The 140,455-nt window shown below is 48.4% G+C and overlaps 6 protein-coding genes and 1 long non-coding RNA gene across 19 annotated transcripts in view; 4 read left to right on the forward strand and 3 right to left on the reverse strand.

The window, feature by feature from the left end:
* The window catches only part of EXOSC5 (exosome component 5), a 9,421-nt gene extending 5,409 nt beyond the window's left edge, over positions 1–4,012 (reverse strand). For both annotated transcript variants that reach the window (XM_047835390.1, XM_047835389.1), the window contains exon 1: positions 3,741–4,012. In XM_047835390.1, the coding sequence (XP_047691346.1) occupies positions 3,741–3,888 (148 nt within the window). In that variant the 5' untranslated portion in view covers positions 3,889–4,012. The remainder of the gene's footprint in view (positions 1–3,740) is intronic.
* A 126-nt stretch (positions 4,013–4,138) lies between these two features.
* BCKDHA (branched chain keto acid dehydrogenase E1 subunit alpha) lies at positions 4,139–22,605 on the forward strand. Of its 5 annotated transcripts, none has more exons than XM_047835382.1 (9): positions 4,139–4,273; positions 11,901–12,083; positions 12,190–12,276; positions 16,012–16,120; positions 18,680–19,477; positions 20,436–20,642; positions 20,838–20,979; positions 21,185–21,356; positions 22,066–22,605. In XM_047835382.1, exons 2-9 carry the CDS (start codon positions 12,039–12,041, stop codon positions 22,234–22,236), a joined length of 1,731 nt encoding a protein of 576 aa, XP_047691338.1. In that variant the 5' UTR covers positions 4,139–4,273; positions 11,901–12,038; the 3' UTR covers positions 22,237–22,605. The 5 variants fall into 5 exon arrangements, with proteins under 5 accessions (XP_047691338.1, XP_047691335.1, XP_047691336.1 ...); XM_047835379.1 differs by lacking the exon at positions 4,139–4,273 and adding an exon at positions 4,333–4,493; XM_047835380.1 differs by lacking the exon at positions 4,139–4,273 and adding an exon at positions 4,334–4,493 and having other exon boundaries at positions 18,680–19,456.
* A 366-nt stretch (positions 22,606–22,971) lies between these two features.
* Positions 22,972–25,659, reverse strand: B3GNT8 (UDP-GlcNAc:betaGal beta-1,3-N-acetylglucosaminyltransferase 8). Of its 2 annotated transcripts, none has more exons than XM_047835384.1 (2): positions 24,790–25,659; positions 22,972–24,423 (listed from the first exon to the last, which is right to left on the reverse strand). In XM_047835384.1, the coding sequence occupies exon 2, from the start codon at positions 24,389–24,391 to the stop codon at positions 23,198–23,200; it is 1,194 nt and encodes a 397-aa protein (XP_047691340.1). In that variant the 5' UTR covers positions 24,392–24,423; positions 24,790–25,659; the 3' UTR covers positions 22,972–23,197. The 2 variants fall into 2 exon arrangements, with proteins under 2 accessions (XP_047691340.1, XP_047691341.1); XM_047835385.1 differs by having other exon boundaries at positions 24,783–25,659.
* A 2,181-nt stretch (positions 25,660–27,840) lies between these two features.
* On the reverse strand, positions 27,841–33,473 carry DMAC2 (distal membrane arm assembly component 2). 2 transcript variants are annotated; one of them, XM_047835388.1, is made up of 6 exons: positions 33,438–33,473; positions 31,862–32,058; positions 30,136–30,216; positions 29,460–29,596; positions 29,203–29,365; positions 27,841–28,782 (listed from the first exon to the last, which is right to left on the reverse strand). In XM_047835388.1, exons 1-6 carry the CDS (start codon positions 33,453–33,455, stop codon positions 28,605–28,607), a joined length of 774 nt encoding a protein of 257 aa, XP_047691344.1. In that variant the 5' UTR covers positions 33,456–33,473; the 3' UTR covers positions 27,841–28,604. The 2 variants fall into 2 exon arrangements, with proteins under 2 accessions (XP_047691344.1, XP_047691342.1); XM_047835386.1 differs by lacking the exon at positions 33,438–33,473 and adding an exon at positions 33,265–33,428 and having other exon boundaries at positions 31,862–32,098.
* Positions 33,474–37,284: 3,811 nt separating this feature from the next.
* Positions 37,285–38,802, forward strand: ERICH4 (glutamate rich 4). The gene is made up of 2 exons (XM_047834682.1): positions 37,285–37,458; positions 38,569–38,802. Exons 1-2 carry the CDS (start codon positions 37,285–37,287, stop codon positions 38,800–38,802), a joined length of 408 nt encoding a protein of 135 aa, XP_047690638.1.
* Positions 38,803–52,084: 13,282 nt separating this feature from the next.
* LOC125152698 (uncharacterized) lies at positions 52,085–93,585 on the forward strand. 3 transcript variants are annotated; one of them, XR_007147273.1, is made up of 3 exons: positions 52,085–52,399; positions 92,394–92,568; positions 92,989–93,585. It is a non-coding gene; the product is annotated as an uncharacterized LOC125152698 (long non-coding RNA). The 3 variants fall into 3 exon arrangements; XR_007147275.1 differs by lacking the exon at positions 52,085–52,399 and adding an exon at positions 77,943–83,090; XR_007147274.1 differs by lacking the exon at positions 52,085–52,399 and adding an exon at positions 85,583–86,133.
* A 25,018-nt stretch (positions 93,586–118,603) lies between these two features.
* Positions 118,604–135,613, forward strand: LOC125152695 (carcinoembryonic antigen-related cell adhesion molecule 1-like). Of its 4 annotated transcripts, none has more exons than XR_007147271.1 (9): positions 118,604–118,786; positions 119,640–119,999; positions 123,824–124,102; positions 124,729–124,983; positions 126,197–126,475; positions 130,777–130,903; positions 131,567–131,673; positions 132,392–132,423; positions 133,725–133,788. XR_007147271.1 is itself a non-coding variant. In XM_047834879.1 (9 exons), the coding sequence occupies exons 1-9, from the start codon at positions 118,723–118,725 to the stop codon at positions 133,842–133,844; spliced, it is 1,569 nt and encodes a 522-aa protein (XP_047690835.1). In that variant the 5' UTR covers positions 118,604–118,722; the 3' UTR covers positions 133,845–135,613. The 4 variants fall into 4 exon arrangements, 2 of the variants coding, with proteins under 2 accessions (XP_047690835.1, XP_047690836.1); XM_047834879.1 differs by having other exon boundaries at positions 131,621–131,673; positions 133,725–135,613; XR_007147270.1 differs by having other exon boundaries at positions 131,567–132,423; positions 133,725–133,841.
* Positions 135,614–140,455: the final 4,842 nt, after the last annotated feature.

The raw sequence follows: 140,455 nt of genomic DNA on the forward strand, positions 1-140,455 counted from the left end.
TCCCCCACGCCACCCCCCAGTCCAGCCCACCAAGTGCTGGCACTGATTCTTCCAGCGTTTGCTTCACTCACTCCTCTGCCTGTGCTTCCTCACCTGTGAACCTACAGGTTAACGGCACCTCCCTCCCTGAGTTCTGAGGATTAAATGACATAATCCACGTAGAACACTCCCGACACTGCCTGGCGCACATGGAGTGCGCAGCGCAATGGACGTTCGCTGTTGTTAACTTTAATAGGAGGTTCCTCCCGAGAGCTGACCTTCCTCCTTCTTACTGCAGCTGGTCTTCTCAACTCCTTCCAGAGTTTCCCCCAACCTGGCTCTCTTCCCTCAGGCTCGCGTCCCAAACTCTGCAGAAGTCAAGACCCCTGAGAGAGGGACAGATATACCTGGGAGTGATCCCGAGGGGGTAAGAACAGGGGCCAGGGAGGTTAAGACCCAGGAAACAAAAGCCTGGCATCTAGTCCTGCAACCTTGGCTGACTCTGCTCACTTCTCTGGGTCTCAGTTTTACCATCTGCAAAATGAAGAGACTAGACTACACCAGTGGCTTCCAAACTCTTCTCATCGTAACTCCTGATAAAAAATATATTTTACAGTGTGACCCCAATCTCACGCAAAGATGTGTAACCGGAACAAAGGCCTCACAAAACAACTCTTACTGTCACTGCTTTGCTACACTCTGATGTCTTCCACTCTATTCCAGTTAATTTTATTTATACTTGTAAGATTTTATTTCTTAAAAATGTTTGTTTATTAATTTTGAGGGCAGACAGAGAGAGAGAGAGAGAGAATCCCAAGCAGGTTCTGTGCTGTGACTGCAGAGCCTGGAGACAGGGCTCCATCTCAGGAACCGTGAGATCATTACCTAGGCCAAAATCAACAGTCGGATGCTTAAACGACTGAGCCATCCAGGCGCCCCCGTAATATTTTGTTTTAAGGAATCTCCACACACCCCCTACCCCCCCACCGTAGGGCTCAAACTCAAGACCCTGAGAGCAAGGGTCACATGCTCCACTGACTGAGCCAGCCAGGTGCCCCTACTCTATCCCAGTTAAAAAGGACCACTAATGAACACAGCAGTGGTTCTCAAGCCTGGCTGCACACTGGAATCACCGGCGACCTAGAAAAGATACTGCCGCCCGGGGCCTCTCCCCCAGAGATCCTATTCAACAGCTGGGGTGGAGTGCAGGCACCAGGAGCCTCAGAGCCCTGCGGGTCATTCCAGGGTGCAGCTGGGCCCGCGGTCTGCAGGGGGAAGAAACAGCGCTGGAGCATAGCTTCAAACAGCCTGCAAACAAGCATCTCCGCAGCTGCTGCAAACGGACAGGGGCCAGCCTTAGCAGGTGCACGGTGGATTCTGGGCCTCAGGCTCCGGGAGAATCTGTCCTCAAAGGGAAACTTATCTACATAGAACGAGATCCACACTGTGGTCTTCATTCTTGCTGCCTGGGGCCTCCACGAACCTAGGAGTCCCTCCTTGTCACGGACATGGCTCCAGCAATTCTCTGGATCTACACCTGTTTTCAACTCCTCCAGCATTTATCTGATCCCCTTCCAAGCAAAGCTCCCAAAGACCTGTCTCTTCTTGTGCTCTCTTTTTCTTCTCCTCCTTGACCCCTCCACTCCATCCGAACAGCTCTTGACAGTGACAGAAGTCATGATTGTCCCCCCACAGGTCTGGGAGGACGGATGCAGCTGGTGGGCCCTTACATCTCAAACACTTCTCTGGGCCCCAGGTGAGTGCCCTCTCTTGGTTTTCCTCCTCCCTTCCTGGCTGCTCTTCTCAGTGTCTTTTTAAAAATTTTTAACGTTTATTCATTTTTGAGAGAGTGTGAGTGGAGGAGGGGCAGAGAGAGAGACACAGAATCCGACAGGCTCCAGGCTGTGAGCTGTCAGCACAGAGCCCAACACAGAGCCCGGCGTGGGGTTCGAACTCACAGACCATGAGATCATGACCTGAGCCGAAGCTGGATGCTTAACTGACTGAGCCACCCAGGTGCCCCTTTTCTCAGTGTCTTTTCCTGGCTCCCCACAAGTTAGAAGACACAGGTTTTAATCCTGTAACCTCTCTCTTCCACCTACATTTATTTTCTTGATTTCATCCCATCAGTAGCTTGAAATACCATCTATAGCCAGAGGGTTCCTAATTGTATGTCCAGATTGCATCTCTCTTCTGAATTCCAGACTTGTATGTCCTTCTGCCCAGTCCCTATTGTCCCTGTGATGTCTACCGGGCACTGCAAACTTAATGTCCCAAACTGAACTAGTCTTCTCCCAGCACAGCTGATTTTGGGAAAAAACCTTAGTGTTATCCCTCTCTCTCTCATATCCCAACACCGACCCATCTGCAAATTTTGTCAGCTTTACAGAATCTCATCACTTCCACTCCCACTCTGGTCTGAGCCACCACCATCGCCCCCACTCCCCTGTACCTCAAAAGTCAACACTGCAGCCAGAGAGATTCTGTTAAAATACATTCAGATCATGTCACTCCTCTGAGCAAAACTTGGGAGCAATGGCCCCCAGGTCATTCACTAAGCCTCAAATGACAGGCAGTCCCCCTTACCTCTCTCCAGCCTCCTCACTGCTCCAGCCACATTGTCTCCTAACTACTCTTCAAACACACCAGGCAAGTCCTTGCCTCAGGGTCTTTGCCCCTGCTGTTCCCCACACTTGGTATGCTTTTCCTCCTGATATCTTCAGGGTGTGCTCCCTTACCTTTAGGTCTTTATTCAGATGTTACCATCTCATCAAGGCCTTTCCTAACCATCCTATTTAAGATTGCACCCCTGGCTGGCACACCCTATTCCCCTTCTCTGTATTTTTCTCCGTAGTATTTTCCTTAGCTAACCTTGTGTCTGTCTCCCTGACTAGAAAGTAAACTGTTAGGTCAGGGATTTAAAATACTTTTTATCGACATATTCCCAGTGCCTAGAACAGTACTTAGCACAAATACATATGTGTCCAATGAAGGAATGAATTAAAACAGGTTTGTACCTGGGTAGAAAGTAATGCTTCTAGTGAGGAGACTGAAGCATTTACAGGGATGATCCTTAGGCCTATCTCCAGAGGAATATTTACCTGGGTAAGGGAGCGGAGTCCAGTTTGAGATGCATTTGGATAGGGGAAGGGGACATTTACCTAATAGGTAAGACCTGCCCCAAACTTAAGCGATATTTACTCCTGTAGAGAGATGCGTGTCCCAGTCAAAGAAATATTTATCCCAGTGGTGGGGAGGAAAGGGGACATCACTCTCAGTCTGAAAAGTACTCAGGTAAAAGACATGCCACGGTCCAGAGAGTAATTAAGCCGGTAGTGGTCATCTGCCAGTTTAGAGGTATTCACACATATGGGCAGGTTTGCCTCAGTCTAGGATGTAGGGACCCAGGATGTGTGGGGTGGAGGTGGGAGACGAATCTAGTCAAGGGAGATATTTACTTTGGTGAGGAGCTTTTCTCTATTCTGGGATATTTGGTCTTACGAGGAAGTCTGCTCCTCTCTCATCTGAGTATTTACCAGAGTGGCGATGTCATTTCCCTTCTAGTCGGGAAAGAGAGATTATTCTGGCATATCCAGTAGTATCCACCCGGCTAAGAAGAAATGCACCAGTCCAGGAGGGACATTCACCAGCTGGTGTCCAGGAGAAGTGGCACTCCTTTGCACGGTACCCTGTAACTTCCTAAAACAAATACAACGTAGCGAACGTGGCCGGGGCAGTATTTACCTAGGTTAAGTTCTTACCTTGCAGGAAAGAGGCAGAGCCGTCCGGCCGGGACAACAGGTTCTGCTCACAGGCAAAGTGCCGGAGACTGCAGCCTGGACCTCGAGGACTGGACTCTGCTCCAGACTCAGTACGCATCTTGGCGTCAGTCTGCATCACCCCCTCCATCACCCCAGATCCCACGTGCAACTGGGACGCTCACTTCCGCGCAAAAGCGCGCGCTTGCGTACAGGCTGCGTATCCAGTGCGCACGCGCCTATCCCGGGCGCCGGGAGTCGCACCCGCACGTGTCTCCGCGTTTACTAACAATCTGGCCCCTCCCACTCCCGCCTCGCAAATCCTGGAAATCCATTGGCGATTAGAGAAGAGCGGGCGGGCCTTGGCCTGGGCTCGTCCTACCCGAGGCCCCCGGGCCCTAAAGGCCTGAGGCTCTGGTCAGGTTGCCCTCTTCTTTGCCTGTTACAGAAAAAACTAAGATGAGGCTATAAGAGTACTTTTGGCAAGCTAGATTGTTTTGTCCACTCATACCCGTGTCCAGGAGGCCGAAGAACTAGTAGGTTGTGGCTTCTTGGGAGGATGGGGCTAACATTTGAATCAGGTTCATAAAGGGGCAGCCTCAGTCTAGGAGGGGAGAGGGGCGGATCGCTGAGGAGTTGTTAGCGAAGATGGCGGTGGCGGCTGCTGCGGCGAAGCTCCGGGGCTCAGGTCGAGGCTTGGGCCAGGCTGGCGTCCTGCTCCTGCGGCGGCTTGGTGCTCGGGGGCTGGCTAGATATGTGAGTTCCCGGGGCACTGGGAGCTTTCCCCAAGTGAGAGTAGGGATGTCAACGCCGATTTTAGGGTGTCAGTTCTGTGCAGGGAGCGAAGGAAGGGCTGTCACAGAATGGAAAAGGTCTGGAACTACTCGGAGAGGACACTCAGGAACAACTTCCTCAGGAGAGGAAAGGCGAGGCAGCTCCATTGTGGGCCCCGAGGAAGGGAGACAACTTGGAGAGAGGGAGTGGGTTCCTCATTAGTTGCCACCCATCCCCACCGGAGGCCGCTTGGAGGGGCACGGGAGGAAGGCGAGACGTTTCTTCGCAGGCATTAGAGAGTGAAACTGCCCGAGGAAGACACTTTCTTCTCGGTAAGGATCCCCCCTCCCCCTTCCAAAAGGAGGAAAGAGATCAGGTCCCCCAGCGCGGGCTTTTATAGTACTCTTCATTTCCCTGTTCCTTTACTACTGTTCTGATTTTAGAATGAATTGCGTAATTTTGATCCTGTGTCCTTGATCTAATGCCAGAACAGGAACCTTGTCCGTTTTTGTCACTCAACACAGGAGACCAGGCGATCAATAAAATTTTGCCGGATTAACTAAGGGAGAAGAGGAGGGAGAGAGGTCCAGACAGGACACCCCCTTGCCCAACTGAGTCGCAGTTAAGAAATGCCTCAATTCTTTTCAAAAGGGTTAGAATCCCTTTGGGTTGATGCTGCTGACAGTAAGTTCACACAGCAGAGATCTAGCTGGAAGCCCGTTTAGAGGGAGAGAGGCATTGGGCTGCGGAAGAGCCATGAACTAAAATTTCACAGATAGAGTAATGTTTCAGAAAGTGAGTTCATATTCCTAGTCACAGCTTTCCAGCTGTGTGGTCTTGGGCAAAGGACTGCTCCTCTGGATCTCTCCAAGGGGGTGCATTTCCCCCTTTCTAAAATGCGAACAGTGACCACCTCATAGGGTTGTAGTAAAAATCAAATGTGTCAAGTGCTAAGACCTGGACCTGGTATTTGATAAGGGCAATAGCAATGTTGGTCACTGTGGAAAGTGAGGGTGGAGGGAAGGGACAGAAACTGACCTTGGCGACCAGGAGAAGAAAGGTGACCTTGGCAGGACCTGGGTTGGTGAGGGCCCTTGGAGGGAAATCTATCAAGATCTTGTGGGGTTGGGTCTGACCCCCTGATCCCTAATCCTTTAGGAAAGGAAGATAAAATCTGTGGGAAGACCCTTAAGGTAGGAGGAGGGTGAAGAGGATGGGCCAGGGGTGAGGGGAGGGGACAGAGACTGGAAATGGAGTCCCTTGAAGCAGGTAATTCTGAAAGGGCTGCTGGAGCAGGCTGGGGGTGGGGCAGCCTCCTGCCTTTGGGCTATTCTTTGTGGCTTTTTTTTTTTTTTTCCTGAGCAATCAGATCTGCAGGGCTGATCTCAGTCCAAATAGTCCATTGGCTGGCAGTGGGGAGGACTGGGGCAGAAAGTAGGGAAAGGTCATTTATGGCTGATTAAATCTTCCTTCCAGGTTCAGTCTCCCTGCTACCTTTCTCTCTTGACTCCCCTTCTTTATTTTGTGGGAGTATAATAGGATGGGGGATTTTTTTGGAGCAGCTCTTTCAGAGTACCTACTTTTTTTTTTTTTAAGTTTATTTTCATTTTGAGAGAGAGAGTGGGAGCAGGGGAGGGGCAGAGAAGGAGAGAGAGAACCCCAGACAGGCTCCCATACCATCAGTGTGGAGCCTGATGCGGGGCTCGAACCCACAAACCGTGATATCGTGACCTGAGCGGAAACCAAGAGTCGGACGCTTTTAGAGTTCCTGTTTGTTCTCCCCCACTTTTATTTCTCCCACTTGCTTTTTTTTTTTTTCTTCCTAAGAATAAAAAGGAGCCTTTTTTGAGTGGAGGGAAGGAGTAGGAGCATTTAGTTAAGGAAAATTGTAGACCCGGAGCTGTCCGCTAGAACATTTTGCGATGATGACCGAGTTCTAGATCTGTGCTGTCCAGTACAGTAGCTGCTGACTACACATGGCTACTGAGCACTCAGAATGTGGTTAGTATGGCTCAGGAACTGAAGTTTTCATTTAATTTTCATCAGTCTAAATAGCCACACGTGGCTGGTGGCTGCCATCTTGGGTGGTGCCGTCTTTGCGGATCAAGGCAGATCCCAGGGATAGTGGTTTGGGGGAAGGTTGAAAGGCTGTGTTGTAGTGGATGGATGGGTCGTGGGGCAGGCTGGGTTGGGAGAAAGGCTGGGGCTGCCTGACTTCCATCTCTGCCTTCTTGCCTCTCCTTTCACCATGTTCTTGACTGAACACCCCGTTGCTCGGGAGGTGTCTGCCTGATTCTCCCTCCCTTCCCCCTGCAGTTGATAGCCGGTGTTTTCGTGCTCAGGGGAAAGAGGAGAGAGGCAACTTAATTGTCAGGGAGTCCTGAGTTGGTTTCTCAGCCACCACCCCAAGAAGCAAGTGGGACCCTGTCCAAGTCATTTCACTTCTCTGAGCGTAGCAAGTGGGGTGACTGGAGTCTCTACTCTTGGAAGTCAGGGGGCACCTCGAGCTCAGTCTGTGTAATTGTCAGGGATGTTGTTTCTCTGACCCCGCTGTCCGGGGGCAGCCTGTTGGGGACTCCAGTGCTCTAGTGCCCTGTGCAATATCTCCCAAGTGGCGGTGCCCAGTGTGTGTTGAGGCATGAATGGAGATGGTCATTACTGGTCTTCTAACCGTATGGGTCCATCTCCTTCTTGGCTGGTGTCTTGAGCTCCCCCCCCCCCCACCCCGGATTCTTTTTTCACATCAGGAAGCCCTTCCTGGTTTACACTACCAAACTCACACCGTTATTATACGTAATACAGTCACATGCCAAGGTATTAGTAGTTTTCTCCTGACTTGAGTGAGGAAACTGAGGCTCACGGGGTGAGGTCTGAACTTGGAGTTCAGGACTCTAAAGCCCCGTTTCTCCTCACAGTACCAGGCTGCCAGGAGAAGCGATTGGGCTTCGGTTTAAGTCTTGCAGTATCCTGCTCCATCTGGTCTTGGCACGTGTCCCCCTTGGGTCTGGTGAGATGCTGGTGTGGAGGCGCCAGCCTCAGCCCCCCGTGCCCTTCCCTCCCTGTGCCTCAGCCCCACTGGCCCTTTTTCCCTCCTGTGGATGAGCTCCTTCCACCTGAAGGCCTTTGTAGGACGATGGTCCTTCGATGTCAGCTGACAGGCCACTTCCTCGGAGAAGCTTTCCTGGCCCCAACACCAGTGTCCATCTGTAAAATGGGGCAGCGGCAGCACTTCCCTCAGAGAGATGGGAAGGTGAAAGGAAGTGGCTCCTAGGAAGCAGTGGCCACATTTCCCAAGCACTCAGTAAGGTCTCAGGAAATGGGGGCTGTAATTTTTCTCCAGGGACAGTAAATCTGGTATGGTCAGGAAAGGATGGCCTCCCTCAGGGCCTTCCACTTGCAGTGCCTCGGGGGGCACCGTGCTGCTAAAGCCCCTGGGTTTGGGGGGGCCCTGGCTACCCTCGATACAGAGGACTCGGTTAACCGGCACCATCCACAAAACCTTCCACGGCTGGACCCCACCTTTCTCTCCAGCCTCCTCAGGCAGCTGTAGTCAGGCTGGCTGGCTTCGCATGCTGACATCACCCCTCACGATCTCCCTGCCCTTAGACCAGTCACTGAACCCCCCTGAGCCTCAGGGCCACCCCTGTTGTACTGAGGTGAGACAATAGCGTCTGCCTCACCGGGTGGTGCGGAGAGCATATAGGCACCAGGAAGTGTTTTGCGTGGCCCCGACTTAGCTATTGTTACTAACGAGTTACTGTTATTAACGTGCTGCAGCCTTACTGGTCCCCAGGGTCCCACACTGCCAGGCTCTCCCCTCTTGCCTCAGCCTTGGTAGTTCCCGGGGACTGACGCCTTCCTCCCCCTAGCCTCTGCCTGGCTCACCCCTGCTGGTCCAGCAGGTTGGCGTGACTCCCCTTCTCCAGAAAGCTTTTCCTCATGTGCCCTCTGATGCTGGTAGCTAAAGTTCCCCCCTAGAGCCATAGCGGGTGCTCTGTACCCACGTCACCCCAGACCTGTGGTAGTAATTCTTGTCATTTCCACAAGGGGACGCAGGTTCAGGGAGCCAAGGTGACTCCGACGGAAAGGGAGAGAGGCCCTCATGCTACCCTGCCGTGTGGCTGACCACCAGTCTGTCCTGCCCCCAGTTGTCACCTGTGTGTTCAGTGTTGTCACCCATCTCACTCTCTCATCTCCAGCCTGTACAGGGCCCCGCGTGGACTATTTGGTAGCTACCTGCTGGACAATAGCGATCATCAGATATGCTTGTTAGCTGCTTGTAATTGCTGAGTGTTCGTTATGTGCCGGGCACTGGGCTGAACACTCCGCACACATTGACTCGTTTAATCCTCCTGGTGACCCTTGAGATAGTTACTCATCCCAAGGATGGAAGAGGAAACAGGCTCAGGGAGCTTTAGGTACACAGCCAGGAGGCAGCAGACTACTCCGCTGGGAGTCTTAACCTTAGCCTTGGTGCCAGAGGGAGTGGCTCCATGGGGGCACCCCAGTACCTGCAGGGCAGACCGGACCACCCAGAGCTGGCCTGTTTCCAGTGTGGTGGGAGGGGATGTGGCAGCAAGGTTTGGTAGCCTCTGCCATTGTCAGTTACTGGCCCCCGCCAAAATCTGAGGAAAAAGTAGGTGGAGTCACATCCTTCCTCTGGCGTTTTACCACCCCTCCCATGGATTGCATTTCCTTGTGGCTGGCCTCTCACCCAGTCAGCTCGGTAACCCTGGGGTAGGTACTCCAGCATCTTCTTGGGCCCAGGAAGGAAGGTCCCCCTCCCCCAAGCCCGCAAGGCCCCAGTCCGGAGCGGGGGTGCGCCAGGGTGCCCTGATGGCGGCTCTCCAGCCTCTGGAGGCAGGCAGAGTCCTGTCCTAACAGCCCAGTCTGTTCTCAGCCTGTAACCCTGTCCTCTGCCCCCTGTGGGCCCCTCACCGAAAGCCCTGCTCTTCCGTGGTCTGTCTGCTGCTATGGTCCTGTTCGCGGTGCTGCCCATCCTTCGCTCCAGCTCTTCCCAAAGTGCCGGCCACTTTGTGTTCCCCGTTTCCTACCTGTCAGATTTGGGTTTTTTCCCTTTCTACCAAGCTCATAATGTGTCCCAGGCCTGTGCTGAGCCCTTTGTGTGTCTCATCTCAGGAACTTTTCACAACAGCCCCATGCAGCCTTCTTACAGATGAGGAACCTCGCAGGGACAGTGTGTTTTGCGTAGAGCCACTGGGCAAGCTAAGATACCGGCACCCAGGTCGGTCAGCCTCCAAAGCCCGTGAACTTAACCGCTCATTCATCCGTCCCTTCAATAATGGCCTGTTGAGTGCCTGCTGTGTAAACCAACCCAGACACGCTCCCCGCCCTCCGGGAGTTTGTGATTTGTGTGGGAGGCAGACAGTTGATCCTCTGGGTGGATGGAGAGGTCCGGCCGTGGGTGCTCAGCCCGGGCTGCAAGCGCTCAGCTGCTTCCCCTGCGAGCAGAGGGGAAGTCTGCCATGCTGTTGGCAGGCCTGGACCTGCCCTGCCGTTGAGAGTGTAATTTCCTCTATTTCCTCACAACCATAAATGCAGATAAATGCAGATAAATGCACTGGTGCTCACGCTCCCCCGCTGGATCCTTGGATGCTTCTCCGCAATTAGAGGAGGAGGAGTGGGGGACACACTTGGGTGCACACGTGTGAGATCCAGCGCATGGCAAACTGGGTCATTCTTGTCTGGCTCCTCTTGGAGGTGAAGCCACAATCGCTAGCGGTCACGGGAAGTGAGCTGTAGATGGTGGAAACCGGGTCAGCTGTGGCTGTTGGGTTAGGAGCGTGGCTTGGGGGTCTGAATGCCTGCCCCGCCTGGGATGGAAGCCCGGTCTTGACTTACCCACTTTTAGCTCTGGTGCAGGTGATTTTACCTCCTTCAGTATCTCCGCTTCCTCAGTCCTCAAGGGCCACGGCAGAGGGTCTCTGCCTCAGACATGCGCTGAGGGCTCAGTGAGATTGTGGGCACAGAGCTCAGCTGGCAGCCCGCAGGTGCTTGATAAAGGGGAGCAGCACCAAGACGAGAGACCAGTTCACGGCTGCCCAGCTCCAGAGCTGAGAAGTGGGGTGGGCTCTCACCCTGCAGTGCCTGAGGCTTCTCATGGCCTTTTCCAGGGCTTTCCCAGCCCGCTGAGGAGGTGGTACACCCCCCACCAGCCACTCTGAACTCCTTCTAGGTTCCGCAAGCGACACGCAAGTGACAGGCCATCCCTCACGTCCTGCCTTTTGCGTGTTCTGTGCCCCCGGCCTCTGGTGCTCTTGCCCTGACTCCTAGCTGTCCTCCAGCTCTCCTGCTTTCATGCTGCTTCCTCAGAGAAGCCTGGCTCCTTTCCATTCTGCCACACTCAAGGCTTCTCCTGGGCAAATACGACTCAGCCTCAGCTGTACTTGTTCAGCAGCTGTCTTCCCTGCTGGGCAGCAGTGACAGATGTCTGACTTCTCTAAGGTCCCCCAAACCTAGCACAGGGCTTGGAACAAAGCAGGTGCTCAAATATTTGTTGAATGAGTCGGTCTGGGCCTGGAGGGTGGGGGTTAGGACTGGAATGGAGAGGCCACTGAAGCATGGAAGTTGGCGGGCGGCGGGGGTGGGGAGACATTCTAGTAAAGAGCCAAGTGTAGTCATGTGGTGGTCGAAGTGATAATCCGTACTTGTCTGAGTGTTTGCTGTACGACTTACAAGTATGCAAGTACTGTTTCATGTGCATGATCTCACCTGAGCCTCACGACACGTCTGTGAGGTCGCCTCCCTTTTACAGATGGGAAGGGAGAGAGGTGCAAAAGGGAAGTCGCTTTCCTGTGGTCACCCAGCAAAGGGTTTGAACCCAGGCAGGCTGACACTTCAGAGCTCACAGACTTACTCAATTCTGGGTGGCTGCCTGCTTGTACAGGGTCAGCGAAGAGCCTGTCTGGCTGATTCAAGGGTGCTGGGGGAGGGTGTGCCTGCGATGCCTGCGATGGCGGTGGGAGATTGAGAGAGGGTATATCTGGCCAGACTGGGGAGGCCTTGAATGCCAGGGTGAAGCGTCTGGGCCTCTGATGTAACAGCTGCTAGTTCTTGATCTGCCTGCTACTTTATTGGGGCATTTAGTGTTTACAACTACCCTGTGGGTTAGATGTTATTTTCGCCCCAGTTTTACAGATGAGGAACTGAGACATAAAGAAGTTCTAGTAACTTGCCCAAGGTCATACATCGAGAAAGTGGCAGAGCTGGGATCTGTACCCTGTGCATCAGGCCCCAGGGTCCTCTGGGGCCTGCCCATACTGCCTGCCTCTATGAGGTTGAGCCAGGGGAACTTCTGCTGCTCCTGACATGGGTCTCCCCACCCTCACCCTCACCCTCACCCTCACCCTCACCCTCCTCTCTCCCCAGCACCCCCAGAGGCAGGAGCAGCAGCACTTTCCATCCCTGGATGACAAGCCCCAGTTCCCCGGGGCCTCGGCGGAGTTTGTAGACAAGCTAGAATTCATCCAGCCCAATGTCATCTCTGGGATCCCCGTCTATCGCGTCATGGACCGGCAGGGCCAGATCATCAACCCCAGCGAGGATCCCCACGTGAGAGGCCCCCTCCTTCCCACCCTGTGCCTCCCACACCCAGGCCCCTTGTCCATCTCCTCTCTGGTCCCACCTGGCCTACATCTGTCTGTGCCTCCACCTGCAGCTGCCCCAGGAGACGGTGCTCAAGTTCTACAAGAGCATGACTCTGCTCAACACCATGGACCGCATCCTCTACGAGTCCCAGCGGCAGGTGCGTGGAGACAGGCTGGGGAGGGAGGCTTGGAATTACCTGAGGTCGCCTTGCCTGTGTTCGGGCCAGAAGATAACTCCCAAGGAGGAGAGGGTAGAATGGAGATCCTTTGTCTTGGAGTCCTTAAAGTTGTTGGAGTTCTCTCTTGGTGTTCTGGAGGGAGAGTGTGGGAAGGGTACTGCCCGCGGGCAGAAGGATGGACCAGATGACTAAAAATATCTCCTGTGCACCTGGCTGGTGGCCTGGCTGTGCCAAGAGAGTACAGGCAGAGAGTACCTGATGGGCCTTCCCCTTGGGAGCTCACAGCCCTGAAAAACAGGGTGACCCTCTGTGCTTCCTGGTTTGCCTGTGTCAGATATGCCGTGAGCCTCAGCAGTGTTTGTGTCAGTGGGCAGAGACCCAATCAAAGCAGTGTTAACAAAGAGGCAATTTATTGACTCAAATAATTTCCAAGTTCAGAAGGTCTGGTTTCAGGCACAGCTGGATCCAGGGGCCTCGATGTTCTCAGACCCATTTCTTTTCTCCCAGTGTCTTTTCTACTCTCTTTCACCCTGGCTTCCTTCATTATTAGGCAGCAGTCGTTTCTGAAGGTTTAGGCTTGAGGAGAAGTGGCAGAGAAGGGATCAGGGGGTGGGCTCTGGAGCAGGACTGTGCAACCAACGTCTTCATCTGTCACTCTGTGGCTCTGCGGCCCTGGGAAAGTTGCTTAATCTGTCAGGTCTTCAGTTTTCTCGTCTGTACTTACTTCATGCCATTGGCTTAAGGATTGACAGTGGCACATGTGATGGCCTTAAAAAGAGTGAAACTGACGTTCAGCCAGCACTCAGTAAATATTAGCTTTATCGTATATCATAACCCTGTCAGCCTCACAATGATTATCCTCTCTGCTGAGCAGTGGAAAGAGAGTGTCTGCTCCCTAATGTCCAGGGACCAATGCTCACAAAAGTCCAGGGCCAATGCTCACTGTCCGGGCTTTGGTCACAGACCCTGCCTTCAACCAGTCCCCAGCCAGGAGGACCATGCTCTCATCCCCAGGAACCAAGTGAAGAGAGCAGTGAAATCCGTCCTTCCCAGGGCTCTGGGGTTCCTGTTGGAAAGGGGGAGAAGAATGGTGGGTGGTGGGCCTTTGTGCTGGGTCAGGGGTAGGTGGGCTTGAGAGCCTGCATTTATGTTAAGCCCCCAGGCCATCCCCCTGTGGACTAAAGCATAAGGCCCACTGTTCTGTAGGACAGGACCGAGCAGACTCTCCCACTCTCCCACTCACAGGGCACTGGGTATGGGTTCTCCAAGGCAGAGTAGTAAGTACCTTTGCCCTGAAACCTGCCCAGAAACTTCCCTGGGCTCCCCCAGCCCACAGGGTCAGGTCTGGCCCTTCCTGTTCCACTGTGGCCTTGCTCCCTCTCTGCTCCCCTCTCCACAGCCTTACCGCCGGGCCAGGCCATCCCTCCCCTGCCTCAACGTGCCTGGGTCCCTTCATGCCTGTGTGGGCTACATAAACAGGGAACTTTGGAATCCAGTGGATGTGGGTCCAATCAGAGGTGTGACTTTGGGCAGGAGATTTTTCTTGTCTTTGCCTTAGTTTCTTCAGTATATTAAAAAGGGGGGATGGCGAGGTTGGGGCTATCAATCCTCACTTCTGTGAGGCCCAGCGCATAAAGCCCCTTGGCCATTGACTGCCACAGAGAAGGCCTCAGTAAGATCAACTCACCCGTCAAGGCTCAGCTTGTGCTAGCTAGGTTTCCCGTTGAGCTGTAAGTACCAGACCTCCCCAGGCCCCTCCTACCCCAGTCCCAACAAAAACAAATGCAGTAGTTTAAACAGATTGCTAGGTTTTCCATCTTGCATAAAAGAAGTCTGAAAACAGGTGGTCTGGGGCTGGTATGGTGGCACCATGATGTCACTGGATACCCAGCTTTGGCTTCTAGGGCCCTTCAGGATCCAAGTAGCCACTGGAGCTCCCTCCATCCCACCTCGTTCTAGGCAGGAAGTGGAAGGAAAGTGACAGGTCAGACGTGGCGTATCTCAGCTGTCTTCCCATACCCACCTTTCTAGAACTTTGCAGGCAGCCCCACCCAGTAGCATCTGACACTGCATAGGTTGCTCTCAGCTGCAAGGAGGCTGCACTGTGGTCTCTTCATCTGGGCGGTTGCTGCCTGTGGAATGAGATCTCTGTTAACAAACAGGAAGAGGGATAGGATACTGGGTAGGCAACCAGCAACCTCTGCCACTCGCCAGGCCCTGTTTTCCTGGATGGGAGGGTGCGCAGGCTCCTCCCCACACCACCCTTGACAGCCCTCCCAGGCCTTCAGCACCCAGCATCTGCCCACTTGGCTCTGGGAGGCCCATTAACTTTTAATTGGCTCCCCACTTAGAAGAAAGCACTAGCACTATTCATCTATTCTCCCGCCATGACAGGAAGCCAGGCCTGCAGAACGCATGAGGACTGGGCGGTGGCCGTCCCTCGCGTCCCGGCGTGAGCTCTTTCACTTTACACGTGGTCCTGGGGAGCTCAGTTCTGTCTGTGTGCCAGGGGTGCCCCAGATCGCCAGCCAGACTCTACCTCGTAGCCCCAGATCTACTTGGCTTCTTGCCTGGGATGTCCCACACCAAATTCAGCCTGTCCAGACATGACCTCGGCATCTTCCTCCCTCAGGCCATTTCTCAGTAGAGGTTGCCGCCACCCACCATTTGCCCAAACCAGAGACCTGCATCTCATCCCTGCTCCTTTCTCTCCACCCCGCCATCACTTTCTCCTGTCTCATTTACCCTAGAAATCCATTCTGCTGCTCAGCACCGTGTCAGGAAGCCAGACTTCCTACCTTTCTGCTCCCCCATCGTGGGCGAGTTGGCTTTCATTCCGCACTTATTGCCTCATTTTCGCAAGACGGCTGCCACAGGTCTGGCCTCATGGCCGTGTGCAGGGCGGGAAGAAGGCCTGGCTCTAGCTCCCGTGGGCCCTTTTGTCGAGAAAGCAAAAGCAGACTTCTCCTTAAGTCTCTGGCTAGATCTGTGTCCCGTGGTCACCTCTGTAGGGGAGATTGGGAACCTGGCTTTTCCAGGCTCTAGGGTTGGGGGGCCCAGGAGAAAGGAGCCGGCCAGGGCATCGGTGTGGCCAGCCTGTAGGGTCTGTCGCTCCCTGGCACTCTGACTCTGCCTCTTAAGGCTCGCCCAGCAGCTCCTCTGCCTGCCCCCTGCCCCTCCCGGGCCACCGCCCCCTCTGGCCTGGCTGGCTGCACTCCGTCCTGTCTCCACCATCCGTTTTCCACATGGCAGCCAGAGAGACCTTTCTAAAATGTTGCTCCCTTGAGAAGAACCGTGGGTACAGTTCTCAGGGTAAAGTCCAGGATGCGGATCATTCACTGTGGTCCTGGGCACTGCCTCTCCCTGTTGGTCTGTCCCCACCCCTCCCACTTTCTGCCCCAGCCATTCTGGCCTCGTGGCCTTTACTGTTCCCTCTGCCTGGAAACCTCACCTTTGCTCGGCTCAGGCATTTGACCCTGAGGCCCCTCTGTGGTGAGCCAGACAACCGGCTTGGCCTCCTATCGCATGGCCCTGTTGCTCTGGCTTCAAGCAGTCTGGCAGTCCCTCCAGGAAGACAGGAACTCCGACCTGTCCTGGCCCAGGAAGTGTGAGGTGATTAATGAAGTCTCCAGAAGTTGGTCAGTTATCTGGATGGTTCCCTGTCATTGCCCAGCGTAACTGAGCCCGGGCCTCCGGGCCCTCCTGCACCCCCAGGGCCGGATCTCTTTCTACATGACCAACTATGGCGAGGAGGGGACACATGTGGGGAGTGCGGCAGCGCTGGACAGCACGGACCTGGTGTTTGGCCAGTACCGGGAGGCAGGTATGTCTGCACTGCGGAGCAGATGCTGGGGCCCTGGGTCTGTGGTCCCCATGGAGGCGAGTCAGGCCCAGTCCCTCCCGGTGGGAAGGCGAGGCCCACGTTAGCTACCCTGTGTGCTCTTCCAGGAGCAGCGTGATGCCAGGGAGGTCTAAGGAGCTGGAGGAAGAACTTTCTGAGCAGGAATGAGCCAAGCCAGGGGCAGGAGTTTGTGGGGCTGTCTGGAGTCCAGGCAGTGTTGTAGTGAAGAGCCCGTGCTCCCGACCGCTCCGTGCTCTGCTGGTTACCAGCTAGCAGATTTGGGGCAAGTTGCTTCTCTTCTGGGAGCCTCCATTTTCTGGTCTCCAACGCGGAGTTAATGACGGTACTGCCACCCCTGCCCTGAGGGATACAAGCAGTGTGCAGTGAGGGCGGCCTGGCTACAGGTGGACACGCACAGGGACCCCTGTCCACAGCACGGGACTCTCTTGGCCTCTCCAGGCTCTGTGTCCTTCAGGGAGCAGAGCAGATGGGAGGGCCTGGAAGTGCCAGCCAGGAGCTTCTCACTCACTTCTTGCTCACTTCTGAGCGAGTGAGTGACAGGACGGAAGGAGCCGAGAGATGAGGTTGTGAAGCACCCTCACGGGGTGAGGCCCCTGAGGAAGGTCCCGCCTGGACAGCCTGGACAGCGGCAGGGGGTGCGTGCTCAGTGGGGAGGGAGCCACACAGACCTGCACCCGGTCCCACCTCTCTCAGTCCCCACCTGGAGGTGTGGAGAACGAGGATGCTCACAACAATAGCTGACACTCACTGGGGTCTTAAAGGCCAAGGTGCTGTTCCACGTGCGGGAAGCAGTGGAGGCTCGACCTCATTTCACCTGCCCCGACCCCACTGCAGGAAGGAGTCCCCCGGCAGCCGTGTTTCCTGTCTGTGCCAGGGCGTAGGAAGCCGAAGAGGCTGAGTCCCCATGCCCAGGCCACACGCCTCCTGAGGAGGGGAGCAGGGGTCTCCCGGAGTCAGCCCTCGCTCCTCCGCCCCGGCGCTGCCCCCCGTGGTGCTGCCCACGCAGGGCTGTCTGGTATAAACCAAGGGTGCGTGTGGTGTGCGGACCGTGGCACCGGGCTCATAAAAAGGATCTTAGAGGCGGCACGTGTCCGTCTAGCGCAGTAACTGCCACTGGACCTGGGGTTTCCTGGTGCAGAACCACCTGGGCCCAGGAATCTGGATTTGCACTTCCCGCCGGCTCCTGCCCCAGACCGTGGATGCTCCCGGGGTGGACTGTGGACCCTGGACCACGCTGTGGGGAAGCCCCCCGCCACACACAGCCCCCTTTTTCTGCTTCAGCGGAGCGCCTCCTCTTTGATCTGTTTTAGGTACAGCGTGGCCACACTGGGTGTGAATTTGTGTTGTATGACAGAATCCCACATCCAGTTACGTGAAAGGTGAAGGCTGAAGTCTTCCCAAATACCCTCACCCCAACTCTCATTTTGGGGGGCGTACTTGCAGAGCTGGTTGTCCGGGCCACAGTCACCGTGTCTCGACTGTGGCTCCCCGTTAGCAGATAAACAGACAAGCCCCCCGGCGCCCTTCCCCAGGCTCCGTGCTGAAGTGTGAGCCATGTGCCATACTAGCGCTCCAGCCCGCCGGTTATGGGAGCTCTGCCTACCTCAGTGTCCTCATCTGTAAATGGGGAGAATAATCCCACTTCCCTCGGAGGATTGTCGTGAGGATCGATCAAGTTAATGTCTGAAAAGTGCTCCGAATAAAGGCACTTGGCACCAAATATTATATTCACGTGGCGGTTATTTGGGGAAGGGGTGCTTAACGCTGCACAAAATGTGACTCCCGTGGTATGTGATCCCCAGTAAGTTGTCAGATGAAGAAAGGGTTCTGCAGTAAAGAAAAAGATTCGGAAATGCATGTGCCACCTCTACTCTGTAATGCTCAGGTTCTGGGTGCTTCCAGGGAGGTCCTTGATCCCCAGGGCTGCCCCTCAGGTGTGGGTGTGACAATCATTCCCCTTTTCAGGCGCCAGAGTGGGTCGTTGCTCATCCCAGGGCCATCTCCACCCGCTCCTGTCCTCTGAGTTAGCAGTCAAGGCCCCCCTCACCCAGAGCAGTTCCGTTTGGTGGTGAGGTTTTGTTGGAAGAAAGGATTTTACAGCCATAAACATGTTTGAGTATTGGCTCTTTAGTTCAGAAGTTGTGACCTAGTGTGACAAATAGTATTATTTGGTTCGTATGACAATTTATCAAGTAATTTTATTAGTTGAAACATAAAAATCAGGTAGTTTCTCCTTAAAAAAAAAAAATAAAAGTAAGCCAGATTTTGCCTTCTTTTGAAGAACTGGGCCATCTGGCTTCCCTGAGCAGTAGTCAGATGGTCAGAACAGTGGTCTCCCTTTTGGGACAGGCCTGTGCTTTTTTGTCCGCTCACCTGCCTGGTCCCCATGAGCATTCAACTCTGCCTCCCCTGCTTGAATCCATTTCCCTGACTGTCTTTTTAGGGAGCAGGAGCCCGGGCAGGAAGGGCCGGTCTGCCCCCCACCCCGCCTGCAGGCTCACACGGCCTCCTCCTCGCCAGGTGTGCTAATGTACCGGGACTACCCCCTGGAGCTGTTCATGGCCCAGTGCTATGGCAACGCGAGCGACCTGGGCAAGGGGCGCCAGATGCCCGTGCACTATGGCTGCAAGGAGCGCCACTTCGTCACCATCTCCTCTCCACTGGCCACGCAGATCCCGCAGGGTGAGGACTTGGCCCGGGCCTGGTACGCACAGACCAGCGTCGGACCCCTGTGCGAGCCCCAGCCCTTCTGCAGCCCTTGTGGGCGGCCTTCCGGTTGGTGCTGGGGTCGGAGCGCTGGTCCGGGCTGCAGACTTTCCAGATACCCTTCATCTGGTTGTCTTCAGAGGAGGGCTCCGGTTTGGCAGGTTCAAGCTGGCACGGCCACCACCCTCTTGATTCCCCAAACGTGTGCCTGTCCCGTTTGTCCGCTCAGCAACAAACAACACTGTGTGACTGAGTGGGCACCAGCTTCCTGCCAAAGCATCGTCTGGCAGGCAGCGAGAAGAGCAGGGACTCCGAGTGTGGATCTGTGGCGCCAGAGCTGGGTTCTTGACCCCAGCCCTGCTCTGCCTCAGTCCTCCGAGCCTGACTCTCCTGAAGCTTACTCTGGAAGCCCATGGTGCCTCGAGTGGTCCGAGTTGCTTTTGTCAAAGGTGACAGCTGAGAAGCAGACCCCTCAGGGGCCAGGCCTGCACCCACACAGCACAGAGACCATGGGACCCAGCCTCGCTCCCTGCCCTCTGGACCCTACAGTCTGGCCGAGGGCCAGGCTCGGCCGCGGCTCTCTGCTCCGAGGTGGCCAAGATACATGCGTTGGTGTGTCGGTGGGGCTTAGCAGTGGGCTGGTTGGCAGACCCGTCCAGATGTGTTGGCTCCTGGTGCTCCGTGTGAGGAGCGCGAGTGGGAAGTGGGCAGAGTGGCTCTGTGAGAGGAAGTGGCACGTTCCCTCCAGGTGGGCAGGGTTTCCGTAAGGCTGGGCCCTGGCCCTTACCTTCCATTCGAGTACTGTTAAGCCGCCCAGCGGCCACACGTAGGAAGTCTCTGCTACGTGGGCACCATTCTAGGCACAGTGAGCCAGAGACAGAAACCTCAGTCCCGCTGGGGCTGACACCAGGGTAGAGGAAAGGAGACAAGCAGTAAGCATGAAGGTGAGGAGTCCCGCAGGGACAACTAAAGCCAGAGGGAGTAGGTGTGAGGGAGGAAGGCCTGGGTTGCATCAGAGGTGACATTTCAGCACAGACTGCGGTGGGGGTAGGGGGAAGGGAGCCATGTGGGATCTTGAGGCAAGTGCCTGCCGGACGGCCTGCTTGCTTGCGGGGCAGGTGTAAGAGAGGTCTGGAGGGGCTGGGGAGCTGCAGGGAGGGTGCAGATCCAGGGGAATCTGGGCCTTTGACTTTTGCCTGGAGCGGAAGGGGAGCTGCAGGGGGCAGGGCGAGAGTCGCTGGGGTGGAATGTCAGCCTGGTTCACATTTTAACTGACCTCTGGCTGCCCCAGGGGAGCAGGTGGGAGCCAGCGGTGGGGTGGGAGCGCCAGTGAGGAGGCTGCTGGGAGGCTGCAGGAGGTGACTGGGTGGGCATTCTGCCCTGAACAGGTGGGAAGGGGTCAGATTCTAGCTGTGTTTTGAAGGTGGCAGTGGTGTGGGTAATGGCACATCTAGGAGTCAGAGAGGAGGCCGCCCAAATGGAAGGACAGGGCGGCCATCGGCTGAGAGGCCAGAGCCTGGTGGGGGGAGTTTGTGGCTCTGCCCCTGCTCAGCCCCCTCTCCCCCTGCAGCGGTGGGGGCGGCCTATGCGGCCAAGCGTGCCAACGCCAACAGAGTGGTCATCTGTTACTTCGGGGAGGGGGCGGCCAGCGAGGGGGATGCCCACGCCGGCTTCAACTTCGCCGCCACCCTCGAGTGCCCGGTCATCTTCTTCTGCCGGAACAACGGCTATGCCATCTCCACGCCCACCTCTGAGCAGTACCGCGGGGACGGCATCGGTATGGGCCTGTGAGCTGCGCCCCCACCTGCTCTCATGCTCCCCCCCCCACCCCGCCCCGCCCAGTCCTTTCCCTGTGGAGTCTGGCACAGGGGTGGTCGCAGGGACGCTGTTTTGCTTGCTCCCCTCTCCTTCCTCCCCCCTCCCCACTCTGTTCATCTGAGCCCTGGGGCCTGACCTGCCTCTGTCCCTACAGCTGCTCGAGGCCCGGGCTACGGCATCATGTCCATCCGCGTGGACGGCAACGATGTGTTTGCCGTGTACAACGCCACCAAGGAGGCCCGGCGGCGGGCCGTGGCTGAGAACCAGCCCTTCCTCATTGAGGCCATGACCTACAGGTGCCTGCCTCCTGTCCTCCTCGCTGCCTTGACAGCATCTGCCCTGCACTGGTCACTGTCCCCGGAGCATGACCCCATCACCCACACTGGCTCCCCGTCCTTGCCTCTGTTCCAGTGCCGGCCCTTCTCCCCTAGTCCGCCCCTCTCCCTCCTGAACCCACACCAGGGGGCTTCAACCTGACCCTGGGCTCCCTCCCGCTGGCAGGATCGGGCACCACAGCACCAGTGACGACAGCTCAGCCTACCGCTCGGTGGACGAGGTCAATTACTGGGACAAGCAGGACCACCCCATCTCCCGGCTGCGGCACTACCTGCAGGGCCGAGGCTGGTGGGACGACGAGCAGGAGAAGGCCTGGAGAAAGCAGTCCCGCAAGAAGGTGGGGACCCCCCTCTGTTGGAACCCAGGCCCCGGTGTGGGGGGCGGGGGGATGTTCTGGGGTGGTGCCTGGGTGAAGAACTCTGGAGGGATGGAGAGGCTGGGTTTGGGGGACATTGAACTGGGAGACTTGGGGACAGCTCCAGGGATGTCTCTAAGCATGGCCTGTGGCGTCAGGCTGCCTGGGCACATGCGTTTCTGCTGTGTCCTTGGTATGATGCCTGCCCTCCACGGCCTCCTATCTGAAGAGCGACACTGGGGTGTCGCTGTCAGAGGGTGATTAAGATTAGGTGACTTAATCCATGTGCACTGTGAGCGTCCCACTCGGGTCCAAGTGCCGCCCTCCTCGGCCTGGGTGTCTGGAGCCAGGGCTGTGTGCCCAGTGGTAAGGGCAGACCCTGGCCCGGGCCCTGAGGACATTGTCGTGGCGTACCCCCTCTTCTCCATGCCTCGGTTCCCTCCCCTCTGAGCTGCCTACTGCCTGGTTCTGCCTGTGCCAAGAGGCTGAACCGATTCCTGTACTTCGTGCCGCGCCTGGTCTTGCCGGGGAGGGGAGGCCGGGGTTGGGGGATGTTGATCTGGCTGCTGGTTCTTAGCACTATCGTCCAGATGGGAAGGCAGCAGCTCGGGGGGGTTGACCCCTCAATGGGGTCCCACAGGTCGGGGGTGGGGAGCCGGCTGCCTGTCTACTGTCCCACGTCCCTCCACAGGTGATGGAGGCCTTTGAGCAGGCGGAGCGGAAGCCGAAGCCCAACCCCAACCTGCTCTTCTCTGACGTGTACCAGGAGATGCCGGCCCAGCTTCGCAAGCAGCAGGAGTCCCTGGCCCGGCACCTCCAGGCCTACGGCGAGCACTACCCCCTGGACCACTTCGAGAAGTGAGGCCCTCTTGCCCCAGCCCACCCCCACCCACCTCAACTCCCCGGAGGGGCAGCCCCATTCTGGGGGGTGCCCAGGGAGCTGCAGGATGCCACCCTGCTTCCCCAGCCAGCCCCCTCTGAAATACTGGGGCCAGGACTCCAGCCAACCATCTCCACTCCTCCAGGCTGTTACCCTGGGTGGGGGTGGGGGGGGCTCCGTCAGCTCCCTCCTCGCCTGTTACAGTGCCTTCTCCCAGGGGCTGGGCCAGGACGCCTCCAGGACTAGAAGCCCCTCTGGGGTGGGCGTGACGGGTCAGCCTGTGGAAGTCACTCCCTCAAAGTGAGAGGTGGTCAGCAGGTGGCCAATAAACTCTCTGTGTTTGGCTCTGTGCCACTGCTGGTCTGTTTCCTGGAGTTTGGGAGGTGGGAGGAGAGCCCAGCATGACTAGTTTGGGACCTTGTTTCTCCACTCTAGATAAAGAAGGCTAGGCTGTTGAGATATCTACTTCCCCCGGAAACTTTAGCAAGCGGAGGGTCCGTATCCGCAGACAGGGTGGGGGTGGGGTCCTCCAGAGATGGTCTCTTGTTCTCCCCTAGATGGGACAAGACTGCTGTTCAGCAAAGTGACCATGAGGCTGGCAGAGCTGGCCCTGCCCGGTAAGGGTGGGGAGGGGTCCAGTGTGAATGCCGGGGTGCAGCTGGGCTCTGCTCTGTCAACTACTCTGGGGCCCCACAGGCGCAAAGACCACTCCAGGCCTCAGAGTGGGGAGTGCGTGTTTTTCAAACACAAAAAGTAGACACAAACAGTCTGTTCCCTCCGGCTGCCCCGTCCCCTGGCCCGGGAGGACCTAGGAGGGGCTCAGGCAGTCACGGTTCTAGAATTCCTCCTTCACGCTGAGGCCCAGAAGGAGAGGCTGAGTGAGAGACAGGCACCGAGGTGCAGCCAGGTCTGTGCTGCCCTCCTCTCCTCAGCTCCGCCAGGCTCAGCACTGGAGCTGAGGCTCCTGCAGCTGTTTCCAGAGCCGAATGCTACCCTGGGGGCTGAGGGGCCGCACCAGCAGCAGGTCCCGGAGAGCACAGGCTTCAGCAGTGCGGTCTGCTGGCCAGGCTGTGAGGAAGCCTTTGTGGTCCCTTGGTGCCAGGCCCAGGGCCCGGAAGCACAGGCCAGTGTAGACATCGTCGAAGGGGAAGGGGGCCACACGGGCCGCTGCCCGCAGCAGCCAGGGTGCCAGGCGCCCAGCAATGACATAGCCGCCGCCACTGGCATAGGCCGGGTATTCACCTTTAAAGAAGGATCTAGGCACGTAGAAGGGTCCTCTGGGCTTCCGCAGGGGTCTGGCCTGGGTAAAGACCTCACCCAGGTAGAGGCTTCGGGCCCATCTAGGGGGCAGGGCCCGCAGGTGGTCCAGAAGGGCCCGTGTGTGCACGAAGGCGTCATCCTGAGCCTGCAGGACGAAGCTCACGCCCGGGCAGTGTCGGTCCAGCCAGGCCAGCAGCAGCAAGTCTTTGAGCGTCCGATTGAAGGGGACGTCGAGGAAGTCCCAGAGTAGCAGGTCACTGTAGCGGCGACTCTCCCAGGCCACCAGGGAGCTTAGGTCAGGCCCCCTCTCACCCTCTGGTGACCCGAGCAGGAAGAGCAGCCGGACCCCAGGAACCGGACTGCCCCACGTCTCCCTCACGGCCTGTCGCTCTGCAAAGCGCCCTGGTTCCGACTTGATGGCCAACAGAAGGTAGGGGACGTCCGTACCTGAGCAGTCGGCCACTTGGCCGCCACCACTTCTAGGCAGCCACTGGGGGAAATTCCGGCAGGCCGCCGACAGCAAGAAGCGGCGGAGGTCCTTGGGGTAGGAGGCGAAGTCTGGGATCTCTGCAGCAGCGGCAGCCCCCCAAGCCCGGCAGCCCCCTGCCTCAGCGCTGTCCCCACTGGGCAGGGACCCCAGCCGCCACTGCTGCTGGTTCCAGTATGCAGAGAGCAGCGGGCTGGTCTGGCCCAGACGGGCAGAGAGGTTAGCCGGCAGGGTGGGCTCGGGGGTGGCTGGTGTGGGGCCCAGTGGGGTGCCCTGGGGTCCCCGGTAGGCCTTGCTTAGCCAAGACTCAGATGTCCACTCGATGTACACCTTGAGGCCCAGGAGCGTGAGCAGCGCTGACAGGCAGAGAAGGCACTTGGGGCAGCGCATGACCCAGCCCAGGGAAGGGGCGGCCGCGGGAGCTGCAGAGGAGCCACGGTTGCGTCGGGGGTCAGTCCCTGCCAGCCCCTGTGCCCACTCCCCTCAGCCCCAGACCCTGAACCCGCCCACCTCTTCCCTATTTCTGACCTTGGAATCCAGTTCCCATTCGTTCTGACACCCTGCTCTTTCCCCTGAGCCCAGCCCCTTCCACTGACCTGTTCTGCAGGCAGCACCGCCCCCCCCCCCCCCCACCGCACTGGGGGATTGGGGACTTGGCCTTTCCAGCCCCCCTTGGTCCACTCATCAGGCGCCAGAATCACGGGGTCAGCCCTTCCACCTCCTGGAAAGCCAGCCTCCCTCACCCTAACATTCCCCACCCCAGGGAAGGGGAGCCAGCGACCTTTTACCTCTGGGTCCAGCTCCCGCCTGCGCCGTCCGGGCCTCAGCTCAGGCCCTCCCTCGCTCCCTCCCTTCAGCTCTCGCCAACCTGCGGTGCAGCCGTCTGAGCCCAGCCCAGCCAGTCCGGAGAGGCGGGGAGGGAGGCCTCAGGGCCCCAGGGGCCGGGAGGGGCCGGGGCGGGGCCGAGGGAGGAGAGGAGGGGAGGGGAAGGAAGGGCAGGAGGCCGACCTGAGGGATGGGGCTCTGGCGTGTTGGGGCTGGTTTTCTGGTGAGACAGCGGAAAGGTTCAGGGTGGCCAAAGACACAGATGGGGGACCTGGCGAGGCCAGGCAGGGAGAGCCAGGGGCCTGGGAGAGTCTGGGGGTAGGGGGTGAGGCTGAGGGCCAGGCCTGAACTTGAGCTGGGTAGTGCCGAGATGGCCCAGGGACAGGCAAGAGTCCCAAAGTGGCAGAGCTGGGAGGGGAGGCGGGCGGCTGGCGCCCGGCCGCAGAGGCGGCGGGCCGTGCTGAGGGGATGGGCCGTCCGTGCCAGAGATGGGGTGTGTTGTGGCCACCGGAGGAGTTGGGGTGGGGATGGGGAATGGGCCGGGTTGGTGGAGGAGGAGGGATGGGGGAGACCTCAGGGGCAGGCGGGGGAAGAGAAAGGAGAGATGGAGGGGGAGGCAAAGAGCAGAGGACTGCAAGGGGAGAGGCAGAGGAGGGACGTGGAGACCGGGAGTGAGGTACAGGGTAGCCAGGTGCCCCTGGCGGGAAGGGAGAGAGCAGAGGCAGATGGAGGACCCTGGGGTGGGACCAAGAAGAGGGCGCCTGCGGACAGCCAGAGCCCGGGGAGAGGTGGAGAAGGGAGCTAGGGAGGAGCAGGAGGGGACCTGATGGAAAGGGAAGGGGTGGGTGAAGGGGGAGCCAAGCTAGAGGCCAGTGGAGGGTGGGGTGAGGGCACCCGGGGCCCTGGTGCTCAGCTGCCCTGGTACCTCCTCCACCCCTTTGGTGCCTCGGGTCTGCCTCACGGGGGCGGGATCCATCCCTCCCCCATTCCCCACTCCAGCCCCACCCACAGCTGCACCGTGACTCCAGGAACACTCACATCCGGCCCCCCGGGACAGGAGAGGGTGTCTGTGTTTACGTCCCTGCCCTCCAGGGGGCCTCTGCTGTTGGGGCTGCTGCAGCTGTCTGGGGAGGCGGGCAGACGAGGTCTCTTTAGCCCAGACCTCCTGGAACCTTGGGTGGCACCGAGGGCCCCTCTGAGCCCGGCCTGACCCCCTTCACTCCACCCTGGATTGGGAGGACCCTCTGATGTCTCCTCCTCGGCACCCTGTCAGCAGCAGCGGATCTGTCCGGAGCTGATTGCCTCCCCCTAAGTCTGAGTAATGGAGCCCGCGGGAGCCGCTGGAGGCCAAGCGCACAGAGGAAGTGCCGAGTGTTGATGCAATGAAAGCCAGAGTGGGAGAAGACAGCCAGGGGCAGGGCCCTGAGCGCCCTGGAAGGGTCTCCCCAGCAGGCCTCCCCCACCCCCACCCCCACGCGGGGCTGGGAGAAGAATCTAGCTTCTCCCAGGGGTGAGAGGTCCTGCCACCAGGGCTGACGCTGCTCCTCCTGGGGGGCGATTGGAAATCTCAGAGTACAGCGTTGGTTGTTATGGAACTGGAACAGGGAAAGTCCATCGAAAGTCCATCGTGGAGAGTGAAGAGCTGCCTTCCTGTGGAACACAGTGCTGGGGGGAGGTTGCAGGTCAACCATGAGCAGCCCGGTCCAACACTAACCTCCCTCAGCGCTAGGTACCCCCCTCCAGATTACGTCAGGGCCTCTCTGGCTTCTCTCCTAACTGCAGGCCACACTGGAGTCCAAGTTCCAGTCAGCCGACCGGAGAGAGCCCTTAGAACCACCCAGCTGTACTAGCTAACTCATCACTTCCAGTAAGTGCCCACGGACCCGTGAACTTGGCCCATCTGTGTGATATCCACCGTCACTGGTCTAACACCCTTAGACCCCGGTGTCCTGCGGTTTCTGACTATATGTTTGCAAATCTTGCAATTCTTCTAGTGTAGAAAGCTGCACGCCCTGGGTCCCGGCGGACGTCTGTACTCTGGAGGGCAGAGATTTGACCCTTGGTATTTGTGGGTCCGGTGATAGCAGGGGTGCTTGTGAGGAGTCTGCGGGGGCGTAGATGCCTGCTTTCAAGGCTTCTGCTTGGGTGAGGTGAGCATAGGGTTGTTAACCACGGGAAGGCTGCTGGGCTCCTCGGACATTGGGAAGGGAAGCTCTAGTGACTTGGGAGCGTGAGATCATCTGTCTCCTCTGATTCCAACCAGACGACCCCATTCCAGATTTTGGGTCCCTCGCGTACCAGTCAGCGCCCACACTTGCACATAAGAAACTTGTCAAGGCTGGGAATCCAACCGTCATAACTCGACAACCCACAGACTTCTAGATTGTGTTTTCAGTTCTGGCCACCTGCTGGTAGAACTTTGAGGGGGGGCAGTCACAGAAGCTCCGCAGTTCTCAGACCCTGGCCTGAGCTAAGCAAACAGACTTGAGCCTGTCATTGTCTGTGAGCACTGAAGGGCATGCCAAAGAATGTGTCCAGCACCTATGTTTAGAATTGTCACTACCGTCACATGGGTCAGGTGCAGCAGCCCCCGGGGGCTCCCGGGACACGTGCTTCAGCTGGCACCTCATCACAGCCCCAGGCGAGAGCTTGACTGTGGTGCCACCGCCGCCGTGGAATTCTCCATCCCGCTTCCCACCACCCAAGAGCTCAGCCCTGAGCTCCAAAGGCAGGACAGGACCAACCCCAAATCCCAGCTTTTGTGAGTCTGTCTCCTGGAACACTCCAGATGCCAGTGCTGTATGAGCGCGGATCCAGTCAGGAGAGAAACACCACATAGTAAATTGAGCAGGTGAAGTTTAATGTAAAGAATTATTGACTTGAATGGCAAATTGAAATAACGGACTCGCTGGTAAGGTGCCTCGGCATTTACTGGAGGTCCCCCAGGTGGGGTGCCATGGAGAGTCATTTGCAGGGAGGTGCCTCAGTGGAGGCACAGCTCTGAAGCTGCCGGCGGGGGGGTGGGGTGGGGTGGGGTGGGGGGGGTGGGTAGGGGAAGCTGCTGACCACTGAGCACTCAGGGCAGGGAGCCAGACCAAAGAGTGAGCACACCGCCATTGTCAGGAACCAGGAAGCAAAAGCCTCTCCTCCTGGAACCTCTAGGGCGCCCTCTACTGACAAACCTCTTCGTGCCACTTAGCAAAGGCCCAGGTCAGTTTTCACGGAGCAAACGAGAACGCTGAATTTGGAGCCAATACGTGGGTAAGCGGCAACACTGTGGGACCTGGGGCGCTCCCGGCATCTCGTGAGTGCAGGCCAGGGATGCCGTAGCCTGCGGTGAGCTGAGCGGTGTCACAACCCGAAGACCCATCCCCTAGCGTGCCAGCAGCGCCCCCGTGTCAGCCAGGTCCGGGCAGGAAGCAGCAGCACACTCAAATAAAGATACTTGGAGAGTCTCTGGACACAAGAGCAGAGTCTCTTACGTGCTAGTGGGCAGGTGTGGGGAAACCGTGGGGGGAGCACAGCTCCTGGGGCTGGTAACCCTCCCCCAGGCCTGAAGAGGCAGGAGGAGGTGACTGTTGGTTGGAACCCAGGAGAGAAGCCTGTGGACAGAGCCTCCTGACAGGAGACAGGAGCTGTGACCTTTCCCCCCAGGATGCAGCCAGCCAGAGCCCAACCCCCACACCGAGTGAACCCGACGGAAGCCAGAAGTATGGGGAACCGTGGGACACTCTGCCGGGTCCCGCTGAGATCCAGCCTGATGGTGGCTGGCCGAGGGCTAGGCAGGGGTGGGGCCGGCTGTGTCCCGAGGCTGCTCCTCTGGCCCCAGCTTGAGGCCCTGGGCCCAGTCGGCCCCCAGGACCTCGCAACTAGGAAGCATCTCTTCCACCAGGATCCGAGTGAGGCCCGGACTGGACACGGCAGGGAGGTCCGAGATGTCCAGTCTGCGGAGGTTCCTGAGAGGAGGCACCAAGGGGGGAGGCCTGCGTCAGGATGGCCTCTGTGTGGGGGAGGGGGTGTGCCAGCCCCCACTTCAGCCCCCAGCTCCTTAACAGTAACGTCCTCCAGGGTCCAGAAAACGTTAGAGCGGCTCAAGTACACGACACCCACCACGTTAATCCCGGACACACACTCTAGCTCCTACTGTTTACAACAGTGCAAATGTCACGGGGTCTTCGTTGAAACCAAAAGGAAGAAAAACCAGGCATCCTCTCCCTCTGCCACAGATTCACCGCGACTGCTCATCTGTGCCGACCCCACACGTGCTCCGGATTAGTCGTGGCGGCAGGGACACGGGGACTGCCTGACGGGCCCCCTCCCGCTTTCCCGCACCTGTCGGGTGGGAGCCCCCACCCTGGCTTGAGCCGCGGTCTCACCAGAGGTGGTGGAGGCAGGCGAGGCCCCGTTCAGAGACTCGGGGACAGCCGGCCAGCGAGAGCTCCTGCAGCGAGCTGGCCAGTGGGTGGAGGCGGCTGAGACACCAGTCATCCACGTGGGGGCAGCGCTGCAGCCACAGGGACTGGAGCTCCTTCAGGGCCACTGCAAGGGGGCGGGAGGGACGGCACTGAGGGCCTTTCTGGAACCCACCGCCAAAGGGAAAACGCACGGCCCTGCCCGTCTCCACCGCACTCACAGAGGTTGTCCAGGCCTTGGTAGTTGATGGCACAGCCGCTGGCATCGACGGCCTCTACGGGCACCGCCTGCAACTTCAAGAAGTCCAGAGAGAAGTGGCCACGCTGATTTGGCCGGATCCACTCCCTGCCCTGAAACCTGGAAGGGGGGGGAGGGGTGTCAGCAGGACACCCCCCCCCCCCCCAGGCCTCCAGAGGATGCTCCCCAGCCCCGGGCGACATGGTCCCACGGGATCTGGTGCACTCGCAGGCACCTGAAACTTTCAGGCCCTGAAAGTTTTCATGGGAACAAAATGAGGGGTAGATGCATAAATGACCTTTTTCAAAGAAGAAGAAAAAAAGGGGAGAAAAACCAGGAGGAGGAAGGGAAGAAGGAGAAAGGAAGGGGCCAAGGAAAGAAAAGAAACATGGATATTTACTGAGCACGTGTGCTGTGCCAGGCCTGTTCCAAGTGCTTTGGTAGCAAAATGGCTTTGAATCTTTGCAGCAAACCTCATAGGTTGGGTACAACTGCTGTCCCGTTTTACAGGTGACAGAGCGGAACAAGTTCAGGAACGAGCCCCAAGCCCTAGAGCCAGTAGGGGCTGGAGCCCAGAGCTCATGGGGAGTCAGGAGAGCCTCAGGGTCCGTGCTCCACGGCCTCCCCCCAGCCCACTTTGGACACTTGTGCCATCATACCTGACCGCGCCTCCCTGCTTCAGGATGAAATAGGCACCCGCGACGTAGGGACCGTATCGCTGGTTGATGTGGTTGAAGGGTCTGTGGAGAGAACAGTAGCTGAGGGTGCGGCCCCAGGAGGTCCCCCCGCACCCCTCCCCCACCATGCCCCGGTGCTGCCCAGAGTCTGCAGCAGCAGGTCTGGGACATGCAGACAGACAGACTGATGACACAGGCTGCAAGGATTTACTGGTATCTATTCAGTGCTGGGCACCAACAGATAGTGGCCCCTGCCCTTGTGAAGCTAATATACAGAAGGAAACAGATAACCAGGAAATTAAGGGCGAATTGGAGAGAGACTCTGTTCCACATGAAAACAACACAGAGGGACTGACTAGGAGTGCCTTGGGTCAGGGGTGGAGAAGCAGAACGCTACTTTATTAAGAAATACTTCTTGGGGCGCCTGGGTGGCGCAGTCGGTTAAGCGTCCGACTTCAGCCAGGTCACGATCTCACGGTCCGTGAGTTCGAGCCCCGCGTCGGGCTCTGGGCTGATGGCTCAGGGCCTGGAGCCTGTTTCAGATTCTGTGTCTCCCTCTCTCTCTGCCCCTCCCCCGTTCATGCTCTGTCTCTCTCTGTCCCAAAAAATAAATAAACGTTGAAAAAAAAAATTAAAAAAAAAAAAAAGAAATACTTCATGCAGGTGACGCCTGAGCAGAGATTTGAGTGGTGGGAAGAAAGTCGAAGGTCAAGGCAAAAGCCTGCCAGGCCAGGACAACAGCTAGTGTAAAGGCTCAGAGGCTCAAATTAGGATGGCAGAAAAAAATAGCCACGTGGACACCATGCTGGTGGGCATAAGGGGAGTAGGGGTAGGGGTCTCAAGGCTCAGATTTTAGGCCTTGGAGTCTGGCTTTCATTCTAGTTGCAAGGGGAAACCATTTGAGGTTTTTAAGCAAAAGAGTGTTTTCCTTTTTTTTTTTTTTTTTAGTTTATTTTGAGAAAGAGGGAGAGAGAGCGAGAGCGAGAGCGAGAGAGAGAGAGCGAGAGAGAGAGAGAGAGAGAGAGAGAGAATCCCAAGCAGGCTCCACACTGTCTTTGCAGAGCCCGATGTAGGGCTCAAACTTACAGAACTGTGAGATCATGATCTGAGCTGAAACCAAGAGTCTGATGCTTAACGGACTGAGCCACCCAGGCGTCCCTCTATTTTAGTTTCTTAAGAGTCCTTTGGATGATTTATAGACCATAGACTGGAAGAGGCAAAGGGGGATCAGTTTAGGAGATTAATGCACTAACCCTAACCATAAAATGAAGGGGCTGAGACCAGACTAAAATAGGACCAGTAACAACGGGTCAAATTTGCGATGATCTAGTATTTTATTGGTGGGCTAGAGGTGGAAAACAAGAGAAGAAGGATCAGGGAGGACTCCTTGGAATGTGGCCTGAAACACTGGGAACAGTGCTGCTGTTTCCTGGGATGGGGAAGGCTTGGGGGTGAACAGACTTTCTTAGGGGCAAGTCAAGGGCTTGCTGTTCCCCATGTTAAGTCTGAGGTGCCATCCATGTCTTGAGGTGCCTCCAAGAGATGGTGGGCAGCAGGTCACCCATATGAGCTCGAACCCTTGGGAAGGGTGTGGCTGGAGATGAAGATACAACTGGGCAGTGCTGGTATGGAAGCCACACGGCTGTCCGGGAGTCACAAGGGCAGGATCTGAGTTCTCCCCGGTAAGGCCCAGCAGCAGGGTTCTCACCGATTTTTCTGGTGCACCTTCGACACCCGCTTTCGGAGCAGGTGGTCCCTGAGAGCCTCCACGTCATAGAAGCGGTCAGCCAGGAACTGGAGCAGCAACCTCCCCTTCTTCTGATTGCCCTCAGGGGCCACCACCCTGCTCAGGCCACCGATGCCCCTGGTACCCCCATTCCATACTGGGGCCACCAGGTGCAGGGACTGGGGAGGATGGGAAAGGAGACGCTGAGCCTGGAGTGTCCTGTGAGAGTCAGAGCCAGATACCCCTGTTCTTGGTCCATGAATTGTCACCCCAACACTGCTTCCTGGCTCACAAATTTCTCCTTTCAGAACTTCCAAATTCTGCTTTTGGGACCCCCCCCCCCTCCAGATTTCCCCATGTTTCCCCCAAATTCAATCCTAAATTCTCTGATTTGGCCATTCTTGGTCATCCCAATTCTCCCCCGATCTTTCCCCAAACCCTTATGTTTGTGTATTATCTGAGCTCTTAATTTCCCACAAAATATCCCCTTAATTATACCCCATTTTCCTTGGAGTCTTCCTAAATAACCCACTTCTATCTCCCCAAAATATATATATTTTAAAGATTTTATTTGTAAGTAATCTCTACGCCCAATGCAGGGATCGAGCTCACAACCCCCAAGATAAAAAAATATATATTTTTTAAAGATTTTATTTGTAAGCAATCTCTACGCCCAATGCAGGGATCAAACAACCCCCAAGATCAAAAGTCCCACGCTCTACTGACTGAGCCAGTCAGGCGCCCCCCCCCCAAAATATAATCTTAATTTTTCTTGGTTTCTCCAAACCACCCTTAATCTACCTCCTCTTCAATCTTCCTCCAGTCTTCTCTTAGCCTGCTCCAATTTCTCCTTCTGTTTCAACCAAATTTTCTCAACAATTTGCCCAAATCCTTATTTTTCCTCAAAATTCCCAGGTTTCCAACCTCTCACTTTATTTTGCCCTAAATCCATTCCTTGATTTTACTCAGGTCTTCCTAGATTCCCTCCAGGAATATCGCAAGTTCTTCCCTTAATTTCCCCTAGGTCCCTCCCTCAGAACTGCTAAATTTGACCCTTTGTTTCCTGTCCTCAATTCCCATCATCCCTTTGCTTTTCCATAAAAATTCCGAACTGTCCCATGAGCTCTCCTCAACTATATCCTTTTGTCTCTTACTGTAGGCCCTCAAACCCTGGCTTCTCCAATCCCTCCCTAACCCCCTTCCTTTGCAGGTCCCACTCCCAGGCACTCGCCAGCCCGACTCAATAGAGCCCGCAATCCATCCCTCCCTCTGATTGGCTGGATGCGCCATTTTCGGAACACACTCCCTGCTTCCCCATTGGTTCCCCCAGCCAAGTCTCCGCCCCGCTTCCTCCCTAAAGCGCCTCGGCTATCTGCGACTCACACCGATCCTTCCCGACCCCCAGAGGCTGCGTGTCTGCGATCCCATCGCGAGCCTTAGTGGGAGAGGCCTTCTGCTGCCTCTTGCTCCTTGCTTCCTGGGTGTTGACAGAAACCCTGAAGGCTGAGACAGCAGAGCAGGCTTCAATCTGGGGGCTCATGGAGATCCGGTCACTTACCGCCTTGGGCGCCGCCATCTTGCTAGGCTACGCAACCGGAAGGGGCCGGTTTTTCTTAGGCCACCCGCTTGATTGAGCCTGAGACTACTTTTCCTAGGGTGACGCCCCCTCTATTTTTCCGACTCTCCTCTTAAAGGCACACGCACTTTTTTTTTTTTTTTTTAATTTTTTTAACGTTTATTTATTTTTGAGACAGAGAGACAGAGCATGAACGGGGGAGGGTCAGAGAGAGAGGGAGACACAGAATCTGAAACAGGCTCCAGGCTCCGAGCTGTCAGCACAGAGCTTGACGCGGGGCTCGAACTCATGGACCACAAGATCATGACCTGAGCCGAAGTCGGCCGCTTAACCGACTGAGCCACCCAGGCGCCCCAAGGCACACGCACTTTTTACTCCGGTTTAGGGATTCCTCCCACTGCCATTTCCATGGTCCTTACAATCAGACTCTGCAGGCTTTTCCTAGGAGATAGCGGTTAGTCCTTCCTGGTAGACTGGTAGAGTACCCTTCCTCCGACTGTACTCACAGTCCCCGTGAGCTGCTCTCTTCCTCCGGTTTTCACACTGACTAGGAAACTGAGTCATTCTTTACACCAGGATCAGGGGAGGAAAAGGTCGAGTGGGTGGTGTGGTTAGACTTCAGGATAAGAGAGATGAGGTCTCAAGACAAGTACTGTGATGTGTCTACAATTTCAGTTTGGAGTTCAACTCCATCTCTCAGTGTGAAGATTGAGTATTGAAGTCTTGTGGATAGAATTATTTAGGTGTTTACTGCGTATCTAGCACGTGGCCCACACTGTTTTGGGTACTGGGGTTACTATGGTGAAAGACCAAGCCCTTATCTCAGGGAGTCAACATTCCATGGCTGAGAAAGGATTGACAAGAAACAAAAGAATAAGCAAGATAATTTTAGGTAACTCATTTGATAAGAGGCAAATAACAACAGGCAATATAATAGGCAGCGACTAGGGAGTCAGGACATGAGTAAAAAGTCCTCTCTGAAGACGTGGTCTTTAAGTGGAGATGAAGGATAAGAAGGAAACAGCCATTCAAAGATCTAGGGGAAAGGTGTTCCAAGCAGCTGTAACAGCCAGTGCAAAGGCCCAGGGGTGGGAACCAGCTATCAGAGAGAAGTAGGAGACTAGGTCAGAGAGGTGGGCAGGAAGTGGACTGTGCCCTATTCCATTCTCAGGGGCATGTCATGATATGATTTACTTTTTTTTTTTAATGATCCATTTTTTTTGCACCCATAGCTACAGAGACATTATGATTCCGGGATATGCAACCATGCAACACAGACCAACTAGTCAATTCTAAACTAAACTTGGCTTCACAGGGTGCCTGGGTGGCTCACTCGTTTGAGCGTCAGACTTATGCTCAGGTCATGATCTCACAGTTCGTGGGTGTGAGCCCCGCTTCAGACTGTGCTGACATCTCTGGGCCTGGAGCCTGCTTCGGATTCTGTGTGTGTGTCTCTCTCTCTCTGCCCCTTCCCCAGCCCCAATCGCACTCTGTCTCTCTCAAAAATAAATATTTAAAAAAATTAAAAATAAACATTAAAAAAATTAAAAATAAGATAAAATAAACTTGGCTTCTTACAACTACCCTGTACGTGCTGCAGTCCAAAATGACACTAATCTCACATGAAAAGTTGTTATAGGGGAACCAGGAACCTGGCTTTGTGGCCAAATGTAAAAAACGACAAGTGTAGTAAACGGAAGTGTAGTAATTTGGTGGTTAGTTGGAACTCTGGTGCCCTTCACTGTGCTGCTTCATTCTTCTTACTCTTGTTTTTTTTGTCCTCCTTCCGCCCATCCATGATAGCTCTCGGTAGGTTTGAGTAAGCCATCTGAAACTTGTTCACTTCTTCGGGAGCTCACCACAGTGCTAACCTTTGCCATCAGTAGCTCTTAACAGACACTTGCTGTCTGAGGGCTCACAGCCCTCCGCAGAACTTTCCTTGGAATGGGTTTAGTCTGACCATCATACTTCTTTAGGGTGACCAGCACGCTGCATGACAAACAGCACTTCTAGAAGAATCTGGTCAGCTTCATCAGGAAGTGCTTGCTCTCCAGCAGCACCATGGCTCAACATAAGGCCCAAGAAATTCCTGGTTTACATTTTAAAAAATTGTTTACTTATTTTGAGAGAGAGAGTGAGAGCCCAGGAGAGGGGCAGAAAGAGGGAGGGAGAGACAGAGTCCCAAGCAGGCTCTAGGCTGTCAGCAGAGATCCCAATGCGGGGCTCGAACTCCCGCACCGCGAGATCATGACCTGAGCCAAAGTCAGCTGCTTCGCTGATTGAGCCACACAGGTGCCCCTGATTTACGTTTTTTTAAAAGATCATTTCTGCCGGGTAGAGAACAGACCTTAGGCAGTAAGGGTGGAAGTGGGGGCCAGCCAAGAGGCTACTGCAGTAGTCCAAGCAAGAGGTGAATGGAGACAGGAGCAGGGATGGGGCAATGGAAAATGGTGAGAAGTGCTCAGATTATGAGTCTGTTTTGAAGGTTGAGACAGTAGCTCAGGAAACTAAAAGGATGGGAAGGCCAATTATGGAGACAGGGAGACTGGGAAAGTGATAGATTTGAAAGGGCAAGTGCGGCGGGCTGAAGAGAGCCCCCCACTCCACACGCACAACCTCCAAAATTCATGCCTGATCCCTGAAACTTGTGAATCTGTTATTTTATATGGTAAAAGGAAGGCATGATTAAGTTAAGAATCTTGAGACAGGGCGATTATTCTGGATGATCAAGATGGGCCCAATGCAATGACAAGGGTCCTGTTAGCTAGAAGGCAGGGGGTCAGTCAGCAGGAGATGTGACGGTGGATGCAAGAGTGATTCAAAGAAGCCAAGGAATGTGGTGGCTTCTGGAAGCTGGGAAAGCCTTGGAAATGGATTCTCCCCTAGAGCCTCCAGAAGGAGCCCAGCCTTGTGGACCCATTTTAGACTTCTGGTCGGCAGAAGTACACTAACTGTGCGTTGGTTTAAGCCACAAAGTGGTACTTTGTTACAGCGACAGCAGGAAACTAACACAACCGGGTAGGTCCCAGTTAAGAGCTGTGTTGACCATATTCACCTTGAGACGCCTGAGACGTCTAGGTGGAGATGCTGAGTAGGCGTCTGGAGCTCAGTATGGAGGTCAGACTGGGGTCTGAGACCTGGGAGCCATGGGTGTGCAGGTGGAATTCAAACCCTAGGCCTGAGAGAGGGACTCTAGCAGAGGGAGGCCCACACCCCAGTCTTTTCCATGGCAGGGCCCACGCTGATAGCGATGGACTCTGTGGGCAAGTCAGGGGTCAGCAGCGCCCACTGCTCAGCTGTGGGCCAGCAGCCTGGACCCTGTGGCACCGCAGCTGAGGCATCGTGGCCTGGAAGCCACCCCTGGCTCCTCAGGCACACTAACTGGAAGGCCCTGGGGTGGTCCAAGTAGGGAAGACAAGGTCCAAGCCAGAGAATGCAGAGGAAGTGTGGAGGCTGAGGAGGAGCAGTGGGAGGGACACAGGAGGGGATGGGGCAGATGAGGCCAGGCATCCACAGACCACAGCACCCATGAGGGGTTAGGCCTGAGAAGGGCTCAAGAAGGGTGGGGGTTTTGGTGTCCGCCAGAGGGGGTGTGGCTGGGCCCTTGTGAGCAGAGCTGAGGTTAGACTTTAGAAGGAAGAAAACCCCCGTGAGGCTGCCAATTCTTACCAGAGAGTGGACTTTGGAATTCTGTCCCAGGCACCTGCTCCCCCTTCCCGCGCTCTTTGCTCCCTCCCCCCCCCCCCCACTTCCCCTACCAGCTCCTCAGGGGACTGGGTCAATCTGGACCTTGTCACTTTCTGCTCCTGGCTGCCACTACTCAGAGACTATGGAACTGTGGAGGCAACTGAGGCAGGCGGGACTGATGCCCCCAGGACTGGGCCCACTTCCCCACGCCCTGAGGGCCCCCCTGCCAGTGAGGAGAGCTGGCCAGACCCTCTCGTTCCCAGGAGTAGACACTGCAGGTGCCAGGGAGAGTCTGCTGTGGATCTTGGAGGAGCTGGTGAGTGAGGGGTTTGGAAGGGCAAGAGATGGGGGCAGGTGGGGGTGGGGACTGAGAACTCCTGGGTGAATGGGAATGAATAAAATTGCAAAGGGGCCAGAGATTGAAGGGCAGAAATTAATAGACAAGAAAAAAAAAAAGGAATTAAGAGACAAGAATAGAGAAACAAGCAGAGAGAGAGAGAGAGAGACAGAGACAAAGAAAGACCCAAAGAGTGAGAGTCAGGAGTAGAGACAGAGAGACTCAGAAAAAGAGAGACAGAGATAGAAAGCAGAGATTGAGAGCAACAGAGACAGAGACTCAAATTAAATCTGAGACAGAGAGATGGAGACAGGCAAAGGCAGGGGCAGAGAAATAGAGACAGAAAGGGATATGGAAAGACATAGAGACAGACAAGGGGGGACAGAGAACAAATTCAGGTAACAAAAGAAAGACACACAATAAGGGAGGCACAAAGATTCAGAGACACACAGAGAGACAGTGAAGGATAATGAAATAGAGACAAAGACGGGGGAGACAGAGGCAGAGATCCAGAGACCCTGGGAGAAGCAGGCTGGCAGTCAGGATCCGGGACACAGGGAGGACCCCGCCCAGGTGCTGCAGGCCTGGATTGTTAAAGAAAAGCTTACTTGTGACTTGTATTAAAGACAGTAAAGTGATAGCTGTAGGGACCACTTCAGTGGGGGAGAGAGAAGGGCTCAGCTCTGAACACAGTAGGGGCAAGTGGGAATTTCTAGCGAAGGAGCCAGTGGGGGTCAGTGGATGGAAAATCTAAGTGAAAGCATCAGGGGGAAGCGGGGCATCTGGCTCCACCTATCGACTACTGGATTCTTGCTGGAGACAGGCCAGGGAGATGAGACGTGAGCTGGGCAAGGGATGGGGCGCGAGGAACCAGATCAGATAGCGGGAGTGATCAGTCGGGAGATTCTTGGTAAAACTGGATTTACGAGGAAACGCACAGATAGGCCCAGAGAGGGTTTAGGAGCTTGGCTGAACTTTGGTCAAGCAAAGAATCTTCTCCAGGACTCCAGCAGGTTGGGGGGGGGGGGGCACGCTGACCCCCCTGCCCTCCGGGGCGGGGTGCCCATGACTTCCCCTTCCCACTGGCAGGGGCGCCTCCGCCAAGTGGACGTCCAGCTGCTGGGCCAGCTGTGCAGCCTGGGGCTGGAGATGGGCGCTCTGCGGGAGGACCTGGTCACCTTCCTGGAAGAGGAGGAGAGCCTCGTGGAGGAAGAGGAGGACGAGGAAGAGCCCGAGGGGAAGCAGGAGGAGGGACACTTGGGGGTCTCCTTCTCAGCCCCAGGCCACCAACTCCCGGACTTTGACTTTGAGATGACGATCTGAGGCCCTGCCAGGTGCTTCTGATTGACACACGAACGAGATGCAAATTTATGCAAAGGAGGGGGGATTTGCAGGTCAACTCAACCTGCCGACACAGATTTGGAATCAACACATGTTCCTTAAGCAAATACATTCTCTGAAGATGTCTTCACGGAGATTGAGGGGCTGGCCTGGGACCCCCGGGGTGTGTTTGCAGGCGAGGTGGGAGGTTTGCAGAGAAACTGTAGGTGTATTTGCAGGTGGGTTGCAGGGGAGACGTGGGTCTTTGCAAACAGGATGGAGATGCTGGCAGGTGGGCAAGGCTGCCCAGTATGGTGCCCCCCCCCCCCACAAGTGGCTGTTGAGCACGTGAAACATGGCTGGTCTGAAGTGAGGTGCGTGGGACACGGAACTACAGATCGAATTTCGAAGGCTTCCTATGATCAAAAGAATAGTTAAGACATTTCAACAATCTAAAAATTTTGTTGAGATGCTATTTTCTGCATAATGGGATAAATAAACATATTACTAAAATTAGTTTCTCCTGTGTATTTGAAAATTTTTTTAATGTGGTAAAATGTATATAATGAGTTTCCATTTTAGCCAAATTATTTTTTATTTAAAAAAATTTTTTTAATGTTTATTTATTTTTGACAGAGAGAGAGAGAGACAGAGCACGAGCCGGGGAGGGGCAGAGAGAGAGAGGGAGACACAGAATCCGAAGCAGGCTCCAGGCTCTGAGCTGTCAGCACAGAGCCTGACGTGGGGCTTGAACTCACAGACCTCGGGATCATGACCTGAGCCGAAGGTGGACGCTCAACTGACTGAGCCACCCAGGCACCCCCCAATTTTTTTTTTAATGATTACTTATTTTTGAGGGAGAGAGAAGAGAGAGCACAAGCAGGGGAGGGGCAGAGAGAAAGGGAGACACAGAATCCAAAGCAGGCTCCAGGTTCTGAGCTGTTAGCACAGAGCCCGATGTGGGGTTAGAACTCATGAACCGTGAGATCATGACCTTGAGCCGAAGTCGGACGCTTCACCCAGACGCCGCTGTCAGAATCTCCTTCCTTTTTGTGGCTGAATAATATTCCATTGTAGAAACACGCCACATTTTGTTTATCCATATTTCTGTCAATGGGCTCTTGGATTGTTTCCACCCTTTGGCAACTGTGAATAACATTGCTGTGAACAAGGATGTGCAAATATCTGTTCAATCCCTGCTGTCGATTCTTTTGGGGATATACCCAGAAATGGAATTGCTGGATCCTGTGGTAATTCCGTGTTCGAGTTTTCTGAGGAACCCGCAGACTGTTTTGCACAGCAGCGGCACCATTTGACGTCCCCACCAGCCATGTGCGAGGGTTCCAACTTCTTGCCATCCTCCCAACGCTTTTCTTTTTCTTTTCATCCTAATGGATGGGAGGTGGTATCTCATTATGGTTTTGATTTGTGTTTCCCTAATGATTAATGATTTTGAGCATCTTTTCGTGTGCTTGTCTGTTTTACATACATTTATTTATTTATTTATTTATGTATTTAGAGCATGTGTGAGGGGAGGGGAGGGGCAGGAGGGAAAGAATCTTATGCAGGCTCCGCAGCCACCATGGAGACTGGCTGCAGGTTCCATCTTATGCCTGTGAAATCATGACCTGGGTGGAAATCAAGGTTTGGACACTTAACCGACTGAGCCACCGAGGTGCCCCTTTTTTATTATTTTTTTAAAAATATTGTTTTAGTTTTTATTTATTTTTGAGAGAGGGTGGGGGGAAGGTCGGAGAGAGGGAGACACAGAATCCTAAGTAGGCTCCAGGCTCTGAGCTGTCAGCACAGAGCCCAATGTGGGGCTCAAACTCACAGACTGCAAGATCATGACCTGGTTGGATGCTCAATCGACTGAGCCACCCAGGTGCCCCTATTTTTTTTTAAAGATTTTATTTTTCAGTAGCCTCTACACCCAATGTGGGGCTTGAAGCTCCAACCCTGAGATCATGAGTCACATGCTCCACTGATGAGCCAGCCAGGTGCTCCTTTTTACATTTTTATTTTTTCAAGTTTATTTATTTTGAGAGAGACAGAGACAGTGTGAGTGGGAGAGGGGCAGAGAGAGAGAGAGAGGGAGAGAATGAGAATCCCAAGCCGGCTGCGCACGGTCAGCACAGAGCCCAATGCAGGACTCGAACTCACAAGCCGAGAGATCATGACCTGAGCTGAAATCGAGTCAGACGCTCAACCGACTGAACCACCCAGGCACTTCACATTTTTACATATTTTTTAAATGTTTATTTTTGAGGGGGGGGGAGGGGCAGAGAGAGAAGGAGACACAGAATCCGAGGAAGGCTCCAGGGTCTGAGCTGTCAGCACAGAGCCTGACGTGGGGCTCGAACCCACAAACCGCGAGATCATGACCTGAGCTGAAGTCGGACACTCAACCCACTGAGCCACGCAGGCGCCCCACCTATTTACATTTTTAAATATGACGGCTAGAAAATTGAAAATCACGATCAAATTTCCCGTTTTTTTACTACATGTCACCATTTCAGATGTTCGTTAAATGGAATGTGGGTGTGAGCACATGGGCAGCGAGGGTTTCTAGGTGTTTCAGAGCTCCGCCTGCAGGAGGCAGATATCTGTGGATGGCGGCCGAGGAGAGAAGTCCCCCTTGCACATGTCCCTATTCCTGAGGTCTACGTTTGCAGAAAGGATGCCTACGTCAGCAGGGGGAGGGCTCCCGCCTAAGTAGAGACATCTCTTCAGGGGAGACATTTGGATGCTCATAAGATCATTACTCCTGGCGAAGACAAACACATGCTCACGTTTTTGTAATTCTTCATCAAACCACTTTCTAGTTGGGAGTGAGGATGTTCCCAGAGAAGTGATATGTTGGCGGAAGATGTGCTGAGTCCCTGTCCGTGGGGATTTCCTCCTTAGAAAAACCTGCTGCTTTTTGTCCAGGGGAGTCCTGAAAGACTGGGAGGGGGGGAGGTACAGGGAGATTAAGGGGTTCAGGCTCCATCCCCAAACTGATCCTTCTTTGCCAACCTTGGCCAGGTCTGCGGCTGCAGGGAAATCTGCTGTGGGGGTGGGGGGAGAGCACTGAAAGTCAGACCCCAGCACCTGGGGAAGGAGAAAGACACCCCAAGAGCATACAAAGGAGCAGAGTTCCTCTCCCCCATGAGATACTCTAGAGAGAGGCTGAGGACAGTCTGGGGTCTCTCGAAAGCTCTGTCCAGGCTGTGCGAGTCAGATGACTCAGACCACCAAAAGCTGGAAGAGGAAAGAAACGGAATCTCTCCTAGACTCTCTGGGGGGAATGTGGTCCTGCTGATACTTTGATTTTGGATTCCTGGCCCCCAGAACTGTTGCAGAACAAACTTCCTCTTGTTTGAAGCTACCAAGTATGTGGTAATTTGTTATGGCAGCCACAAGCTGCCAAACTAATGTAGTGTCCCCCTCCAAGGCAAGAAGACCACCCCCCCCAATAGAAACGGGGAGATATGTCTTCCCAGCACTAGCTCCCTAATCCCTCAGATCCTGTGGGGCCCTGAGGAGACACCTAATGCCTATGGCTATCACATCCCCAGCACCCACCCCCACCAGGCCCCCGCCGCTGCATTCCCCATCCTGTTCTTGGCTTGAGCCCATTGTGCACAAGGACAGTCACTAACTCTATCATCCCTCCTGGATTCAGACACAGGCACCTTCTGTGCAAAAGGGCTTCCCTCACCCCTGGGCCCTGGTATCTGCTGGACGAACAGGACCCAGGTTCAGAGTGAGGAGCTCCTATTGTCACCTCCAGTGGGGATCGGCTAGGGGATGGTTTTTACAGCCTTTTTTTTTTTTAATGAATATAATTTATTGTCAAATTGGCTTACATACAACACCCAGTGCTCATCCCAACAAGTGCCCTCCTCAATGCCCATCACCCATTTTCCCTTCTCCCCCACCTCCCCATCCACCCTCAGTTTGTTCTCTGTATTTAAGAGTCTCTTGTGGTTTGCCTACCTCCCTCTCTGTATCTATTTTTTCCCTTTCCCTTCCCCCATGGTCTTAAGTGTCTCAAGATCCACATATGAATGAAAACATATGAGATCTGTCCTTCTCTGACTTATTTCACTCAGCATAATACCTTCCAGTTTCATCCACATTGCTGCAAATGGCACGATTTCATTCTTTCTCATTGCCAAGTAGTATTCCATTGTATATATAAACCACATCTTTATCCATTCATCAGTTGATGGACATGTAGGCTCTTCCCATAATTTGGCTATTGTTGAAAGTGCTGCTGGGGCGCCTGGGTGGCGCAGTCGGTTAAGCGTCGGACTTCAGCCAGGTCATGATCTCGCGGTCCGTGAGTTCGAGCCCCGCGTCGGGCTCTGGGCTGATGGCTCAGAGCCTGGAGCCTGTTTCCGATACTGTGTCTCCCTCTCTCTCTGCCCCTCCCCCGTTCATGCTCTGTCTCTCTCTGTCCCAAAAATAAATAAACGTTGAAAAAAAAATTAAAAAAAAAAAGTGCTGCTATAAACATTGGGGTGCACGTGCCCCTATGCATCAGCACTCCTGTGTCCCTTGGGTAAATTCATAGTATTGCTATTGCTGGGTCATAGGGTAGATCTATTTTTAATTTTTTGAGGAACCTCCACACTGTTTTCCAAAACAGCTGCACCAGTTTGCATTCCCACCAACAGTGCAAGAGGTTTCCCATTTCTCCACATCCTCGCCAGCATCTGTTGTTTCCTGATTTGTTATTTTAGCCACTCTGACCAGTGTGAGGTGGTATCTTGGTGTGGCTTTGATTTGTACTTCTCTGATGATGAGTGATGTTGATCATCTTTTCATGTGTCTGTTGGCTATCTGGATGTCTTCTTTGGAAAAGTGTCTATTCATGTCTTCTGCCCATTTCTTCACTGGATTATTTGTTTTTCAGGTGTTGAGTTTGGTAAGTTCTTTAAAAATTTTTTTTTTCAACGTTTATTTATTTTTGGGACAGAGAGAGACAGAGCATGAACGGGGGAGGGGCAGAGAGAGAGGGAGACACAGAATCGGAAACAGGTTCCAGGCTCTGAGCCATCAGCCCAGAGCCTGACGCGGGGCTCGAATTCACGGACTGCGAGATCGTGACCTGGCTGAAGTTGGACGCTTAACCGACTGCGCCACCCAGGCGCCGCGAGTTTGGTAAGTTCTTTATAGATATTGGATACTAGCCCTTTGATATGTCGTTTGCAAATATCTTTTCCCATTCCATCAGTTGCCTTTCAGTTTCATTGATTGTTTCCTTTGCAGTGCAGAAGCTTTTTTTCTTGAGGTCCCAATAGTTCATTTTTGCTTTTAATTCCCTTGCCTTTGGAGATGTGTTGAGTAAGAAATTGCTGTGTACAGCCTCTTTTTTGAGGGTAATTACAGATTTTTATATAGTCAATGTGTTTCATTGATTCTTTTGATGCTGGAATCATCTCCAGTTTGGTCATTGACTGGGCCAGAGCAAAATGCCAGGTGACATTTTCAAAAGAAAGAAAATTCTCCCATGGGGGAATAAGACAGTCAGGTCTCACCATTTCTGTAGGCTTTTTTTATAGCTAGAGTTGATGTGGAATTCATATGGAGGATGAGCACAGCCATTTGCCCTGTGAGGCAGGGCTGGCTTCACAGGTTAGCAATCTGTGCAATCACACACTTAGAAGGGCCTGAACTGTCTCTAAAACTATGCTTTTGGCATCCTGAGATTACTAATGAGTTTTGAACAAGGAGTCCTGCATTTTCACTTTACGTTGCGTCCTGCCATTTATGTAGCTGGTTGCCCAAGGAGTGACCATGGATTGATGGGCTCTTGTAAAAAGAAAGGTTGAGGCACCAGGGGCTGCAATATGTACTGTAGCCACTAGAGGGAGGCAGCACCCCAAGGTAACCTGGGGAGATGGGAAGGCGCACCAACATTTTGCTTTTTTCTACTCTGTGTACTTGTATGTCTCTAAATGTCTCCCCCCCCCACCCCCGCCCCAGTCTCTGTAGCTCTCAGTGGAATGTTTTCCAGCCTGAAGGTACTTTAGAGATACACATTAAAAAAAAATTGTTTTTAAATTTTACTTTAGAGAGAGTGTAAGTGGGAGAGAGGGGCAAAGGGAGAGAGAGACTCTCTCAGACTTGGGGCTCGATCCCACATTCTTAGGATCATGACCAGAGCTGAAGTCAAGAATCGGATGCTCAACCGACCAATCCACCCAAGCACACCAGAATTTACAATTTCACAATCCAAGGTGGGAAGCAAGGTGATTACAACTGTCTGACTCAAATACGAATAGCATTAAATAGATATAATAAGGTCTATGCTAAACATTGGTCTTAGGATAGTACTGCAGAGACGGGGAAGGGAAAAGTGTGCGTGTCATGGTGATGGGGAAGAAAGTACTTGAGTTCCCATTTTCTAAGACGGAAGTGAAAAATCACTAAGTAGCCTCAGAGTATGTTGAGCAGAGATGACTGGGGTTCCATCCAGGGGAGCTAGTGCTGTTCCAGGGAGATCTACCCAGCATGGCCCCTGACAGAGAAGTCAGGTCTTTTCTGGGGTCACCTTGAGACAGAACACACAGCAACACAGGGCTTATCAGGGCAATGTCTAGCATGGTCAGCAATACAAGAAAGAACATCTGATGGCAGGGAGCCAGCACTGTTGTGCTCACAGTGTGAATATCAGGACTAGAATAAAAATTGCCTTGTTCGAGCTGCAGTGGGATTGTGTAACAAATTCAGATGTCCCTGGGGTTGTAGGCCATCCACATCGTAATGATATCTCTGTTCTGGCCAAGCCTTACACACCTGATTAAGATTCGTCCAAGAAGCCCAAACTTCTTAGGTCTTTGTCCATATGACATATGATGGGGACTGACCTTTTTCTCTATCTCTCACTGTTTTTTGAGTTAGGGGGATGGAATTAAAAACTCATGGGGCACCTGGGTGGCTCAGTCGGTTGAGCGTCCGACTTCAGCTTAGGTCATGATCTCACGGTCCGTGAGTTTGAGCCCCCCGTCGGGCTCTGTGCTGACAGCTCAGAGCCTGGAGCCTGCTTCGGATTCTGTGTCTCCCTCTCTCTCTGACCCTCCCCCATTCATGCTCTGTCTCGTTCTGTCTCAAAAATAAATAAACATTAAAAAAATAAAATAAGGGGCGCCTGGGTGGCTCAGTCGGTTAAGCGTCCAACTTCAGCCCAGGGCACGATCTCGCGGTCCGTGAGTTTGAGCCCCGAATCGGGCTCTGGGCTGATGGCTCAGAGCCTGGAGCCTGCTTCCGATTCTGTCTCCCTCTCTCTCTGCCCCTTTCCCATTCATGCTCTGTCTCTCTCTGTCTCAAAAATAAATAAACGTTAAAAATTTTTTTTAAATAAAATAATTAAAAAAATAAATAAAATAAAATAAAATAAAATAAAATAACTTAAAAAAACCAACTCATAATCCTTGTTTGATTCATGACCCAGTATCATCACCAGTCTGTCAATGCCTGCCATCCTTTTTTAGAGAAGTATTACTTATTTAATATTTTACTTATATATTTGGAGGCAGGCTCAAGTTGTAGCTTCCAGAAAGATCTCCATGTTGGGATTAGAGATAGAGATTGCTAGGGAAGCTGTTGCTACTTCCTGGAGAGAAAAACTGGAAAATCAAGACTCTTTATTGGCCTCAGGCCACAGCACCTCTACAGCCTCTCAGTAGCAACAAGACTGGGAACCACTGGCTCCACTGGCCTGAGTGCCTGGAGGCACAATGTACATCTCACAACCCACTCTGCTTTTCCACACCACACACGTATGGCTCTGCTGTCAGTCAGTCCGGGAATTGATGTCTGTAGCTTGTCAGGCTTTGATGGGCTTTCCAAGGGGATTGGAGGAGAATGAGATAAGTCAATCTGGGCATCTCTCCTAGGCCTCACTGGGGCATCTCCACAATGGAGACCCAAGACCTTCATTCCTCCCTCCTCCCAGCCTGACCCTCCCCGGGTCTTCCTCTTCTCAGTCAAGGTCAAGAGCATCCCTCAGGTGCTCAGTTCAGGAAACTTGGCATTATCCTCGATGCCTCCATTCCATCACCAAACCTGAGATCTGTCCACAAAATATAAATAGAATCCAAACCACCATCATTCCTAAGTAAGGGTATTGTGACAGTCTCCTGACTGGTCTTCCCGTTGTCTCCTTGGGTACACTGTCCTGTACACCAATCTCCCCACTTAGGATCTCTGTTTCTCAGGGATGATTTCCTTCCAAACCCCAGGTCATTCTTCTTCTGTTCTAAGCCCTCCTGCTGTTCACATCTCAATCACACCAAAACCCAAAGTCCTCCCACAGCCCACAGGCCCTACATTGATGATATCTAGAGTGAGGATGGCCTGCTAGAAGACAAGAGTTTCCACCAGAAAGTCAATCAGCTCAACACTTTGGTTGAGAAAGTCTTGCAATGAAGAAAATGTCAGCTAAAAGAAATAGGGCACTTAGTGATGTGGCCCATCTACTGTGTGGCCCAAGCTCCTGAGCTCCTTGCAGATGACTCTTTGAGTGGCCCTGCCCCATCCACCTTGTTCCTGCCCTTCCTTCCCAAGCCATCGTACTCACCCGTGTGTTCCAGCCACAGTGGTTTCCTGACCCTTCCTCCACATTCAAGCCAGCTCCTGCCCCGGGGCATAGGTGCTTCTTGGAATAATCTTCGTGCAGAGATTTACATTACTGCTTCCTCCCTCTCTTCAGGTCTCACTCAGATGTCACCTCACCATGGTAGATTTCACTGAGCATCTTATAGAACAAGAAAGATCCCCTCGTGATACTCTCACTCCTTCTCCTTCACCCTACTTTGTTTTCTGTTAGATGACCTAGAAGACAGAAATACTGCTTTTTTATATCTTTTCTTCCAGATTTATTGAGTATAGTTGACAGTCAATATCGTCTTAGTCCAGGTGCACAACATCCTGATGTGATATATGTATATATTGTGAAATGATCTCTTCAAGAAGTGGAGCAAACCTGCACCACCTCACATAGTTACAAACTTTTCTCTTAGTAACTTTCAAATGTGTAAGATGGTATTGTTAACTATAGTCACCATGCTGTACATTATGTCTGCAGGACCTACTTATCCAGAGGATTTTATCTTGTTATCACCTTTCCTCCTCCCCACCACCCCTGCCTCTCAGGCAAGGTAGCTATAAACTGTTCTCTTTAAGATTCCACACATAAGCGAGATAGTACAGTATCTGTCTTTCTGTGACTGACTGCTGCCACTCAGCACAGTGCCCTTAAGGTCCTTCCATGTTGTGGCAGATGGCAAGAGTTCCTTCTTATTTATGGCTGAATAATATTCCATTGTATAAGGTCCCACCTTTTGTTTATGCATTTAAATTTTTTTTTCCAACGTTTATTTATTTTTTTGGGAGACAGAGAGAGACAAAGCATGAACAGGGGAGGGGCAGAGAGAGAGGGAGACACAGAATCGGAAACAGGCTCCAGGCTCTGAGCCATCAGCCCAGAGCCCGACGCGGGGCTCGAACTCACGGACCGCGAGATCGTGACCTGGCTGAAGTCGGACGCTTAACCGACTGCGCCACCCAGGCGCCCCTTGTTTATGCATTTAACACTTGATGGGCTTTTGGGTTGTTTCCCTGTCTTGGCTGTTGTGAATAAGGCTGCAATCAACATGGGGGCTCAGATATTGTTTTGAAATAGTGATTTCATTTCTTTTGGAGATACACCCAGAAGTGGAATTGTTACATCGGAAGGTAGTTCTATTTCTAATTTTTGGAGGACTCTCCATATTGTTTTCTACAGTGGCTGCACCAGTGCACATTCTGACCAACACTGCACAAGGCCTTCTTTTCCTCCACATTCTCCATATCACTTGCTCTCTCTTGTCTTTAGATACTGGCCACTCTAACTGTGGGGTGCCTTTATTGGGGTTTTGGTTCGGTTTCCTGATGACTAATGATGTTGAGCACCTTTTAATGTACCTGTTGGCTAGCTGTATGTCTCCTTTGAGAAAATGCCTATTCAGCTGCTCTGCCCATATGAATAAGATCATTTGGGGGGTTAATTGCTTATGAGACATATGATTTGCAAATATTTTCTCCCATTTGGTAGGTCGCCTTTTAATTTTGTTGATTGTTTCTTTTTTTTTTTGCAGAAGCTTTTTATTTATTTATTTTAATGTTGTTGAAGTAGGTTTCACATCCAGAGCCCAACAGAGGCTCGAACTCATGACCCAGAGATCAAGACCTGACCTGAGCTGTGATCAAGAGTTGGACACTTTGCTGACTGAGCCACCCAGGTGCCTGTGCTGTGCAGAAGTTTTTAGTTTGTTGCCGTTGAACTTGCTTATTTTTTCTTTTTTTAATGTTTATATATTTTTATTTTGAAAGAGAGAGAGAGAGAATGAGGGAGGACCAGAGAGAGAGGGAGGAGAGAATCCCAAGCAGGCTCTGCACCATCAGTGCAGAGCCTGATGAGGGGCTCGATCCCATGAACTGTGAGATCATGACCTGAGCCAAAATCAAGAGTTGGATGCTTACCCAACTGAGCCACTCTGCACCCCCCACACTTGTTTATTTATCCTCTAACTGTTGATGCTTTTGGTGTGAAGTCCAAAAACTTATCACCAAGTCTGACGTCAAGGAGCTTACTGCCGTTGTTTTTTTCTTCTTCTTTTTTTTAAAGTTTATTTATTTGAGAGAGACAGAGATAGTGCAAGTGGGGAAGGGGCAGAGAGTGGGGAGAGAGAGAATCCTCAGCAGGCTCCATGCTGCCAGCACAGAGCTCCACCCAGGGAGGGAACCTACAAAACTGTGGGATCATGACTCAGATGAAAACAAGAGCTGGACACTCAACCGACTGAGCCACCCAGGTGCCCTTGCCTGTGTTTTTTTTCTACTGGTTTTGTGGTTTGAGATCTTACATTCAAGATTGTAATCTGATTTGAGTGAATGTTTGTCTATGGTGTAGCTAGTGGTCTAGTTTCATTCTTCTGGATGTGGCCGTCCAGTTTTCCTAACACCACTTATTGGAGAGATGGCCCTGTCTCTATATTCTTAGCTGCTTTACCATTAACTAATTAATTTCAAACATTAACCCATTGCCCTTTTAGGACATACTTTTTCCACCACAAGTTGGTTTGAGGTGAAACCACTCAGATTGAGAAACTGTGTAAGAAGTCAATCGTGCTCAAATTAGAGAAGCTGTAAAGACTTTTCACACTCAAGATGATGTAGCACCCTCCTGTTATAGCCACACGTCAAAGAGCAGACAATATTGGAGCAGTTGCTCCAAGAGACTGAAAACACCATCAGGATCTGGCCCTTCCATCTTTTTTTTTACATTTATTTATTTTTGAGAGACAGAGAGAGACAGAGCACAAGTGGGGAAGGGCAGAGAGAGAAGGAGACACAGAATCTGAAGCAGGCTCCAGGCTCCGAGCTGACAGCACAGAGTCTGACGTGGGGCTCAAAACTCACAAACCCCAAGATCATGACCTGAGCCGAAGTCAGACGCTTAAGTGACTGAGCCACCCAGGCGCCCCATGAGAGGCTGATGTTTAAATGCTTCCTTTTGATGATGAGGCAAAAGAGCCAGAACAATGCAGGCTGCCCATCCCCAGGTGAGCCTCAGGAGAGATGTTCCCACTAGGTGGTTGTTCCCCTCACACCCTGTCCCCTCCATGGTCTCTCCTGAGCCAGGGTCCTTCCTCTGGGACTTCAGATTCATCACATCCCTGCATCCCTGCCCATGTGTAACTGGCAGGTGTCTCAGCCCACCAGCAGGCAGGGATGCTGGGGCTTTGTGGACCCAAGCTGCAAAGACTCCTAGATAAAGGGAAGGTCAGTTTAACAAGCCCAGGGCTACTGAGCCCAGTGTGGGTCCCACAGCCCAGGGCTGCGTGAGGGTCAAAAACGGAGAAGAAATCCAGTGTCTTAATGTGATTCCCTAAGGTAGCTTGAATCTAGAATGATGGCAGTCCCAAGAGCACCATCTGGCTCTCTGGGGTAAGGATGGGTGATTTTCCAAGATCAGTTGCTCTGGAACCATTTCCTGTGATTTGAAGTTCTCACCTGCTCTGAGGGGTGGGGGGCCCTCGATGCCCTATCCTGGGGCTTGTGAGTGGAAGGAAAGTCATCAAGAGGCATTTTCTGTTCGCTTTGAAAAATGTTCTCTTAGGGGAGGGGAAGAAAAAAAAAAGAGGTTAGAGAGGGAGAGAGCCAAAGCATAAGAGACTCTTAAAAACTGAGAACAAACTGAGGGTTGATGGGGGGGGGGGGGAGGGAGGGGAGGCTGGGTGATGGGCATTGAGGAGGGCACCTGTTGGGATGAACACTGGGTGTTGTATGGAAACCAATTTGACAATAAACTTCATATTTAAAAGAAAATGTTCTCTTAGCCTTAACCATCTCTTAATACCGTGGGAGACTCCTCTCTCTTGTGCTGCTGCAGGCCACATGCTTCACCTTGAGGGCGCTAATTCAGCTGAATATCTTCAGAAAAGGCAAAGGATTTCTTAAATATAAGGGGGAACTTCAACAGACGCAGAGAGAACCTGAGTTAGAAGGTTCCCAACCTGCTCAACTCTGGTGTCTGCCTCCTCATCCCCAGCCCTCATTTTTCCTTTTTTATTTGGTAATTAAATTTTTTATGTTAATTTTTTAAGTGGCTCTACATGGGGCTTGAACTCATGACCCTGAGATGAAGAGTCTCATGTTCCCTGTACTGAGCAAGGCTGTCACCATTTTGTTCTTCTCTCTTTCCTTTTTTATTTTGGAGGCACATCTTAGACTCCTCAGCTCTCTTGAATCTTTTCATCTGTCCCCCCTTCCATACTGCTATGTCCTCTACCGCTCTTTCTTTCCCTGCCCGGCCCTTCCCCTCCCACCTTGGCCCCTCAACTCTGGATAATCATTGGAGCTTTGAGCATCCTCCCCACTGTGGACTGTTGAGGGCTCAGAGACCCCTCGAGCAACCATCTGGGGCGGAAACAGGCTGATGGGGAACAGGAAACAAAGCTCACCACCAACCCTGTGTACTTGTCACACCCCGAGCTTTTTCTTTGAAGTCAGGAAGGTCTCAAGGGCCCCTGGGTTCTTCACCCCAATTTGTCCTTTAAAGACATTGTTAACTATTATAGAAAAAAACACATAATATTAAATTTACTACCATTAACCATTAACCAGTGGATAGGTCAATGGCGGTATATAGATTCTCAGTGTTGCACAACACATCTCCAGCATGAGTTCATTTCGTGACTGAAAATCTACACCCACAGTTCTGTGTTCTCTCCTTTCCGCCCTGACTTGCTCTGAGTTCCTCTTTCGTTTCTATAAATTTGACTACTTTACATACCTCACGTAAGTGGAATCTTAGGGTATTTGAGTTTCTGTGATGTGCTTAGTTCATTAGCAGCAAGACAGAATCATCTCCTTGTCTAAACCTGGATAACACCCCACTGTACACAGATGCCCCATGTTCTTCATCCACTCCTCTGTCTGTGGACACGTTGGCTGCTTCTACCTCTTGACTCTTGAGAATTACACAGCAATGTACGGAGATGCTCATAAACTGCCTCCAATTCTTATGGATATAAAATCTGAACTGAGTTTGTGCGATCACATGGTAAGTCTATTTCTTGATTTGGGGGGATCTCTTCACTGTGTGCTACAGCAAATGTGCCATTTTACATTTTGTCCAACCATGTGCCAGTGTTCCAATATCTCCATATCCTTGCCAGCATAAGTTGTTTTATGCTTTTCGGTTTTTGGATGCTTTGGTTATTGTTGTTGATTGTGACCATCCTAATGGCTGTGACATGATATCTCCTTGCTGTTTCATTTGCTTTCTGTAATATTAGTGGTGTTGAGCATTTTCTCATCAGCTTGATGGCCACTGTATATCTTTGGAGACGTGTATTCAAGATTTTTGCCCATTTGTTAATTGGGTAGTTTGTTTTCTTGTTGTTGTTGAATTTTAGAATTTCTTTACATACTTTAGATGTATCAGTTAATTCCCTAACTGATACACAATTCGCAAATACTTTCCCGATTGTGTAGTTTCCCTTTTCACTCAGTTGAGTGTTTCTTCTGGGGCCAATAGTTAGTAAGCTTGAAATGGCCCCACTTGTCTATTTGGCTTTTGTTGCCTGTGCTTTTGGTGTCATGTCCAAGACCTCATTGCCAAATCTAATGTCATCGAACGTTTCTCCTGTTTTTCTGTCTCAACGTCATAGTGTTAGGTCTTCTGTTGAGATCAGTTATCTATTTCCAGTGAATATTTGTGTATGGTAGAAAGGAAGGGTCCTGTTTTCTTCTTTTGTGTGTGGATATCCAGTCTTCAGAAGAAGTTTCTTTGAAAGGACTGTCCTTTCTCCATTGGGTGGGATTGGCCCCTGTCAAAGATCATTTGGCCATCTGTGGGAGGGTTTATTTGGGGGCTCTCTGTTCTGTTCCTTTGGTCTACATGTGTGTTTCTATGGAGGTTTTGTTTCCTGTAGTTCAGAAATATGTTTTGAAATTGGGATGTGAAGCCTCCTGCTTCTCTTTTTCTAGATTGTTCTGGCTCCTTGGGGTCCGTTGAGATACCATATGAATTGAAGGATGATTTTTTTCTACTTCCTGCCAAAAATTCCATTGAGATTTTAATGTGGATAGCATTGACTCTGTAGATCACTTTGGGGGGTATGGACATTTTACCAATATGAAGTCTTCCAATATATGGTTCTGTTCCTGATCAGGATGGATTTTCAAAGAAGCAGTTGCTCTAGTCCCCACTCCTTCAATCTCCCCAAACTCAACCCTCTGAAGGGCTCACTTACCTCTCCCACCCCACTCAGGGACTGTCTGAGCTGATGAGAGGACAGGGTTTCCAAGGCTTCAGGTCTGGAGATTGTGTGAGGACGTTGAATAAGCCAGACTTTTTCTCCACTCCTTCCAAGTTTTTCTTTTTTCTGGTTTAACTATCTATTAATCCATGGGTATCTCTTATTCTGTAGTTGTCATCTCTTTTCTTCTGTCATCAACTGTGCGTCACTGGTATGTCACTAATTCAGTTCAATATCTCTAGAAATGGTAAACATCTGCTAAGGAAACTGAGGGATTTAGATGGGTATTTCCAGCAACAAGGGAACCCCAACCTGGCTCATCTAAGATTACTCCCTTCTCATCATGCAACTAATCCTTATTCATCCTTTTTTTATACCTAAGATTTTCCCTTCAGCTTTCCTGAATCCTTTGACTGTCCCCCATCAACACCCCTTTATCACTAACTGGCAAACTTCTGCTTTCCTTCTGAACTCTCAACTTCCTACTCACTAGGGCGTTAAGTCTTAACCCCTTCCTTTGTCTTCCTCTTGACCCTTGAGCATTTGGGGATAAAATCATGTAAAGCAGGGTAGGGAATCTGTGTGTGAAACATGATTCATAATTAAGATGGCATAGACTTGTCAGGGCAGGAGTGTCCAGGGGCGTGAGGAGTCTAGGTGGAGGCTGACCCACCTGCTGTGGAGAGAGCAGCTAGAACCTGAAGGATGAGGTGGGAAAGCCATTCTTGCAGCCTTAGGGGTCAGTGTGAGAGGTGGGGAGGGGGGTTGGTGGAAATGTGAAGATTCTTAAAGACTCAGAGAAGCACCCTGACACTGGGCACAAAACACTTGATTCAGGGAGCTCATTTTGGAGTAGACAGTCATAAGGATGGACACAAACCTCCAGAAGCTGGATGGAGAGATGTTTGTATCTCTCAAGGGAGTTAGATGCACACAAAGAGCTCCCAGGACACAGCAGCATGTGGGCTAGGATGGGATACTAGGCATATGGGACAGACCACAGGACATGCCAGCTGGTGGGGGTTCAGAGTCTGGAGAGTGTGGAGGGATTGGACGGCACCAGGACCCCATGGAGGCAGTGGCTGGACCGTCAGTAGCCTGGAAGAAGGGTGGAGACTGAATGCCTATGAATTAAAGAAAAAGCAATTACTCTGAGAAGACTTTATTTCCTCACTCATTATGTCTTGTACTATGTTTGCCTGAAGACAGTTTCCAAGATCTTCAGGTAACTTAAAATATTACCCTTCTGCTAAGTTAAGCTAATTATAGATATTCATTAAATACCTAAATGATTTCCAAATGGGCTGAAACAAAGCATAATCACACCGTTATGAATATATTGCTTCTCTTAATGAACACGTCCCATTTGCCGTGTTGTAGCAAAGGGATGTATATGTATACAAAGTTTGGGGAGAACCCTCTTCACAACGTCTGATATCCTATTCTGGTTTTGACAGTCCTTGGTTATCCAACACTCAAATTATCCCTGTGAAATAGAAGTTTCTGTAGGAAAGATAATAATCCTTCCACATGAATGAGCCTCTGGTAGGAAAAATCAGGGACCAGAAAAAACAACTTTGGGAGCAAAGTATGAACTTTATGAGCACAGTTTGTCCCCGTGTAAAAAGGCATGCATTGCAGCATAGGACGGATGAAAGTGTAGGACAGAGCCCGAATGCACATAGAGAGTGTGGCAAAAGGTTCAGGGTCAGGGAGTTTTATTTGTCCTGGTTCTCTCAGGCTGAGATTACCTGGGTTCATGGATAAGAGCTTTTTACAAGAGCCTTTGGTGTCAAGTATTTGATGTCCAGGTGGAATTCAGTATTTTTTTTGTTACAAAGACACAAGTTTTGTTGGATGTTCGGTCTGCTTTTTTTTTTTAATTTTTTTTTAACGTTTATTTATTTTTGAGACAGAGAGAGACAGAGCATGAACGGGGGAGGGCAGAGAGAGAGGGAGACACAGAATCGGAAGCAGGCTCCAGGCTCTGAGCTGTCAGCACAGAGCCCGACGCGGGGCTCGAACTCACGGACCGCGAGATCGTGACCTGAGCTGAAGTCGGACGCTTAACCGACTGCGCCACCCAGGCGCCCCCGGCCTGCTTTTAATAAGAGGGTGTAAAAGGAAAAGATTCTCCTCTTCTGAATAACCTGCAAACAGCCAAAGAACGAATCAGAAGGAGCAAAGGTGTTTCTGATCACGGGAAGCAATGGGATCCTTGCACAGGGCTGGGAGCATGAGGAGGTACAAGTGGGGTGACGGCATTGTACCATAATCACGTACCCGGGGCTGCCACAAGGTGACCTTTTTAAAGCTTTCTTTTTTTTCTTTTTAATATGAAGAGAGAATTTCTGGAGTTCTTTTAGTACTGTGTTAGAGCAAATAATTGGCCCCCAAAACATCATGAATTTTATCCCTGGATCCTGTGAATGTCACATTCCCTGGCAAAGACACTGCCCGTGTGATGGAGTTAGAGATCGTGAGATGGAAAGATTATTCTGGACTGTCCGGGTGGTCGCTCTATGTACTCTCAAGTGTTGAGAGGGAGAGTGTGAGAGTGAGAGAGAGAGAGAAGGGAGATTGGCCTAGGGAGGAAAAGAGTAAATGTGAGGATAAAGCAGGGGAGAGAAGGTGGGTGAGATGGGGAAACAGGACCCAGAATGAGGAAAGCCTCCCAAAGCTACAAAAGAGAGGAAAACACATTCTTCCAAAGAGTCTCAGGAGGGTACACATAAGTACAGATGCCTCCATTTGGGTAGAGTGAAGTCCATTTGGGGATTGTAGTTTCCAGGACTGTTAAAAAATTTATAAACAGGTTGGATGTTCAATGGAGATGACATTGAAGACAAAACACTCAAGTTGGGGGAGCTCCTGGTCAAGTGGGGAGTCATTAAGCTGTATAAGCCAAGAGAACTGCAGACAGAGACTCAGGGGCTCAGGAGCTCAAGGCTTGTCAGAGGGGGCCCAGATGAAGGAGGAACGGGCAGGAGGTGGAGGTGTGGGGGAGGTTAGAGTCCAGTGGGGGAGCGGAGTCCAGAAAGGCAGGAGGGATTGCAGGGTGCAGGGATCACACAGAGACCAGAGGTGATTGCAGGGAGGAAGGGGGTTTCTGGTCTGGTTGCCTGGCTCTGGGGATGGGGGTGGGGAGGGCACAGGGTCGAGGGATCCTGCTTTGGATAGGGAGGGCCAGGGTTTCCCAAGGTCCAGATCAGACCAGGATGAGATGCCTTTATCTGGTGTTCAAACCAGTTTCAGCATTGCTCAGGATTGTTCTAGAAAAGCAAAATGTCCGCTTCCTTCCCTGAGGAACCTTCACCTCATCAACTCATTATCAAGGTCCTCCAGGAGAATTTTGTGTAACTGAAAGGCATGGGGTGACTAGTTTGCAGGTCACAGGGAGGACAGGAGAGGGTCAGGAAGGGGACTGAGGCCAGGTGACTTGACAGTGGTCAGAGCCTGGATGCAATGGAGAAAAGGGGGAAGAATCTGCAGTGCCCTGGATGACTGGGGGTCCAATTGAAAGGGGAGGGGGCAACACTCTAGGGTTCAGAGCATTGAGCAGCCAGTTTTATTCTTTTGTTCATACAAGGGGCTTTCTACTAGCATTTGCTTTTAAAACTCTCAACCAAAGAGCCCACAGAATTTCTGTGTTTGTCACCAAGGGCAGCTTGGAAGTGAAACCAGTCTTGGGATTCCCAAAGTGTGCATGAAATCACTGCACAAAGGCTTTGACCATCAGGAGTGGGGAGGAGCAGCTTTCACAGCTGCCAGACAGGTTGCAGAGCATATTTGAAGACCACTGGGTGGGGGTCTCCAAGGGAGCAGAGCGGCTCCTCGGGACAGCCCAGTCCCCTGTCTGGTTGTTGGTGAGGGACCTGGGATCATGAGGGCTGAGTTGGAGGCTGCTATTTCCAAACTCTGCTTGGAACGAGAAGCCTGAAGCACCAGAGGAGTGCAGGCTCCACATCCCCAGGTCAGCCCCAGGACTTCCCGGGTTCCCCAGGGAGGGTTGTTCACCTCATACCCTTTCCCCCTCCATGAAGTCTCAACTGGCCCGAGGGGGGAGGTCTGGGAGCCTTCTGAGTTTCACCACCACCTCCCCACTTCAACTTGAGTCCCCTGCAACATGAGTTTTGGGGGCCCCGCTCTTTCCTCCAGCTCAGACTTCAATGCAGCTGGCTCTCCTCTGGCCAGTTTTGGGTACATGCCCTGCAACTGGCTAAGGCGCCTTCAGCCAACTCCTGGTTTGTACTTCTCTCACCTTGAACTTCTCCTGGGGAGATGAGACATCCCAAAGCCCCCTTGGGATCCTTAGCCCCAGAGTTTCAGCCTTGGGAACCGTCCTCCACCCCCATCCTTCCCTCAGCAAATCTCACCCAAGCTGCAGATCCCCTCTCCCTTTCCATCCCACCCCATCCCACAGAGCTGTCTTTGTCATCACAATCACTGAGATTTTTCCCTACCTCCTCCTTGGGTTGTGGCCACAGACCCTGCGCCACACAGGAGAAAGAGGTCAGCTTAGAACCAGGTAGTAAGTTTCCAGATACTCCTCTTGTTGATAATAAGTTTATTTGGTCAGTCGTGTCGAACAAAAGAAACTGAGGGTGCAAAAAGCAAAACAAATATTCACTTCAAGTATTTGGACACAGATTTTAGAGGAACTGGAAATTTTCTCTGAGGCAGGTGGAGAAAGAGTTGATAAAGGTAACCGCCCCCCCCCCCCCCAGCCTGTAGAAGTTCTTCTGAAAGAGATCCGAATGACACAGCATAAACAATGAGTTTTAATATTTGTAGATTAAATTTATTTTTGTAAATTAAATTTAATATTTGTAGATTAAGATTTGTAGCAACTACTATCCTGGTACTAGCTGGGTGGAATTCCGCAAAGCAAGCTCTCTTCTGAGAATGGAGGCCAGATGTAGCCCTTTTTGATTGGCACAGGCTGGTCATGTGACATCCAGATGTGGGCAGGCATAGGCCCAACTTCAGCGGTGATCTCCCGGCTCCATGTTGGATCTCCTTAACATTGTGATTCCATTTCCTTGTTTCAGTTCACAGTTGTGTTGTGAGCCAGTGTTCTTTGTGACTCCGGTATAAGGGGCCAGATGACAACTCACGGAGAGAGCTGAGCACACATACAAGCTCCACTGGATGTAGATAAGCTAGGAAGTTAATATCTTCTTCTCTAGATAACAAGTATTTCCCCAGAGAGCTCAGATTGCATAGCTGTAACAGTAGCTAAACCACAACCACAGCTGTGGGTTTAGAAAACATCTTGCGTCGAAAGCAATATGGCATATTTAGCAAGAACCTTCCAACATTCAGCTTGCAGACACGGGAAGCAAGATTGCGCAGGGCATAAGTAAGGATAGTCTTCAACAGAAAATGGCACAGCATGTTTGACCAACCTGTGTCGTTGCACTGGTTCTCCAGAAATGGCACGGGCAACTCCAGGATATACATTCTTATGTTGTTCAGGACAAAGGTGGCTACAATGTTCGCAGTTAATTCCATGACGCGAAGTTGATACTAAACGTGACTGAATTGCTATAGGACAGAAGGAGTGTGCTCTTCTCTGTTTCGTTCCCAAAATTTTGTCTCGCATAGAGATCCAGCCTTTTATAATTACTGGAATGAGTCATTCTCTGACGTCACACTCTTACACGAAAGAGGGGCTCCTAGCCAATGAGATTGTAACATGTGTCTCAGCAGCCAGTACCGTTGTGCGGTATAAGAGAACCATTTCTCACAACAGAAGGCACGTGTCAGACGCTACCGTGCAATCTGCATACCAGCAGAGTTACCGAGAGGCCTAAATTTGATTCTTGGTGTTCCAGATCTTCTGTAAAGGAGTAGCTCTGTTTATGTTTTCAGGAACCTTGCAGTTCTCCAATGTTCCAATGGAGCTCCCTCTCCTCTAGCCTAGGGAATGTGTATGGGAGGAAATTAATGCAATGGTGCAATTTTCTGGCCCCTTTCAAGATTTCCTGACAGTGTGTTCATCCCAGGGACCACTGTCATCTTCCTTCATCCTGCCCTGCTGACCACATGCTTCGCTGTACTGCCCTCGCTTCAGTCAGTAGCTTCAGAAATGGCCAGGTTTTCTGAGATACCCCTGGGAATTTTAATGGCTACATGGGGCACCTTGGGAATTGCAAGCAGGCTCCCTTGAAACCCCCTCCTCTGCCACCTTTCTGTTCCTCCTTCCTCCTGTTTTGCCCTTTGACTTTCCCTTCAGTTCCCTTGGATCCCTTTTTTTTAATTTAAAAAATTTAAATTATTTTTCTGTTTTATTTTGAGAGAGAGAAAGAGAGAGAGAGAGAGAGAGAGAGAGAGCAAGGGGGTAGTGGCAGAGAGAGTGGGAGACAGAATCTCAAGCAGGCTCTGCGCTGTCAATGCAGAGCCAGTTGGGCTCAAACTCACTGTGAGATCATGACCTGAGGCAAAACCAAGAGTTGGACGCTTAACGGACTGAGCCACCCAGGTTCCCATCCCTTGGATCCTTAGATGTGTCCCCCTTCAACACCTTCACCTCCTCTAGCCCTCTGTCTACACCTCCGAGACCTTCCCCTTCCCACTAGGACTCCTCTGCTGTGACAGTCTCTGGGGCTTCGTTGTGCTGCCCCCATCATGGTCATTCAAGGGACTCAAGGACCCCACCTGAGGCTGTGCAGCTCCACGAAGTGGGCTGGATATTATGTCCCTGGGACAGGTTATGGAGACACTCAGATGGCTGGCTGCTTGGTCTGTCCTCAGTCTCTTCCTGCAGTTTCATCCAGAGCCTCCATTGGCTGACACGTGAGGGCACAGGACATCTTCTGAGTCCCCTCCACAAAGATTGATAGGAGTGCTTCAGGCCTCTTCTTGAGCAGGTGACCTCAACTTGCCCAGTCCCCTGGCACCTGCTCCTGGTCAGGAGGTCAAGGTGAGGAAAGAGTGAGAGCCAGGACTTTCCACTAGGAAGTTGTCTTCGTTGAACAGATGCTCTAAGCACTCTTGTTGCATCTGTCTCTCTGATGAGTGCATAAGGACCGAGAAAAGGTCAACTGAGGCACATTCATATTTTCAAGAGTTTACCTGAGCATATAGAGATTGGAATTGGGCAGAGCCAGAGCACAGATGGCCAGAGGTACTCCGAGAACAGGAGCCAGGCCAAAGGTTTTTCTAAAGAAGAGCTGGAAGCAAAGCAATAACATAGTTTGATTGGCTATGGCTGGAGCTTTGGTCTTCTTTGGGCAAACCAAGTTGGCGGTCTGTGCTTGGCTTCCCAGTTTTCTCTTCTGGGGTGGGGGTGCTCTGACTCTAGCTCAGGTTTTGGTTTGGCTGTGTAGGCCACCAAGGTGTTAGAGCCACCTCAGTCTGCTGTTGGCTTGTTTAATTACATTAGCAGAGTGTATGTGTCCTATGTGTAATATGTGCCCTCCTTTGCCTGGTGGTACTAGATGAGTCCCTACAATTCCTGAGAGTCTCTCTTGTAAAGGCTATAGAGAAAAATAAGTGAATATTTGTAAAAATGTCCTTAGGTGAAGGAAAGTGAATGAATTCTGACAAAACGTTATTTCAATAGCAATGGTATCTTGTCATATGTCAATGTGAAAATGATCTGTATCTCTTGGTAGTTTACAGACTTGTACTATGCCAAGCTAAGTGAAATACTGACCAGTCTGTAAATACCTAGATGAATCCTAAGTAAGTGAGCACACTAAATATTAGTTACCACAAACAGTTTTCAGGCTACAAGCACTTTTGTGCCTGTTAATCTGTTAATGAATGTGTTCATTTTTGCCAAACTGAGAATTACTAAAAGGACTTCTTTGCTTATAAGTATGTGTGGTATGTCTGTCCATGTGGTATGCTTCAAAATGCTGGGCATTTGAGGGGCGCCTGGGTGGCGCAGTCGGTTAAGCATCTGACTTCAGCCAGGTCACGATCTCGCGGTCCGTGGGTTCGAGCCCCGAGTCAGGCTCTGGACTGATGGCTCGGAGCCTGGAGCCTGTTTCTGATTCTGTGTCTCCCTCTCTCTCTGCCCCTCCCCCGTTCATGCTCTGTCTCTCTCTGTCCCAAAAATAAATAAAAAACAAACAAACAAAAAACCAAAATGCTGGGCATTTGAACATGGTCCATGTTCCTTTTTTTTTTTTTTTTGCAAAAAATAAATTTAATCATGTGATGTTTAAATTAAATGGAGTGTCTATCTGATTGGATGGGGGCCTCCAAATGTGGGGAGATGATTGGGTGGAAACCAATAACCCGGGTGGTAACAGAATTCATTCAAGGTGAAAGAAAAGAGATAGAAGTTTATTGAATATACTGCAAGGGATTGGTGGGCAGGATAGTGGAGGAGAGGCTGTTTGCAAGGAGGCACTGGGTGGGGGCCATATTTAAAGCAGGAAGGTGAGGAGGTATGGGACATACGGAATTTTCCCTTTCTTGGTAACTGTGCCTGGCTCTAGGTAAATGTGCCTAGCCCATTGGTCAGTTAGGGCTTATGATTGTTTTGAGGTGGGTCACCCAATAGGCCTGTTTGTATTTAGCCAGGGGCTCACTGTGGGCCCTTTCTGCCGTCCATCGCGCAAACCTGTTTTCCTAAAAGCGCCTCTACAAATCATATTTGCCAGTATACACTACCAGGAATACACAGTAAAAAAAAAAAAAATACACGGAAGTGGGGGCAGATACTTACAATGGGGCAAAACCCCAAGTGAAACAGAAACATGACTTGAAAATTCTACTATACATTATTTGGGCATGGCAACTACTGAAAACTTTGTCTTTTGATGATGATCTTGCTGACACTAATAGTTTCACCTTTGTCGATGATTGTGATTTTGATGATGATGACAACAGGGATATTCTAAGAGCATTTTAAAGAGCTTTCTTCTGGGGCGCCTGGGTGGCTCAGTTGGTTAAGCAGCCAATTTCGGCTCAAGTCATGATCTTGCGCTCGTGAGTTCGAGCGCTGCATGCTTTGGATTCTGTGTCTCCCTCTCTCTCCAACCCTTCCATGCCCATTCTCTGTCTCTCTCTCTCTCTCCCCAAAATAAATAATAAACATTATAAAAATTTTGAAGAGCTTTCTTCTGTCATCTTCATAGTATATACAGGTAGCATGGTATATCCACTTATGTGCTACTTTCTTTTCACTGAGCTTTCGTGAAGTTGCAGAAATGACACTGCCTGACTGACAGGCAGGATTCAGGGGTCTACTCGTTATCTGCCAAAACCGTGTGTGGCTTAGGCACAGTCATCTGTCTTTCAGATTCTTTTTTGTCCTATAGGAAAATAAGGTATTGCAACAGAGGTTACTTTTTTTGTCCTTTTCAGGTCTATTAGAAAATTTATGCAGAATGACTGCACAGTAAGATCTGTACTATATGAATCCAAGGAAATGCTTATTCTGACTAAAATATTTCCTCAAATCTGATCTATGCTCTTTGTGAAACTCCCAACAGTACCATGTCTCATGCACAGAGTCAACAGGCCTCTTCACTGCATTGCTGAATATTTTCAAGATGAAAAGCTTGTTGAATCCAAAACAGTGAAAGTAGTAATGTGAAAGTAAAGTGAAAAGCAACATAGGTCTTTGAGGGAGAAATCAGTGCTCGTGGTGTTGGCTTTAATGATGTGGAGAATAAAGGCAAAAAGAAATGTAGATAAAATTAGATTTCCTTACAGCTCACAGCCCTCTAACAAGTCCCTGGGACAGACAGAGTGACTTTCCTGGAGGAACTCAGCTACCTTGCCGTCAACACTTTGCTCAGGGCAAAAGGAAACCTCAGCTTGACATTATCCCGACCCCCCAGGATCCTGTGAATCTACTCTAAACACATAGAAATTCCTTTGGAAACTTGCTTTATCTTTCCTCCCCAAAATATATGTTAGCAATCATCCTCCAAGCATATGGCCCCCTGATATACATCCGAAGGGTCTCATGACTAAGGGTTTGCTAGACAGCAGTAAATGACCTTTTCCTAACAGCAGCTAGCCCCTCAAGGTCCTGGAAACCTGGCTTGAAAAATTCCTTAGAGACTTATACTATCCCTAACCCCCTCCCAACCTGAAGGTATGTAATCAGTCACTCGTCACACTCCAAGTGCAACTCTCTGTTTTGCCCCTGGGTCCTGTCCCTGTGCTTTTTTTCTTTTTAATTTAAGTTAGTTAATAGTGTAGTCTTGGCTTCAGGAGTAGAACTCAGTGATTTATCTCTTATATACATTTGTGCTCATCCCAAAAAGTGCCCTTCTTAATGCCCATCACCAATTTAACCCATCCCCACACCAACCCCCCTTCCAGAAACCCTCAGTTTGTTCTCTGTATTTAAGAGTCTCTTATGGTTTGCCTCCCTGTTTTTACCTTATTTTTCTTTCCTTCCTGTATGTTCATCTGTTGAGCTTCTCAAATTTCACAGGAGTGAAATCATATGATACCTTTCTCTGACTGACTTATTTCGCTTAGCATAATACCCTCTAGTTCCATCCACCTTGTTGCAAATGGCAAGATTTCATTCTTTTTCATCACCAAGTAGTATTCCATTGTGTACATATTTGTGACATTTTCTTTATCCGTTCATCAGTTGATGGACATTTGGGCCCTTCCCATAACTTGGCTTTTGTTGATGGAGGTTGCTATGAACATTGGGGAGCATGTGCCCCTTCAGATCAGCATTTTTGTATCCTTTGGATTAATTCCTAGTAGTGCAACTGCTGGGTTGTAGGATAGTTCTATTTTTCATTTTTTGAGGAACCTCCATACGGTTTTCCAGAGTGGCTGCAGCAGTTTGCATTCCCACCAACAGTACAAAAGGGTCCCCCCTTCTCCGCATCCTCACCAGCATCTGTTGTTGCCTGAGTTGTTAACTTTAGCCTTTCTGACAGGTGGTATCTCAATATGGTGATGATGAGTGATGTTGAGCATCTTTTCATGTGTTGGTTGGCCATCTGGAGGTCTTCTTTGGAAAAGTGTCTATTCATGTCTTCTTCCCATTTCTTCACTGGATTATTTGCTTTTTAGGTGTTGAGTTTGGTGAGTTCTTTATAGATTTTGGATACTAACCTTTTATCTTATGTGTCATTTGCAAATATCTTCTCCCATTATGTCAGTTGCCTTTTACATTTGTTGATTCTTACCTTTGCAGTGCAGAAGTTTTTTGTCTTGATGAGGTCCCAATAGTTCATTTTTGCTTTTCTTTCCCTTGCTTTCAGAGATGTGTCGAGTAAGAAGTTGCTGTGGCGGAGGTCAAAGTGGTTGCTGCCTGTTTTCTCTTGCAGGATTTTGATGGTTTCCTGTCTCCTGTTTAGGTCTTTCATCCATTTTGAATTTATTTTTGTGTATGATGTAAGAAAGTGGTCCAGGTTCATTTTTCTGCAGGTTGCTGTCCAGTTCTCTCAGTACCATTTGCTAAAGAGACTGTCTTTTTTTCCGTTGGATCCCCTTTCCTGCTTTGTGGAAGATTAATTGGCCATATGTTTGTGGGTCCATTTCTGGGTTCTCTATTCTATTGCATTGATCTATGTGTCTGTTTTTGTGCCAAGACCATACTGTCTTTGATGATTACAGCTTTGTAATACAGCTTGGAGTCTGGAATTGTGATGTCTCCAGCATTGCTTCTCTTTTTCAACATTACTTTGGCTATTCAGGATCTTTTGCATTTCCAAACAAATTGTAAGATTGTTTGTTCTAGCTCTGTTAAGAATGCTGGTGTTATTTTTACAGGCATTGCTTTGAATGTGTAGATTGCTTTGGGTGATACTGACATTTTAACAATATTTCTTCTTCCAACCCATGAGCATGGAATGTTTTTTTAATCTTTTTGTGTCTTCTTCAATTGTTTTCAGAAGCTTTCTATAGTTTTCAGCATACAGATCTTTTACCTTTTTGGTTAGGCTTATTCCTAGGTATTTTATGCTTTTTGGTGCAATTGTAAATAGGATTGATTCCTTGATGTCCCTTTCTGCTGCTTCGTTATTGGTGTATAGAAATGCAACTGATTTCTGTACATTGATTTTATATCCTGGAACTTTGCTGAATTCATGAGTCAGCTCTAGCAGTTTTTTGGTAGAGTCTTTAGGGTTTTCCATGTAGAGCATCATGTCGTCTGTGAAGAGTGAAAGTTTGACTTCTCCCTTGCCAATTTGGATGCCTTTTATTTCTTATTTCTCTTTGTTGTCTGATTGTGGAAGCTAGGACTTCTAGGACTATGTTGAACCACCGTGGTGAGAATGGACATCCCTGTCGTGTTCCTGATCTCAGGGGGAAAGCTCTCAGTTTCTCCCCGTTGAGGATGATATTAGCTGTGGGCCTTTCATGTATGGCGTTTATGATGTTAAGGTATGTTCCTTCTATGACGACTTTCTTGAAAGTTTTTAATTTTTTAATGTTTATTTATTTTCGAGAGAGAAAGAGAGACAGAGTATGAGTGTGGGAGGTGCAGAGAGAGAGAAGGAGACACAGAATCCGAAGCAGACCCCAGGCTCTGAGCTGTCAGCGTAGAGCCTGATATGGGGCTGAAACTCATGAACTGTGAGATCATGCCCTAGCTGAAGTCGGATGCTCAACTGACTGAACCACCCAAGTGCCCCTCTTGAGAGTTTTCATCAAGAAAGGATGCTGTATTTTGTCAAATGCTTTTTCTGCATCTATTGAAAAGATCATTTGGCTCTTATCCTTTCTTCTATTAATGTGGTGTATCACATTGATTGATTTGTGAATATTAAACCAGCCTGGCAGCCTAGGAATGAATCCACTTGATCATGGTGAATAATTCTTTTAATGTACTGCTGAATTCAATTTGCTGTTATCTTGTTGAGAATTTTTGCATCCAGGTTCATCCAGGATATGGGCCTGTAATTCTCCTTTTTAGTGGGGTCCTTGTCAGGTTTTGGAATCAAGGTAATGCTGGCTTCATAGAATGAGTTTGGAAGATTTCTTTCCATTTCTATTTTTTGGAATAGTTTGGGAAGAATAGGTATTAATTCTCCTTAAATGTCTGGTAGAATTCCCGTGGGAAGCCATCTGGCCCAGACTCTTATTTGTTGGGAGATTTTTGATTACCAATTCAATTTCTTTGCTGGTTATGGGCCTGTTCAGATTTTCTGTTTCTTCCTGTTTTAGTTTTGGCAGTGTGTGAGTGTCTATAAATTTGTCCATTTCTTCCAGATTGTCCAATTTTGTAATTTTTCATAGTATTCTCTAATAATTGTTTGTATACCTCTGGTGTTGGTTGTGATCTCTCCTCTTCCATTAATGATTTTGTCTATTTGGGTCCTCTGTCTTTTCTTTTTGAGAAGTCTGGCTAGGCGTTTATCAAATTTATTTATTCTTTCAAAAAACAAGTTATTAGTATCATTGATCTGTTCTAATGCTTTGTTTTGATGTTTTGGATTCTATATTGTTTATTTCTGCTCTAATCTTTATTATTTCCCTTCTCCTGCTGGCTTTGGGCTTTATTTACTGCTCCTTTTCTAGCTCCTTTAGGTGTAAGGTTGGGTTGTGTATTTGGGACCTTCTTGCTTCTTCAATTGCAATGTATTTTCCTCTTAGGACTGCCTTTGTTGCATCTGTAGTGTTTGGACTGTCATGTTTTCATTTTCATTTGCTTCCATGTATTTTTTAGTTTCTTCTTTAATTTCCTGGTTAACCCTTTTATTCTTTAGTAGGATGTTCTTTAACCTCGATGTATTTAGGGGCTTTCCAAATTTTTTCTTGTGGTTAATTTCAAGTTTCATAGCATTGTGGTCTGAAAGTCTGCATGGTATGATCACAATCTTTTTGTACTGTTGAGGGCTATTTTGTGACCCAGTAAGTGATCTATTCTGGAACATGTTCCATGTGCACTTGAGAAGAATGTGTATTCTGCTGCTTTAGGATGAAATGTTCTGAATATACCTGTTAAGTCCATCTGGTCCAATGTGTCTTCAGAGCCATTGTTTCCTTGTTGATTTTCTGCTTAGATAATCTGTCCATTTCTGTAAGTAGAGTATTAAAGTCTCCTACAATTAAAATATTATTATCAATAAATTTGCTTAGGTTTTTGTTTAATTGGTTGATATATTTGGGCTACTAAATACTTACAATTGTTAGCTCATCTTAATTATGATATAATGCTCTTCTTTATCTCTTGTTACAGTCTTTGTTTTAAAATCTAGTTTGTCTGATATAGGTATGGCTACTCTGGCTTTCTTTTGATGCACATTAGCATGATAGGTGGTTCTCCATTCCCTCAGTTTCAATCTGCAGGTGTCCTCAGGTCTAAAATAAGTCTCTTATAGGCAGCATATAGATAGATTTTGCATTTTTTAAAAAATTTCTTTTAATGTTTATTTTTGAGAGAAAGTGTGAGGGGGGGGAGAGGCAGAGAGAGAGAGAGAGAGAGAGAGAGAGAGAGAGAATATCAGGCTCCGAGCTGTCAGCACAGAACTCAACACAGGGCTCGAACTCATGAACCATAAGATCACAACCCAAGCCAAAGTCATACACTTAACCTGCTGAGCCACCCAGGTACCCCTTGTTGTTTTTATAAGTTAATTCTGATACTTTATGACTTTTGTTTGGGGCATTTAGTCCATTTACATTCAGAGTGGTTATTGAAAGATATGAACTTAGTGCCATTGTGTTATCTGTAGAATTCATGTTTGTGGCAATGTTCTCTTTGTAGTCTTTGCTGCTTTCCACTCATAGAGTTCCCTTAGGATCTCTTGCAGGGATGGTTTGGTGATCATGAACTCCTTTAGTTTTTGTTTGTCTGGGAAAGCCTTTATCTCTCCTTCTATTCTCTTCTAGCTTCTATCTCTTCTTCTATTCTGAATGACAGCCTTGCTGGATAAAGAATTCTTGGCTGCATATTTTTCCTAGTCAGCACACTGAATATTTCCTGCCACTCCCTTCTGACCTGTCAAGTTTCAGTGGACAGGTCTGCTACTAACCTTATGTGTGTACCCTTGTAGGTTAATGACCTTTTGTACCTAGCTGCTTTCAGAATTCTCTCTTCATCTTTGTATTTTGCCAGTTTCACTATGACATGTCATGGTGTTAACCAGTTTTTACTGATTTTCAAGGGAGTTCTCTGTGCCTCTTGTACTTAGATGCCTGTTTCCTTCCTCAGATTAGGGAGGTTCTCAGCTACAATTTGTTCAAATAAACCTTCTGCTCCTTCTTCTTACTCTTTTTCTTTGGGACTCTTGTCATATGGATATTGTTCCATTTCATGGAATCACTTACCTCTGTAATTCTCCTCTCATGATCTAGTAATTTATTTTCCCTCTTTTTTTTCAGCTTCATTATTTTACACAATTCTATCTTCTATTTCTCCTCTGCTTCTTTAATCCCTGCTGTCACTGTATCTAGTTATTTTGCATCTCAGCTATAACATGTTAGAATTCATCCTGACTAGTTCTTAGGTCTTTGATCTCTGCAGCAAGGGTTTTTCTGGTGTCTTCTATGTGTTTTTCAGGCCCATCTGACAGTCTTCAGACTGTTACTCTAAATTCTTGTTCAGTATATTGTTTATATCTGTTTTGAGCAACTCTCTGGCTGTGATTACTTCTTGACCTTTCTTTTGGGGAGAATTCTTCCATCTTGTCACTCTGGCTTAGTTTCTTTCTTTTGCATGTTTTATTTTTTCTTTTGCATGTTTTAAAAGCTTGTTATGTGTCCTACACCTGAGAGTACTACCATATTAAAAAGGGGTCATACACTGTGCAGGGCCTGGTCTTCCAGGAAGTGTTTCTGGTGTATTCTGTGTACACTCTGTTGTGTTTTAGCTGCTCTTTCCCATTGGTCAGTTCTCTGCAGAGCTTCTCCTTGCCTTTATTGGTGGAGTGTTTGGACTTTTAACTGGGTGTGCTTTGATTTGTTTGTTTAAGTAACCCTGGAAAAAAGGGAGGGGAGCCTGATCCCATAAAAAGAGAGAAAGGGAAGAGGAGAAAATAAAACCAAACTGAGAATGAAAAAAAGATAAGGCTAATTCCAGAGAAACAGAGGAAAATAAAGAAGAAGGAAGAGAAAAGATGGAAAAAGAATAGAATAAAAATACCTAATTTTATATATATATATATATATATATATATAGTATATTTAATATACTATATTTGAATATATATTTAAAATATATATTTAATATATATAGTAAAACCTTGAAATTTCTTGAATATATATATAAAACCTTGAAATTTCTTGTATATATAAAATATATTTAAAATATAATATATGTATATAGTAAAACCTTGACATTTCTTGAAGGCTCATGGATTCTCAGAATGATGCAGGAGCAGGGGCTTGACTTTGAAATCCTTGCTTCCATTAGCACAAAACAAAAGGGTGAGATGCTCTTTCATGGGCTTGTGACCAGGCATTGCATTCTCTTCTTCTGTAATGTAGGTCCTCTTTGGCATCTTTTTCCAAAAAAAGCGCTGTCTCATCACAGTTAAAAACTCTCTTCGATAGGTAACACTTGGAAACCATGAGCTTCTGGAACTTGGTAGCAAACACTTCAGCTGCCTCAGATTCTGAACTCGCAGCCTCTCCATGCCTCACAACACTATGGATGCCACTTCCCCTCTTAAACTTACCAAACCATCCCCTGCTTGCCTTGACGACTTCTTCATTTTCTGTTGATGTAACTGGCAGTTTACTTATGAGGGTAGTGTACAAGGTCTTTGCTTTCTCGAAGATAAAGTTCTCGGTCACAGTCCTTTTACTGCATCTAGTTCCCTTATTTATTCTTTTGTCTTTAATATTGTGCAAATGGTTGATGTAGACTTCTTATAAAATCCTGCAATTTTGGCCACTTGCGTACCTCATTCATACTTCTCAATGATTTCCTTCTTAACTTCCACCATAATCATCACCTTCTTCTTACTGTCTTTGTTTTCAACCTTTTTCTGCATGAGGGCCATTGTATATGCTCGCACAGATGTTGACTATGGTACAGTGTTAATGAACACTGTGTTAATGAATGCAGTGAATAAACTGTATTTAACATAACTGGCAATAAGGCAGCAGAGGAAAGTGTCAATATCTGCAGGCAGCCTGACCTAGAATGAAGCAAAGCCTTCCTAAGCTTACTCTTGTATGGAAAAGCAAAGACTGTCCATAGGTGCTTTGAGGTGACAAAAAATACACTAGTACCTTCCAACATTCTCAAAAATCACTGGTTTCTGCCAAAATCCATGACCTGCAACCAAGCATGCAAGCATGGGAGACGATCACCCACAATCCTGCAGTAAGAGAGAGAGAGAGCCAGAGAGAGAGAGGATTCATCGATTGATTATTGACTGGGTTTGGAGTATTGCTTGTACTTTCTGTTCTGTTTTCTGGAAAGAAGGAACCCTGGTGTTTTTGCTCTTAGGCTATCTAGAGCTCATTAAACATAGAGAGTCAGATCTAGACACTTAAACATTATGAAGACATCTGTAGCAGACTAGAACACTTCTTTATTTTTAAATCAATGGGTAGGTGTAAATAATCGTTGATCAGTTAAACATGGTGAATGAACACCCATTATTCTGATCTTAAACCAGCGGGGCCAAATTGACACAGTTCAAAACTTTTAAGACTAATGAAAACATCAGATTTCTCCTTCCTTAGATCTACGAGGCAGCAAAACAGTTTGGTTTTTCAGTCAACAAGGTTTTATAGATTTCTACAAAGAAATAGTGAGGAAAAAGCTGAACTCTACAAGTGAAATGCCAGCTAGTAAAGTAGAAGAAATGTTACAGTGAGCTGTTTGGTCACCTCCAAGATTTAACCGATGTGAACATTTAGATATTGGCTTCAGATCTCCCTTTTTGAGAAAAGAGGCAAAATGTTACATAAAATCAGACACCAGCTCCTCCTCCCTTGCTGCCCTCTTTCCCCAGAGGTAATGACTTGCTGTAGGGAGAGGGCTTTATCCTATGCCTGAGACTTTTAATAGCTGTTTGATTGATCCTTTTTACACGATTGTATTCACCAATAACATGTAATATAGCTTTTTAAAAAAAATTATGTAAATGAGTCATAAACTAAGTATTTTTTGTCCCAGGATTAAAAAAATCCTGAGTCTTTTTTACATATAGCATTGTTGTTCTATGTAATCTCCTTCATTTTATTTATTTATTTATTTATTTTTTAATGTTTATTTTTGAGAGAGAGAGAGAGAGTCGGGGAGGGGCAGAGAGAAAAGGAGACACAGAATCTGAAGCAGTCTCCAGGCTCTGAGCTGTTAGTAGAGAGCCCAATGTGGGGCTCAAACTCACAAGCTGCGAGATCATGACCTGAGCTGAAGTTGGACACTCAACCGACTGAGCCAATGAGGTGCTCCTAATCTCCTTCATTTTAACTGCTGGGTAGGATCCCACCTGAGGAATAAGGCACAGATCATTCCCCTACTGAAAGGCAGTAAGTTGAAATCACTGTTTGCTAGCAGAGCAAGACTTCCATACCCTGGAACATGTTTTCTTATGCACAGGTTGAAGACTTTCCCTGGGGCATATACTAATACCCCAAAGTGGAGGCTGGCTGCTGTCTCTGGGGCAAGAGCATCTTTAATGAGAATGGATAGTGCCAGAGGACTCCTTGAGTGGTTCTACTAATTCACATGTCTGCCCTGAAAATGAAGAATTTTAATTGGCCAGAGCCTCACCCCACTCCACTATATAAGTCCCTGGGGACTCTACACTCTTCACTTTGTCTGTAGGAGAACAAGTTCACTGACTACAGACTGTGAGGAAAAGCACATGCTGCTGTAGAAACAGTAATTCTGTAACTCTTGATGGGTTTCATTCCACAATAGAATTTTTGCAGGCTTTTTGGGCAGATATGTATTAGGTAAATGCGTGGCTTTAAAAAGCCACTTGGGATCCACTTTCTTGGTAGAAGATTTGAACTTCTGTCTCTCATAGATTAGAGAGCAAGCTAATCAGGAAGGATAGAGAATATCTGAGCAATGCAAGAAGCTTGGCATATATGTAAAATGTGGTCATACTCATTTTCAAGCACAAATGTCAACTTTATAAATATCTGCCACATACTAGGCCACACAGCAAATTTCAGTCAATACCCAGACATGGAAGACTCTGTAAACACTGTGCTATGAAAGCAGAAAACTGAATAAAAGGACAAGCCGAACACCACCATCTGCATAGAAACCGTGTGTGTGATGAAAGAATCATGATTGAAGAAGACACAATAATGGCAATTTCAAAATATGCCTGAGTGACAGTAAAAACTTTACATAGAACCCACAGGATGCAAGCCAGGTGGGCTTGTGGGCACATTTTAAATGTTAAGATGCTTAACATAGAAAAGAAGAAAAAGATGGTCATTGTAGAGCTAATTATCCACCTATAGGAATAAGAAAAGGAACAAACTCAAAGGAGAAAGAACATAAACATGAACAAGAAACACAGATATCTGGAGATGGTTTTTCCTTTCTTTTTAAGCTTATTTATTAAGTTTTGAGAGAGAGAGAGCACAATCGGGGGAGGGCAGAGAGACAGGGAGACACATAATCCAAAGCAGGCTCCAGGTTCTGAGCTGTCAGCACAGAGCCCAACACGGGGCTTAAACTCACTAACAGCAAGATCATGACCTGAGCTGAAGTCAGACACTTAACCGACTAGGCCACCTAGGTGCCTTGGAAGTATTCTTCTCTTAAAACTTTTTATTTTGTGGAGGAGTTTGTTGAGGATTATCTTTAACTTGAAGATTTGTTAAATCTCACCCATAAAGACATCAGGGCCTGGTACTGTTTTTTTGATGGAGGGAAATTAGTGATTCACATTTTAATTTTTTAGTTATTGCTCTATTCATATTATGCCTTTGTTCTGAGGTGAGGTTTGGTGATTTACATTTATCTAGATAATTGTTCATTTCATCTATATGTGAAAATACACTGGCCTAGCTTTTGTGGTAGTCTCTGATAAACTTTTCTTGTATATCCCTGATAAGTCTTTCAAGCTTTTGTCAGTATATCAATCGAGCCCTTTCTCTCTGTCTCTAGCATCTGCTAGGTAGTATGCGATCACTCCCAGCCTGTCTTCAGTAAGAACCCTGTTAGGTCAGCTTAGCAGGAATTACTCTAATTCTTGGTAATTTTCCATCCACTGACTGCCCCACCGTGCTCTTGCTTATAAATCACCACTCTTCTTGTTGACTTGGAGTTGAGTCCAATCTGTCTCCCTTACTGCAAACCCACTGTTGCAGTCAGCCTCAATAAAGTGTGCCTTATTGTCTGTAATGAGTGTCAGAATAGTTTTTCAATAGCACGTGGAAAGGAGTAATTACAATATGGTTGATGAGGCAAGACGAAAGTACATAACGGGCTGTGGGGTTACGATGGAATCAATTGGGGCTTGTGAAGTTTCAGGAATTTGAAAATATTAAGACAATTGAAGAGATAGTGTTTAGGATGAATTAAAAGACTGGAGAAATAACAGGTGTGGAAAACAGAGAAATTAGCCCACTTTTATGGGCAGGGCATGGAAGGACCTCCTAGAACAAGTGTCCAGAAGAGTTTAGCTGTCTGATAGGCATTTCAGTATTTCACGTCCACAGTGAAGCCTTGAGTTTTTTCCTTTCCTTCATGGTTTTGCCAAAAATACTACCTCAGTTTCTCAGACCATAAAATCGTGCCACTATCCCCTGTGTGTTGAACAAGGCAAAAGCTTGAAAAGGTGCAGTGCAGGCTTCTAATCTGGACACACTTTTCAAGTGTGTTTGGGGCTACGCAGTGCTGGAGATGGATGCCTTTCCAGCACTTTCTAGCATGTGGCCTGAGGGTGTGCCCTGGGAGTTCTGATGGCTGGACTTAGGAAACCCGTCAGTGGGGATACTTTCAAGGAGAGCAAGGGCTGTAAGAAAGTGTAAAAGTAATGATCATTTACATAAAAAATGAGAGTTCCAGCTGAAGAAGTACAGTGTTGAAATGAATTAGTTGACAGGAAAATCCAAATCTTTAAACTTTGTTTCAGATGAGACCAGCTGAGCGTCATTGTCAGAAAGAAGGCAGCTGACAGTCCACTTCCAATGTGACTCTTTTCTCCAGATGATGCTTCCGTGTGACCCAAGGCAGTGAGGTCCCCAGAACCCCAGACTGAATTCCATATTATGTGACAGAACGTCTTACACTTGGACTCAGAGACTCAGGGGGGTACCTGCAGGTCCACGTGTTGGAAATCTGACCCCAATGAGTTTTCTGGTCACTAGAGATACCTGAGGGTGTTCCTAGACCCAGCATTGCCCCGTTCCCCTACCCTTTCTGTCAGTGCACGACCTGCACTGTGACACCGAGGGCTCCTAAGGCATGGTTGTCACAGGGCTCTGAGGATGAACATCCATGGATGCCGTGAGACAGAAGCTGTGTCCTGGCAGGTGCATACTCCCGGACTCTCCCAGATCACCTGGGACATATGTCAGTGGTTTGCGTTCTTGTACATGGTCCCCTGGTGTCTGAGGGGAGAAGGGAGGATGAGGCTTTCCAATAATGGGGTATTTGCTCCTGCCAGTAACCTGGTGGTGGTGGATTTTGAGTTGTGTTTTTTCTTTTTCTCTAGTATATTCAAGCTGCATGAGGAATCGAAAAAAGGAAAATGCTTAAAGAAAAACAATTTGTTAATCTTAGAGTCTTATGTTACAGTCAGATTAGAAGCCTGACACAAATATCTCCCCCAATATAATCTCCCTATTTAAGGTCTAGCCTATTAACAGCTTTAATTCCCTGTTGCTATGCCCAGTCCCATGTGCATAGGCTTAGGAGCAGGGTGTGAATATCTTTGGGGGTCACACTATTGCCTACCACACTCAGTTTCCACCATCTCCTCTCTCTGAGGCCTTCTCCACCCGGCAAGCACAGCCATACCCCCATAATAGCATCTGGGCCCTGAGTGTCCAGCCACTGTCCCTGGCACCACCCCCTCTCCAACGCCGTGGGCCTGGGGTTGCTTCTGGTTACAAGTCCACTGTGTCACATCTGCCACCGTAAGGTTCTTCTCCAGGGTCCCTGATTGCCGTCTAGGAACTTCACCGTGAGCAAATCTAAAGTGTATTTGAGGGTTGGGTGTTGTGGCAGTGAAAATACCTGCATTGGTCAGGAGATGGAAATGGTCAGCAGGAGTTCAGGCAGGCGCGTGAGTGCCCTCTGGTGGATGGTTCCTGCTGCTGGAAGAGCAAACAGGGCCCTGGACAGGAGACAGGAGGGCTCAGCTTGGACAAAGGGCACATTCAGGTCCAGAAGGAGGCATATTTAGAGGGGATGAACTTATGGCTGCCCGTGGCTCAGCAGCTGGAAGACTGGTTTTTGCCAAGGGTGTAACCACAAATCAGGACACCACTGGGTTATATTGCCAGGTTGGCTGAGGGAAATTCTGTAGACATTGGGATGCAAAAACATACATGACCGCAAATCGACATGTGATGTCATTAGACACGTCCTCTGATGTTCTCAGCATCCTGAGAGGCATGTTAGCCATGAATCAAAGTCATACCTTCATTTGGAAGAAGTATCTTGTTAAGAAGAAGATGATATGATAGGAATTCCTCTTTATCTTCAGAATCATATACCTTGGCATCATTCCTTAACACTGATGCCCCTAAAATGGACCTAGTTAACTTAGTTGGGGGCTGGCCAATCTTGGGGTCTGGTTCCCACCACCTGCGAGCTGACAGCATCCTGTCCTCCAACTCCGGACCCCTCTCGGAACCACAGGAGCCTCTGATGCTCCGTCATTAAAGGAGGGGGCCTTTTGGATACAGGTGTGCTGATTCGAAAGCGTACATGCACCCCAATGTTTATAACAGCACGATCAACAATAGCCAAAGTATAGAAAGAGCCCAAATGTCCACCGACGGATGACTGGATAAAGAAGTGGTGGTATATATATTCAATGGAGTATTACTCGGCAATGAAAAAGAATGAAATCTTGCCATGTGCAACTACATCGTTGGAACTAGAGAGTATTATGCTAAGCGAAATTAGCCAGTCAGAGAAAGAAAAATATCATGCGACTTCACTCATATGAGGAATTTAAGATACAAGACAGATGAACATAAGGGAAGGGAAACAAGAATAATATAAAAACGAGGAGGGGGCAAAACATAAGAGACTTTTAAATACAGAGAACAGACTGAGGGTTACTGGTGGGGTGTTGGAGGGAGGGAGATGGGCTAAACGGGTAAGGGGCATCAGGGAGGACACTTGTTGGGATGAGCACTGGGTGTTCATAGAGGATGAACATAGAGGATGAATCACTGGCATCTATGCCTGAAATCATTATAGCACCTATGGTAACTAACTTGGATGTAAATTTAAAAAGATTAAAAAAAAAAAAAAAAAAGGAGGGAGCCTTTTCACCTGTCGACCTCTGGACTCTGTGGGGGGGACAGGTGGGGTGGGCTATACCTACATGTGAGCAGACTCCTGATTGGCAGGTGTGGGGTCTGAGCGAGATCTGTGCGCCCCCTTGTGGCTCAATCCGGACCACCACCAGAACCCTCAGCTCCTGTCCTCTGTGCAGGAGCATTGACATGGATCAGGAAGCTCTGCGTTATTTCTGAATTCCTACCACAGAGCCCTGACCGGGCACAGTCCGCACCGTTTCTCCCCGAACCCCATGACCACCGCAAGGTGTGGTCGGATGGGACATGCCAGTCTGCGCACGTAGGAGGTCACCGCAGCTTGGAGGTGCTTTCCCATGAAGCTGCCCTGATCCTATAACTGGCCTAGTCTGTCGGACACGAAGAAGTACACGAGGTGCAGGGTTTGGGTGGCTAGAGGCTTTTTATATAATCAGTGTGTTTCATTCATTTTTTATTTTCAAAGCTAGGATCACGTCCAGTCGGGTCATTGATTGGGCCAGAGCAAAATGGCGGGTGAAATTTTTAAAAGAGAGAAAATCGTCTCATTAGAGATGAAAAGACAGATACTCTCCGGGCTCCCCATTTCTGTAAATTTTGTATGGCTTGAGTTGCTGTGATAGTCACATGGAGGATGAATACGGGCATTGGTCCAGTAAGGCAGGGCTGGCCGGCCTCACCGGCTGCAATCTGGGCAATCCTGCAGTGATTTGCAAGCACCCTGCGCTGGGCGCCGGGGTGTGTCGCTTCGAAGAACATGTGACTATTGAATTTGGGATTATGAGTTTGAGCCCCACGTTGGGTGCAGAGATTAATAGAAAAAAAATTTTACCTTGTGCTAGGCATCATTGTGTGCTTCTGACATCTTGAAATTCTCAATTACTTTGACCAAGGAGCCGTGCATTTTCACTTTACATTGGGTCCTGCCAGTTTTGTAGCTGTTCTGCCCCAAAGACTGACCACAGATTGACGGGCTCCTTTGGGACAGACAGGAATGAGGCAACCGAGGGCCGCACTATGTACTGTAGGCACCAGAGGGCGGCAGCACCACAGAGTAATCTGGAAAGATGGGAGGAGGAGTTTAGTGTTTGGTACTCTGTGTCCTCCCTCATAGGTCTCTAGGCGTCTCCACCCCTTCACCCTCTCTGCCCAGGTCACTGCAAGAATGTTCTCCAGCCCTAATGTACTTCAGATACGCATTCTTGACTCCACAGTCCAAGGTGGGGGCCTGGGTGATCATAATTATTCTGGTCAAATAGGAATAGCAGTAAAGAGATAGAGAAACATCTACACTAGAGATAGGCATTAGGAAAATATTACCCAGACAGGGAAGGGAAAGGGTTTTTGTGTGTCCTGGTGATGGGGAAGAAAGCTACTGAGTTCCCCATTTTTTCAAAGGGAAGTGAAAAATCACTAAGTAGCCTCCGAGCATGTTGGGCAGAGGTGATTGGGGTTCCGTCCAGGGGAGCTGGTGCTGTTCCAGAGAGATCTCCCCTGCGTAGTGCCTGACAGAGAAGCCAGGGCTTTCCTGGGAACACTCTGAGACAGAACACACAGCACAAAGGGCTTATCAAAGGTGACCTGTAGTGGTCACCACTACAGGAAAGAACATCCGACGGGAGGGAGCCAGAACTGGTTGTGCTCATGGTGTGAATATCAGGGCTAGAATAACAATTGCCTTGTGCGAGCTGCAGTGGGGCTGCGTGACAAGTTCAGATGTCCCTGGGGTGGTAGGTCATCCACATCAAAATGATCTCTCTGCTCTGATGGTTAAATGTCTCCTTTGGAACGATGAGGCCAAAGAGCCAGAACAATGCAGGCTGCCCATCCCCAGGGGAGCCTCGGGAGAGATGTTCCCACTGGGTGGGTGGTTGTTCCCCTCACACCCTGTCCCCTCCGTGATCTGTCCTGAGTCAGGCTCCTTCCTCTGGGACTTCAGATTCATCCCGTCCCTGCATCGCTGCCCACGTGTCCCTGGGAGGGCAGCCCCCAACAGGAAGGTGTCTCAGGCCACCAGCTGCAGGAATGCCGGGGCGCCGTGGACCCCAGAGGCAAAGACTCCTCGATAAAGGGAAGGTCAGTTCAAGAAGCCCAGGGCTGCCGAGCCCATCGTGGGTCCCTCGGCTCAGGGCTGCATGAGCGCCAAAAACTGTGGGAAGAAATCCAGTCTCTTCATGTGATTCCCAAAGGTACCCTTGACTCCAGAATGATGGCAGTCTAAAGAGCCCCATCTGGCTCTCTAGGGTAAGGATGGGTGATTTCCCAAGAAACAGTTGCTCTGGAACCATTTCCTGCGACTTTCAAGCTCCCACGTGCTCTGAGGGGATTTCCACTATGCCCTATGCTGGAGCTTATGAGTGGGAGAAAGGCATCAAGAGACATTTTTAGGATTTTGAAACATGATCTCTTCGTTCTAACCATCTCCGGATGAGAGACAAGAGACTCTCCTCCTCTCTGCTGTGCTGCTGCTGGCTTCATGCTTCACCTTTAGGGCGCCAGTGCGGCTGAATATCTTCAGAAAAGCCAGAGGTTTTATTTTTCTCTCTCTCCTTCCCTTTCTCTCTTTCTTCCTATTTTTCTTTTGCTTATCTTCTTAATACCGAGGTATAGGTAGTCTTTATTTTTTTAATGTTTATTTATTTTTGAGTGAGAGAGAGAGTGGGAGTAGGGGAGAGGCAGAGAGTGGGGAACAGAAGATGCGAAGCAGGCTCTGCACTGCGCTGACAGCAGCGTGCCCGAGGAGGGGCTCAAACCCACAGACCAGACCGTGAGATCACGACCAGATCTGCAGTCAGATGCTCAACTGATTGGGCCACCCAGCCACCCCAAAGGCAAAGGTTTCCTTAAACATAAGGCGAACTTCAACAGACACAGAGACAACCAGACTTAGGAGCTCCCCAACTTGCTCCTCTAAAGTGTCTGCCTCCTCATCAGTTTTCCTTGTTTTATGGATAATTTTTTAAAGTCTCATGCTAATTTTTTTAAAGTCAGTTCTATGTCGGCCTTGCCCTCATGACTGCAGATCAAGAGTCTCATGCTCCAGGCCGTCGCCATCTTCTCCCCTCCTTCCTTTTTTATGTTGAAGGCACATCTTAGGCTCTTCAGCTCTCTTGAATGTGTTGATCTGCCCCCCCTTCCACACTGCTGCCTCCTCTACTCCTCTTTCCTTCCCTGCCCGGCCCTTCCCCTCCCACCTTCGCCCCTCATCTCTGGAGAGTCATTGGAGCTTTGAGCATCCTCCCCACTGTGGACTCTTGAGGGGCTCAGAGACCCCTCGAGCAACCATCTGGGGCGGAAACAGGCTGACGGGGAACAGGAAACAGAGCTCACCACCGACCCTGTGTACTTGTCACACCCCGAGCTTTTTCTTTGAAGGCAGGAAGTTCTCAAGGGCCCCAGGCTTCTTCACCCCAGTTTCTCCCTTAAAGAAATCTATCACACTTCATCTCCCGGAGACAGGAGTAGAAGGCCAACAAGGTGGTCACAATGGCAGGGGAGAAATTGAGGAAGACTAGCCAGTGGAAATTCATGAGTATTTCTCCACATTTGAGAATTCCATTGGTGTGTGGATGAGATGCCGAAGACCATGATGTCTGTTTCTTTAATTTTTTTTTCAACGTTTATTTATTTTTGGGACAGAGAGAGACAGAGCACGAACGGGGGAGGGGCAGAGAGAGAGGGAGACACAGAATCGGAAGCAGGCTCCAGGCTCTGAGCCATCAGCCCAGAGCCTGACGCGGGGCTCGAACTCCCGGACCGCGAGATCGTGACCTGGCTGAAGTCGGATGCTTAACCGACTGCGCCACCCAGGCGCCCCCATGATGTCTGTTTCTAGAAACCAGTTGTTGCAGAGGTTGGGCCCCCTTCAACAAGCAAAAGTGGATTTCGCTTCTGCTTACACATGCAATTCAGTGTTTGGGGTTGATTTGGCAACTCAGGGAGTTTTTATCCTATGAACATCCAGTAAAGCAGGAATTGGAAAGAATCACGGTATCCGTGAACAGAGTCAGGGAAATAAGAGACAAGAAAATGGCCGGCAAACTGGACAGAGGTGCAGCTTTGGGATTTGTGGAAAATCCCCTTTGGAAACCAAAACGGAAAAGTGCCTCCAAGGTTGCCAGAAAAGGAAAAAGTAAAAACGAAAAAAAAAAAAAAAAAAAAGAAAAAAGTGAACCGTGTAGTTTTGATGTCCATATATTGAAAACGTACATCATTTTTATGGTTTTCCACAAAGTCAAAGATTATGTGGCAATACAAGGTTTACATGTATTCTGCAATTCATATGTAAAATGTACATTTTGAATTTATTTGTAAAACTAAATACTTTTCCCCAGAAAGATTATGTTATCTTTATTGATTTTCCCATAGAGCACTATGAAGTTTTTAACATTGTGGTATAGTTTATATTTATAGTTTATTACCTATCTTGACAGGACTCTTATGTTCCTGTACAGGTCAACCATTTAATAAGCAACCATGAAATTTAAGTTAAATGTTCTTTGTAAACATTTGTCTATTTTCAATGAATAATGATTTTGTGAAGTATGCCATCTGAAGACTGAAGTTATAAATACACCTGTTTTTGTTATGTAATATTAAGAAGACTTAAATGTGCACTTTTTCCTATGTAGTTACTTCATCCTTCTTTCATGATTTGGGGAATTGTTGCTTTTGTTGATATTTGAATCGTGAAATTAAGACTCTCGAGTGCTATTTTCATTCTTGGAAATTTGATTCGATGTCCCATTTAAGGTAGAATATGTTCTCACTCACTTTAGAAAGGAAATGAGGTTGTATATTGATGGCTGAATTTTGGCAGAAGAGCCACACTCTGTGAAAAAAAGGCTGTAAAGCTTGTATAGCCGAGTGCTTATTTTTCTCTGTTGTGTAAATTTGCCTTGGAAATTAGGAAGACAGCTTTTAGAAATCATTAGGAATAGAAGTCATTAGAAATTAGAAACTCATGAGGTTTTGTTCTTGTGCATTCTGCCCATAGTTCTCCTGGTCTCATTTTTCAGGTTTTTTAAATGCCATGTTTTTGACGGGATATTAAGTACATACAAGTATTTTGAAACAAATTCTTATGTTATATTATGTCACTCAAGGGGAAGAGGAATCCAGAGGAGATTATATACTGTTTATATTATGATTTATTTTTCTGGAATATTGGATACAGAGAATTCTGTGTATTACGATTTTTAATGTCTACGTGCTTGAATTTCAAATATACGCTTCTAATGTTTTTCAGTCTTTGAAACCACATCATTATGTATCAGAATGCCACGTAGCATCAAGGATTTTGTTTTTGAAAAAGAGGTTGTTAAAATTTTCTGTGGGATTAATACTCCGTAAGTAAACTTGAATAAATGGATTTCTTGATTTACGGTAGAAGCTATTGGAAACGGTCTTACATGTAACGGATCGTGTAAAGCATGTTGAACTCGTTCTGAGACACACGAAGAGGAAGTCACTGATAGACACAGAGTCCTCTGGCTCAGATGTCAGATGATTTTTGAAATGGAAGGACACTGGGAGTTACTTCGTTCCTTTTTCACCTTCGTCTTCTGAAATTTCTAGCTGTTTTGAAAACGTAATTTCTTCATGACAGAAATACATGTTCTTATGACCAAGTGTAAAAATAAGAAAGAAATCGATTCCAACTGATACTAAAAAACACACAACATTGACTTTACTACCATCAATCCTTAACCGGTGGATAGGTCAGTGGCGGTATATAGATTTTCAGTGTTGCACAGCACGTCTCTAGCACGAGTTCATTTTGTGACTGAAAATCTACATCCACAGCTCCGTGTTCCCTCCTCCCCACCCTGACCGGAAGTACAGTTCTCTCTGATTTGACACATTTGACTAGTTTACATACCTCACATAAGTGGAATCTTAGGCTAGTTTTCTTGCTGTGACGTGCTTAGATCACTTAGCAGCGAGTCCAGAATGACCTTCTTGTCGAAGACTGGACAACACTGCAGTGTGGACACAAGCCCCTTTCTTCACCCACGCCTCTGTCTGTGCACCTGGGGCTGCTTCTACCTCCTGAGTCCTGGGAATTGCACAGCAATGAACGGGGATGTGCAAGTGTCTCTTCCAAACTTGCTTTCAATTCTTATGGGTATAAAATCAGAAGGGAGACTGCAACATTGTACGGTAAGTCTGTTAATTTGGAGGAAACTCCCACTCCGTTTTTGGGGGCGGGGGTGGGGGAAGGCTCTTTTGACCATCAGGAGCAGGGGCAGCAGCTCTCACAGCTGCCTGACAGGGTGCAGAGCATGTGTGAAGACGACTGGGTGGGGTCTCCAAGGGAGCAGATAGATGCCTAGGACGGCCCAGTCCCCTGTCTGCTTATTTGTTGAGGGACCTGGGATCGAGAGGGGCGAGCTGGACGCTGCTATTTCCAAGCTCTCCTTGCAACGAGGAGCCTGAAGCCCCAGTGCAGTGCAGGCTCCACATCCCCAGGTCAGCCCCAGGACCCCTGGGTTACCCCAGAAAGGGTTGTTCCTTGCCTTTCCTCCTCCACAGGGTCTCTCCTGACCCGACGGGGGCTGTGTGGGAACCTTCAGAGTTTCTCCACCACCACCACCACCCCATCTCCATTCAGCAATTCTCACCCAGGCTTCACACCCTCCCTTTTCCACCCTACCCCCACAACCACGAGCTCTCCTTGGTATCACTGAGATTTCTCCTACCTCCTTTTTGGGTCCTGGCCACAGACCCTGAGCCACACAAGAGAAAGAAGTCAGGCTAGAGGCGGCGCACGAAGGCTTCAGACACCCCATGTGTTGATAAGCAGTTTATTTGTCCAGTGTGCCAAATCAGAAAGAACCGAGGCTGCAAAGCAAAAGAAAAGTTCATCTGAAGTTTGAGAGATTGGCAGCTAGGAGACACAGATTCTCCAGGACCAGAAACAGCTCAGAGCTGGGAGGAGAAAAGAGTTGATCAAGGGAAAACCCGAAGCTTGTTTAAGTGTTTTGGAAAGAATTATGCCTCCTTCAGCAGAAGGAAGCAAGCTAGCTTTCTTCCGAGAAGTGCCGCAGAATGTCCCATTTGTGGTTGGCACAGGCTACAATGTCACGTTGCATCCAGGTGGGGACATATACAGGACCATCTTTACAGCGGTCTCTGAGGTCCTTGTTAAAGATTCTTAACGTTAGTGATTCAATTTCAATGTTTCAGTGAACAGTTGTGAGCGGTCTTAGTTGTGAGTCTGGTATAATTTTATAATCGTAGTTTTGTAATTCCTTTTAGAATTTCTCATTTGAAACACAAGTAGTGACTCACGGAGAGAGCTGAGAATACATATATGGTCCACTCAATGTAGATAAGCTAGTAAAGTAGTTTGCTCTCTTCCAGATGACAAGTATTTCCCCAGAGAGCCTGGAATGCACACGTATAACAGCAGCTAAAGCACAACCACTTCTGTGGGTTTAGAAAACATCTTGTCATCTCGAAAATAATGTCGTGTATTTGTAAAGAACTTTTTGACCATCAGATTGTGTACAATGGAAGCAAGATTGCTCAGGGTGTAAACAACGGTCTTCTTCAATAGAAAGTGGCACATCTTTTTTAGCCAGTCCGTGAATTTTTGTTGGTTCTCAACACACGTCATGTACAAGTTTGGTATAGACATTGTTATATAGCATGACAATGTTAGATATGGCATGACAATGTTAGATAGCATTTCCAGTGTGAATTCCACGACCCAAGGTTTGATATTGAACATGTTTGAATTGGTAGAGGGCATAGGAGGTTTGCACTAGTTCGCTTCGGGCCAAAAGACCGAAGAGAGCTTAGAGAGCCAGCCTTTTATACTTTCTGGAACCAGTCACTCTCTGACGCCCCGCCCCTACACACAGGGAGAAGCCAATGAGCTCAGCCATTTGGCAGAGGCAAAAAACAAAAAAACAAGGGGATTTTTTTACAAGGGGGTTTTGGTGACCGTGGTTACACTGATGGAAAGGCAGGATTTGGGGTTTTTTGTGTGAAGAGGACAAAATTCAAAGGATTTTTTTACAAGGGGGTTTTGGTTACACTGATGGAAAGGCAGGATTTGGGGTTTTTTGTGTGAAGAGGACAAAATTCAAAGGATTTTTTTACAAGGGGGTTTTGGTGACCGTGGTTACACTGATGGAAAGGCAGGATTTGGGGTTTTTTGTGTGAAGAGGACAAAATTCAACCGGTTGGCCGGTCTGCTCTTAGTGGGAGGTTTGAAAAACATGTCCTTTGTGGTCCCTGTAACCCCCCCTAGAAGGCAAGGTTCTGTCGTGTTCAAGGTTCATGACACTGCTCACCCAAGGTGGAGCCGAACAGCAATGGATTCCATCACAGTGATGCAGATTGATCATGGATGGGGTTTGGAGTGTTGCTTGTGCTTTCGTGTTCTGAGGTCTGGAGAGGAGGAAGCCCCGTCTCTCTGCTCTGGAGCTGTCTAGAACTCGTTCAACATAGAGAGTCCCATCTAGACACTTCAAGGTTGTGAGGGCAATCAACCAGAGGAGAACACTTTTTTTAGTTTCAAAGCAAGGAGAAGGCGTAGGTAACTGTCGATCAGGGTTGTAGGTAAGTGTTGATCACTGAACGTGGTGGATGCGTGGCTGTTTTTCTGATCTTCAACCGGGAGGGCCATATCGACACGGATGAAAACATTTCAGCCTAATGTAAACATTAGATTTAGCCTTCCGTCGATCTCTAAAACAGAAACCCAGATTGTTGGGTTCTGTTGCGAGATATTTTTTTCAATGTTTATTTACTTTGGAGAGAGAGAGAGAGACAGAGAGAGAGCGAGAGAGAGTGAGCCAGGGAGGGCCGGCAGAGGATGTGGGGTGGGCTCTGGGCTGATAGCAGAGAGTGCAATGTGGAGCTGAAACACGAACAGTGAGATCCTGACCTCAGCTCAAGTCGGACACTCACCTACAGAGCCGCCCAGGCGCCCCAGATTGTCAGGTGTTTAAATCAACAAGGCTTTCTAGATTTCAACAAAGAAACGGTGACAAAGAAAGCTGAAGTCTCCAGTGGAATGCCAGCTAGTAAACGTAGACGAAATAGTGCAGTGAGCCATTCGGTTTCCTCCAGGATTTAACAGATGTGAACGTTTTAGAATTTGGCCTCCGGTCTCCTTTGCCAAACAAAAGGCAACAAGCTGCATCATATCGGACACCAGCGCCTTCTCCCTTGCTGTCCTCCTTTGCCAGAGGTAACGACTTGCTGGTGGGTGAGGGTCTCATCCTATGTAGGAGACTTCTTACAGCGATTTCACCCATCCTTTTTATATATGTTTGTATTCATATTCAATAGTCCGTAACATAGTTTCATGTTCTTATTTTACAGAAATGGGTCATAAGCTAAGTATTTTTTGCAGCAGGCTTTGAAAAGCCTCTGAAGTCTTTTTTTACGCACCTCACTGTTGTTCTAGGAAGCTCCTTCATTTCATCTGCTGGGCAGGGTCTCAGCGGAGGAAGAAAGCAGACCTGTATTCACATGCTGTTGTAGGAAAAAGTAATTTGGTAACTCTCGATGGGTTTCATTCCCAATACAATTTTTGCAGGCCTTTTGGGAGACATGTATGAGGTCAATTCTTGTCTTTCTTTTTCTTTCTTTTTTTCTTTCTTTCTTCCCTGTCTTTAATTTTTTTTTAATGTTTATTTATTTTTGAGAGAGATGGAGACAGAATGGGAGTTGTTTAGGGGCAGAGAGAGAGGGAGACACAGAATCCAAAGCAGGCTCCAGGCTCTGAGTTGTCAGCACAGTGCCCGACACGGGGCTCAGGCTGACAAGCTGTGAGATCATGACCTGAGCCCAAGTCGGACGCTCAACCGACTCGGCTACCCAGGCGCCCCTCTTGCCTGTCTTTAAAAAGCCACCTGGAATCCACTCTTTTGGTAGAAGACATGAGCATATGCCTCTCAGAAATGAGAGGGCAAGCTCGATGGGAAGCTCATCCAGCAGGAAGGATAGAGAATACTGGAGCAATGTAAGAAGCTTGGTGTATGTATATACAAAATGTGGTAAAAAATTTTTTTCAAGCACAAATGGCAACTGTATGAATATTTGCCACATACTGGGCCAAGACTGCACATTTTCATCAATGCACAGACATGGAAGGCTCTATAAACCCTGTGGTCGGTAGTCAGAGAACAGAATGAAAAGTATAAGCTGAAAACAACTCCCTGAATGGAAACCATGTGTTTGTAAAACTCCTGCCTCATGAGAAACTACAATGGCAGTGTCACAATATGTATAACTGACAGAAAAATACTTTACAGAGAACACACAGGATGCAACCCAGGGGAGCTTGTGGGCAAATTTTAAATGTTAAGATGCTTAAAAGCAGAAAAAAGGAGCAAAGAATAAAAAATAACCAGAAGAAAAGCACGATAGGAGTCCTAATAACCAATCTAATACGAACTTGAGTGACCATTTTCTTATGTTTATTTATTCGTTTTGCGAGAGAAAGAGAGCGCATGCCCAAGCAGGGCAGGGGCCGAGAAAAGGAGAGGCCGAATCCCAAGCAGGCTCCTCACCGTCAGCGTCAGCGTCAGAGCCGGTGCTGGGCTACGAGTCACAAAGTGCCAGATCATGACCTGAGCTGAGACCAAGAGTCAGACGCTCAACTGACTGAGCCCCTCAGGCACCACTTGAGTCACCATTTTGAAATCTCCATCATTTCAACGGGGAGATTTTACACATTCGTGACCTTATTCTAACCTTACGCATACTCTTGAGAGAAAGAGCGAACACATTCCCAGCTCTTGCCGTGAGACTAGAATAACCTTGACCCTCAAACCAGAAAAAATACGGACAGGAAAAATTACAGGCCAGGAGCAGCATACACAAACCTCCTACAGAAATAGGAACCACAGTCCAGCAGTGAAGGGAAAAGATCGCGTGCGTGAATGTGAGGTTTAGTCCAGGAATGCAGTTAGGTTAACAGGAGAAGATCAGTGTAGTTCACAGCTTTAATGGCTGAAAGAAGGGAAATTATGTGACTTTTTGAAAGATACGTTAAAAAAAAACTCTATGTAAGATTCAGCTACATTTGATGACAGAAACCCGTCAACAGAAATAAAATGAAACTTTCTGAAACTGATAAAGCGTGTGTACAAAATGGTAGAGCAAACGTAATTTTAAGGTCAGGCGGCCAGGCTCGGGTGGGCTGCCAACACTGACTTCTAAGGGTGCGTATGGGGTCCTTGAGCGCGCCGAGCCAGACACATAAAAGAAAAGGTCTGAGAAGGAAAAGTGCAGAAACGATGTCATAATTCACATCTGAGAAGTTCTTAGAATCAGTACAGTAGTTTCCCAAGAATGCCTGATAGGAGATTCATATGTGAGGCTGAATGACATTGCTTTATAAGAGCAAGTGTCATTTAAATAATATTTATAGCAGCAACCGGAGAATAAACAAAGAGCTTTGTAAGCAAGGCCTTTATTTATTTACCACCTAAAACTTGACTGAACATGAAAGTTTGCTGTTAAGTGGCAATAACTAACAGAGGACAAATCACCAACAGAAAGGAAAGAGATACCAGGGAGTGTCAGGATCGGGAAGACTCCGCTTGGTGGAAGAGCTGTTCTCCCCAAATTATCTGGACAATTACGAACTTCCCAATAAAAACTGTCATTGTTTTCTTTCCACTGGACAAGGGCATTCTAAAATTAAAGAGCTTAACAAAGGGCCCCGAAGAAGTGTAACAAGGTGGCAACGGCCCTACTAGATAGATATCAAGATGGATCTCCGAGCCACAAGATAGAAAACTGGTGCTGTGGCTCCACTGGGGACCTGAATGTGGCATCGGCCACCATCCTACTCACACATCGACACTTCATAAGGGAGGTGGCCTGACAGATAAAGTGGGGGAAAGAAGGCAGTTTTTATAAATGAGTCTGAAAAATTGATCACACACACACACACACACACACACACACACACAGCCTTGGGAAATTATTCTAAATTAGGTAGAGGAACACCAATGTAATGGTAAAAATATGAGTTCTATATTACACTTAATGTCTCTTTAGAAAGGATACTATACGAAAGAGATGTGCAGCACACATAGTTGGCAAAGCATGCCATCCACAATATATAAAGATCCTTGCAATAAAGAAAAACAAACCAATAGAAAAGCTTGTAGATGTCACCCATAGAAGTTGTGTGGTGTCGTAGCAGACGTGAACGGGGAGGAACATTCATAGTGGCAGTGTTTGTATAACATATGAGCAAAAGCAAAACATCCCAAATGTTCACCAGTTACCAATCAGTGAAAGAAAATGTGATAAGTTCTTACGATGGGAGATGCAGAGACCATCGCCATCCAGGCACACCTGTGGGAGTGAATCCTGGGAATTTTTCCTGAACAAAGCAAGTGGCATGAAATTCAGTGTAATTTCATTTTTGTGAAGGTCAACAATGCTCAATATGAAATGTATGGCTTTTCAGGTTACAGCATGTTGTTGAAAAAGAAGATGTGTAAGGGTAGGGGAATATTTTGCAGAATATGGTGGGGGGTGGGTTGGGCTGGCAGGGGGACTGGTGACAGCATCCATGGTGTGTGAGGTGCTGCTTCTCTTCTTCCTTGAGCTGGGTAAAGACTCATAGGGAGTTCTGTGGGGGGTTTGGAGTTTAAAAAAACTTTTTAAATGTTTATTTATTTTTGAGAGACAGAGGAAGCAGAGTGTGAGCAAGGGCAGGGAGGGGCAGAGAGAAAAGAGGGAGACACAGAACTCGAAGCAGGCTCCAGGCTCTGAGCTGACAGCACAGAGCCTGACACGGGGCTCAAACTCACGAACCGTGAGATCATGACCTCAGCCGAAGTCAGACGCTCAGCCGACTGAGCCACCCAGGTGCCCCTGGAGTTTTTTTAAAAAATAATTGTTGCTTTCATTCCCTGCACAGATGATATAAGCAATTATTTTGGGTATATCCAGTAGTCAATATGAAAACAAGAAAAAGGGGTGCCTGAGTGCCTAAGTCAGTTAAGCATCCTACTGTGTCTCAGGTCATGATCTCATGGTTGATGAGTTCAAGTCCCGCATTGGGCTCTCTGCTGACAGTGTGGAGCCTGCTTCAGAATCTCTCTAGCTCCCTCCTTCCTCCTCTCTCTCGGTCAGTCCCTCTCTCTCTCTTTCAAAATAAAGAAAGAAACTAAAAAACATAAATCCTACTTGATCATGATAATTTTTGTCTTTGTTTCCTGTTATTGTTAACTCTGCATTTGGTTTACTAACATTTATTTGATTTTTTTATGTGTACCTTTTATAAAGTTTATTTTATTTTTGAGATAGATAGAGAGCAAGCAGCAGAGGGACAGAGAGAAAGGGCGAGAAAGAATCCCAAGCAGGCTCTGTGCTATCAGCACAGAAAAGACTAGAGAGTACCCGATGCAAGGCTCCAACGCATGGACTGTGAGATCATGACCTGAGCCGAAAGCAAGAGCTGGAGCCTAAAGTGACAGAGACACACAGGCACCCGTTATCTGTGTATTTGTAGGTGCAATTGGCCCATGGTTTTCTTATCTGGTTTTGGTATGAAGCTATTCAAGTAGCCTCATGTACTGGGCTAGGAAGTATTCTTCTTGTAAAACTTTTTATTCTTGGAGGAGTCTGTTGAAGGTTATCTTTAACTTGAAGATTTGTTAACTCTCACCCATAAAGACCATCAGGGCCTGGTACTGTTTTTTTGACCGAGGGAAATCAGCGGCTCACGTTTTAATTTTTTAATGGTTATTGCTCTATTCATATTAAGACTTTTGTTTTGAGGTAAGTTTTGGTGATTGACATTTATTTTGATAATTGTTCATTTAATCCATATGTGAAAATACATTGGCATAGTTTTTGTGGTAGTCTCTGATAAATTTTACAACCTCTCTTGTATCTTCCTGAGAAGTCCTTAAAGATTTTTATCAACGCATCAATCGATCCCTTTCTCTCTGTGTCTGTTTCTGTCTTTCTATCCGAACACCATGGTTTCGTGGGAACTGTACAAGGTGGAGGGAAACTCGCAGCAAAGATTCTCTCCTGGACCAGACTTTAGTCAGGCTGTCTCAGCCATTTGCTTAAGGAGGTCTGACTTGGGCTTCAGGTCCAGTTTGAGCAAGAAACCTGTGAAGGCCGTTGAGCCATAATCCTCCCCCTGTGATATCTGAGCACCCTCCTTTTCTGACCAAATTCCTCACCCCAGCAGCATCTGGTAGGTAGTACGTGATCACTCCCGCTATCTTCAGTAAGAACCCTGTTAGGTCTTCTTGGCAAGAATTACTCTACCTTCTTGGTAAATTTCCACCCACTGACTGCCCCACCCTGCTCCTTGGCTATAAGTCACCACTAGTCTTGTTGATTTGGAGTTGATCCAATCTGTCCCTCCTACTGCAAAGCCATTGTAGCAATCGGCCTCAATAAAGTGTGCCTCAACATGAGTTAATGAGTATCAGAATAGGTTTTCATTAACACACGGAAACACGTGATTACAATACGGTTGACGAGGACTACATGAAAGTACATAACAGGGGCTGTGGGGTTACAAGGGAATTGATGAGGGGCTTGTAAAGTTTCAAGACTTTGGAAAATAGTAAGACAAGTGACGAGATGATGTTCAGAATGAAACAAAAGACTAGAGAAATAACAAATGGGTGAGACTGAGAGAAATGAGCCCACCTTTATGGGCAGGGCAAGGAAGGACCCCTTAGAGCAAGCGTCCAGGAGAGCTTAGCTGTCTGATGGGTATTTCAGTATTTTACGTCCAAAATGAAGCTCCTGAGTGTTTCTCTTTCCCTCATGTTTTCCCTGAAACACTACCTACCCCAGTTCCCAACATCATAAAATGGTGCCATTGCCCTCTGTGTGTTGAACAAGCCAAAATCTTGATAAGGAGCAGTGAGGACCTTGCATTGTGGATGCACTTTTCAAGTGTGTTTGGGGATATGCGGTGCTGGAGATGGATGCCTTTCCAGCACTTTCTAGCATGTGGCCTGTGAGGTGTGTCCTGGAGTTCTGATGGCTGGACTCATGAAACTCGTCAGTGGGGATACCTTCAAGGAGAGCAAGGGCTGTAAGAAAAGTGTAAAAATAATGATAATTTACATAAAAAATAAGAGTTCTGGCTGAAGAAGTACAGTGGATGTTCCTCATAATCTTCAGTGTTGGAGAAATAGGACAATTCATACATTCTTTCAGTGTTGAAATGAATTAGTTGACAGGAAAATCCAAACCTTTAAACTTTGGGGGCGCCTGGGCAGCTCAGTCTGTTGGGCGTCCGACTTCAGCTCGGGTCACGATCTCGCGGTCTGTGAGTTCGAGCCCCGCGTCGGCTCTGGGCTGATGGCTCAGAGCCTGGAGCCTGCTTCCGATTCTGTGTCTCCCTCTCTCTCTGCCTCTCCCCCGTTCATGCTCTGTCTCTCTCTGTCTCAAAAATAAATAAACATTAAAAAAAAATTAAAAAAAAAAAAAACTTTGTTTCAGGTGAGACAAGCTGAGTGTCATCGTCAGAAAGAAGGCAGCTGACAGTTCACTGCCAACGTGACTCTTTTCTCCAGATGATACTTCCTTGTGACCCAAGCCAGTGCGGTCCCCAGAAACCCAGAGTGAATTCCATATTATCTGATAGAACGTCTTACACTTGGACTCAGAGACTCAGGTGGGTACCTGTAGGTCCATGTGTTGGATCTGGACCCAATGAGTTTTCTGGTTTGCTGGTCACCAGAGATACCCGAGGATGTTCCTTATGCCCCAGCATTGGCCTGTTCCCTTTCCTTTCTGTCAGCACAGGACCCCCATGGGGACCCTGAAGGTTCCTAGAACATGGTTGGTCACGGGTCTCTGAGGATGAGCTACCATGGACGCCATGAGACAGAACCTGCGTGCTGGCAGGTGCACACTCCCAGGCTCTCACAGATCACCCCGGACATATGTCAACATCTATGTTCTTATTCGTGGTCGTGTGAGGACACCTGGTGTCTGAGGGGAGAAGGGAGGATTAGGCTTTTGAGTAATGGTGTGTTTGCTTCTGCCAGTACCCTGCTGATGGTGGATTTTTATTTGTGTTTTTGTTTTTCAGTATATTCAAGCATGAGGAATTGGAAACAAAAGATAATCAGGAGAAAATGTAGTTTGGATTATTTTATTCTACTCAGACCCATAAAGTAGAGACATGCAAGAAATATCAGTTGAACACAGGAAACAAAGACAAGGGAAGGATGCAAGTGGTTAATAGTCACCTGACCAGTGACTCTGACTCCTTAGCTTCAATGGATAGCACCGTGCTGGCCACCAGCAGGGTGGCCAGGAAACAGCGTCCCAGGCTGTGGCTCAGGAAGGGGCTGTTGCAGGTGGGACCTCACTCCGGTCCATGTGCTCTGTCAGCTGTCCCACTGCCCACTCAACTCCATCCCCACCTAGTCTGGAGACCTCCCAGCCCAGGAGAACACCATGCGGACTGTGTCCTGCTGGACGGACTGATCCTCTCCTCCCACTCCCCTCTGGCCTGTCACAGAAGCTGGGATCCAGCTGAACCAGTGCTCCCCGGCCCCTCTTGGCCACCTTAACTGCACATGTAATTCAAACGTTCACTTCTGGTCTTCACACAGGCTCAGCCTGCACACATCTCCTTCTTCTATTAAAGGTCTTTCCCTACACCTGGCTGCTGAAGCAAGAATCATGAGAGTCACTATTGAATTCTTCTGCTCCTCCCTATGCTTTGTGGAACCTGTTAGCAAAGCCTCCATAGGCCCCCCAACCTGCACCAATGTTCCTCCTATTTCTCTACCACCTTCTTGTCCACACTGACCGTGAGTCCACATCGTCATTTCCTACATGGATGTGACCGATTCTAACCAGTCTTCCTAGGGGATTAAGTTCCTACTGTAGCTGTAACAAATTACCACAAACTTAGTGGCTTAAAACAACACAATTTGTTAATCTTAGTGGGCTTTTAAAATTTATTTATTTATTTATTTATTTATTTATTTATTTATTTAGAGAGGGGAAGGGGCAGAGACAGAGAGAGAATCCCAAGCAGGCTCCACACTGTCAGCACAAAGCCCAAACTGGGGCTTGAACCCACGAACCGTGAGATCATGACCCGAGCCGAAACCAAGAGTCGGATGCTTAACTGACTGAGCCACACTGTGAACAAATCTAAAGAGTATTTGAGGGTTGGGCGTTGTGGCAATGTAAACACTTGCATTGGTCAGGAGATGGAAATGGTCAGCAGGAGTTCAGGCAGGCGCGTCAGTGCCCTCTAGTGGATGGTTCCTGCTGCTGGAAGAGCAAACAGGGCCCTGGACAGGAGACAGGAGGGCTCAGCTTGGACAAAGGGCACATTCAGGTTCAGAAGGAGGCACATTTAGAGGGGAAGAACTTATGGCTGCCCGTGGCTCAGCAGCTGGAAGACTGGTTTTTGCCAAGGGTGTAACCACAAATCAGGACACCACTGGGTTATATTGTCAGGTTGGCTGAGGGAAATTCTGTAGACATTGGGATGCAAAAACATACATGACCGCAAATTGGTATGTGATGTCATTAGACACGTCCTCTGATGTTCTCAGCATCCTGAGAGAGGCATCTTAGCCATGAATGCAAAGTCATACTATGGATTTGGAAGAAATATTAAGAAGAAAATTATATCATAGGAGCTTCTCTCAGAATCATACAGCTTGGCATCACTCCTTAAGGATGAATTTACACCCCCCAAAATGGACTTAGTTGGGGACTGGCTGGTGTTGGGGTTTCATTCTCAGCACCTGTGGGCTGACACCCTGCCCTCTAACCCTGTGCCCCTTTCTGAACCACAAGAGTCTCTGATGCTCCATCATTAAGGGGTGAGTTCCTTTTGGTGTCCTCAGCATTCACCTGTCCACCTCCACACTCTGCAGGCGGAGATGGGCCGGACTATCCCTGCACAGGCTCGGGCCTCTGGTTGGCACATATGGGGGCAGAGCCGGGCACCTCCTTGTGGCTAAATCCCAACCACCACCAGAGCCCTGAGCTCCTGGTCTCTGGCTGGGTCCAAGGATATCGCGAAGTTCTGGAAATTGAATCCCTCCCAGAAGACGAGAACCCAGCACTCAGCTCTCACTGGCAGTTCCTTGGAGCTCCAGAGCACAGCTCACACTGGTTCTGCCCTGATCCCATGATGACCCGCCAAGATGTGGCCAGATGGGACACACCAGTCCCAGCACATGGGGGTCACTTTGGCTCGGAAGTGCTTTCCCATGAGGCTGCTTGATGCTATAACGGGGCCCTTCTCTCTAACACAAAGAAGGTTACATGAGGTGCAGGGTTTGATTGGCTGGGGGCCTCTGAGAGGGCCCAGATCCCTGTGCTTTGGAGGCTGTGCTGGGGCAATGGGAAGACAGAAGACAAGGTTTGTCAAGGTACCAGCCGGGAGAGCAGCATGCAGAGCCTGCAGGGTGCAATCCATCCATGACTAAGTCCCTTGTGAGAAATGGGGCAGTCCTGTCCTTATGCCCAGTGGCGACTCTGAATAGACACTACTTCATCAATAGTGTCTTAGAGGATGAGATGGCAGCCAGGCCAGATATCCAGGCATCCCCATCTATGCCAGATGACATGCGTCAATAGACATGTGTGAAATGGATAAGAGAAACCACACCATAAAGCATGTCACCCCCACATGACACCTGGAGGTCAGAACCTGTCCCCTGTAGACACAGGGGCACTGGTATCTTCATGGGAGGAGGCCAACAGGTACCCGAGGCTGTCCCAGGGACAAGCCTTCACTCCTCATAGATTCAGGAGTGACGACAGAGACCTCCTAACAGTGAGCATCTGACACCATTCACTCACAGAAAACAGACATCCCCCACTCCATCTCTACCTTGTGAGCCACTTCACCTATCCCTGGAGATCCTGGGCAGCCTGTGTCCTCATCTTCTCTCAGAGACCTGACCTCAGGTGGAGTTACCACCAGGGGAAGTCAGAGCCCCTCTCGGAACTCAAGGAAGTCAGGAGGTGACTCCTCCCCCCTTGGGTCTCTGATCTGTGGGGATACATGGCTATGGCCTGGTGAAGACATCTTACCACCCCAAGGAGTCCTGAGAAGTGAGAGGAACTTGCCGTGCAGGATGGGACAGGAGAACCTAGGATCTGAATTTACTTCCATCTCAGAGGGGCTGAGGCTCCCACAGAGGCCTCCCCTTCCCTAGCAGAGGAACCCTCGAGACTCCCTGGATGGGTCTCCAGGTGGAGCTGCTCTAGCTCCTGGGTCCTATGGGGAGCCTAGAGCAAAGGCAGGGACATAGGTGACTTGAACGCAACAGGCCCCAGTGCTGTGATGGGGGAAACAGGGAATTCTGAGGTGTATTCTCCCCAAAGCCCCAAGAGACTCTTCACTGGCCCTTCCTTTGGAACTCTGGGAACAGAGACCACCATCAGAGGCAACATATCCCCTTGGATGGATGGTTCTCCTGACATTGGATCAGGAATCTTCTGGACAACAACTGTCCTCTCCCTGAGTTTACCCTGCACTGGGATGGACTCAGGAAGCCTGGGACCCACAGGGACCAGGACCTGGGCTGACCAGCCCCTCAGCCTGGAGGTCAGAGCCCACCTCTGCCCAGGGCTCAGGGCCCACACATCCTTTGGAGCCTGGTTAGCATCTCTGGTGCAGCCCCCAGCATAGCCTCCAGGGGGCAACATTGGGACACGAAGACAACACAGAGGAAATTAACACATGAAGTTGGTTTTAGCTAAGAAGGTGGAAAAGGAGCTTCACTTCTATCCCCGTTCCAACAGACACTTATGGGGTCCCTACCATGTGCCTGTTCTGTCTTGTCAGCTCCTTCCCGAGGCCTCTAAGGACTCTATTGTCAAGTGTCCCTGTGCAGCTCCCCACTCCCTGCCTTGTGCCATCCATGGGGAAAGGCCAGTGACTACAGGAAAGTCAGCCAGGCAGGGAACAGAGGCTGCCCAGGATGGTCAGAAGCCTAAACGATATTCTACTGTGTTTGTCTTAATTCATTGATGGCATTTGGGTTGTTTCCATATTTTGGCTATTGTGAACAATACTCTTTGAACATGGGTGTACACATATTTCTTTCAGTTCCTGCTTTCACTTCTTTTGTGTATATACCCAGAAGTGGAATTACTGGATCATATGGTATTTTTATGTAAAGTTTTTTTCTGAAAATCACCACCATGGCTACACTATTTTACTGTCCTGTCAAAAACACACCAGGCTCCAATTTCTCCACATCCACTCCAGCATTTGTTGCTTTCTGGGTTTTTTTGAAAATAGCCATTCTAATTGGTGCGAGGGAGTACCTAATTGTATTTTAAATTTTTTTGTTTATTTACTTATTTTGAGAGAGAGAGAGAGAGAGAGAGAGAGAGAGAGAGAATGAATGAGCAGGGGAGGGGCAGAGAAAGAGGGAGAGAGGGAGAATCCCAAGCAGGCTCTGCACTGTCAGCACAGAGCTCGATGTGGGGCTTGAATTCATGAACTGCAAAGTCATGACCTGAGTCAAAACCAAGAGTCAGACACTTAACCTACTGAGACACCCAGGAGCCCCTCATTGTAGTTTTGATTTGCATCTCTCTCACAACTGGTGATGTGGAGCTGCTTTTTATGTGGTTATTGGCCATCTGAATACCTTCTTTGGAGACATGTCTATCCAAGAGCTTTGCCCATTTTAAAATCAGGTTTAAATTTGGTTTTGTTGTTGTCGAGTTGTAGGAGTTCTTTGTATATTCTGGTCATTAACCCCTTATCTGATATATGATGTGCAAGTTATTTCCTCTCATTCTGTTACTGGTGGGAGGTTCTGTGACATGAGAATGGATATCTAGTTCTTGGCTCCCTACAAAAGGTTTATGTGAGGAGGACCCTGCTCGAATAAAGGCAGCCAGAAGCAAAGTAGCAAGCACAAAGCAGTTTATTAAGGACAATACACTCTCAAGATGGGAGAGTAGGCAGGCCCAGAGTTAGCAACTGCCCGAGGCTTAGGGGTGTCCCTTTATGTTTGCATAGGTGGGGAGGAGGAGTTTTTGACTCTACAAGGTTCTTGCCAAAATTGTTATGGCTGTCTTCCCCCATAGTTGGGGGGGGGGCACAATGTAAATATATTATAATGAAGTTACAGTTTATTATAGGACACAGGCTGGAAGGGGGAACATATGCTCTGCACCTGCTGTTCCTGGTCTCATAGCCCAGGAAGGTGGGAAACCATGAAACCACTGTTTACCACCACCCTTGCCTCCAGCTCATATCCAGCTAACCACCTACTCTATCATTCCATAGGTTGCCTTTCACTCTGTTGATTGTGTCCCTTGATGAATAGGGTTTTTTTTTTTATGTTGATGAAATCCGGTATATCTGTTTTTCCTTTTTTTTGCTTGTGTTCTTAGTGTTCTTTTCAAGAAATCACTGCCAAATCCAATGTCATGAAGACACTCTCTTATATTTTCTATGAGTTTTATAGTTTCAGGTCTTACCTTTAGGATTTGATCCATTTTGAGTTAATTTTTGCAGGTGGCATAAGGCAGTGATCCACTTTCATTCTTTTGCATCTATATACCCAGTTTTCTTTTTTTTAAGTTTGTTTGTTTGTTTGTTTGTTTGTTTATGAAATTTATTGTCAAATTGGTTTCCATACAACACCCAGTGCTCATCCCAACAGGTGCCCTCCTCAATACCCATCACCCACTTTCCCCTCCCTCCCACCCCCCATCAACCCTCAGTTTATTCTCAATTTTTAAGAGTCTCTTATGGTTTGGCTTCCTCCCTCTCTAACTTTTTTTTTCTTCCCTTTCCCTCCCCCATGGTCTTCTGTTAAGTTTCTCAGGATCCACATAAGAGTGAAAACATATGGTATGTGTCTTTCTCTACCTGACTTATTTCACTCAGCATAACACTCTCCAGTTCTACCCATGTTGCTACAAAAGGCCATATTTCATTCTTTCTCATTGCCAAGTAGTATTCCATTGTGTATATAAACCACAATTTCTTTATCCATTCATCAGTTGATGGACATTTAGGCTCTTTCCATAATTTGGCTATTGTTAAAGCTGATGCTATAAATATTGGGGTACAAGTGCCCCTATGCATCAGCACTCCTATATGCCTATATCCCAGCACTCCTATATTCCTAGCAGTGTTATTGCTGGGTCATAGGGTAGATCTATTTTTAATTTTTTTGAGGAACCTTCACCCTGTTTTCCAGAGTGGCTGCACCAGTTTGCATTCCCACCAAGAGTGCAAGAGGGTTCCCGTTTCTCCACATCCTCTCCAGCATCTATAGTCTCCTGATTTGTTCATTTTAGCCATTCTCACTGGCATGAGGTGATATCTCAGTGTGGTTTTGATTTGTATTTCCCTGATGAGGAGTGATGTTGAGCATCTTTTCATGTGCCTGTTGGCCATCTGGATGTCTTCTTTAGAGAAGTGTCTATTCATGTCTTCTGCCCATTTCTTCACTGGATTATTTGTTTTTCAGGTGTGGAGTTTGGGGAGTTCTTTATAGATTTTGGATGGTAGCCCTTTGTCTGATATGTCATTTGCAAATATCTTTTCCCATTCCGTCGCTTGCCTTTTAGTTTTGTTGATACCCAGTTTTCTAACACCATTTGTTGACAAGATTGTCCTTTCTCCATTAAATGGTCTTGGCACCCTTGTCTAAAGTCTTTTGACCAAATAATTGGGGCGTTTTTCCTGGGCTCTCTATTGTATTCCATGGTATCTATATGTCTGTATATATATAGTTTGGGGTAACATTGACATCATATTAAGCTTTTCAATCCATAAACCTGGATATCTTTCCATTTATTGGTGTCTTCTTTAATTTCTTTCTGAATATCTGGTGGTTTTCAGTGTATATATCTTTCACTTCCTTGGTTAAGTTTATTTCTAAGCACTTGACTCTTTTTGATGCTATTATAAATGGAATAAGCTCCATCCCCTCTCTCCACACCATTGTCACCTCAGTATCCTCAGGGAAGCCTGGGAACAGGACCTGGGTCCACCGAATACACAGGATCAAAGAAAGGGGAGAGGGAGGTTGAAGGAAAGAGGCTCCATGCAGTCCATCTGGGCCCTAGAGGTTTTCTCTCCCAAAGGCATGTCCTGGAGACACTGTCCAAAAGGACGTAACTTTGTTCTGTCTGCCCTGCTCACACCACTCTCTATGTCCTTCTCCAGCCCTGGCATGGCTGAACCCCTCTATGATGTTAAGTTTGGAGGAGCCAAGTCCCTTGGACATGTGTCTTATCTCCAGGACTGGGAAAGGGGGACTGAGGCTCTGGTTCCACCAAGTGTTACAGGAGGTGCTAACACTGGGCTGTCATGGCTACTGCCACATGTTCATCTGCCAAGAGTCCATCCTAGTCACCCTTGGAGACCCTGGGCATGCAGGAGCAGTGCACCCTGGGTAAAGTCTGTGCCCCGGGGAGCTGATTCTCTGTGCGTGGGAGACTGGGCCACACTGCTCTGCCTGGATGTTTTTAAATATTTGGCACTTGGCTAAAAATATACTTCTGGCAAAACTTATGGGATCCAGGGGCACCTGAGTGGCTCAGTTGGTTAAGCATCTGACTCTTGGATTCAGCTCAGGTCATGATCTCATGGTTTCGTGAGCTTGAGCCCCGCATCAGCTCAGCTCTAACAGTGTGGAACCTGTTTGGGATTTTCTCTCTCCCCTCTCTCTCTGCCCCCCTTCTGCTTGCACTCTCTATCTCTCAAAATAAATAAATTAAAAAAAAATTTTTTTTTAACTTATGGGATCCAACTAAAGTGGTGCTCCCAAGGGAATTCATTACCTTAAATGCTGATACTAGAAAAGGTTGATTTAAAATGAGTTAATCATCCAACTTAACAAGTTGGAGAAAAACAAAGGGACAAAGGAAAGTGATCATAAACTTAAGAGGAAAAAATAATAAGCTAGAAGACAAATACAGAATCAAGAAGATCCACACATCCCAAATTCAAAACCCCATTATTCAAAATTCCTTTCTTGAAAGGGTTAATAAATTTTTAACACCTCTGGAAAAGATTCATCAGCAAAACAACAGAGGAAACACAAATAAGCTACATTAGTATGGGAACAAGTGGACCTAACTAAAGTTGGGGCAGAGACTGAAAGTTCTAAAAAAATCTTCGTGGCAATAAAGCTCACAATGCAGACAAAATGGGCAACATTCCTAGAAAATTAGTAATAACATAAACTAACTCAGCAAGAAACAGGAAATCTGACCTGTAGTATAACTATAAAGGAAATTTAATTAAGAGTTAAAGTGTCTTTACACACACATACACACTTGTGCACACACAGATATATGTGCCACATTTGTGCGCACTCAAAAAACACAAATGGCTTTAAAATGAATATGAATATCTGTATGGAGAAAAAAATAGGAACCTAGACCCTAACTCACACCATACAATCTTCTGGAAACGGATTAAATTTTATCAAAGTTACAATTTCTGGTCTTCAAAACACACCCAATTCTCTCTCCCTCTGTCTTTCATACATATACAAGTTACGTGCATGTGTGTGCATGTGCGCGTATCTATATGATGAAGAAGCCATGTCCAAAGTGCATTATAAAATCCTACAAAAGCAATAGAAAAAGGCTGACAATCCAAAATTTTTCAAGATGGCTAGTAACTCTCTAAAAGACAGTGAATAGTATGAACGTGTGAAAATGGCCAACAAGCATATAAAAAGCTGCATTATGAAATATGTCAGTCACATGAGAAGAGCTGAAATTAAAAGGACTGACAATATCAACAGTTGGAACATCTGAACATGTAATGTTACTGTTGGGGATAAAGATTTGTTCAGGGGCGCTCGGGTGGCTCAGTCAGCTGAGGGTCTGACACTTGATTTTGGTTCGGGTCATGATCTCATGGTTCGTGAGATTGGGCCCTGCGTTGGGCTCTGTGGTGACAGTACAGAGTCTGCTTGGGATTCTTTCTCTCTCTCTCTCTCCTTATCCCCCCCTCTCCCTCTCCCTCTCTCGCTCTCAAAATAAATAAATAAATAAACATTTTTTAAAGATTTGTTCAATAATCTGGCAGAAGAATCTAAAATTCTCATGTATTTCAGGAGATGCTCCGGCAAATACAATGGTATATATCCCCAAGGAAATGAGTTAGACACATCACAACACCCATGCATAAGGGTATTCATACCAGTATTATTCGGAAGAGCCACAAAGTCGAACAATCCAAATGTCCAACACCACAACAGGCAAATGTTGTGGTATATTCAAACAAAAGAGTATTGAGCAATATGACAAAGGAATGAATTAGGGTTGCCCAGAATCCCAACACAGACTTGAAGGAAAGTAGCCAAATGCAGAAGGGAACATAACGATTCTACTTAGGTAAAGTTCCCAAAGAGGCAAAACCAGTCTCTGGTGGTAGAGATCAGAATGGGGGTGATGGTGGGGCTCCTAGTGGCTGCAAGGGTCATGAGAGTGTTTTCTGGTGTGGGGAAACGTTCTCTACCTTGATCTGGGCAATGGCTTCATAGGTACACGTGTGCAGAAAATTATTGCAGTGTTCATGTTACTTTACAAAAAAATGAAGTGTACAATCTCTCCAGGCCATACAAAAAAGCAATCCACATATCAATCCACAAAACAATTAACGACCAGTTTATTTCAACCTTAAACAATTCTTTCAGAAAACAGGACAAATGAATACTCATTAGCTCATTTTATGTGGCACAATAACCTTCATGTCAAAACCAGACCAGGAAACAAAGAAGAAGTAACAGGTAGGCCTTTCTCGTGACCAGAGATGAAAAATCCCTGAAACAAAATGCTACCAAAATGGATCAGGAATTACCAAGCTGAATTTCTTTCCCAAAATGCAAGGTTGATTAGCATTCAAAATCAATCATTGCCTTTAAGCACATTAACACATGAACTAGAAAATAATTGCTAATGACGAGAAGAGAAGCCAAATGGCCTTTAATGACGCTCCATGTCCACTCAGATTTGGATGGTACGGAAACCAAGGGAAAACTTCTCCTCGACCTGATGAAGGTGCCTACAACCTGCAGCAAGCATCGCAGTTACTGGACGGTCACTACAGACATCAGTTTCATCAGGAGTGGCGCAAGGCGGTCTGTGTTCACCACCCGAACTTCAAGCTCCTGGGCTTCAACCCTCCTCAGAGGCTCTCCCCTGGCCACACCCAGGGGCAGAGCCCTGCTTGGGTCAGACCTCCTGAAGACAGCTGGGCCTGAGGGAGGGCAGCTCCCCTGGCCCAGAGAACCAGACTCACGGCTCCGACCTCAGACCACAGATGGCCTGCGACACTTAGCAGGTTTCCTAAATGCACCAGCGGGAAGGGGACCAGAAGCAGACACTCTTCCTGTAGCTGATCAGGAGAGAGGAAGGACAACATGCCAGGCCTCCTATGGTGTGGCTCTGAACTGCCCCAGGTCTCTCCTCCCACAGCCCGTTAGCCTCAGCAAGCATACAGCTGAGCCCAAGATGAATGAGGGATTGGGGGCACATGCCCCTCTTCCGGGGGGGGGGAGCTGCAAGGTCACAAAGGGTATGGGTGTATAATCCTACTACTGGGAGGGCAAGGACACTTAAGAAGGGTGATCCAGGGGTGCCTGGGTGGCTTAGTCACTTAAGTCTCCGACTTCAGCTCAGGTCATGGTCTCCTGGTTCGTGGGTTCAAGCCCTGCATCAGCTCCTGCGCTGAAAGCACAGAGCCTGCTTAAGATTCTCTGTCTCCCTCTCTCTCTGCCCTTCCTTTGTCACACATACACACACACTCTCTCTCTCTCAAAAATAAATAAACATTAAAAAAAAAAAAAGAGTGATCCAGTCCTTCAGGGTCATGGACTTACAGTCATTTTCCCCAGTGCCAACAGGTAGGGTGGGGGCATCTTGTTCCTGCACATCTAGCCTAAGCTGCCTGCTAGGTGTGGAACCATCCCCTCCCCAAGACTTAGGCCCTAGGACTGCTTCTGGGTCGCCAGTCCATACCCCCCCACAATCCTCCAATGTAAGATTCCTCCCCGGGACCCAGATATCTGTCCCAGGAGCTTCACCCTGGGCAAATCTAAAGAGTTATTTGAAAGCTGGGGGTTCTGGCAGGAAATATACTTGTATTTGTCTCAGGTGGAAAAGCTCCCCACAGGCTCAAGGAAGAGTGTGGGTGCCCTCTAGTGGACTGTCCCTGCTAGAAGAAGAGCAAACAGACACGAACACACATTTCTCCAAAGACGACATACAGATGGCCAACAGGCACATGAAAAGATGTTCAACATCACTGACCATCAGGGAAATACAGATAAAAACCACAATGTGATATCCCCTCACACCTGTCAGAATGGCTGAAGTCAACAACACAAGTGTTGGCGAGGATGTGGAGAAAAAGGAACCCTCATGCACAGTTGGTAGGAATGCAGACTGGTGCAGCCACTGTAGAAAACAACATGGAGGTTCCTCAAAAAATTAAAAATAGAACTGCAATGTGATCCAGTAATTCCACTACTGGGTATTTACCCAAAGAATACAAAAACGCGAACTTGAAGGAATGTATGTACTCCCATGTTTATTGCAGCATTATTTACGATAGCCAAATTGTGGAAGTATCCCAAATGCCTATCAGCAAATGAATGGATAAAGAAAATGTGGTCAATGTATACAGTGAAATACTAATCAGTCACAGAAAGGAATGAAATCATGCCATTTGCAACAACATGGATGGATATAGAGAATATTGTGCTAAGCCAAATAAGCCAGTCAGAGAAAGACAAATAACCATATGATTTCATTCATATGTGGAATTTAAGAAACGAAACAAACAAGCAAAGAGGGAAAAAAAGAGGCAAACCAAAAAAGCCCAGATTCCTAACTATAGAGAACAAACTGATGGTTACCAGAGTCGAGGTGGGTGGGGGGATGGATGAAACAGGTGGAGGGGATCGAGAGTACACTTATCATGATGAGCACTGAGTGATATATGGAACTGCTGAATCACTGTATTGTACACCTGAAACTAATACAACAGTGTATGTTAACTTCATTGGAATTACAATAAAAAAATAACAAAAAGGAGCCAGACGAGTTGAGGGATTAGGGCTGACCTTGAACCAAAGGCACGTTCAGGTTCACAAGGACTGGCAGTGAAGCTGCAGGAGGAGGGGGGCTGGCTAGAGGGGCAGAGTCTGGAGAGACGGGGAAGAGCAGAGTGAGGGGAAGCCTCCTGGGAAGGCTGGGTGATGGGCACACAGAAGGGCTCTGTCTCCTCATCCCTGATCGTGGCCTAGTATTTCCTGTTGGGGGCCATCTGATATACCATAGGATAATTAGCACCATGCCAGCCTCCACCCACCAGATGCCAGGAGAACTCTCCACCCCTGGTGTAAAGAGATTTTCTGGAGACAATGTTGCGTGTCCTAGAGGAAGGGGAGAGGTGCTGGTAAGATCCCTCCTCCTTGAGAACAAGTGACCTACACTAACCTCTAGTATTAACTAACCAAATGAAACCCTGGGCCTCTTGGAGTGTGCAAATAAGAGAGAAAATAAACAGGCATAATTAATGTCATGAAAAACTGCTTTTAATTAATCAAAAGTTGATTTGTCAGCAGATGGCATATTTAGTGGTGATTATCTTGGCTGCCTGTGGCTCAGTAGCTCGAAGACTGGTTTTGCCAAGGGTGTGACCACAAATCAGAAGGACACCACTGGTTTATACTGCCAGGTTAGCTGAGGGAAATTCTGTAGACATTGGGATGCAAAAACATACAAATCTGTATGTAATGTCACTAGACCTGTCCTCTGATGTCGTCACTGTCTTGAGAGGCATCTTAGCCATGAATGCAAAGACATACTATCATTTGGAAGAAATTATCTTATTGAGAAGAAAATTATATCATAAGAGCATCTCCTTATCCTCAGAATCATACACCTCAGCATCATTCCTTAAGGATAAATCTATACCCCAAAAAACAGACTTAGTTAGGGACTGGCCAGTGTTAGGGTCTGGTTCCCAGCACCCGTGAGCTGACAGCACTCTCCCCTCTAGCCTTGGGCCCCTGCCTGAACCACAGGAGCCTCTGATGCTCTGGTACTAAGGGGAGGGGGCCTTTAAGTGTCCTCACTATTCCCCGTCCATATCTAGACTCTACACAGAACCTGTTGTCCACTTTTGGATGTGATACTTAAATTACCGACCTCCATTTTCATCCTTCATCCATCCCAACATTGTGACAGGCCCAGGAGGTGCCTTCTGCTTGTGATTTTGAGGGAAAAGTTCTCAGAAACATTTGCTTTCACCCACCTTGAACAGACCTCCATCATGAGTGCCATTATCATTACCAGCAGCATTTGGACACCTTCCCCTCCCTCCCCCCCGCCCCCGAGTAGTCAGATGCCTTCCAACCCTTAGGGGAAAATGTGACTCCCTCCAAAAGTATGACTAGTAGAAATGCACAAGAATGGGGCGCCTGGGTGGCTCAGTCGGTTAAGCGTCCAACTTCGGCTCAGGTAATGATCTCACAGTTCATGGGTTCAAGCCCTGCATTGGGCTCTGTGCTGACAGCTCAGAGCCTGGAGCCTGTTTCAGATTCTGTGTGTGTCTCTCTCTCTGCCCCTCCCCCACTCACGCTCTGTCTCCCTCTGTCTCAAAAATAAATAAGCATTAAAAAAAAAAAAGAAATGCACAAGGAGACGGTACATGAGTGTCCACAGGGAAGATTCTATGTGAATTCATGAAAGCTTAAAATCCTAGGAGCGTCCACATGAAATCAACATTACCATGCTAAAACCTGAATCTTGGTTGGTTTTCACCATTTCCTTAAGAGCCAAACTGCAAAATGTGACATTAATAACAAACTAGAAGAATAAAACATTTGTCACAGTTACTGATAAAACTAAGTTATTCGTCCTAAAGAGAAGGTTCCAGGGGAGTATCCTCACTTTTACCAGGTAGCTGGCTATCTATATTTTTCATAACCTAGTAGAAATTACCCTTTCTTCCCTAAAAGCTTAAAGAGAAGACAGGCAGCCCCTGACCCCTCTCCCAGAGCCAATCACCTGCGACCAACCATGAGAAGAGCTGAGGCCTGAGCTTCGCTGGTTCTCAAGACAGTGTGGAGTGCTCAACCGGCTGCTGCAGGCACAGGACGTCCGCGTGTGCACGGGCACCGGCCTGGAGCAACCTGAGCACCATCCCACATCCCCGATGTCAGTTGTCACCAAACCCTGCACACCTCACCCTGGCTGCATCCTGGAACATGAGGGAACTTCTGGAAGCCCAATCCTTGCTCGAAGGCACTCCCCAACACCCGCTCCTCCAGGGCTGCTGCCTGTGTGCCCCAAACCCCACAACACCCCACGCTCAGGGCCGCATGGAGTCCAGTGCACCCATGATGAGCACGATCCCACGCAGATTCCACCACCACCCACCAAGATACTGCTGGACTGGGACCAGCCACTACCTACATGTGGTGGTAGGAAAGGTTTGGGGGCGCTTTCCCACAAGAGAACTGGGACCGAGTACCCGGCCCACCTCTCCAACACTTGGGGGAGATAGATGAGGTACAAGCTTTGGTCTGCTGGGCACTGGAAAGCGGTGTGGGGCTGGTGGACCTCAAGATTGCCCCTCAGCGCAGAGGGGGGCCCTTCCACTACCCCGACCCTGCAAGGCTCCCAGCATCGGAGGACCACCCAGAGAGTCAGTGTAGAGGCCAGGCTCTGAGAAAGGGAGCCAGGGGGTTGATAAGGCTCTTCTGAGAGAGCCAGGGCACTGAGGGCAGAAGGGGGAGACAGGACAAGATTAAAGCCCTGATGAGAACTGACATGGTCCCTTCCTTGTACCCAGGCGGGAAGTCCACAGAAGCATCTACTGCCATCTGGGAGGGTGAGAGAGAGCCTGATATCCAGCTGTCCCTGTGCCCACTGCCTGTGGCAGGTATAGCATCAGCCCAGGACCCAAATCTTTATGTGTAGGAGGGACTCCAGCTCCAGGAACTCAGTCCTTACCTGCCTTACTTCAGCAGGGCCCATTTTCTGCTGAGGACACCCACCTGCTGCCCCCCCCTCCCAGCCCCCCACCATCTACTACCCAAGAGCTGGAGCCCTTTAGGCACCTTAGGAAACTCAAGTCCCAGCTGCTTCTACTCTGCTGGGACGTGTATCTCATTGACACAGGTCCTGGCCTCCTCCACCAGCCTACCAGGCTTCCTCCACCAGCTCCCACTGACAGGGCTGCCAAGCTTCCGGACCCCTGTCTTTCTCCTGTGGAGCCCACCAAGCAACGGATTTTGTTTGGAGTGATGAGATCCCAGCTCCCCACCCTCCTGCAGATACTCTGCTCCCCCCATATTGAATCCATTCTGGGGTCCTGCCAAAGCAGACTGGGGGCCCTGTAATCCCAGTCCACTGACAGCTGCAGGCCTCCTAGCCCTGCCTTCCCTGCCCCTCTCAACACCTCAGCCCCCACCTTTGCCAACCCCAAGGGCATCACACTCATAAGAAGTGGCCTGTGTCTGTCAACCCAACCCCATCAAATCTCAGCTGCCTCAGTCTCTGTGAATCGAGCACCCCCAGATTTCTGGCTCGGCTATCAAAGCAATAGTGGTTGCCATGGGCGCTCCTGTTCAACCCTCTCTTCCAAAAGCTGGAGGCCCAAAGCCTCCGTGGGGATGAGGAGGAGGCCAGGCAGGATCCTTTGGGACGTGAAGCGTCATACGCTCCACCCTGGAAGGACACTGCTCTTGTCAAAACCCTGTCCTCCTGATGCCAAACCACTCCTTCCTGACTTCTCCCCCAGGAGCAGACTTACCAGGAAGATATGCTTCCTCCCCCACTCCCCCATTCACCTGACTTGTATATGTGGATTTGTTCTTCTATAAAACATTAAGAGGCTACTTTACTATCATAGAGATTGCCATATTCTTTCTGTCAAAACTCATGGTAAAATTTTTGTCTGCAGAAGGATTTTCAACCTTGGAACTACTCATATTTTGGACCAGATAATTCTTTGTTGTAGAGGATTGTCCTGTTTATTGCTGGACCCTGGCCACTATCCAGTGGTTACCAATAGTTCGTCCACAGATCCAACAACCAAAATACTTCCAGATATGTCAAATATCTCTAGGAGGAAAAATTAATACAGTTGGGCAACAGTGAACTATGCATAAATATTTTTTAAGGCTACATCTAAAAGAAGATAATGGCAAATGAAGAAAATCAGACACAGACCTTAAATGTAGCACAATGCCAGTGAAATAAATACAAAATAATATCTCAGGCATAATGAAGGAGACCAGAAACCAGGTAAGAGGTCCTTTGTATACTTTGCACGTTCTACTCTTTTCATTCAAAGCATCTTTAAACACTGTTCAAACACAAATCTCAAGGGTTTCCCTACTCAGAGAGTCAGAAAACACAGCTGTAAACAAATCAAAGCCAATTCTCTCATGAGGCTCCATTTGTAGATATGTGGAGGGGCGCCTGGGTGGTTCAGTCGGTTAAGCGTCCGACTTCGGTTCAGGTCATGACCTCGCGGTTCATAAGTTCGAGCCCTGCGTCAGGTTCTGTGCTGACAGCTAGCTCAGAGCCTGGAGCCTTTCTTTGGATTCTGTGTCTCCCCCTCTCTCTGTCCCTCCCCTGGTCTCTCTCTCTCTGTCTCTCTCTCTCTCTCTCTTAAAAATAAATAAAACATAAAAAATAAATATGTGGATATATAGGATAAACCAGTAAATAAATACATACTAAGTGGAGGATATTGGCTACCAAGAAAAATAAAATCAACAAGAAACAACAGGTGTTGGTGAGGATGTGGAAAAAAAGGAACCCTCATGCCCTGCTTGTGGGAATGCAAACTGGTGCAGCCACCATGGAAAACAGTATGGACGTTCCTCAAAAAGTTAAAAATAGAACTACAATAGGATCCAGTCACTGGACAACTGGGTATTCCCCCCAAAATACAAAAACACTAATTCAAAGGGATACATGAGTCCCTATGTTTATAGCAGCATTATCTACAGTAGCCTAATTATGGAAGCAGCCCAAGTGCCCACCAGTAGATGAATGGATAAAGAAGATGTGGTATGTATGCATACATACATATTTACAATGGAACAGTACTCAGCCATAAAAAAGAATGAAATCTTTCCATTTGCAATGACATGGATGGAGCTACAAAGTATAATGTTAAGCTAAATAAATCACAGAAAGACAAATAGTATATGATTTCACTCATGTGTAGGATTTAAGAAACAAAGCAAATGAGAAAAGGAAAAAAGACAGAGACATAAATCAAGAGACAGGCTCTCAGCTAGAGAAAACAAACTGACGGTTGCCACAAGGAGGAGTGGGGGGATGGATGAAATAGGTGAAGGGGATCAAGAGTACACTTATCATGATGAGCTCTGAGTAATGTAAAGAATTAATAAATCACTATATTGTACACCTGAAACTAATATAACACTGTATGTTAACTATAGTAGAATTAAAAATATTTTAATTAATGGGGCGCCTGGGTGGCTCAGTCGGTTAAGCGTCCGACTTCAGCCAGGTCACGATCTCGCGGTCCGTGAGTTTGAGCCCCGCGTCGGGCTCTGGGCTGATGGCTCGGAGCCTGGAGCCTGTTTCCGATTCTGTGTCTCCCTCTCTCTCTGCCCCTCCCCTGTTCATGCTCTGTCTCTCTCTGTCCCAAAAATAAATAAACGTTGAAAAAAAAAATTAAAAAAAAATATTTTAATTAAAATAAAAACACACATCTTAATGCAAAAGAAAGAAAGAGAAAAGAAAAGAAAAGAAAAGAAAAGAAAAGAAAAGAAAAGAAAAGAAAAAAAAAAAGAAAAGAAATAAAGTCAACTGATTCAGTTCTCCTGGAGCTATTGACATTTGGTCAAGGAAGTCCTTGTTATGTCAGACAGTCCTGAGCCTCTTACTGCATTATTCCCTCTTGTCCCCACACTCTAACTTCCAGAAGGCCTGTCAAGTCACTTATGGAACCAAAATACTGTCCCCAACTCACATTTCCAAATGCTCTGAGTGCCATCCCCAGTTGAGAAAACCTTCTAAATCTTTAACAGGTCTGTGAATAAAGAGGGGTCTTCCCTGCATTTGTTCTTTTTCTTCTGCTCATGGGGATTTTCTCTTAGCAGGAATTCACCTGAAACTCCAGGCCTATTCTTTTCTTGGGCACACAGGGAAAATATTATGTCTAAATTATCCCAGCCCCCCCCCCCATCCCTATCTCCTGGGAGCGAGTTGTGGTGGTGGGATACAGTGGGGGGTAATATCAACAGGAAAAGATGAGATTCACAAGAGACCCTACCCACCCAGCCAAGAGAGCACTTGGCTGTCCTCACATGGCCCTGGGGACCATGGGACCACGGACAGTTCCCAGCCTTTTTCCCTTTGCAAACTCAAGTAGGGACACAGGAAAACAGAAAACGGGGCCAGCTGATGTCCACACAAATATGAGCAAAGAAGGAGACACATCGTGGGTGTGTCTTCTCTCAGCCCCCTCTCCCAGTGTCTTCAGCCCTCCAGTCCAGGCTCTGATGGAAAGACCCAGAAAACACACCAACTCTTCAGAAAAGCCTCCATCTTGTCTCACCCCGCCCCTGTGACCTGCTCCTTGTAATCCCATCTGCACACATACTGCCCCTCATAATTCTTGCTCCTGCCTCCATGTATTCGCTCAAACAGTCCCTGCCTGGGGTGCCCTCTCCCCCTTTCTTTATGAATCTGCTCCTTCCCCTTCTCTATAGCCAATCTCATTGGCCATCTTGCCATAAGGTCACCCCAACCTCTACAGGTGGACACAATAAACCCCCTCTGAATTCTCACCTCTGACTCTGTTCTTTTGTGCTGTGATAACACAGTCAGGTACAGTTACCTACGTTCACATCCTATGTCCTACAGATCCCCAATTTCCCAAGAGAGAGACAGGGCGAGCCTACTTTCTCAATGGCCCCATCACAGGAAAATGGCTATCGTGTTCAGAGAATGAATAAGGGAAAGAAGGGTAGATAAACGGGGGGACACCTGCTTCTGCTCTCACAAAATCACTATGGGCATGCACAGCAGATGAAGAAATGGACACTCACATGCATTTCCAGTCGTGGATTGGTGCCAGTTTTATATAAGGTAATGTGTAGGTTTGTTTCCTAAGTTTTTTGCTTGTTTTGAGAAAAAATACATATAACCTAAACTTTGCCATTTTAATCACTTTAAAGTGTGGGGCCAGGGGAATGTGGGCCATCCAGTCCTACCAGAGTTCTACTGTGCTGCACAATAGACCCAGGGTGGCTGGAGTCCTGTACTGATTGTCCCTGCAGGAGAGGGGTGAGAGCCCATCTCTGCCCAGGGCTCAACGTCCAGAGCAGTGATCTGAACCCTAGCCAGATGCCTGGTCCTAAGCCTGACAGAGAGTACAGAATCCCTCATGTCCACCACAGGGCAACATCAGGACAGGCACAAAATGTGGTTCTCTCTCTCTGTCTCTCTGTCTCTCTCTCTCACTTTCCCTCTCTCACTTTCTCTCTCTCTCTCTCTCTCTCTCTCTCTCTCTCTCTCACACACACACACACACACACACACACACACACACACGAACCACATGTCCTCAAGTACCCTTGTGCATGGAGTCAAGGAGTCAGGGTGATTTGGGGAGGAGAGTGACCACCATTCCTAGACAAAACGATAGACGTGCCTTTGGTAGAAAGATGACCCTGAGCCCAGGAGAAATGACATCACGTTCCAGGTGTACCTCCCAGGGAGAGCTATGCTGAGGAGTCATGCATCCTGCCTGAATGAAGTAGAGGCGAGTCTCCTATTAGTGAAAACACTGTATATTTCATTCTCCCTGTTCTTCCCCCACAGATGGGCCCACCCCAGGAGCCTTAGCACTTTATTCCTGATGGGGCCATCATGGGCATCGTGACTGGGGCCCAGGGTGAGCTGACTCTGAACTGGAACCCCTGGATATCTTCTGCATCAAGAAACCAGTGGGGGTAATGGAGCCCTTCAGATCATGTTCCTCCTTTGCTTAGGGGGAGACAGAGGGCTTCCCTCATCTACAGATGAGTCTCCCTTCCCCTCCTCATCCCTCATCCACCATTCTGACATTTTCCTGCCCTCAGCTAAAGAGGATGACTTTTCAAAAAGTCTTTGGCCAAAGCAACCCCAGACACCCAGAACTTCCCTTAACTCTGTCTGGGGATAAGGGCTCCAAGGACACCCATGTCCTCTATCACTTACCTCCCTGCACTGGCTCCTCTCTCACCTGGGTGTGAGTTCCCTTCAAATCAAAAGCCTCAGCACCAAGTACCTCATGCTCATGCCAAGGCATGGGACACTCCCAAGGAACACAGACACCCTAAGAGAGGACACCCTCCAGACTGACCATGTCTCGCCTGACCAGAGGGCCCATATCCCTGGGTATTTCCTCACCTGGCTCACTCCCCTCAGCTCCCTGGGAGAATATGAGACTCCATGTGGAATATTCTCACCCTCACCTGGGGTTCCATGGGCTGGGACACCTTTCTGAATAAAAATACCTCCAAATACTCCCCCACTCAGCTCACCAGGTCACTGTTAAGTTTTACATCTGTATCTGTTCACCTTGACAGACCCATGAGGTCTCTGCATCAGAGAATAGCCCTGAGACTCAGAGAAAGAGGAAAAGATCCAAAGACTAAGGGAAATTGGAATGTGGTATGGACTTATCATTTAAGACCTACTCATCCACCCTGGGAGAGTCCAGAGGACACACCTTTCCCTTTCATGACTGAGGTGTGAGCTTATAAGGGAGCCCCAGCATACTTAAAGAGCTCTGTGATTGTTCTCCTCTGTAGGTCAGAGGGAGCTGCTGCCAGTGAACTGGGAAACGTAAATGCAAGGAGGGAGATTGGATCCCAAGGAGGTAGGGCCAAGAGGCCATATTAATCACTGAAAGTGACTTGGGCCACAGTCATCACGAAGGATAACAGACTCAAAGCAGCAATCAGAATAGTCTCATTCACAGAGACCAATGACATTGGCTAGTTGATCATGGTGTTCCTAGAAATGAAACAGATGGAAAGCCTACTGAATTCTTACTTAGTCTATATAAGCGGGAGAGTTCTAGAAAGTCCATCTTGAATCACAGCAACTGAGTGTTATGGCCCCTCAATTAATTCCCAGACTTGAGCCAATTTAAAGAGCCAGAACCCCTTGAATAAAGGAGAAGCTGGGTCCCCTTGAGGAAGGACCCAGTATGCTGCCAAAAATTTATACAATGAACCTTTCTCCCACCCTTCCCCAGAGGGACCTGTGGCCTTTTACCAGGATGACTGTGCACTGGGGAAAAGGAAATAGTCAGCTCTTTGGGGCATTACTAGACATGGTCTCTAAACTGAGGACCCAATGTCACAGTGTGGCCCAGCACCAATCAGAGGAGGGGCTTATGGAGCTCAAGTGGTCAATGGAGTTCAGCACAGGTTCATCTCACAGTGAGCCTGGCGGGGGGGGGGGGGGGTGTCCCTGAACCAATCCTGTTGTTTATTTCCCATGTTTGGCATAATTAAACTAGTCATACTCAACAGCTGGCAGAATCCCCACATTGGTTCCCTGCCCTGTGGAGTGAGGGCTGCTACAGTGGGGAAGGCCAAGTGGAAGGCACTCGAACTGCCTCTACTTAGGAAAACAGTAAACCAAAAGCAATACCACATTTTACTGGAGGGACTGCAGGGATTAGTGCAGCATCAAGGACTTGAAGGATGCAGGGACCTTGGAGAGTGACAGTGGATTATCATAAGCTTAAGCCGGTGGTGACTCCAAGTGCAGCTGCTGTGCCAGATGTGGTTTCCCTGCTTGAGCTGATTACTGCCTACCATGGTACCTGCTTTGAAGCTCTCCCTCTGGCAAATACTTCTTTCTCCATACCTGTCAGCAACGACCTACCAGAATCAGTTTGCTTTCAGCTGGCAAGACCAGCAAGGCACCTTCACTGTCCTAGCCCAGGAGTACATCAACTCTCCAGCCCTGTGTCCTAATTTAGTTCACAGGGATCTTGGTGGCCTTTCCCTTTCACAAGACATCATTCTGGCCTGTTGCATTGATGACATTATGCTGACTGAACCTAGTGAACAGGAAGTAGCAACGACTCTAGACTTACTAGTAAGACATTTATGTGTCAGAACATGGAAAATAAATCAAACAAAAATTCAGGGGACTTCTCCCTCAGGGAAATTTCTAGGGATCCAGAGGTGAATGGCATATCAATCTACCTCTTCTAAGGTGAAGGATAAGTTGTTGGATCCCATCCCTCCTACAACCCTGCTCCTCCTTCATCTGTCCACGGATCCAACTCCCAGCATTCCAGCCATACACACCGCTGCCACCCAAGGGCACACACAGTTTAACTTACTGGAGACAATATGCACTGATACACATCCTGTGAAATCTGAGTTTGGTGACATTTCATTGAGGGAAGAGGCACGGACAATGTACTTAGAGCAACAGATATTGGGACTCTCAGAGCTGTAATATGATGGAGTGTTAACATGATATGTGATCCATGTAAAATGTCTACAGATTGATGATGAATAAACATGCAGAGCGGCTGAGCACGGTGACTCTGCCTTCTACACTTCCCTCCTTGTCCACCAGAGGGCAGCAGAGATACTCCGCAGCCTGGACCCTTGGCGGGGGGGGGGGGGGGGGGGGGGGGGGGGGGAGGCGCTGCTGATCCCCCTCGGCGCGCCCACTCCCCAGCAGGGTCTGACCCTCCCCAGCCTCACTCAGTCACAGTCCTCCTCGCTCTCCAGGCTCCCCACACTGACTTCCGTCAGCCCCTCCGGCCAGTCGGGTGTCTGCCCGCTGAGACAGGTCCCTCTGTAGGCAGCTCAGCCCTCCACACCCTCTGTCCTTCCAGGGGCAAAGGCCCACTCACACTTCTGGTCTCAGCCAAAAGATTACTTTGTCAGGAGTGCTCCATGTGACAGCCCCTCCCCGACCAGCTGAGACCTGTTACATGCTCCTGTCACACCAGACACTTTCCCTTCATGGACCCTTTCTCTATTTTATTTTATTTAAAAAAAATTTTTTTAACATTTATTTATTTTTGAGACAGAGAGAGACAAAGCATGAACAGGGGAGGGTCAGAGAGAGGGAGACACAGAATCTGAAACAGGCTCCAGGCTCTGAGCTGTCAGTACAGAGCCCGACGCGGGGCTCGAACTCACGGACCATGAGATCATGACCTGGGCCGACTGAGCCACTCGGGCGCCCCCCTTTCTCTATTTTATATGTTATGTTATGTTATGTTATGTTATGTTATGTTATGTTATGTTATGTTATGTTATGTTATGTTAGAAAGAAAATGGGTAAGGGGCAGAGGTGGGAGAGAGAGAGAATGAGAGAGAGAGAGAGAGAGAGAGAGAGAGAGAGAGAGAGAATCCTAAGCAGGCTCCACACTCAGCAGGCAGCCGACAAGAGGCTCAATCTCACCGCAGAGAGGTCATGACCTGAGCTAAAATCAAGAGTCGGACATTAAATCAACTGAGCGACAGAGGCTCCCCACCTTCCCTCCATTTTAAGTGTGTCCTCAAAGCCATGATTTTCTCTGAGTGCCTGTGGCCCTGTTTCAGGATCCGTGTCTGTCCTGTTCTCTTTGGAGTCCCCAGGACTCAGCGCTGTGTCCCGTGCCTGACCCTGTGCAGGATGGGACAGGAGAACCCAGGATCTACATTTGTTTCCATCTCAGAGGGGCTGAGGGTCTCCTCCCCTGTAACAGAGGAAGCCCTGGGAACCCTCAGCTGCGTCTCCAGGTGGGCTCTGTGGGGAGGCCTAGAGCAAAAGCAGGGACACAGATGACACGGATGCAATCCCCCCCCTCCCACCCTGTGCTGTGATGAGGAAACAGGGCATTGTGGTGTCCAGCCCCCTCCCCCCAAGCCAGTGCCTCTTCCAAAGTCTCAAGAGACTCTACTGAGTCATTCCTTGAAACCTCAAGGACAGAGAGTTCCTCCTAAGGGAGCACATCTCTCTGGGTGGACAATTCTCCTGACTCAGGATCTGGAATCTTCTGGACCGTGCCTGTCCACTCCCTGGGCTCACCCTACCCTGAAATGGAGTCAGGCAACCCAGGACCCACAGGGACCAGGACCCAGGCTGCCCAGGGCTCAGGGCCCACGCATCCTTTGGAGCCCGGTCAGGATCCCTGACCCAGCATTGCCTCCAGGGGGCAACACAGGGACATGCAGGCAACACACAGGGAATTAAAATGTGAAGCTGGCTTTGTTTGCCTAAGGAGGTAGAGGAGCCTGATTTCGGTCTCTTTCTCCAAGAGACCCTTCTGAGTCCCTCCCATGTGGCTGTTCTGTCCTGCCCACTCCTTCTAGGGGCCGAGGAGAACCCTGATCTGTCAGGGGTCCCTGTGCAGCCCCACTCCTTGCCTGGCACCAGCCATGGGGGAGACAGGGTGACCACAGGAAAGTCCCTCAGACAGAGCACACGGGCTGCCCAGGACACTCAGGAGCACATGGTCAGCCTCTCGGCCACAGTGCAGCCAGCAGACACGTAGAGGAAGGGTCTCCTTACGATCTTCCCTCGAGGATCAGGGAACCTCCCGCCACCGGACCTCCCCCCACCTCTTCTCTTCCCGGGACACACAGGAAACCACCTGCACACCTGGAACCTGAGCTCCTGAGACACTTGGTCCCGGGTGTCGGTCCCTGGAAGCAGAGGCCGGGCTGGGGACACCCAGGGATGGAGAGTGGGTCCCTCACCAGTCATCTGGCAAGCATCCCTCACCCTGCTTGCCCTCTTCTCACCCTCAGAGCATTACTGTGACCTTGCTGCCAGGAGTCAATGCAACTTCCCCAGAGCATCTGAGAACACTGGGGGGACCCCGTGCCCCGCTGGGCTTCTCTGATACAGATGGAAAGAATCCCCTGGGTTTGGGGCCCCTGGGGCTCTGTATGCGGTGCTGACAGACTGGAGGCCAGGACTCAGCAGAGGCCAACTCGGAGTAGGGAGGAGGCTCGTCCTCTGAGAGAACCAGGTCCCCGTCAGCCTGGCTATTCAAAGTGTGCCTGGCCCAGGACAACCAGCCTCACCTGAGAGCTTGTTAGATGCGGACTCTCAGGTCCCCACCACACTGCTGAGTCAGAATGTGCATTTTACAGGCTCTGCAGACCCTCTGTGGGTGCAGGAAAGAAGGAGGTGGCCCCACTCCCACATCCTGGGGTCTCAGCCTGGCTGGCCATCTGCTGAAGCAGCATTTCTAGGGGTCACCAGGGCATTCGCGATCTTTAGAAAGTTCCACAGGTGATTCTGATGCCCGGTGGGGGTAACATCCCTGTGACGAGTGTTCCTGGGGTAGCCCCTCGGGCTCCTGCTCTGAAGAGAAAAGCCACATGGGGAGGAGAGAGGGCTGCAGGGGGCTGACTGTGCGCCCCGACCCTGAGCTGCGGGGAGCGCCCAGGACACCAATGCCACAGGCTTGGGCTTGTGCACACAAGGGCATTGTGTGCGCACACCCATATGGTGGGAAATCTCAGCTGAAGAGGGAGAGGCCTCAGCAGTTCGCAGGGAACCCAAACGTAGACGAAATGAAAGGGGAAAGAGACCAGGAGGGCAGGAGTGAGGGGAAGGGAGGGGAGGGGAGGGGGAGGGACCGGGCAGAGACCCCGCCCCTGCCCACGTGACCCGGCCAAGCGCTCCTGCCCCCAGAGGCTGCTCAGCACAGAGGGAGGAAGGACCACAGAGCCAACTTGTCGTGACAGCGGTGCTCCTGAGCATTTCTGGAGCCGAAGCTCTCCTCACAGAGGGAAGGACAGAGCAGGCAGCAGGCGGCATGGAGCCCCCCTCGGCCCTTCCCCGAGGAGGGCGTGTTCCCTGGCAGGAGCTCCTGCTGGCAGGTGAGAGGGACGATCCCCTGGGTTAAGGGTGAAGGGAAGAGAGAGACTGGCTGCAGTCTCCCAGGGGAGGATGGGGCGCCCAGAGGGGACATGGGAACAGGGCAGGGCAGGGCAGGGCAGGGCAGGACAGGGGGTTCCCGGCTCAGCAACAGGAAAATCTCATGATCTGGAAGAGGCGAGCGAGTGACGACGTGTTGTGTCCCAAGTTACTCATCACTGAGGACTGAATTTTGGAAACGATGTGAGCAACCAGGGACCCTAAACGCTGCCCCTCCCACCAACCTGAGATATTGACAGATCAATGCTGGGCCCTGGGAACACTCATTCATTCATCCACAGGTATTTGCAGCCGGCCCCACCACTGGGGCACAACACAGATCAGAGTCCCTGCCCTCCCTGAGCACACTTCTCTGGGGAGGAAGACAGACGAGCAAAGACACAGAATGGGAGGTCGGGCATTGACAGGCCACGAAGGGAACAGAGCAGGGAAAGGTCAGAATGTGAAGACAGAGGGTCTTTAGAGGAGGCGGTGTGGGCAGGCCTCTCCCAAGGACCCCCTGAGTGTGAGCAGGTACCTGAGGGCAGTGAGGGAGTGAGCCCACGGACATCTGAGGGAGAGTACTGGAAACAGAGGAAATCACAAGTTCAGAAGCACTGAAGTCATGGCGGTCGTGCCGCTGACCTTGACCAGTAGGACACACACACACACACACACACACACACACACACACACACACGCTCACCCCTGGGCCCAATGCTGAGCGATTAGGACCTGCTCAGTCTCCAGGGCCACATCTTTCCGTCCCAATACATAGGCCAAATATTGATCCAGGTCTTCTGTCTTCCCTCCTAGTCTCACTCCTAACCTTCTGGAACCCTCCCACCACTGCCCAAGTCACTGTTGAATCGGTGCCGCCCAATGCTGCCGAAGGGAAGGACGTTCTTCTGCGTGTCCACAATCTGCCTGCCAATCTTATAGGCTTTGGCTGGTTCAAAGGGACAACTATAGATCCCCGTAGGGAAATTGTATCATATGCAGCAGACTCACAAGAAATTACCCCAGGATTTGCACACAGCAGCAGAGAGACATTATATCACAACGGATCCCTGCTGTTCCAGAACATCAGCCTGGAGGACACGGGATACTACACCCTACAAATCATAAAGAGGAATGTTCAAGTTGAAAGAGTAACTGGACAGCTCCGTGTATATCGTGAGTAATTCGTCTGTCACCTCTGATGTCGGGTGGAGTGAATTCTACTTCGTACACACAGGATTGACAGGCCTGGACTGTGCCTCCCTTCCCTTCTGCACTGTGTCCCATGTGGGGTTTGAGCATTTAGTGCAGGACATACACAGTGGACACAAACTTCATAAGATCGGAATTCCTTCCTGGATTCCACCCCTAGCAGACATTCACTGCAAAAAGAAGGACCAGTCTGATGGGAGTAACTCAGCAGAGCCAGACTGATTCAGTCCAACCCCTTGGGCTCCTCCCTGTGATCATGCCTCTGAGAAAGACCCTGCAGGGCTCAGTCCAGGCCAGGCCTGAGGGGCCTCCTGGGTTCCTCATAGAGAAGCTCAGCTCAGAAAGCCCCTGCCCAGACCCCTGTCTCAGGGCTCCTGATTGCAATGATCATGGGGAGTCCGTGCCAAGGTTGGGTTTTGGCTTCCTGGCAGGGCTGACTGGGAGCAATGATTTCCTGCTGCCTGAGTCCTGAGATTCCTGAGCTCCAGGGCTCAGTCCCAAGAGCCACATCTGGGGAGGGGTAGAGCCTGGTCTTTCACCTGAGAGTTGGGGTGGAGAGCAGAGGTAGGCAAGGTCCCTAGGCCATTGTCTGACTGCCCTGGAGCTGTAGGAGACTCCAGAGGAAGGTCAGCACCCCCAGGGAGGAACAGAGGAGAGAAGATGCTCCTGGGTGCTCCTCCCGCACCAGGGATCAGGCCCAGGAGCTGTCTCTCATGAAGGCAAATAATAATAAATGTTTATTTGGGAAGCTCCTCTATACCAAGCCTTAGGCCAGGTAAGTGTGAAATATTTAAGGTTAATTACAGACAACATGGCAAGCCTGAGACCATTTACTTGACTTTATTGAGGGGAAACTGAGGCATGGGGTGATGCAGACATTGAATCAGAGTCACACAGACCATGAGCGGCAGGCAGATCACAATCCTATGAGGTTTGTCTGTAGCCACAGCCTGGACTTATCCACCCAGGGGGCCTTATTAGGCATCTGTGGACCCTGAGACCAGCTATTGGATCAGACCTTTCTTAGGGATCCACAGCTCAAAGTAGATTTTCTGGTCTGGGAAGTGAGAGCAAATGAGGAGTTAATCTGTTTTTACTCAAGAACTAAATTACCTTCATCAACAATCAGAGTCAGTGCTGGGAATGCCCAGGCCAATCCACAGCTCCCTACTTTGGACTTGGAATCACTTATTTGTTTCCTGTTATGTTGATGTCACTCCCATTGGAGTGTGAGGGAAAGGACTCTGCCTTCTCCTCCTACTGTATACCCCTAATTGGTACAGGCCCAAGAACTCCATTGCTGTTTCAGGAAGGAAGGAAGGAAGGAAGGAAGGGAGGGAGGGAGGGAGGGAAGAAGGAATGATTATTAGTCTCTTCAGAGTCTAGAGCCTGGATGCAGAGTCCTAGGAGGTTCTGGACAGGTTCTATTCCCTGTCCCTCTAGGGGCTGAGACCCATGTTCTATCCCTCTGACCACCAGCCCCCCGGGGCCACTCCCAGAGAAGAGTCTTTGGTGTTGCTCAGCCATGAGAGTGTTTGCAGGGATATGCTGGTCATGCCCCTGGGTCAGCTGTGGACTCTCAGTGCCTGGAGTCTTTGAAGTCACTTGTAACCCCCACTGCTCACAGCCTTGGATATTTCTGGTTCTCTGTTCCTTCTATGTCCCTCATCTTCTTCCTCTTCCTCCTTTCAGCTGGGACTCCCCCTGATCTGCATAACTTTCTTTACTCTTAAGCCTTCCCTGGATTCTTCTGCTAACATCTGTGGCCAGGCCCACCCTCCCAGGCAACAGTAAAGGATGCAGAAATCAGTCAGAACAGCAGCCTGATCACCAGGAGAAACGAGCTTTCACCGTTCCCTCATCCAGGTCTCTTTCTCTCCATGATGCCAACAAGTGGAACACACCACATGTCAGGGACGTGTGACCCCTTGATCTACTTTCTTCTACATGACTCAACCAGGAAGTCAAAGACAGAAGGGCAGGTCTGCAGTCCCCAGCTCATGGGCTCATTTCACACTTTTTACTCCTGACTCACATCTTCATCCTGGTGAGGCTCCCATTCCTCCCAGTGCTTCTTCCCAGGTGGGGCTGGCCAGACCCTGTGCCATCTGACTAGTTTACTGCCTATTTCACATGCACCTGGGTGCTCACGTGACACTTTTACCGTAGGGTGGGACCCTCTCACACAGTGAGACCTACCAGTCACTGTCCTTTCACTTGGATGCTGCCCAATTTGGATAAATTTGATCAAACTTATGTTTCCTGAGATCAAAAGAAAGCCACATGCAAGTATGGGTTTCTTTCCATTTTGCCTGACTGTCCATAGAAATTGGTGGCAAGGACCTCTTTCCTAAATTTACTAACATAACACATATCATTTCTACTAATTTCGTATCATCCCTCCCTTTATATAAGAGAGACACCGCAGACTGTCTCCCAATCAATTCTGTTTCTTACCAGGACTCACATGCCTTTCTCTACCCAGGGAGTCACTGATTTTGAACCCGCTAGAACATCTTCCTTTGATCATGATGCGACCCTGACTGACTGCAGAACTTGGTCTACAACGTACAGTGCTCTCTAGAGAGATATTCCTAGAGAAACTGGTCTTAGATTTTTCGGGTATTAATAGTGATTTTCATATATGAAAACAATTTAACGTCTCAATTTTCCAACTCATAACTGTGTTTACAAATGGTCCATGGGGCCAAATACCCCCACCTCCACCCCACCATCTCCTACCATTCACCCCTTCTGCATTCGAAAACATCCACTTATATTTCAGGAAAGACCAATATGGTCCTCACTGCCCTCTGCAGTGGGAAAAAAAGACTTTAACGTTTATTTATTTTTGGGACAGAGAGAGACAGAGCATGAACGGGGGAGGGGCAGAGAGAGAGGGAGACACAGAATCGGAAACAGGCTCCAGGCTCCGAGCCATCAGCCCAGAGCCCGACGCGGGGCTCGAACTCACGGACCGCGAGATCGTGACCTGGCTGAAGTCGGACGCTTAACCGACTGCGCCACCCAGGCGCCCCGAAAAAAAGACTTTAAAGACTGAGGGCAGAGCACATAGTTCTCTGCCAAAGCCAGCCAGGTCCTGCCTGTCCCCCCTTACTCTTTTCTGGGTCATTTCTAGTCTTGACTCTGCTCTACCCTGTGTGGAGTCACTGTCTCATGCCAGTCACCATGGAGCACTTCAGCAGGACTGCCTAACTTTGTGGCCCTGCAGCCTTAGTACTGGGCTGACCTCCAGGCTTGCCCCTGGTGTCCCTGGGTGTTACTCTTCTCAAATACCCTGTTCCAGGCCATGCTGCCCAGTGTTCTCCAGGGTTTCAAATTCTGGGAAGGCCCATAATTACCCATCTCCAGGATAACTGTGGAAAGCACGGCCTTGTGGAAAACACACGTAGGTTGGTTGGTGTGGGTCTGTGCAGTAGAAAGGGCCTTAGCACCTGTACTTTCCAGGTGAGGCCTCTGAGGTTGGTCAGACAGTCCACTGGTTAGGGAAGAACCAGGAGAGATCTGGGGTGGTCTCTGACTCCCTATCCTGTGTCTTCCACAACCAAACCCTGAGAAAGTCTGTCCTTGCTCTCAGACAGAGAGCAGGGGCCCTATGTTCTCTGAGCCCTCACATCTTCTTGCATTTGTCTTGAGATACACAGATCTGCTTTATTCTTAAGGACTCGGGTTGGCAGACAGATGAGAGAAGGCAGCTCTGATTGAAGATGCCTTTGGAGGAATCACAGGTACCACACAGGGCAATGTTCTCTCTGTTGTCTACACAGCGGAGTTACCCAAACCCAACATCACAAGCAACAACTCGGACCCCGTGGAGAACGTGGATTCTGTAGTATTAACGTGTGAACCTCAGACTCAGAACACAAGCTACCTGTGGTCAGTAAACAGTAAGAGCCTCCCGGACAGCGCCAGGCTGGAGCTGTCCCTGGACAACAGGACTCTCACTTTACATGGTGTCACAAGGAATGACACAGGACCTTATGAGTGTGAAACCTGGAACCCAGTCAGTGCCGGTCGTAGTGACCCATTCACCCTGAATGTTCTCTGTGAGTAACTTGTATTCCTACATGGCCCAGGCTGCCAGCCCAAATCCACGCTGTCAGAGGCCAGGCCACATCTGTCCTTCTGGGGTCTGAGTACCTGACTCTCACCTAGACACCCAGGCTGGCCATGGCTTCTTATCTCAGGCAAACCTGGGAAGGCCCAGCCTAAGCCAAGACTAGGAGGGAACAGGCTGCTCCTCTCTGGGAGGGTCGATAGCCTATGAGAGGGAAACAAGTTAATATCTCAGACTCAGGCTCAGTGAACACAGGGGGCTTATGATTGGGACTATTTATTTATTTATTTTTTAATTTTTATTTATTTTGAGAGAGAGTACATGAGCATTAGTGAGGTAGGGTCAGAGGGAGAAGGAGAGAGAATCCCAAGCAGGCCCCACCCTAACAGCATGGAGCCCTGACATGGGGCTCCATCCCACAAACCATGAGATCATGACCTGAGCTGAAACCAAGAGTAGGATGCTTAACTGACTGAGCCACCCAGGTGCCCTGGTTGGGACTTTCTAAAACAGGGTTATGACCTAGCTCAGAGGGATACTGTGGACATTATACAGACCAGGATCTTCCCCTTCCCTTGGATTACATCACGTGTGGCTTTATTCTGTTTGCTCCAGATGGCCCGGATGCCCCCACCATTTCCCCCTCAGACTCCTATTACCGTCCAGGGGCAAACCTCAGCCTCTCCTGCCACTCAGCCTCTAACCCGCCTGCACAGTATTCTTGGCTTATCAATGGGAGCCCCCAGCCATCCTCACAGGAGCTCTTTATCCCCAACATCACTGTGAATGATAGTGGATCCTATACCTGCCTCGCCTATAACCCTGGCACTCGCCTCAATAAGTTCACGGTCAAGACTATCACAGTCTCTGGTAAGTGGATCCCTGGAGCATTTGCATCAAGCACTGTGGTGGAGATCTGTCTGGTTTTCAGAAAAGAGCCTAGAAGAAGTTAATTTGCATTTGCTTGCGACACAGATCTGTCTCTGAACTCTCCCATCACGTCTACAGATACTTCCTCCCCTTGCTCTCTGGTTTCTCATGGCAGATTTTGAGTCCAGCCTGGTATGTGGGAATAGGGTTCTCTCAGCCCCATGTAGTGGAGGGGGCTTACAGAGGGAGAAGGAGGGTTCTTTTTGCTACTGGCTCGTCCAGTGACTGACTCTGCTGTAATGTCATCTGTGGTGGGACAGGAGAAGGTAGGTACATGAGAAGCCTCTCTGCAGTCTGGCCAAACTGTGCCACCAATTGCTCCAGAACCTCCCTCAGGTGAGGCTGCAGGGAAATGAGACAGAGTGAGCCTTGGTGCAGACGCCTCTGGGCTGTGTCCTGGTTCTGAAGTCTACCAGCTACATAACACTGGGTGACACCAGCACGTATGATACACCAAAGGAGGACAGTGAATAATGGTGCATAATTGAAAAGTAGGTGGATGAAGTCCCTACACGGGACAGAAGGAACAGTGCAAAAGTAGATCTTTATACATACAGCTAAGAGTACCAGCCTTTTGTTAACATGTAACCATTACTCTAAACGTCTCCTCCCTGTAATATTCAACCCACAGGCCAGGAAGTAAAAATCTTATTCAGACTGAGAAATCCTTTAGGTTGGAACTTTTCCAGGTCCTAAGCTCACAAAGACTGGCTAGGCTGTTCTCATTTTCTAATTAATTATTTAACAAAAGGGAAATATCTTCCCTTTCTATGTAAAGCTCCCATACTAAAAAAGGTGCCTTATCTTTTCAGAAAACTCTAGAAAGGGTCACACAAAAGCCACTGGGTAAAAAATTCCACCTGCTGATGGGGATGCTGGACATGGGCTAAGAGGTGTGAGGTGCTGATGTCCAGGCAGACCAGACAGATGACTGAGGGCCAGAAGGGGACCTGAAGGTCAGACGGGGAGGCACGGCCCCCTCCTTATAGATCGCCACCTGAACAAAGACACTCATTCTTCTGCAGACATCAGGGCCATCCTCTGGGGCACCTTTACAGAGCCCAGTGGGGCCCTCGGAGTGGCCGAGATCTTGGAAGAAGGAGCATGGCCCCAGGCCCCCTCTCATTCTGTCACCTCCTCTGTTTCTCCACAGAGCCAGTGTCCCAGCCCTCCATCAACATCAGCAACACCACAGCCACAGAACATAAGGACTCTGTGGTCCTGACCTGCTCTACAAATAACACAGGGGTCTCCATCTGGTGGTTCTTCAATAACCAGAGTCTAAAGCTCACGGAGAGGATGAAGCTGTCCCCAGACAACAGCACCCTCACCATAGACCCTGTCAGGAGGGAAGATGCTGGGGATTATCAGTGTGAGGTCTCCAACCCAGTCAGTTCCAGCAAAAGTGACCTCGTCAAGCTGAATGTGGAATGTAAGTGACACCTTACATCCGTAAGGTGAATGTAAGTAACACCGTGTTCCATCTTCCTGGGAAGAATCCTCACCAATGATGTGCAAAATGGATAGAAGTCACAGGGGGCAGAATAGCAATCAAGAGACCATTTCAGTAAACAGAATGGCAAAGTGGTTAAAAGCTAAGTGTCTGAATCAAATATACTTAGTTTCTTATCCTGGGTCTGGCATTTACTCTTGTGACCTTGCACAAGATTCTTTCTTCCCCTCTGTTACCATTTGTGTGTGTGTGTGTGTGTGTGTGTGTGTGTGTGTGTGTGTGGCAAAATATACGTAAGGTTTACCATTTAACAATTTTAAGCATACAGTTCAGTGGCATTAGGACATTCATATTGTACAACCATTACTACTACCCATTTCCAAAACTGTTTATCTTCCCATATGAAAACTGTTCCCATTAAACAATAATGTCCCATGCCTGACCTTAACCCCAGTAACCACTATATCCTACTTTCTGTCTCTATGAATATGACTATTCTAAGTACCTTGTATAAATGTAATCATAACAATATTTGTTTTTTGTGTGTCTGGCTTTTTTCACTTAGCATAATGTCTTCAGGGTTCATCCGTTTTATAGCATATATCAGAATTTCTTTCCTTCTTTAAGGCTGAATAATATTCCCTTGTATGTATGTATCACATTTTGTCTATGATTTATCTGCCTGTGAACTTTTGCATTTTTCCACTTGTTGGCTGTTACAAATAATGCTTCTATGAACATGGGTATACAGATATCTGTTCGAATCCCTGCTTTCATTTCTTTGGCATATATACCCAGAAGTGGAGGTGCTGCATCAAATGGTAATTCCTTGTTCAATTTTTTGATGAACTGCCATTCCATTTTCTACAGTGACTGCACCATTTCACAAAGAATGCAAAGAAGTTCCAGTTTCTACACACCTTGTCAACACTTGTTTTCTGTTTTGTTTTGTTTTAAATAATAGCCATTCTAATGGGCATGAGGTGGTATCTCATTGTGGTTTTGATATGTATTTCCCTCATGATGAGTGATGTTAAGCATCTTTTCATGTGCCTGTTGTCTATCTGGGTGTCTTCTTTGGAGAAATGTCTGTTCAAGTCCTCTGACCATTTTTTAAATATTTATTTATTTTTGGGGAGAGCGCGAGTGGGGGCGGGGGGTAGAGAGGGGGACAGAGGATCTGAAGGAGGCTTTACACTGACAGGCTGACAGCAGTGAGACTGATATGGGGCTTGAGCTCATGAACCACAAGATCATGACCTGAGCTGAAGTCAGACACTCAACCAACTGAGCCACCCAGGTGCCCCATCCTCTGCCCATTTTTTGAGTAGGTTTTTTGTTGTTATTGAGTTGTAGTTCTCTATTATGGATATTAACCCCTTATGGCCTATATGATTTATAAATATCTTCTCCCACTCAGGGGGTTGTCTTTTCACTTTGTTGATAGTGTCCTTTGATGCATAAAAGGTTTTAATTTTAATTGAAGTCCAGTTCACTTATTTTTTCTTTTGTGGCCTGTGCTTTTAGTGTCATATCCAAGATGTCATTGCCAAATCCAGAGTCATGAAGCTTTCACCCTGTGTTTTCTTCTAAGAGTTTTTATAGTTCTAACTCTTACATTTAGGTCTTTGAGTTAATTTTTCATATATGATATTAAGTTGGGGTTCAATTCTTTTGCATGGACATCTAGTTTTCCCAACACCCATTTGCTGAAAAGACTGTCTTTTCTCCATTGAATGGTCTTGGCACTCCTGTCAAAAATCCTGTGACCATGTATATAAGGGTTTATCTCTAAAATTTCTGTTCTGTATTATTGGTCTATTTGTTTGTCTTTATGCTAGTACCACACTGTTTTTATTACTGTAGCTTTGTAAGCTTTGTGGTAACTTGAAAATTGGGAAATATGAGTCCTCCAGCTTTGTTCTTTCTCAAGATTGTTTTGGATATTTGGGGTCCTTTGAAATTCCGTATGAATTTTAGGATAGATTTTATGCAAAAAAAATGTCACTGGGATTTTTTTTATCAGGATTGCATTGAATCTGTAGTCACTTTGAGTAGTACTGTCATCTTAATAATATTAAGTCTTCCAATCCATGAACATGAAATGTCTTTCCATTTATTTATGTCTCTAATTTCTTTCAGCAATGTTTTGTAGTTTTTCAGTGTATGAGTCTCTCACCTCCTTGGTTAAATTAATTCCTAGTATTTTATTCTTTTCGATGCTGTGGTAAATAGAATTATCTTAATATCCTTTTTGGATTATTCATTGTTAGTATATAGGAATACAACTGATTTTTGTGTGTTGATTTAGTATCTTGCAACTTTGCTGTATTTATTAGTTATAACAGCTTTTTTTGTAGAATCTTTAGTGTTTTCTACGTTCATGTCCTCTGTGAACAAAGATCATTTTATTTCTTTCCAATTTGGACACTTTTTTTTTTTTTTTTTTTTGCCTAACTATTGCTCTGGCTAGGACTTTCAATGCTATTTTGGATAAAAGTGACAAAAGCAGGCATCCCTGTCTTGTTCCTAATCTTAGAGGAAAAACATCTTACTCAATGTCTTTCACCATTGAGGAAGATGTTGGCTGTGGGTTTTTCATATGTGGCCGTTACCATATTGAGAAAGTTTCCTTCTATTCCTAGTTTGAGGGTTTTTATCATGAAAAGATGTCAACATCTTTGGCTGAATGCTTTTACTAATTCAATCTCCTTACTAGTTATAGATCTATTCAGATCTTCTATTTCTTCATGATTCTATCTTGGTCAATTTTGTGTTTCCAGGAATTTGTCCATTTCATCCAGGTTATCTAATTTGTTGGCATACAATTATTCATAGTACCTATAATATTTATTATTTTATAATACTTATTATTTCTATAAAATTGACAGTAATTTCCCGCACTTTCTTTTCTCCCCCCAACTTTCAATTCTGATTTTAGTAATTTAAATCTTCTTTTTCTTTTAAAGTCAATCTAGTTAAAGGCTTGTCAATTTTGTTAATCTTTTTTGAAGAAACAATTTTTGGTTTCATAGATTCTCTCTATTGTTTTTCTACTCACTATTTTATTTTCCTCATTCTAATCCTTATTATTCCCTTCCTTCTGCTAGCTTTGGGTTTAGTTTGTTTTTCTTTTTCCAGTTTCTTACACTGTACAGTTAGGTTACTGATTTGAGGTCTTCTTTTTTTAATGTAAGTATTTGCAATTACAAATTTCTTGCACAAGATTCTTAATTTCTCTGAGCCTAATATTCCTCAACTGAAAGTGGTAATAAGAGTACTTGCTTCATGGTATTGTTTTAAAGATTTAATGTAACAATTAAACCCTTAGCAAAAATGCTATGCCCAGAGGAAATGTTCCATAAGTGTTAGCTGCCATTATTACTACTATTATCATTAGCTTCTACAAAGTCAGGTAGTCCTAAAGTCAAATCCCAGATCCATTTTTTACTGGCCATATGACTTTGGATAAATTATTCACTACTCTCAGCCTCAATGTTTTTAATCTGCAAAATGGAAATAGTGTCTATCTGAAAGGGTTATTATATGAATCAAATGAGTCAATAGTAAAGTACTTACCACAGAGCCTAGCACATAGTAAGTACCCCATAACAGTAGCTAACATTTATATACAGGCTTGAGTTCACTGGTAAGGACAACAGAAATAAAAAAGAAGAAACAGATGTGAACAGTACTATATATGGGTATGGAAAGCATTATGCAAAAAAGCCATTGGGACATAGTTACTGACTGAACATGGAAAAGGAAAAAAAGGAGTTGAGTGCAAAGTTTCAAGCCTGTTATGTTAGTTTTTATCCCCTGAGATGCAGCTAAAGTGGGATTACTTATTTATTTATATTTATTGAGAAAAATATTTACTTATTTATTGGGGAAACATGCCTGTGAGGGAAAAGTAAACAGGAGTGGGTGGAGTCTGGTGCCACACCTGAACACAGAAAAATGTGCGACCGTGAAAAGATGGGAAGTTATACAAAAATAGCAATCAACCTTTCTCACGTTTCCAAGGCCTTCACAATATCTGAGTGCAGAAAGGCCAGGATGGAATTGAGGCAAGCCTCATCACCAGCCTAGAATACAGTGAGAGAAAAAAAAAATGACGGATGAAGTCAGCTAATCACCTCACAGCAAACTTCCCACAGAAAATGTATTCCTTGAAGGAACGAGTGGAGACCACTACATGTTAAGAGTTGTCCCCTGGGGGACCCCCACTGCCAAATAATGTCACCCTCATTCATTCTTCTCTCTTCTTTCCCTGACAGATGATTTCACACAACAAAGTTCTGGCCTCTCCGCTGGGGCTATTGCCGGCATCGTGATCGGAGTCCTGGCCGGGGTTGCTCTCATAGCAGCCCTGCTGTACTTTCTATGTAACAGAAAGTCTGGCGGGTATGATGGCCCTTCCCCATTGTTCTGTTTTCTCCAAGGCTAACTGCCATGCTTGGGAGAGGGAAGGAGACTTCACCTCTGTCTCTGGGCCTGGATCTACTCCTCCTCCTTTCTAAACCCCTGCTTCTGGGCACTAATTCCTGTGGATCTCTTCTCCATGCTTCCTGCACCCCACTCTCTCTCGGACATGGTAATTCCCATCCCCATCTTGTTTAGAGGGGGCAGATCCCATTATACTTCTGTCTCCCAGTCAGGGAAGCCAAGGCCCAAGAAGGAAACAAATGAGAAAATGAAAGGAGGAACAGGAGAACGGGAGTCACATGCTCTGTTGACAGTAGTAGGAGGGAGGGATAGGACAGGAGGACAAGCTAAGAAGAGGTACAAACAGCCAAAGGCCTCTTTGGGCAATAAGTGAAATGAGACAGAAAACAGCATCTACCTACAAAAGAAGAAAGGTGTCAGCGTACAGGTAGGCTCATATGCAGTTGATAAAGAATGGACCCAAATGTGGACATCCAGCAAACAGGACAGGAGTAAAGCCTAGAGGGGACCGTGGGTACACAAGAAAGAGGCCCTAAGAGGGAAGGCAGTATAATCCAGGTATAAAAGAACACTGAGGAGCCCCAAGGAATTACCTGCTGATGATGTCCTTCCTAATTCAAGGAGCAAAGATCCTATGCTTGGGAATAGCAGTCACACTGTCTGATATTTATTTAGGACAAGTGACCTGCGTGATCTCACAGAGCACAAACCCTCAGCCTCCAACCACAGTAAGTAAAGCCACTCACCCAGTGAGACCTGACACGTTCCACCACGTGCCCCGCCCCATCAGTGAATCCTGGATTCCCGAACTACTCAGTACCTTCTGAATTTTTAGAAGGGATTTCCATTTCCCAACCTTAGGTTGGCATAGGTCCTCATACCCTTCTAGCCACAAAAGATTCCCCTGAGACACAGCCCTGGGAGAGACGCTCACTTCACCCGGGCCAGGCAGGCCTGCATAAGATGCACATGTTTCCAGGAGCCATTTCCTCACCCATAGTCCTCCCCCTCCTGCTTCTATGATGGATGTGGGCATTCTCCTTTGGTGAGACTCTCCCTGTCTTGTGGTGCTCTGGGTACTGTGGGCCTCGACGTCCCTCCTTGCCACTGAAGCTTGTTGCTGAGAAATACATCTGGGCAAAAAATCAAGGCCTTGTGAACTGGAAGAAATTTTCAGAAGTGAACTAAGGCCTTCTGGGCTCTACTCTTGCCCCCCCTCTGGTACTAATGCCCTGGGTGTGGACCACAGACACTGAGGAAGTGAATTCCTCAAGCCATCATAGGCTACCTCCTTGCCCTACCCTGCTCCCACCTGCCAGCTCCTTCAGCTAGAAATCATGAGAGCTTAGGAACCCCACACACATCTCCACCTTCCAACCCCTGTTCCAAGGCCATAAATCAGCTTTGCATTTTCATGGATTGATAACTCTTCCTTTGCTTCCCCAGGTCAGGACCACTCTGACAATGTGCATAACAAGGTAAGCACAGCCAGTTTCACTGGCTCGTTTTCTCATGGAAATATCTCTGTGTAGAATAGGTTATTTTTTGTAATGTTCATTTATTTTTAAGAGAGAGAGAGACAGAGTGTGTGTGCACGTGCGTGCACTTGCCTGCACAAGTAAGGAAGGAGCAAAGACAGAGGCAGAGAGAGAAAATCCTAAACAGGCTCCTCGCTGTCAGCATAGAGCCTGACGAACCCGTGACGTGAGATCATGACCTGACTCAAAATCAAGAGTCGGACACTTAAATGAATGAGCTACCCAGGTGCCCCTAGAATGGGTTATTCTTGAAAACACAAATGTGAGATCAAGTTTGGGTCAAAATTCCTCAAAACGGTAACAAACAAAGGAGTACTGGTTAATTATTCCCTTGAGTCTACCTCATTGCCAGAACGTGGACTTTGGAATTAACCTCATCCTCTGTTTAAATCCTGGCTCTGACTCTCAGTAACTCTGTGACCTTGGACAAGTAACTTAAGCTCTTTGAGCCTTGGCTTTGTCATCTGTAAAATGGGCATGCTGCCTACTTCAAAGAGAAGTTGAAGGAATTAAATGAGATGGCAAATGGAAAGCACCCAGCACAATGCCCAGCATAAGTCACTAAGCCGTTCTCCCTCCTCTACCTCCACTGACCCTGCTCTTACCAACAAAGTACAGTGTCCATTCTGGTGGGTCTGAGGTCTTGGTTCTTTACTTTATAATAATTTTACCACATTTTTCTCATCTTAACCCTTCAGTAGAATATACACATATATCAAAAGGTGCTTAAAATCATAAATGCATTTTAACCATGTGTAAATTTTCATGAGTTGAACACAAGCAGCACCCAGATCAAGAAACAAACCATCCCTACCCCCCCAAACACCCTCCAGCTCTGGACTTCTTCCAGAAAGTAACCACTATCCTCACTTCCAGTGCACTGGATTACTTTTGTCTGTTTATGCTCTTACATAATGAACAACACAGTATATCCTTGTATGTGTCTAGCTTCTTTCATTCAAAATTGTTTTGTGAGATTCATCCATATCCTTTTATGCATTTGTAGCTTGTCCATTCTCTTTGCTGTATCATCGCATCTCACTATGAATATTATAATCTACCTCTTCTAATGATCACTCCACAGGATGTTAGCAAGCAGAGTAGTAATGGGTAATAAAAGCCCTTCTCCAAAACTAAAGGTTTCAAAGTGGTGATAGCACGTGGTGCTCAATCACACGACACAAGGTGAGAGCCTGACCTATGACACTGGTTGAACTGACCACACTGTTCATGCCTTTCAGACTGATGAAGTTGCATATTCTTCCCTGAACTTCAATGTCCAGGCACCAAAGAAATCAGCGTCAGCCTCCCCACCCCTAACAGCCACAGAAACAGTGTATTCAGAAGTCCAAAAGAAGTAATACCTTCTGTCCTGCTCTCTGCGCTGCTGACTCCTTCCCAAGCTCCTCATCCCCATCACTAGGAGACCCTTTTCCCCTCAGGGAAAAGGGGACGAAGCCTCTTTCCCCATTTCACTCCCTAACTGAGGCACCTGCAGGCTGCCTGGTTATAGCCCCTCCCTTCAGTGTCAATAGACGAAAAGGTACATCCGGGATTCCTAGGAAACCCAGCCTTCCTAGTCATTGAAATTTGGCAAAGCAGATCTTGGGCGGTTGCCAGAACTTTTGCCCCTCCCAAGTTTTCCTGACCTAAACTTGTTTTAAACTTACTTATTCAGGGCACAGTCATTCCTTCCCACCCCAGTCCTGTCCTATTGGAGTCTAACTTGAATTTGCCGTAACCTTGTGAATTATTTCCTGATCCACTGAAATGCATGTGCCAGAAAAGAAGAGAGGAAAGAAGTAAAAGTAAAAGCTTCTATCTCCCCAAAGCCCAGTGTGAACCCACCATACACGGGCAAACGAATATATAACCAATGCTGAACTGGCAAATTCTCCACCTTTGTCTACTATCAGAGTTGTCTACCAGGGCCTAAACACCTTGCTGCTTGACTAGAATGCCACCAAAGCCATTTGGCAAGCCTGTTTTCAGAGAACCCACTGGAAGCAATTAGGGAAATTATTTGCCAAGGTCCACAGGCGATTCCTAATGAAAATGCCCCACAAATGCAATATGTTTCACAACTTTATTGGGTTTATTCAAGGAAATATTCACAGAAGGAGGGCTTATAGCTTCAGAGAACATTCGCCTCTTAACAGACAATCAGCTGGGAATTTGGGAGAGGAGTCAGAGGAGCCACCCTTCAGAGATTATTTAAATAATTGTTAAAGAATGCCTGATTTGGCATATTGGTTTTTTTTTCCCTTTTCTCTGAGACATTCTGTCATTTTAGTTTTTGCATCTGCTAGTTTATGTGAAAGGGGCTATTTTTACTTAGCTTATCTATATAAGCCAATCTGCCTGCCTTAGGGGAAAGAAACCGCCAAACCCACAAGTCCCCTTGGCCAGGAGTTGCTCAAGGCATTTATGTCTGGGGCTCTTTTGTGGCTAGATGGGTCTAACTCAGTTTCCCACCATCTCAGGCCAGTCTTCAACCACCATTCCATTCCACGGGGGTCTCTGCTGTGCGTGGTGTCTGTCCCACTCACTTTCTCAGGAGACCCGGCCTCTGCTAAGGTGCGTTTGGTCCTTGACAAGTGGGGATGCCCTGAAGGGAACACACTCAAGCCCCTGCTGGCATTGTTTACACCCTGGAAAGCTGCACTTGTGCTGATGCTCCTGGGAACCCGGGCTGTGAGAGGTTAGGACAGGGGAGGGTGGTAACTGGGCCAGAGGCTTCTTGAACAGCCTCTGAAATGTTTTCTCCCATGGGGTCAAGTCCCAGTGTGCAGAACAGAAAAGAAGAGCCGGAGGAGAGTCAATGCACTTCCCATCCAGCCTCCCTCTAAGCAGACGGGAGTCTCTTTGGGGCTGTTGAGAAAAGGCTTTTATTCTGTATTGATTACTTGATGTCATGCTGTGTCTAAGATGCCCCTCAAAGAGGGCTAGTTGGGAATTCTCTGTACTCAGGTACCTCTTTCAAGGGTTTTCTAACCCTCACACAGTCTATTTATACTTCCCCTCATCTATGCTACTCTGTGTTATTTAATTTTGCCTGGCTAGGGCCACTTCTGAATTATTTGTGAAACTTGCTCTATATTTATAATAAAAATTATCAATTAGACAAAAACATGCTGCCGTTGATACTTCTTGAAATAATATCTTCTTTACAGGAGGAAGAAAGACAAATTGCTGAGTCAGAGCAAGCCCAAGTCTATAGATATTTGATCTAGTGATCAGAAAATTAGCTCACGTCATTTGCATGCCTGCTAACAAAGTGAGTCTATCTAGAAACAACAAGCCATAGCTTCAACCTTCCCAGAAGAAACTGCCTATTTTCTTCTGGGTAAGAAGATGATTTCATGAGTCAAAGATCTCCCAGCCTCTTTATTAGGGACAAGTAACACTTCCTGCACGGGTGTCTCCGGTGAATCAGAAGCAGCTGAATACAGCTTTTACTCACAGAGTCTCCACAGGCCCAGGCACACAGGCACCTCCAGAGTCCCTACTTCCTTCTTTCTGCCCCCTTGGGAGGTCAGAACTCTCCTAACCTGAATACCCTTCATTTACTAATCCCACTAAGTGTTAGCCTATTATCTCATTTCCTTCACTTCCAAGCCATGGAAACATGTGCTGCACTCCCCTTTCCTCATCATCTGGTTTCTCCTGGCCCCTCTGCACCCAAGACCTCTAGAGGCAGCATGAAGTCAGTGTCCATCCTTGGACAACTTTTCACTGTCCTCACATTGTTCACTTCTACAATGTCTAAGACCCACTTTTCTACAACACCTAAGGCATCACAGACAACTTTTCCTTCTTGGGCATTCTCTTCCTCCCACCCCCCACCCGTGCGTTGCACCCCACACCAGATCTAGTAGTGGGACGCCAACTGTCCACCTCCACACCACCCTCTTCCACAGCCTCGAGGACCTCTCCAGAGATGGCTCCTGCATCTGTCTCTCTAGCCCCTACTAGGGAGGGCTGTTTCCCAGATCTCATGACACTAACATCCAAACTCCTTATGAAATTCCCCCTCATTTAAACCGGGTCTCCCCCTGCCAACCCCACAGCTCACTCACCTCTCTCTGTGCCACCCCTATTTCCTCAGACCTTGCTCTTTTATTTCCCAGATTCGATACATCATCAAAGCCTGATGATTCTTTAACACCTCTCCATACCTTGTTCGCTCCATTCCCATGACCCTGAACAACCCAGACCATGTGAGCTCTGTTCATGCTCTTGAGGAGCTCCTTCAGGATCCCTGTTCTGAAGAAATAGCAAAAAAGTCAAACATGGTCCGTCCAAACTCAAAGTGAGATACCAAGAGACTAAGAACAAAAAACAGACAAGAAAGTCTGGCCCATTTCCTTCTAGCCTGTAGATGTCTGAGTCACAGATACTCTGATTGTCCTCACACCTTTAGTAACATTCACAAGCACTGATAGCAGCAAGCATCTGAGTCAGTCCCTAACTAAGGGGACCAGAAACCAAAAGCCACCCCAAGAAACCAACCAACTATGGCAGTAAGGTTACACGAATTCTACTTATGTGCATAGATTTCTTTTTTTTTTTTTAATGCAAACTGTTCTTTTTTTTTTTTTTTCAGACAAACTAGATTTTTTTTTTATGAAATATATTGACAAATTGGTTTCCATACAACACCCAGTGCTCATCCCAAAAGGTGCCCTCCTCAATACCCATCACCCACCCTCTCCTCCCTCCCACCCCCCATCAACCCTCAGTTTGTTCTCAGTTTTTAACAGTCTCTTATGCTTTGGCTCTCTCCCATTCTAACCTCTTTTTTTTTTTCCTTCCCCTCCCCCATGGGTTCCTGTTAAGTTTCTCAGGATCCACATAAGAGTGAAACCATATGGTATCTGTCTTTCTCTGTATGGGTTATTTCACTTAGCATCACACTCTCCAGTGTGCATAGATTTCTGATGAGTCATTCATTCAGTAAACATTTATTGAGGTTTTACTATATGTCAAGCACTAAGCCAGGTGCTAATGAGAACACGGAGATTAAAAACTAAAGCCCTTATTTGGATTTTTATTCAAACAACTCTGCTTTAAAAAAAGGGGGGTGGGCAAAGGAAGAAATAAAGGAACAAAAACAGGAGAAGCAAAGAGAAGGAAAGGGAGAGAGAAAATTAGGAGATAATTACAGAAATCTGAACAGTGAATATTTTATGATATTGAAGAAGTACTCATTTTTAGTGCAATAATGGTATCGTGGTTATGTTTTTTGTAAAGATACCTTATATTTTAGTAATATAATTGAAATCTTAATAAAATTATTTGATGTCTGAAATTTGCTTCAAAATATCCCAGTTTGAGGAGGGGAGTATAAATGAAACAATACTGGCCATGAAATAATTGCTGGAGCTGCACAATGAGTACATGTAGATACATTTTATTATTAGCTTTATTTTTGCAACTATTTGAAATTTTCCATAAAAAAAAAAAGTCCCTGCTCTCCAGAAGCTCGTAACACAAGGAATCAGATATTCCAACAAATACACTACTGTGTAGTTTAACAAAATTTGACAGAGTGCTATTCAAACTCCAAGGAAAGTGACTGCCCCCCCTGAGATAGGCAACAGAAATCAGAGAAGATGGCAAAGGAGCATCCTCTGCTTGACCAGAGTCTTTTAGAAAAAGTATTAGAGGCAAAAGGGCAAACAAGTGGTACAAAGGCATGCAAATGTGAAGCAGCAGAATTCCTGCGTACTCTTTGGATGACCATGTTACTTAGGAGCACATATTCTGGAGCCAGACCACCTGGAGGTCCTGCTCCTGAGGGCCTACTCTGAGACATCGGTCAAGCTACTTGTAATGTCTCTGTGCCTCAGACTCTTTACCCATAAAACAGGGATTATAACAATACATACTTCACAGGGCTATTGTCAGGAGTCAATGAGTTAGTACATGTGTAAAATGCTTACAAGACAGTAGGCAAACAATAAATGTTAGCTGCAAGATATAAAATTAATATACAGAAATCTATTGCATTTCATTATAATAATAACAAAGTAGCAAAAAGAGAAATTAAGAAAATAATCCTATTTACAATGGCATCAAAAGGAATAAAATACCTAGGAATAAATTTAACAAAGGAGGTGAAAGACCTGTACTCTGAAAACTTTAAGACACTGACGAAAGAAATTGAAGACACACATAATTGGAAAGATATACCACGTTCGTGAATTGGAAGAATTAATACTATTAAAATGTCTATACTGCTCAAAGCAATCTACAGATTCAATGCAATCCCTATCAAAATACCAATAGTATTTTCCATAGAACTAGAATACATAATTCTAAAATGTGTATGGAACCACAAAATACCCCAAATAGCCAAAGCAATCTTGAGAAAAAAGAACAAAGCTGGAAGTATCATGATTTCAAACAATACTACAAATCTACAGTAATTAAAACAATATGCTACATGCACAAAAATAGACACATAGATAAATGGGATGTAGTAAAGAACCCAGAAATAAACCCATGTTTATATGGTCAATTAATCTACAACAAAGAAGACAAAAATGGGAAAAAGACAGTCTCTTCAACAAATGGTGCTGGGAAAACTGGACAGCTACATACAAAAGAATGAAACTAGACCACTTTCTTACACCATACACAAAAAACTCAAAATGCATTAAAGACCTAAACTTAATACCTGAAACCCTAAAACTCCTAAAAGAAAACATAGCCAGTAATCTGTTGGATATTAGCATTAGCAATATTCTTCTGGATCTGCCTCCTTGAGGCAAGGGAAACAAAAGCAAAAATAAACTGTTAGGACTACATCAAATCTTTTGCACAACAAAGGAAACCATCAACAAAATGAAAAGCAATTTACTGAATGGGAGGAAAATGATATATCTGATAAGGGGGTAATATCCAAAATATATAAAGAACTCATACAACCCAACATCAAAACAAAAACAAAAACAAAAACAAACAAAAAAAAAGTAACCCCATTAAAAAATAGGCAGAGGAAGGGTGCCTGGATGGTTCAGTCGGTGGAACATGCGACTCTTTTTTCTTTTCTACGTTTATTCATCTTTTTGAGAGACAGGGACAGTGTGAGTGGGGGAGGGGCAGAGAGAAGAGGAGACACAGAATTTGAAGCAGGCTCCAGGTTCTGAGCTCTCAGCACAGAGCCTGATGCTGGACTCAAACCCACGAACTACGAGATCATGACTTGAGCTGAAATCAGACACTTAACCCACCAAGCCACCCAGGTGCCCCTGGAACATGTGACTCTTGATCTCGGGGTCATGAGTTTCATGAGCCCCATGTTGGGTGGAGAATTTACTTAATAAAAGAAAATAAAAAATAAAATGGGGAGAGGATCTGAATACGCACTTTCCAAAGATGGCATACATATGGCCAAGAATCACAGGAAGAGATGTTCAACATCACTAATCATCAGAAAAATGCAAATCAAAACCACCATGAGTTATCCCCTCATACCAGTCAGAATGGCTAGTATCAAAAAGACAAGAAATAACAAGCGTTGGCAAAGATGTGGAAAAAATGGAACACGTGTACTGCTGCTGGGAATGTAAACTGGTGCCACCACTAGGGAAAACAGTATGGCGGTTACTCAAAAAATTAAAAATAGAAACACTATATGACCCAGCAATTCTGCTTCTGGGTGTTTAGCTGAAGAAAACAAAACGTGAATTCAAAACGATATATGCACCCTTATGTTTATTGCAGCATTATTTATAATAGGCAAGATACAGAAGCAAACCAAGTATCCACTGATAAATGAATGGATAGAGACAATGTGATACACACACACACACACACACACACACACACACAATGGGATATTACTCAGCCATAAAAAAGAATGAAACCTTGCCAGCGTGGATGCACCTGGAGGGTATTATGCTAAGTGAAATAAGTCAGACAGAAAAAGAGAAATACCGTAGGATTTCACTTATGTGTGGAATCT

This window comes from Prionailurus viverrinus, chromosome E2 (genome assembly GCF_022837055.1).
Source record: "Prionailurus viverrinus isolate Anna chromosome E2, UM_Priviv_1.0, whole genome shotgun sequence".
NCBI lineage: Eukaryota > Metazoa > Chordata > Mammalia > Carnivora > Felidae > Prionailurus > Prionailurus viverrinus.

Bases quoted from the DNA above. Each gene is read 5' to 3' on its own strand.
- BCKDHA (XM_047835379.1), top strand. From the start codon at position 4,386: ATGGCGGTGGCGGCTGCTGCGGCGAAGCTCCGGGGCTCAGGTCGAGGC. The intron at 16,121-18,679 runs GTATGTCTGCAC...CCTCCTCGCCAG, and splicing joins TGGCCAGTACCGGGAGGCAG to GTGTGCTAATGTACCGGGAC. The intron at 21,357-22,065 runs GTGGGGACCCCC...GTCCCTCCACAG, and splicing joins GAAAGCAGTCCCGCAAGAAG to GTGATGGAGGCCTTTGAGCA.
- B3GNT8 (XM_047835384.1), bottom strand. From the start codon at position 24,391: ATGCGCTGCCCCAAGTGCCTTCTCTGCCTGTCAGCGCTGCTCACGCTC.
- DMAC2 (XM_047835386.1), bottom strand. From the start codon at position 33,419: ATGAGCCCCCAGATTGAAGCCTGCTCTGCTGTCTCAGCCTTCAGGGTT. The intron at 30,217-31,861 runs GTGAGAACCCTG...TTCTCTCCACAG, and splicing joins AAGGTGCACCAGAAAAATCG to ACCCTTCAACCACATCAACC. The intron at 29,597-30,135 runs GTATGATGGCAC...CCCCCCTTCCAG, and splicing joins AAGCAGGGAGGCGCGGTCAG to GTTTCAGGGCAGGGAGTGGA.
- ERICH4 (XM_047834682.1), top strand. From the start codon at position 37,285: ATGGAACTGTGGAGGCAACTGAGGCAGGCGGGACTGATGCCCCCAGGA. The intron at 37,459-38,568 runs GTGAGTGAGGGG...TCCCACTGGCAG, and splicing joins TGTGGATCTTGGAGGAGCTG to GGGCGCCTCCGCCAAGTGGA.
- LOC125152695 (XM_047834879.1), top strand. From the start codon at position 118,723: ATGGAGCCCCCCTCGGCCCTTCCCCGAGGAGGGCGTGTTCCCTGGCAG. The intron at 126,476-130,776 runs GTAAGTGACACC...TTTCCCTGACAG, and splicing joins CGTCAAGCTGAATGTGGAAT to ATGATTTCACACAACAAAGT. The intron at 132,424-133,724 runs GTAAGCACAGCC...CATGCCTTTCAG, and splicing joins CTGACAATGTGCATAACAAG to ACTGATGAAGTTGCATATTC.